The sequence below is a fragment of the Brassica napus genome, chromosome C1, assembly GCF_020379485.1.
Source record: "Brassica napus cultivar Da-Ae chromosome C1, Da-Ae, whole genome shotgun sequence".
Classification (NCBI taxonomy): Eukaryota; Viridiplantae; Streptophyta; class Magnoliopsida; order Brassicales; family Brassicaceae; genus Brassica; species Brassica napus.
In genome coordinates this window covers 50,821,882-50,954,082 of record NC_063444.1, presented here as the reverse complement: position 1 = coordinate 50,954,082, position 132,201 = coordinate 50,821,882, and the positions used below count along the sequence as shown (strand labels likewise).

Genomic DNA, 132,201 nt, shown 5'->3' with positions numbered 1-132,201 from the left:
GCTAACCCTACAAAAATATTGAGTTTTTGGTAAATTCTTTATATACTGAAGCCCATAATCTTTAGTGTTGTTTTAAAATTTCTACCATATTCTACATTTGTATTAATGTATGCTAAACTCTTTTTCATGGTAAATGAGCATCGTTCAATTGTTTTTATCAATTAATTTAGTAAAACTTCATAACACTCCCTAAATCGATGGAATAACCACTATAAAATTATTATTTTCTTGATAAACGGAGACGACAAAGGCTCCAAACCTCTTTGAACATCATCATATGTTAGTGAAGGATGCAACTAGGCATTAAAACAATATTGTCATATTTTTTGAAATTTTCTCAAAATCTATGGGCTAACCCCTACAAAAATATTGAGTTTTTGGTAAATACTTTATATACTGAAGCCTATAATCTTTAATGTTATTTTAAAATTTCTACCATATTCTACATTTGTATTAATGTATGCTAAACTCTTTTTCATGGTAAATGAGCATCGTTCAATTGTTTTTATCAATTAATTTAGTAAAACTTCATAACACTCCCTAAATCGATGGAATAACCACTATAAAATTATTATTTTCTTGATAAACGGAGACGACAAAGGCTCCAAACCTCTTTGAACATCATCATATGTTAGTGAAGGATGCAACTAGGCATTAAAACAATATTGTCATATTTTTTGAAATTTTCTCAAAATCTATGGGCTAACCCCTACAAAAATATTGAGTTTTTGGTAAATACTTTATATACTGAAGCCTATAATCTTTAGTGTTGTTTTAAAATTTCTAACCATATTCTAAATTTGTATTAATGTATGCTAAACTCTTTTTCATGGTAAATGAGCATCGTTCAATTGTTTTTATCAATTAATTTAGTAAAACTTCATAATACTCCCTAAATCGATGGAATAACCACTATAAAATTATTATTTTCTTGATAAACGGAGACGACAAAGGCTCCAAACCTCTTTGAACATCATCATATGTTAGTGAAGGATGCAACTAGGCATTAAAACAATATTGTCATATTTTTTGAAATTTTCTCAAAATCTATGGGCTAACCCCTACAAAAATATTGAGTTTTTGGTAAATTCTTTATATACTGAAGCCCATAATCTTTAGTGTTGTTTTAAAATTTCTACCATATTCTACATTTGTATTAATGTATGCTAAACTCTTTTTCATGGTAAATGAGCATCGTTCAATTGTTTTTATCAATTAATTTAGTAAAACTTCATAACACTCCCTAAATCGATGGAATAACCACTATAAATTATTATTTTCTTGATAAACGGAGACGACAAAGGCTCCAAACCTCTTTGAACATCATCATATGTTAGTGAAGGATGCAACTAGGCATTAAAACAATATTGTCATATTTTTTGAAATTTTCTCAAAATCTATGGGCTAACCCCTACAAAAATATTGAGTTTTTGGTAAATTCTTTATATACTGAAGCCCATAATCTTTAGTGTTGTTTTAAAATTTCTACCATATTCTACATTTGTATTAATGTATGCTAAACTCTTTTTCATGGTAAATGAGCATCGTTCAATTGTTTTTATCAATTAATTTAGTAAAACTTCATAACACTCCCTAAATCGATGGAATAACCACTATAAATTATTATTTTCTTGATAAACGGAGACGACAAAGGCTCCAAACCTCTTTGAACATCATCATATGTTAGTGAAGGATGCAACTAGGCATTAAAACAATATTGTCATATTTTTTGAAATTTTCTCAAAATCTATGGGCTAACCCCTACAAAAATATTGAGTTTTTGGTAAATACTTTATATACTGAAGCCTATAATCTTTAGTGTTGTTTTAAAATTTCTAACCATATTCTAAATTTGTATTAATGTATACTAAACTCATTTTCATGGTAAATGAGCATCGTTCAATTGTTTTTATCAATTAATTTAGTAAAACTTCATAACACTCCCTAAATCGATGGAATAACCACTATAAAATTATTATTTTCTTGATAAACGGAGACGACAAAGGCTCCAAACCTCTTTGAACATCATCATATGTTAGTGAAGGATGCAACTAGGCATTAAAACAATATTGTCATATTTTTTGAAATTTTCTCAAAATCTATGGGCTAACCCCTACAAAAATATTGAGTTTTTGGTAAATACTTTATATACTGAAGCCTATAATCTTTAGTGTTGTTTTAAAATTTCTAACCATATTCTACATTTGTATTAATGTATACTAAACTCATTTTCATGGTAAATTAGCATCGTTCAATTGTTTTTATCAATTAATTTAGTAAAACTTCATAACACTCCCTAAATCGATGGAATAACCACTATAAAATTATTATTTTCTTGATAAACGGAGACGACAAAGGCTCCAAACCTCTTTGAACATCATCATATGTTAGTGAAGGATGCAACTAAGCATTAAAACAATATTGTCATATTTTTTGAAATTTTCTCAAAATCTATGGGCTAACCCCTACAAAAATATTGAGTTTTTGGTAAATACTTTATATACTAAGCCTATAATCTTTAGTGTTGTTTAAAATTTCTAACCATATTCTAATTTGTATTAATGTATGCTAAACTCTTTTTCATGGTAAATGAGCATCGTTCAATTGTTTTTATCAATTAATTTAGTAAAACTTCATAATACTCCCTAAATCGATGGAATAACCACTATAAAATTATTATTTTCTTGATAAACGGAGACGACAAAGGCTCCAAACCTCTTTGAACATCATCATATGTTAGTGCAGGATGCAACTAGGCATTAAAAAATATTGTCATATTTTTTGAAATTTTCTCAAAATCTATGGGCTAACCCCTACAAAAATATTGAGTTTTTGGTAAATTCTTTATATACTGAAGCCATAATCTTTAGTGTTGTTTTAAAATTTCTACCATATTCTACATTTGTATTAATGTATGCTAAACTCTTTTTAATGGTAAATGAGCATCGTTCAATTGTTTTTATCAATTAATTTAGTAAAACTTCATAATACTCCCTAAATCGATGGAATAACCACGATAAAATTATTATTTTCTTGATAAACGGAGACGACAAAGGCTCCAAACCTCTTTGAACATCATCATATGTTAGTGAAGGATGCAACTAGGCATTAAAACAATATTGTCATATTTTTTGAAATTTTCTCAAAATCTATGGGCTAACCCCCTACAAAAATATTGAGTTTTTGGTAAATACATTATACTAAAGCCTATAATCTTTAGTGTTGTTTTAAAATTTCTAACCATATTATAAATTTGTATTAATGTATACTAAACTCATTTTCATGGTAAATGAGCATCGTTCAATTGTTTTTATCAATTAATTTAGTAAAACTTCATAACACTCCCTAAATCGATGGAATAACCACTATAAATTATTATTTTCTTGATAAACGGAGACGACAAAGGCTCCAAACCTCTTTGAACATCATCATATGTTGAAGGATGCAACTAGCATTAAAACAATATTGTCATATTTTTTGAAATTTTCTCAAAATCTATGGGCTAACCCCTACAAAAATATTGAGTTTTTGGTAAATACTTTATATACTAAAGCCTATAATCTTTAGTGTTGTTTAAAATTTCTAACCATATTCTAAATTTGTATTAATGTATGCTAAACTCATTTTCATGGTAAATGAGCATCGTTCAATTGTTTTTATCAATTAATTTAGTAAAACTTCATAACACTCCCTAAATCGATGGAATAACCACTATAAAATTATTATTTTCTTGATAAACGGAGACGACAAAGGCTCCAAACCTCTTTGAACATCATCATATGTTAGTGCAGGATGCAATTAGGCATTAAAAAATATTATCATATTTTTTGAAATTTCCCAAAATCTATGGGCTAACCCCTACAAAAATATTGAGTTTTTGGTAAATTCGTTATATACTGAAGCGCATAATCTTTAGTGTTGTTTTAAAATTTCTACCATATTCTACATTTGTATTAATGTATGCTAAACTATTTTTCATGGTAAATGAGCATCGTTCAATTGTTTTTATCAATTATTTAATAAAACTTCATAACACTCCCTAAATCGATGGAATAACCACTATAAAATTATTATTTTCTTGATAAACGGAGACGACAAAGGCTCCAAACCTCTTTGAACATCATCATATGTTAGTGAAGGATGCAACCAAGCATTAAAACAATATTGTCATATTTTTTGAAATTTTCTCAAAATCTATGGCTAACCCCTACAAAAATATTGAGTTTTTGGTAAATTCTTTATATACTGAAGCCCATAATCTTTAGTGTTGTTTTAAAATTTCTACCATATTCTACATTTGTATTAATGTATGCTAAACTCTTTTTAATGGTAAATGAGCATCGTTCAATTGTTTTTATCAATTAATTTAGTAAAACTTCATAATACTCCCTAAATCGATGGAATAACCACTATAAAATTATTATTTTCTTGATAAACGGAGACGACAAAGACTCCAAACCTCTTTGAACATCATCATATGTTAGTGAAGGATGCAACTAGGCATTAAAACAATATTGTCATATTTTTTGAAATTTTCCTACAAAAATATTGAGTTTTTGGTAAATTCTTTATATACTGAAGCCCATAATCTTTAGTGATGTTTTAAAATTTCTACCATATTCTACATTTGTATTAATGTATGCTAAACTTTTTTCATGGTAAATGAGCATCGTTCAATTGTTTTTATCAATTAATTTAGTAAAACTTCATAACACTCCCTAAATCGATGGAATAACCACTATAAAATTATTATTTTCTTGATAAACGGAGACGACAAAGGCTCCAAACCTCTTTGAACATCATCATATGTTAGTGAAGGATGCAACTAGGCATTAAAAAAATATTGTCATATTTTTTGAAATTTTCTCAAAATCTATGGGCTAACCCCTACAAAAATATTGAGTTTTTGGTAAATACTTTATATACTAAAGCCTATAATCTTTAGTGTTGTTTTAAAATTTCTACCATATTCTAAATTTGTATTAATGTATACTAAACTCATTTTCATGGTAAATGAGCATCGTTCAATTGTTTTTATCAATTAATTTAGTAAAACTTCATAACACTCCCTAAATCGATGGATAACCACTATAAAATTATTATTTTCTTGATAAACGGAGACGACAAAGGCTCCAAACCTCTTTGAACATCATCATATGTTAGTGCAGGATGCAACTAGGCATTAAAAAAATATTGTCATATTTTTTGAAATTTTCTCAAAATCTATGGGCTAACAACCCCTACAAAAATATTGAGTTTTTGGTAAATTCTTTATATACTGAAGCCCATAATCTTTAGTGTTGTTTTAAAATTTCTACCATATTCTACATTTGTATTAATGTATGCTAAACTATTTTTCATGGTAAATGAGCATCGTTCAATTGTTTTTATCAATTAATTTAATAAAACTTCATAACACTCCCTAAATCGATGGGATAACCACTATAAAATTATTATTTTCTTGATAAACAGAGACAACAAAGGCTCCAAACCTCTTTGAACATCATCATGTGTTAGTGAAGGATGCAACCAAGCATTAAAACAATATTGTTATATTTTTTGAAATTTTCTCAAAATCTATGGCTAACCCCTACAAAAATATTGAGTTTTTGGTAAATTCGTTATATAATGAAGGAGTGGATGAGATTGCTCGGGAGAGTGGAAAGCAGACAACTTTCGAAGTTGGAGAGACCAGCGGAGGAAGAAAGGTTGTCACTGCTTGGGCAAAGAAGAAGAGTAAAGCAAGCGAGACAGAAGCGGCGATTACTGTCGTCGATGGTGTGGCTAACATGGAGATTCCGGAGGAGATCTTTGATGAGGCAGAACTTTTGTGGAAATGCTTTGTGGTAGGTCACTTTATTGGTGATGCGCCACACATAGGGTCAATCCACGCGACGGTAAACAGAATCTGGTCGTCTTCCAAAGCGGGGTCTAAGATTGATGTGCAGTTCATTGAGAAGAACACGGTCTTATTCCGTATTGAGGACAGTCAGATGAGAGCTCGGGTACTACAGAGGAAGCATTGGCACATCAAAGATATCCCTCTAGTGGTGAATGTTTGGTCGCCTGAGTCAGCTATGAATCCTCCAGATCTTTCTGCGATGCCCCTGTGGGTAGATCTGAAGGGTGTTCCTAACAATCTTTACTCACACAAAGGATTGAGGTGCCTAGCCAAGGCCGTTGGCAAGTTTGTTAGGCTCCATCCAAGCACAGAGAAGTGTGTCAGACTAGATGTAGCTAGAGTCCTTGTGGAAGTTGACTTGCAGCAGCCAATGGTGGAGAGGATAGCTTTCAATGATAGTAAGGGTGAAAAGCGAGAAGTTGAGGTTAATTTTCCTTGGGTTCCTCCTCGTTGCAGCATTTGTTGTCGATGGGGACACAAAGGAAAGGATTGTAATAGCAAGGAGGTTATGATTATGAAGAAGCAAACAGAAGTGAAGGAAGCAGATGTATATGCAAATGAGCCAGAACCTAAGAGTCCAAGAGCGATAGGACATGAGATAGAGGATCTGATACTAGACCTGGAAGCTCTCAAGCCTGGTTCTGGTGCAGGCAAGCCACTGTGCGTTATTGAACCCACTACTAAAGCACTATGCAGCGCCGAAGCAGGAAAGTGGGAAACAAACTATGGGAAGAAGCACGGAGCAGGGGCCAATGGAGCACAAAACACGAAATCTGGAGTTGAGCAGGAGGAAAAGGAAGGGGGCGGAATAATTATTTCACCATCTCGATTCAGCCCCTTGCAGGGTATAGAGGAGGACGGTGAGGATGAAGAGTATTTTGAGGTGACTGGAAAGGAAATGGAAGAGAGGGAGATCTATGAAAGTATGAATGATGGGAAGAAGGGCCAGCGAGTGTCTGCATCTAATCGTGGAAAGCGTGCCGCCACTGTATCCTTCTCAAGGCAGATGATGGGGAAATCACTCCGTGCAAAAGACCTGCTGTTAGCTGGAAAGCAGGGTACTACAAAGAAAGCTTCCGTAAGGAAGATATGACGTCTTTCTTTGCTTGGAACATGCGTGGTTTCAACATGACACGCAAGCACAGAGCGTTAAGAGAATGGCTTCAAGTAGAAAAACCTTGGTTTGGATGTTTACTCGAAACTCGAGTGCAGGAGATTAATCACAGACGGTGTATGAATGCAGCTATTCCAAATTGGCAGGCACTTACAAACTATGATTATCATCATCTGGGGAGAATTTGGGTGTGCTGGACAGATAGTGTAGTGGTGACGAAGCTACACATGAGTGCACAGGTCATCACCTGCGCTATTCAGGTTCCTAGCACTGGGGAGCAGTTCATATGCTCGGCTGTCTATGCTTTCAACACAGCAGCAGAGAGAGTGCAGTTATGGCAGGATCTGAGAGGAACTAGGGCTGCCTATGACCACTTGAACTTGCCTTGGATCATAATTGGAGATTTCAATGAGACTTTAGCTTCAAGCGAACACTCGCGTGCGCTAGATTATCGTCGGGATCAGCTTGGTATGAGACACTTTCAAGAAGCTATGACAGAGTGTGAAGTGATGGACCTTCCATATACTGGAGCTATGTTCACATGGTGGAATAAGAGGGAAGAAGATCCCATTGGAAAGAAACTTGATCGAGCGTTGGTTAATAGAGAATGGCTGCAGCAGTACCCCCAATCCTCTGCTCATTTCGGTGCCGGTGGAGTATCGGATCACACAAGGTGCTTGGTTCGCACATCAGGCTCTTCTAATGAAGTAAGGAAACCATTCAGGTTTTTCAACTACTTGACTGAGCATCAAGATTTCTTACCGATCGTCAAAGCGGTATGGGAGTCCACAGAGGTTCTTCACCACTCTCGATCAGCTCTATCTAGATTCCATGGGAAGTTGAAACTTCTTAAACAACCGCTGCGAGACCTGAACCGAACGCACTATGGGGATCTTCCTGCACGAACCAAGCAGGCGTATGAAGAGATGTGTATCTGTCAAAATAGAGTGATGCAAGACCCATCCTCAATAAACGTGGCGCTGGCTGCTGAGGCTGAAGAGAGATGGAGTAAGCTTGCTCGCATTGAAGAGAAATTCTTTAAGCAGAAGTCTTGTATCCGGTGGCTGCAAGTAGGAGATCGCAATACCATTTTCTTCCACAGAATGGTTCAGACACGGGCTGCAAGAAACACAATCAGAAGTTTGGTTAACGCTCAGGGAGAAGTGCTCACATCTCAAGCAGATATCAAACATGAAGCGGTCACGTATTATCAGACCTTCCTCCAAAGTCAAGATGCCACCACTGAGGAAATAACAGTCACAGAGCTGAAGGATATTCTCACTTACCGTTGCTCCAGTGCAGAGGCAGCAGTGCTTATTGCTCCAGTCACGGCTAAGGAGATTCTTCAGGCACTTCAGTCATTACCGAATGAAAAGGTATCGGGCCCTGATGGATTTACCAAGGAGTTCTACGTTGCAGCATGGCCCATTATAGGCAGGGAGTTTATCATCGCAGTGCAGTCGTTTTTCTTATTCGGCTTCATGCCTACTGGAGTGAATGCAACGATCCTTTCACTGATTCCCAAGACGACGACCGCACAGTCTATGAAGGATTACAGGCCAATTGCTTGCTGCAACTTCCTATACAAAGTAATCGCCAAAGTCCTTGCTAATAGACTCAAGATTATCTTCCCGGCAGCGATTGAGGCTAATCAATGTGCTTTTATCACGGAGCGTTTGTTGCTGGAAAATGTGCTACTAGCATCGGAGTTAGTCAATGGCTACCACAAGACAAAAGGAAAGGAAAAATGTGCGATCAAGTTCGACATATCAAAAGCTTTCGACACCGTTAAGTGGTCCTTCATCACCACGGTGCTGCAAGCAATGGGATTACCGGCTCAGTTCATTCACTGGATACGCTTGTGCATATCAACAGCAGCCTTCTCAGTGTCTGTCAATGGAAGCCTAGAGGGATTTTTCACGAGCGCTCGGGGTATAAGGCAAGGCTGCTCTCTCTCGCCTTACTTATACGTCATCCTTAACAACGTCCTCTCAAAGCTACTAAACGAGGCAGCGGAGGCAGGGGTCTTTGGTTATCACCCGCAATGCAGTGAAGTCAAGCTCACGCATTTATGTTTTGCAGACGACATACTGGTCTTCACAAGCGGCACAACTGAGTCGCTATTGGGAGTCATAGAAACAATGGAACGGTTTGCATCTATGTCTGGACTACACATCAATGCCTCAAAGTCGTCCATATACGCATCAGGCAATGATGTAAGCAGTCTTGTAGCGACGGCAGAGGCACTACACATACGGGTAGGATCACTCCCCATTCGCTACTTGGGTATGCCTCTGACCACAAAGACCCTTACCAGTCACGATTACGAGCCGCTTATAGACAGGATACGCAACAGAATGCTTTGCTGGTCCAACAAATCATTATCTTATGCTGGTAGACTACAGTTGATTCAGTCAGTTATATCCAGCATGGTAAACTTTTGGAGTTCGGCCTTTATACTACCGGCTAAATGTCTCGACACAATAGAAAGTATGTGCAGTGCATTTCTCTGGTCAGGTTCACCAACCCAAACTCATAAGGCGAAAGTAAGTTGGGAGGATCTCTGTTTTCCAAAGGATGAAGGTGGAGTAGGAGTTCGGAAACTGCGAGATTCTGCGAGAGTTTTTGCTCTAAAACTTATATGGAGATTGTTCACACAAGCATCATCATTATGGGTCAGTTGGGTGAGACATTATCTGTTGAGGTACAATTCTTTTTGGGATGTAAGAGATGAAAGTAAGGGTTCCTGGATATGGCGCAAGCTACTTAAGCTCAGGGATGTAGCTTATCAGTTTATCAAGGTGGAAGTCAAGAATGGTCGAAGTTGCCACTTCTGGTTTGATAATTGGATGGGTAATGGCCGCTTGATAGACGTCACTGGCGCTGTGGGAACCACTTATCTGGGGGTTCAGAGACACGCTAAAGTCAGTAGTGCAGCAACAGAGGAGGGATGGAGAATCAGAGGGCAGCGAAGCCGTCGCTTTCATGAATTATATGAAAGTATAATGGCAACAGAGCCCCCAAAACCTGAGAAAGGCGAGGATATAGTGCTGTGGAGGAATGGGGAAGAAGAATTTACAGACTACTTTTCAGCGGCAAGAACATGGGATCAGATCCGAGTTAAAAGGAACAAGGTGAAGTGGAATAAGGTAGTATGGTTTCCGCAAGGAGTTCCCAGATACGCTTTCATTACATGGCTTGCTATCAAGAATAGGCTGTCCACAGGTGATCGGATGCGACATTGGGGAGTGGTTCAGGGCTGTGAGCTATGTGGAGAGAGAGATGAAACGAGAGATCATCTCTTCTTCGCGTGCCCCTATTCGTACACAATCTGGGAGAGTTTGGCTCAGAAGCTTGTAGGTGCTAGGATCAATCCAGACTGGCAGTGGACGCTACAAAGGTTGCAGAGAATTGGAGTGAAAAGTTTGGACTCATGTCTGATCAGACTATTGTTCCAGACCACGATCTATCATATTTGGAGAGAGAGGAATGCAAGAAGGCATCAACAGCCGCGAGTTTCTACAGATAACATGAGGAAGCTTATCTACAAGGCGATGAAGAACAGGATCAGCTCACTCAAATATAGGTATAATCATAAGTTGGAGGGACTAATGAGAAGATGGTTTGAAGTTAACCCATAGCAGTAGACTTCATTTAGCATAGCACTTTAGTTCATACAGTGTTGATATGTAAATAACATTTTTGATAGTTCAATAAATTTGAAATTTCATCAAAAAAAAAAATATTGGGTTTTTGGTAAATACTTTATATATTAAAGCCTATAATCTTTAGTGTTGTTTTCAAATTTCTAACCGTATTGTAAATTTGTATTAATGTATTCTTAACTCTTTTTCATGGTAAATGAACATCGTTCAATTGTTTTTATCAATTAATTTAGTAAAACTTCATAATACCCTAAATCAATAGAATAACCACTATAAAATCACAATTTTCTTGAAAAATGGAGACAACAAAGGCTCTAAACCTCTTTGAACATCATCATATGTTAGTGCAGGATGAAACTATGCATTAAAACAATATTGTCCTATTTTTTGAAATTTTCTCAAAATCTATGGGCTAACCCTACAAAAATATTGAGTTTTTGGTAAATTCGTTATATACAGAAGCCTAAAATCTTTAGTGTTGTTTTCAAATTTCTAACCATATTATAAATTTGTATTAATGTATGCTAAGCTCTTTTTCATGCTAAATGAGCATCGTTCAATTGTTTTTATCAATTAATTTAGTAAAACTTCATAATACTGCCTAAATCGATGGAATAACCATTATAAAATCATAATTTTCTTGAAAAACGGAGACAACAAATGCTCTAAACCTCTTTGAACATAATCATATGTTAGTGCAGGATTCAACTAAGCATTAAAAAATATTTTCGTATTTTTTGAAATTTTCTCAAAATCTATGTGTTAACCCTTACAAAAATATTGAGTTTTTGGTAAATACTTTATATAATGAAGCCTATAATATTTAGTGTTGTTTTCAAATTTCTAACCATATTATAAATTTGTATTAATGTATGCTAAACTCTTTTTCATGGTAAATGAGTATCGTTCAATTGCTTTTATCAATTAATTTAGTAAAACTTCATAATACTCCCTAAATCAATGGAATAGCCACTATAAAATCACTATTCTCTTGAAAAACAGAGACAACAAAGGCTACAAACCTCTTTGAACATTATCATATGTTAGTGCATGATGCAACTATGCATTAATACAATATTTGTCGTGTTTTTTGAAATTTTCTCAAAATCTATGTGCTAACCCTCCTACAAAAATATTAAGTTTTTGGTAAATACTTTATATACTGAAGCCTATAATCTTTAGTGTTGTTTTCAAATTTCTAACCATATTCTAAATTTGTATTAATGTATGCTAAACTTTTTTTCATGGTAAATGAGCATCGTTCAATTGTTTTTATCAATTAATTTAGTAAAACTTCATAATACTCCCTAAATCGATGGAATAACCACTATCAAATCACAATTTTCTTGAAAAACCGAGACAACAAAGGCTCTAAACCTCTTTGAACATAATCATATGTTAGTTCAGGATTCAACTAAGCATTAAAAAATATTTTTCGTATATTTTGAAATTTTTTCAAAATCTATGTGTTAACCCTTTCAAAAATATTGAGTTTTTGGTAAATACTTTATATACTGAAGCCTATAATATTTAGTGTTGTTTTAAAATTTCTAACCATATTATAAATTTGTATTAATGTATACTAAACTCATTTTCATGGTAAATGCGCATCGTTCAATTATTTTTATCAATTAATTTAGTAAAACTTCATAATACTCCCTAATTCGATGGAATAACCACTATAAAATTATTATTTTCTTGATAAACGGAGACGATAAAGACTTCAAACCTCTTTGAACATCATCATATGTTAGTGAAGGATGCAACTAGGCATTAAAACAATATTGTCATATTTTTTGAAATTTTCTCAAAATCTATGGGCTAACTCCTACAAAAATATTGAGTTTTTGGTAAATTCTTTATATACTGAAGTCCATAATCTTTAGTGATGTTTTAAAATTTCTAACATATTCTACATTTGTATTAATGTATGCTAAACTCTTTTTCATGGTAAATGAGCATCGTTCAATTGTTTTTATCAATTAATTAGGTAAAACTTCATAATATTCCCTAAATCGATGGAATAACCATTATAAAATCACAATTTTCTTGAAAAACGGAGACAACAAAGGCTCTAAACCTCTTTGAACATAATCATATGTTAGTGCAGGATGCAACTAGGCATTAAAAAAATATTGTCGTATTATTATAAATTTCACAAAATCTATGTGTTAACACCTACGAAAATATTGAGTTTTTGGTAAATACTTTATATACTAAAGCCTATAATCTTTAGCGTTGTTTTAAAATTTCTAACCATATTCTAAATTTGTATTAATTTATGATAAACTCTTTTTCATGGTAAATGAGCATCGTTCAATTGTTTTTATCAATTAATTTAGTAAAACTTCATAATACTCCCTAAATCGATGGAATAACCACTATAATATTATTATTTTCTAGATAAACGGAGACGACAAAGGCTCCAAACCTCTTTGAACATCATCATATGTTAGTGCATGATGCAACTAGGCATTAAAACAATATTGTCATATTTTTGAAATTTTCTCAAAATCTATGGACTAACCCTTACAAAAATATTGAGTTTTTGGTAAATACTTTATATACTGAAGCCTATAATCTTTAGTGTTGTTTTCAAATTTCTAACCGTATTCTAAATTTGTATTAATGTATGCTTAAATCTTTTTCATGATAAATGAGCATCGTTCAATTGTTTTTATCAATTAATTTAGTTAAACTTCATAATACTCCCTAAATCGATGGAATAACCACTATAAAATCACAATTTTCTTGAAAAATGGAGACAATAAAGGCTCTAAACCTCTTTGAACATCATCATATGTTAGTGCATGATGAAACTATGCATTAAAAACAATATTTTCCTATTTTTTGAAATTTTCTCAAAATCTATGGGCTAACCCCTACAAAAATATTGAGTTTTTGGTAAATACTTTATATACAGAAGCCTATAATCTTTAGTGTTGTTTTCAAATTTCTAACCATATTATAAATTTTTATTAATGAATGCTAAACTCTTTTTCATTCTAAATGAGCATCATTCAATTGTTTTTATCAATTAATTTAGTAAAACTTCATAATACTCCTAAATCGATGGAATAACCATTATAAAATCACAATTTTCTTGAAAAACGGAGACAACAAAGGCTCTAAACCTCTTTGAACATAATCATATGTTAGTGCAGGATGCAACTAGGCATTAAAAAAATATTGTCGTATTATTATAAATTTCACAAAATCTATGTGTTAACACTTACGGAAATATTGAGTTTTTGGTAAATACTTTATATACTGAAGCCTATAATCTTTAGTGTTGTTTTAAAATTTCTAACCATATTCTAAATTTGTATTAATTTATGATAAACTATTTTTCATGGTAAATGAGCATCGTTCAATTGTTTTTATCAATTAATTTAGTAAAACTTCATATTACTCCCTAAATCGATGGAATAACCACTATTAAATTATTATTTTCTTGATAAACAGAGACGACAAAGGCTCCATACCTCTTTGAACATCATCATATGTTAGTGCATGATGCAACTAGGCATTAAAACAATATTGTCATATTTTTGAAATTTTCTCAAAATCTATGGGCTAACCCTTACAAAAATATTGAGTTTTTGGTAAATACTATATATACTGAAGCCTATAATCTTAGTGTTGTTTTAAAATTTCTACCATATTCTACATTTGTATTAATGTATGCTAAACTCTTTTTCATGGTAAATGAGCATCGTTCAATTGTTTTTATCAATTAATTAAGTAAAACTTCATAATACTCCCTTAATCGATGGAATAACCACTATAAAATTATTATTTTCTTGATAAACGGAGACGACAAAGGCTCCAAACCTCTTTGAACATCATCATATGTTAGTGAATGATGCAACCAAGCATTAAAACAATATTGTCATATTTTTTGAAATTTTCTCAAAATATATGGGCTAACCCTTACAAAAATATTGAGTTTTTGGAAAATTCGTTATATAATGAAGCCCATAATCTTTATTGTTGTTTTAAAATTTCTACAATATTCTATATTTGTATTAATGTATGCTAAACTCTTTTTCATGGTAAATGAGCATCGTTCAATTGTTTTTATCAATTAATTTAGTAAAACTTCATAATACTCCCTAAATCGATGGAATAATCATTATAAAATCACAATTTTCTTGAAAAACGGAGACAACAAAGGCTCTAAACCTCTTTGAACATAATCATATGTTAGTGCAGGATGCAACTAGGCATTAAAAAAATATTGTCGTATTATTATAAATTTCACAAAATCTATGTGTTAACACCTACGGAAATATTGAGTTTTTGGTAAATACTTTATATACTAAAGCCTATAATCTTTAGCGTTGTTTTAAAATTTCTAACCATATTCTAAATTTGTATTAATGTATGCTTAGCTCTTTTTCATGGTAAATGAGCATCGTTCAATTGTTTTTATCAATTAATTTAGTAAAACTTCATATTACTCCCTAAATCGATGGAATAACCACTATTAAATTATTATTTTCTTGATAAACAGAGACGACAAAGGCTCCATACCTCTTTGAACATCATCATATGTTAGTGCATGATGCAACTAGGCATTAAAACAATATTGTCATATTTTTGAAATTTTCTCAAAATCTATGGGCTAACCCCTTACAAAAATATTGAGTTTTTGGTAAATACTATATATACTGAAGCCTATAATCTTAGTGTTGTTTTAAAATTTCTACCATATTCTACATTTGTATTAATGTATGCTAAACTCTTTTTCATGGTAAATGAGCATCGTTCAATTGTTTTTATCAATTAATTAAGTAAAACTTCATAATACTCCCTTAATCGATGGAATAACCACTATAAAATTATTATTTTCTTGATAAACGGAGACGACAAAGGCTCCAAACCTCTTTGAACATCATCATATGTTAGTGAATGATGCAACCAAGCATTAAAACAATATTGTCATATTTTTTGAAATTTTCTCAAAATATATGGGCTAACCCTTACAAAAATATTGAGTTTTTGGAAAATTCGTTATATAATGAAGCCCATAATCTTTATTGTTGTTTTAAAATTTCTACAATATTCTATATTTGTATTAATGTATGCTAAACTCTTTTTCATGGTAAATGAGCATCGTTCAATTGTTTTTATCAATTAATTTAGTAAAACTTCATAATACTCCCTAAATCGATGGAATAATCATTATAAAATCACAATTTTCTTGAAAAACGGAGACAACAAAGGCTCTAAACCTCTTTGAACATAATCATATGTTAGTGCAGATGCAACTAGGCATTAAAAAAATATTGTCGTATTATTATAAATTTCACAAAATCTATGTGTTAACACCTACGGAAATATTGAGTTTTTGGTAAATACTTTATATACTAAAGCCTATAATCTTTAGCGTTGTTTTAAAATTTCTAACCATATTCTAAATTTGTATTAATGTATGCTTAGCTCTTTTTCATGGTAAATGAGCATCGTTCAATTGTTTTTATCAATTAATTTAGTAAAACTTCATAATATTCCCTAAATCGATGGAATAACCACTATAAAATCACAATTTTCTTGAAAAATGGAGACAATAAAGGCTCTAAACCTCTTTGAACATCATCATATGTTAGTGAATGATGAAACTATGCATTAAAACAATATTTTCCTATTTTTTGAAAATTTTTCAAAATCTATGGGCTAATCCGTACAAAAATATTGAGTTTTTGGTAAATACTTTATATACAGAAGCCTATAATCTTTAGTATTGTTTTCAAATTTCTAACCATATTATAAATTTTTATTAATGTATGCTAAACTCTTTTTCATGCTAAATGAGCATCATTCAATTGTTTTTATCAATTAATTTAGTAAAACTTCATAATACTCCCTAAATCGATGGAATAACCATTATAAAATCACAATTTCATTGAAAAACGGAGACAACAAAGGCTCTAAACCTCTTTGAACATAATCATATGTTAGTGCAGGATGCAACTAGGCATTAAAAAAATATTTTCGTATTATTTTAAATTTCACAAAATCTATAGAGTTTAAATATTTTCGTATTATACTGATGCCTATAATCTTTAGTGTTGTTTTATAATTTCTAACCATATTCTAAATTTGTATTAATTTATGATAAACTCTTTTTCATGGTAAATGAGCATCGTTCAATTGTTTTTATCAATTAATTTAGTAAAACTTCATATTACTCCCTAAATCGATGGAATAACCACTATAAAATTATTATTTTCTTGATAAACGGAGACGACAAAGGCTCCAAACCTCTTTGAACATCATCATATGTTAGTGCATGATGCAACTAGGCATTAAAACAATATTGTCATATTTTTTGAAATTTTCTCAAAATCTATGGGCTAACCCTTACAAAAATATTGAGTTTTTGGTAAATACTTTATATACTGAAGCCTATAATCTTTAGTGTTGTTTTAAATACTTTTTATTAATGTATGCTAAACTCTTTTTCATGGTAAATGAGCATCGTTCAATTTTTTTTATCAATTAATTAAGTAAAACTTCATAATACTCCCTAAATCGATGGAATAACCACTATAAAATCACAATTTTCTTGAAAAACGGAGACAACAAAGGCTCTAAACCTCTTTGAACATAATCATATGTTAGTGCAGAATTCAACTAAGCATTAAAAAATATTTTCGTATTTTTTGAAATTTTCTCAAAATCTATGTGTTAACCCTTACAAAAATATTGAGTTTTTGGTAAATACTTTATATAATGAAGCCTATAATATTTAGTGTTGTTTTCAAATTTCTAACCATATTATAAATTTGTATTAATGTATGCTAAACTCTTTTTCATGGTAAATGAGTATCGTTCAATTGTTTTATCAATTAATTTAGTAAAACTTCATAATACTCCTTATATCGATGGAATAGCCACTATAAAATCACAATTTTCTTGAAAAACGGAGACAACAAAGGCTCTAAACCTCTTTGAACATAATCATATGTTAGTGCAGGTTGCAACTTGGCATTAAAAAAATATTGTCATACTTTTTGAAATTTTTTCAAAATCTATGTGTCCCTACGAAAATATTGAGTTTTTGGTAAATACTTTATATACTCAATCCTATAATCTTTAGTGTTGCTTTAAAATTTCTAACCATATTCTAGATTTGTATTAATGTATGATAAACTTTTTTTCATAGTAAATGAGCATCGTTTAATTGTTTTTATCAATTAATTTAGTAAAACTTCGTAAAACTTCATAATACTCCCTAAATCGATGGAATAACCATTATAAAATCACAATTTTCTTGAAAAACAGAGACAACAAAGGCTCCAAACCTCTTTGAACATCATCATATGTTAGTGCAGGATGCAACTATGCATTAAGACAATATTTTTCGTATTTTTGAAATTTTCTCAAAATCTATGTGTCAACCTTTACAAAAATATTGAGTTTTTGGTAAATGTCTCAAAATCTATGGGTTAACCTCTACGAAAATGTTAAGTTTTCTTTAAATTCTCTATAAACCGAAGCTTATATTCTTAAGTGTTGTTTAAAACTTTTTAACTATATCCTACATTTGTATTAAAGTATTCTAAAATCTATTTCATTTTACATGGGTATTATTCTAATTTTTTTTATAATTGCTTTAATAAAATTTCATATACTGCCTAAATCAGAAAGACTAACGACTATGAAATCTTCGTTCTCTAGAGAAACGGAGACAAAAAAAGTTTCAAACCCCTTTTTTCCATCATCATACATCAGTGTATGATGCAACTATGCATTTGAACAAAATTGTCATATTTTGAGTTTTTCTCAAAATTTGTGGGTTAACCCTTACGAAAATATTGAGTTTTTCCTTAAGTGTTCTATATACTAAAGCTTATACTTTTTAGTGTTGTTAAAAAAAATTCTAGCCACTTTTTACATTTGTATTAATGTATGTTAAACTCGCTTTAGTGTTACATGGAAATCGTTCTAATTTTTAACAGTTAATTTAATAAAATTTTATATACCGCCTTAATTAGTAGACTAACCAATATGAAGTCGATATTATATACAGAAACATAGACAACAAAGGTTCCAAACTTGTTTGACCATTATCCTATATCAGTGCATGATACATCTTTACATCAAAACAATATTATCATATTTTTTTATTTTTTTTCAAAATATGAGGGTTAACCCCTACAGAAACATTGAAGTTTTGATTAAATGCGCTATATATTAAAGCTTATACTCATGAATGTTGTTTAAAAATTCTTAACTACTTTATACATTTTTATTAATGTGTGTTAAACTATCTTTCATGGTACATAAGCATTATTCTAACTTTTTAACAATTAAGTTACTAAAACTTCGTATACTGCCTACATTAAGACTTGCCTCATGTTCCCTCTCAATGGTGTCCCCTGCTCCACAAAAACTCTTACCTCCTTTCCAGGCATAATTTGGATCCTTACGCTTATAAGAAACCTTTTCGACGTTTTGATACAATAGAGGAACATCTACTGCTCTATGAGAAGCTATTGAGATGAGAGATGATGTCGTACCTGATGTGTGATTTTCCTAGAAAGATGAATCACTTGACTTGTTTTCCGGATCACAGATCAAGCAAAACCAAGTACGTAAGAAGCCTTTTATGTCCTGGTCAAACGGTAAACTAACACGTAAATGCGCCACGCTACCGACGGATGCAACATTCTCGGACCAATCCTCGTGTGCTCAACACGTGGAGATACCCAATCACGTCCCTTTGGGTTATAAATAGCAACCAAACACTCAACATTCTTACATCATCAAACACAAAACAATCAATCAACGCATCAAGATTAAGTTCTAAGCAAAAACAGAGAGAGAAAGAAAATGTCAGACAAGCAAAACCTAAGCTACCAAGCAGGCCAAGCCACTGGCCAGACTAAGGTTAACTCTTGCAGTCAATACTTATGATTCTCTTTTATACATGCATATATATAGTCTTATTTTCACTAAACGGGGTTTGGGAAAATCTATCTATTGAACATGTTCAAATGTGTGAATCTAGGAGAAGGCAAGTGGTCTTATGGACAAGGCCAAAGATGCTGCTGCTTCAGCTCAAGACTCCATGCAACATGTTGGTTTTCTCAATCTCTCGTTTTTCAAAGAACATGACTATTAAAAATTAGACCAAATTCAAAACATGTATATATATATACACACCTACATTACAAAAACAAAACATATACGGTCCTGACCGTAAAATGTGAAACGCAGGCTGGGCAACAGATGAAGCAGAAGGCACAAGGAGCTGCTGAAGTGGTGAAGGACAAAACTGGCTTGAACAAGAACACCTAAACAACTTTCAATTTTACTTTCTAATAAAATCCTCTCTTTTGAGTTATTTAATAAATTTGGAAGGGTTTTAATTCTCATTCCTGCTGCTTCTGATGTTATTCCCCTGATTTTTATGTAATTTCCTCCATATATAGTTAATAAACATCTGCTTTTTTAATTGTGAACACTATACATGTATGAAGGACAGAAAACTTGAAAAAAAAAAATTCAATAAGAATATTAGATTAAATTAGTAAACCACTATATAAGCAAAAACTTAAAGAGTCTAATAAAATATTGGCTGATCAAATTTATATATTTGAAAAAAAATCCCTGGAAATCAAAGTTTAATTTAATCTAAAAGATTATTTATAGGGAAAAGTTATATGAAATGATAAAACATGTGTTTCTCCTTATAGAAACATACTCTCCTTTTGCCTTTCTTCCTATGAATCAATATTTGTTTCCTCTCTTCGTAAGTTGACCATAGAGATTATAACGATCAAATATCATCGGACTTCCATTCAACGATGGCAAGAGTGTGGCGTCCACCGCAAGCAATCGATGTAGCTAACCATTTCCCTTCTTCTTCTTCATCAGCATGATTCAAGCTTCCTTCAGGTGGAGGAATCTTTATAGGCAACTCCAATGGCTGCCCCGTTGTTACTTTCCTTCCATAACCAAGTCTTCCATGATCTCCTCTACCAAACTGCTCACAAAAGATAATCAGAAGAACGAATCTCTCTTTGTTTTGAAAGTATAACTAAAAGTAGGTTTCTTGGTTTACAAGGTACTAACCGAGAAGATTCTGCCATCTCTTGTCAAAGCAACTGAATGTGTTCCACCGCAAGAAACCTATTAGTAAAAAGATTATTGATCATTAAAAGTTTAATCCTCTGTTAGAGATGTTAAGATTCTTTTAGTACCTGAATGATAACTTCATCAGCTAGAAGATTAACTTTCTGTGGAACCATTTTGCTGCTCTTGTCATTGTCACCAAACCCTAGTCTTCCATGTTCTCCTCTTCCCCATCCATACACCTACACATTACAAGTCCAACCAGATGAAAATGAGGATCTAGCACATGGTGAGAATGAGAAGTAAGATGAATTATAATACCTCTCCTTTATCGGTTAAAGCGGTTGAGTGCCATCCACCCGCAGCAATATCAACCTAAGTATGTGTTTAAAGAAATATAAGCTGTTGAAAAGCTTATTGCATTTGTAGAAAAAAAGAGGAAGAGAAAGAAAACAAACCAAAGTGAGACCATCAAGGCCTTGGATAGGAACAGGATGAGGTGTTGGCTGAGTATCACCGGTTCCAAGTTGTCCATACTCGTTATTACCCCATGCCATTAGCCTCCCATCTTCTTCAAGCGCCAGGTTATGAAACGCACCAACAGCGATAAGACGCACATTCTCAAGTCCTTGAACTCTCACCGGAACAAATATCTGTTTTCTACAAAAAACAAAACAAAACACAACAAATAAGTAATATCCCAAGAATGCACAAAATGGCATTATTGTGTAAGAGTTTTGATTCTTGTGTATTACATGTCACCGGGAGGCCAGGGTTGACCCCAAGTCCACACGTGACCATCACGTGTCAGAACCACTGAGTGAGTACCACCTGCAGCAACCTGTTAATAAGAAGATGGATTAGTATCATCCACATATAAACACGTTGAGGAAGAGACAAAGATATTTTTAAAAAACACGTGTTGGTTATACCTGTCGGACCGTGAGTTTAGGGGCACAGCGCTTAGGGATGACGATATCTCTACGAACGGGTCTACCCATCTCGTCTTTTAGAGGCTCTTCACCGCACTGTCCATATTCATTCCCACCTACGTGTAATCATTTTTTTTATAATAATATGACTTTGACACACCACCAAACAAAAACAGATAGAGGGAAGAAAACAAAATAGCATTAAAGTGTTATACCCCACGCGTAGGCTCGGCCTTGATCATCAACAGCCAAACAATGCCAACCACCAATTGCTGCCTGTTATCATCCATTAGAAAACACATAACACATTCAATGGTAAAACTGGTAGCTCCATTTGATAAAATTAAGTTGAAAGAAAAAGATGAGAGACCTGAGTGATCTTGACATTGGCAAGAGCCTTAACACGACTAGGGATATTTTCAGTCTTAGTCTCTGGTGGGTGTCCTAATGTTCCTTTTTGATTCCAGCCCCATGTAAACATCTGTATCAGTGTAGTTATTATTTTAAACCTTGAATATAGTCACTCAAACTACTGAATTAAGACAACAACTTTTAACATTATAGACCAACTTCTAAATCAAGATTCAGAGCGTAGAAGACTTTTCACACAAGAGAAGACGAAGACAGAGAGCTTCATCAGTTATGATTGATGCCGTTAAATCTTACAAGAACTTATTATTATAATAAAACCAAACTCTAAAGGTCTGTTTTGGGCACAAAATAGCTATAAAACATATCCCAGAATGCATAAATACCAATTAAAAACACGAGAAAATCTCATTTGAATAAAGCCAAATGTATGATATTAGGATAATTACCGTTCCATCATCGCAAATGGCGAGGGAGTTACGGCTACCGGAGACTACAGAGCGAACAGAGTAAGGCTCGAGAGCTTCGACTACACAAGCCCATTCCTTCTCTTCGTTGCTACCAATTCCTAGTTGTCCATCTTCTCCTGAGCCCCTGCAAAAGATTTTAAAAAAAAAGATGGTAAGAGAGAGAAGCCAAAGTTTTAGCAAGAGTGACTCAAAAATCGAAACTTCTTAGAAGTGAAGTGAAGAGAAATAGACCAGGCTATGACTGAAGTAGCTGAAACCATTTGAGAGAGATAGAGGGAGGAGGTGAATGAATGAAAGCACAGAGGGAAGAGGAAAAGCAAAGCAGTGGGATTCTATAGAGAGAGAGAGAGAGGGGTTGTGTAATGATAGCGTTGTTGTGTTTATTGACATTTAATTATTACTTAATATATGGTTTAAGACATTCATTTCCGTATATTCGTATTCCTAAAATGGATTCGTAAATTTTAATTTTTTTTACGGTGGTGTGAGATAATTTAACGAGGTAACTAAATTCAAATTTCTATTAATTTTAGTTCGAATAAAAATCTAACCAGTACAATACAAAATATATAATTCCACATATGGGAAACATGATTAAAACAGTAACAACAGAAAAAGGAAAAAACGAATAACATTAATTGTACGGACTGAGACACATGAGTGCTGTGCTAGTCACAAAAAGGATAATACAGTAATGTTATAAAAATGTATATCAATGTCAAACAACCACTATGCATTTTCTTTTGTTCGTTGTCTCTGCGTGTTTTTTTTTTTGTATTCGAGATTTCTGTAAAGATGAGTTGAATCCAAAGCAATAATTTTAATTTTTGTTTATTCTTCTTCTTTCTTCACATCCTGAAAATACTAACAAGAAACTATAATTTGTCTTTATTATTTTTGAAAATACAGTAATCACAATTATTTTCAGTCTTATACATGTGTTTTTTCAATCCATTGGTATTTTCCTTCCCTTTTATAAAATTTCTCTTAGAATTTGATATAAGCATACATAATTTTTCATATATTTATTAACTAATTTTATATATGCATAAATTGTAATTGTAAATTTTATACTTACTATAAAAGCCCTTTCTCAAAAAACTAACATAATTTATACTTACTATAGTTTTTGTGCACCTAATTTTTTTTTTAGGAATAGCCGGTGTTTGTAATGATTTAACATATATACTCTAGTATTTAGTTGTTAATGATTCTTAATTCTTATTATTTGCATTTTTTTTTTCTTAAAATGGTTTAATTTGCGTTGTGTTGGTGTGACTTTTGATCATGATGAATATAAGAAGCACTACAGTGATTTTGTATTATACGATCCTACAAACTTAACTACAATACAAATATTTATTTAGATCAAGTAGTAGATAAGTCTAATACTTTAGATTCTCAGTATTATTAATTCAATAAATAAAATGTTACATAACATTACTTAAAGAGAAAAAGACCAAAATAGCACTAAATCAAGTTTTTGTTCTCAAACTAGCACTCAAGGCCAAAAGTCACAAAAATAGCACTCAAGAGGTGGGGTTTAGAGTTTAGAATTTAGGGTTTAGGGTTTAGAGTTTAGGTTTTAGGGTTTAGAGTTGAGAAGTGAGGTTTTGGGGATAAGATTTCAAATTTTGAAAAATAAAAAAATTTAAATTTTTCAAAAGATAAAATGGTATTTTGGTCATTTTAGTTTTTGAGTGCTATTTTTGTGATATAAACTTAAAAATGTGCTATTTTGGAGATTTGCCCTTACTTAAATTCATTATATTTACTTAACTTTTTATATTATCGTATAAAGGCTATTTATTATTAACATTACTTGCACAAATAGCTCTATTGAATAGGAGTTGTCTTTATACGATCAAAGGCGTTTCTTGAACAATTGCAGCTTCATAGAGATTTTTTTCTATTTTATATGATATAAAATTAAATTTTAATGATATTAACATAGATATATAGTTCATTTTTAATATTGATATATATTAAATAATATTTTATACTCATATTATATTTTTATAATTTGTATTTTTTATAAGAAAAATTTTGAATCACTGGTAACAATTTGTTTTGTGGAATGTTTAATAGTTTTAATCATTTATAATTTTAAAAACATTATGAAAAGTTTTAAAACTAAATACTAAGTTGTCAGTATTTGTTCAAAATTCTTATCAAAAAAAATCAAAGCAAATTTCAAAATTAAAATACATATTTATTTTTATATGGTACAGAATTTATTTTAAACAATATTAATATATTGATATTTATTAAATGAAATTTCTTATTATATAATTTTGTAATAATTTATATCTTATTATAACAAAAATAAACATGGATCAAAAAAATTTCGATGTGAGATTTTTAACAACTTTAGTCATTTAATTTATAGTTGTCTTTAAAATTTCAACATATAACATATACAAAAAATCTAATTTTTTATTATATAGTTAATGTGATTATTTAATTTATTTTAATAGATTAAAATAAAATGAAAAAAATTATATTATTTTTTATCAAATCTTTATTATTCAAAATTATTAATTGGCGTATATATTTTAGCCATATTTAGTAATTTCATTATTTTTGTTTAAGGAAAAAGTAAAAAATATTAATAATTATTTTATAATTAGTTTAATAAAAAGTTTATTATATATTTTTATAGACCAACAAATTTTTTTAAAGATTCTAAAAATGATTGTGGTGATGACACGTAGTTAAAAAAAAAGTTTTAATGTTTTTCCTTTTAATATAGATGGGATTATTACAATAGATGTTGGTATGTGTCGTGTCATGCGGTATAAACTCAAAGGCTCTAACTAAAACCCTAAACAAGCTTCTTCTGTCTCGCGCTCTACCTCTCGTGCTTTGCTTTGCAAGTTTAGTGTGATAATGGCGGCGGAGAGGAGATCGGTGATTACTCTCGGAGGAAAAGGATCTTCCTTTTCGTCTTCCTCCGTTTACAAGGTCGCTTCCGGCGTCGCTAACGTACGGATCGACTCTTCTGCGATCGAGAGATTCTCCACTAAACCCCTTCCATTGATCAAAGGAAGCTCCTTTAGTATCCCCGAAGAGTTAACGAAGGAAGAGATCCGAGCTTCTCTAGCTGTGCTCTTAAACAAGCTTCTTTTGGCAAACTCCGGTTCGGTTCGGTCTGTTCTTCCGGTTAAGATAATGGAGATTCTGAATTCAAAGGATGAGACTTTCGGGTTTGGTGACGTGGAAGTGACGGAAGGGGAGAGTGTCGTGTTGGAGAAGTCGTGTGCCACGTTGGTTGGAGTATGTTCGGTTATAGATCACAAGTCAACGGTTTTGTCACAGATTGTTGACTCTGTTGCTGCATTGAGCTGTGAGGCTACCAAAAGTGATATCACTTCGTTCAGCTCGTTGGATTCTGGAGATGGGTTTGGTAACAAAGACGCGATCAGTGTCGCTGGTGATCTCAAGGTTTTGCTGAATGGATCTAAAGCTGTTGGGAAGTTTGAGATCGAAGAGGTTTCGAAGATTCCGAGGATTCATGGGAAGTTTAGGGATGTGGTGAGGAGCGTGCACTCGGATGCTCGGGTTGAGTTAAACTCAGGAGGTGGGAACTCTGGAGTTGGTGAGGCTTTGGGAGCTACGTTGTCAGCTTTGTGTGTGCCGATTAAAAGCTTGGGAGAATGTTCGTTCTTTCGTGCTAAGCTGTGTTTTGAGTCCATTGTAAATGAGGATCTGAGGAATCTGCTCTTGGAAAAGAGCTGTGTTGAGTATGAGAATCTGAAGAGTGGTGTTAAGTTAGCTCTCGTCGAAGAGGATCCCTGCAGATTAGCTCATAAGTTGAATGAGTGTTTGGGTATTGTGTGGAGAATCATTGGTTTGGAAGCAGCTACCGCCTATTTTGCACTTGCTGGTGGAGACTTGTTTGCAACTAAAGAGGAGTCGAAGAGCGTAGATGCTGAGAAAGAGGTGTTGAAGGGAGATAAGAAAAAGAAGAAGAAAGCTGTTTTGGGGAAGGGGACAAGCGTAGTTATCGAGTTTATCAAAGAGAGATTGGTGAGTAGTAGTGAGGCAGCAAATGGTGGTGACCAGGTGGAGCAAATTTTGAATCTTTATAATCCGGAGAGTCACGGTTTTGATGACTTGTTGGCCAAAGTGAAAGAGATTGTAGAAAGTAATGAAAACAGGAGACTTCCTAAGCTTCCAAAGGTAAAAACTGTGAGAGATCTCAGCATCAAAGTAGTCTTATCTATTTTCTCATTTGTTTGATACTATTGACAGGGTACTCGAGATTTTGCTCAAGGAAAGATGATAATCCGAGAAAAAGCATTTTCAATCATACAGAATGTTTTCAAGAAACATGGTGCAACTGCACTTGACACTCCTGTATTTGAATTGAGAGAGACACTCATGGGGAAGTATGGAGAAGACTCAAAGCTGATCTACGATCTTGCTGATCAGGTTAAAACTTACCTGCTAATTTAAAATCTGTTTTTGTAGATAATGATGTTAAAATTTAATTGCAGGGTGGAGAGCTATGCTCTTTAAGATATGATTTAACAGTTCCATTTGCACGGTATTGTGCTATGAATGGTATCACATCGATCAAAAGATACCAAATAGCAAAGGTGTACAGAAGAGACAATCCATCTCACGGGAGGTACAGAGAGTTTTATCAGTGTGATTTCGATATCGCTGGTTTGTCTGAACCAATGGGACCTGATTTCGAAGTCGTCAAGATTTTAACTGAGCTTCTTGATAAACTCGAGATTGGAGACTATGTGGTGAAACTGAACCACAGAAAGCTGCTTGATGGGATGCTGGAGATATGTGGAGTACCAGCTGAGAAATTCAGGACCATATGCTCGAGTATCGATAAGTTAGACAAGCAAACATTTGAGCAAGTGAAGAGAGAGATGGTGGAGGAGAAAGGTTTGTCTTCAGAGGTTGCAGACAGAATAGGCAGCTTTGTCAAGGAGAAAGGAGCTCCTATGGAGCTGTTGAATAAACTGAGAGAAGAAGGGAGCGAGTTTTTAGGTAACAAGTCATCGAAAGAAGCTCTTGATGAGTTGAGTATAATGTTTGAAGCTCTAGAGAGATCAAAGTGCAGTGGGAGAGTGGTCTTTGATCTAAGTCTAGCTAGAGGTCTAGATTATTACACCGGGGTCATCTTTGAAGCCGTTTGTATAGGAGCTGAGGTTGGATCAATTGCTGCTGGTGGTCGATACGATAACCTTATAGGAATGTTTGGAAAAGAGATAGTCCCTGCGGTTGGCATGAGCCTGGGGATCGAGAGAGTGTTTAACATATTGGAAAAGAAACAAAAACTGGAAGAGAGAAAAACACGAGTAAGTTATTACTTCCCGAAGTGTTAATGCTCTTTTTTCTTGTTGTTGTCCTAAGATGTTTTTTTTTCTAACTTTTTTTTGTTTTGTATGAATTGAGGTTGTTCAATCTACCGAGACACAGGTTTTGGTAAGTATAATGGAGGATAATAAGCTAGGTGAAGCTGCAGAACTGGCTAGTCAGTTATGGGAAGCTGATATCAATGCAGAGTATCTTGTGAACAAAAGGAGAGGAAAGCATTTTGATCGTGCTATGAGCACGGGTTCTGAGATTCCTTGGATGGTGATTGTAGGCAAGACAGAACTCAGTGAAGGTGTTGTAACATTGAAGAAGATCCTCAAGGGAAGTGAGGAGGAAGTTAAAGGTGTTCCTAGAGACAGTTTCGTTGCAGAACTGTTGAAACGTCTCTGAGTTATTAATTCCCTGAAAAGGAAACACATTATGTTGTATTTTTATTTTTATATCGCGTTTTTGGTTTGTACCATTCTGATGATGACTCAAAATCTTATGATTGGTGTTGTTGGAGATAAAAAGTGACAGATTTTAAACTACTTGAGATCTGATCGATACAAAATATGAAACGGTCTGAAAAAAACACTTAACAATAGAAGTAAAAGTAGATGACTTAAAATAAAATAAATAGATTAAAAGATTCATACTTTTTTGTAACACTCAAAGATTCATACTACTAAAATAAAAACACAATATAAACTCATTCAAATCATCTCAACATTTTTTTTTTGTTCTTTTGATCAAACCTTGCATTCACAAATCTTAAAAGAGTTATGCACCAACTGGTGCTACAGAGTAAAAACGGATTTAATCCAATACATAAGTCCTTCTACTAGAGTGAGAACACATTAGGCATTACCAATCGTGTGTCAACATCAAATTTACGGTGCATGTGAATTTTCTCAACCATAAACAGACCAATAGGTTCCTCAGGCTTCAGAATGTAGAGAACGTGTAATGTGCAGGAAGAATCTAATAATCTGACAAACATGCAAGGTTGAACATTACAACGTAGCCAAACGAAGCCGAATCATCATATAACGGAAAACTCTAGTTGAACTCAGTAGAGACTTACGTTGAAATATATACACACTAGGCATCTTCTCATTCTTAATTTCGTAGTAGAAATACACAAATAATAAATTGCAAGAGATAAAACTTCTTCAGAAACATAAGTTACCAAGAAAATAGTCAAAAACATGGTCAACAATAATTTCTTTAGTTACATCTACTTCTACAACCAACAAACTAGCAACCTCATATATGATAATCAGAAATGCAATAATAATAAATAAATAAGTACAAACAAACAGTAATTGTAGTTAGAAAGTTCAAGCAAAAGATCGTGGAAGCTCAAGCAAACAAGCAACAGTTGGTTCAGAAAGAAACGAAATCTTATAAAATTCAAATGTTGTGAGTTTCCAAACCGTAAAAACAATTAGTAGAGGCAGAATCACAGTGAAAAAAAAAACAATTCAATGCCAATGAGAAGAAGAGCCAATTCAACTACGACTAACAGTGAAATAACTATATAATATACACCAAAATATACGTCATCCTTCCTTCTGTGCCATTGACAGTTTCCATAATACGTTCGTCAAAAGATAGGCCTAAAATGTTTATTAATATTTAGAAGATTAAGCCCACAAATGTGTAGTAGGATGAATCCACTCACTGTGGCCATTTTATCTTAGCTTTGGTATAATAATCACACACAGAAAAGTAACAAAATCTTATAGCCAAATATTGAATTTTATCTCAGTAAATAAGTTTGTACATTGCTCTGTCTTTCATCACCAGGGAAATTGCAAATTAAAGAGGGAAATAGAGAACAAAAAAAAAAAAAAAGTTATCGGCATAGCTCAATGGTATCAGAACTGAGCCAATGCGGGCAAAACTTCTAAGGAAGGAATAGTTAAGAGCTTATTTAGAGCACAAGGTCAGTCTTACACGAGCTCTCCTCCTGCCACGTGCTAAACACTCCCATCTTCCTCTTCTTAACAGGTACCACGTGATCCGCACGTGACACCGGCTCCAGACCTAAAGTTAGATCAAGCTTGATCTCACCGGAGCCTTGTACAGCCGGCGGCGAGAACGTCATGACCTCCGAGTTATTGCTCTCCGTTTCTTTGCTCTCTCCCTCGTGAGGAGCCACCACCACTTCAGACTGGTGACTCAACGACGAGTGGTGACTAGCCTCTCCGCCGCCGGATTCCGCCGGTTTAGCGACGGCGGCGACCCGCTTTGCCCGGCGAGTTTTTCCTCGTTTCCGATCGGTCGATCCAGCAGCTGCTGCTGCGGCGGGGGAGTTCTCGTCCTTAGATATATGTCGGATGTCATACATTTTCAGCGGCGGACCTTGCCCGCTCGTCGCCGCATCTGTGGCCATCTCCGTGATCGGCTCACCTTTCATCACCGCTTCCACGGCGGCTTGGCACAGCTGCCAGTTTCCCGACCATAGCAAACCCACCGAACCGTAGATCGGGTTCACAATCCTCCCGCAGGCTTCATGCAACAACGACCGGAAAATTCCTGGAACATTTCAGGCAAAGCCCGTTAAAACAGCCGTCGTAATCAAAACAGTTACGGCGAGTTTTAATATGGAAAATAACTAACCAGGACGAAGGTGATCGGGACCGGCGTTGATGAGGTTCATGAGTCCAGCGCGGCCATAGAACTTGGCGAGAAACACGGTTGCGTTTGCTTGCGCTTCGGGAGATTTGATCCAGCCCAAACACGGTCTTATACTACAATCATCACTACACCCTTTTCTAAGAACTCTGCATCCATTACAGCTCATCCGCATCTTTTATTTTTCTGCTAGTTTTCAATTTTCCCAAGAGTAAACAGCTGATAGAGTAAAACAGGATTTGAAGATTAATTTGGTTCGGTTTTGTTAGATTTGTGGGATATTTTGTGGGAAGTGGTGAAGGAGATTCAATGATTATATAAGGAAGAGATAGCTTTAAGGGATTGAGTACGTTGACAATAAGCCCCTGGATTTTTGGGAGCTGAGATATAAAACCAGGGAAGAAGAGAAAAGACAAAGAAAATGAGATAAAGAGCTGTTTTTCTAAAGACAAAGGCTGTTTTGTCCTTGTCTTTATTTAATTTTATTTCTTTCTCTTCCATTTTCCCCCGCCGCGGTTTTTTAATTCCTGGTTCAAAGTTTCACTTCTTGTGTTCCTTCCCCAAGTTTTGTTTCATGCACACTCTCATCTCCCACGCGCGTGTCCTGAAAAGAGTGATCAGGTGATTGGTGGATAAATTAAACAATCTAAAATTTCGTATCTACGATTGATTTGTACCAAAACATTTAAATACTAAATGTAGATAATGTGTGGATATAAAGTTATAAAAACCATGGAGTAGCATAGTAGATTGAACTTCGGGCCAATTAATAATGTATTTTGTTACAGATAATAAACTATTTTAGATGGATTTTGCGTATTTTGTAAAATCGTGTACACTTTAAAATTGGTCTAATCATGATGTCTCTGTTCCTCTTTATTAAAAACTGTGATAAATGGGAGAGGTCGTGGGTTTAACGCACGCGCGTCAGAAAGTTTGGTCGAATCGCCACATCTGAGTCAGATGGGATTTGAGTTATTTGAGGAAGCTGGGCCCACCCTTAGCTCCTGGTTTTCGGGAAAAGAATCCCGTGTCTAAATACTGCTTTATAATCTGTCCGAAAACTAGTTCTGGTTTCTGGTTTTGATCTTTTCTTCTTTGTGACTGTGGGCGGATCGTGTCGCCGACGGTTTATTTAAAACGTCCTTTAAAACAGCGTAATCTTTTTTTTTTCTAATCTGTAATGACCTTTAGTGTAGTTTAGACAACTGCTGTAAAAATCAGCGTTGATATGCTAACAACTTTAACTAATCTCAATATTGTGAAACCTTGGACATTTTCAGAATGTGATTTCTCACATACTATATTTTTACAAAAGCATTGATTACATTTAAAATGAAATTAATCTTTTGTAGACTGAATTTGAATAAGAAAATAGTATAGATTTTGTAATTATTGAAACTTGATTAGGTTACCATATATAACATTTAACAAAAAGAAATAGAAAGCATATGACATTTATGTTTTTTTTTTTTTTTCGAAACACTCATGACATTTATGTATACTGCTGCATACATGCATAATCAGGTGTTATATATATTATCTGCTGCAACCACACGTAGTTCTGGTTTGATGGTTTTTGGCTGAGACTTTATGAGTTTCAAAACACGATAAATTAATTAATCAAAACCTAGTTTCCATTGTTTCAATTAGTCCATATGAGTTTTGTCCACGGCACAACATCGAAGGAAACTTCGTCGTTGAATAGACCGTAACTCAGTAACTCGTAAGTGTTACGTTACGAATCTTCTTCGCACTTCACCGACGGACAACTCCATATCATTCATTATGTCTATACGTACGTGACAAGTGAATTAGGCTCCAATACAGAAACTTGTTTGAATAATACAGAGCATTCATATTTATGAAATTTATCCAAGTTACATTTTACAAAGATTGAGAATCTCCATAAAGAAAAAAACGTTAATATACAAGCTTTTTACAGACAAAAAAGGAAAAGGAACAAAGACTCCAAATTGGTTTTAATATGTTACAACGAGACTCAATATAACACATCTTTGTTGTTACCGTTATATATATATACACAAATATTGACCTCAAAGTTAAAGAAAACTGTGGTCAAAGGCTTAACTGGTGATGTAGACTGATCTTCAAAGATAAATATAGTCTTGATTCTGGATTTTATTTACACTTTGTGAATCTCTGTTCCTTCTTCTTTGTTCTTCTTCTAAGCCATGGCAGATATGTTTGAGCTTTGGCGGTCCCTGTTTAAGCAGTTGAACCCTTCAACTCTGACAGCTGCCGGTTTAAGCCCGTACTTCACTCGACCACCACAGCCCCCTCCTTTGACACGAGATGGCGATGGAGAAGGAGATGTGAGGAATGTTGAGAGTGAGGGTGAAAGAAGGTTGAGCTTCTCATCTCCAAATCGTGCATCTTGAGCTAACGGGTTTGATGCTCTGCTTGGGGGAGACCCGAGGAAGAATGGAGGTGATGAAGCTACACCAGACAATGTTTCTTCCTAAAGAGAAAGAACAAGACAAGAGAAACAAAGTTTAGATCAGAAGACACAATAATAGCTATAAACGGAACTACATAGCTACGAGTTGAAACATAGTGAAATCAAATAGACAAAGCACGACATTAAAAGAAAAGAGAGAAACCTTTCTACGAAGGATGTCCAAAAGCTCTGCCCCGGCTTGAGAATCACATACATCAGCTGCTCCTGGTTGACTGTTAAATCCAATTAAAAAAACAAAGTAAAAATTCAGCATTTCGTTTTTTTTTTTTGTTTCTTCTGGAAAATTAAATATATGATAATTGTGGGGGGAAAAAAGACAAAAGAAATAAGCTTTAAGATACCTAGAATGTGATCTCAACGGATGAATAACGTTATTGGAGAGAATGCTAACGCGACGGGGCTTAGGACAAACAACAGAAGAGACAGGAACAACAAATCCTCTGGACTCGTCATGGGAGGACATGAAGGCGTTCTGCTGAAGGTTGCAATGATTCATCTTCTTTGAACCACTTTTATCCACAGAAGAACGCCTAACCCTGTTTGCATCACACAATTACACAGATCATACAAACAAAATTAGTATTATTTTCAAGGATGTGATTAATCTCAAAAATTTCAAATGAAGAAAAGGGAATATACTTGGTAAGATCGTAACAATTCTCCCAAACTTCGTCTAGTTTTCACCCAGATCGAATTTGAGGGAAGCGAAGAAAATTCGTTGTGGGAGGGGGAATAGTTAAGAAAAACGGATCATTTCTAATTCAGAGAGATTTAGATTTTGTGTATAAAAAGGATGTTCAAAAACAGAATAAGCCAACGAATACATTTGACCAGAAGAAACCAATTTTCATAGAATGTAAAACGGGCAAACAACACAGACGTATTGACTGGAGACTAAAAACAGAAAACTTTGACAAGACCCAAAGAAAACCGAACAAGATAAAGAGTCTGCAACAAACCATTTACAAGGAAATAAAACGAACTTTGATCTGTCATTTCCGCCATTAACGGAGCTTGAACAAGAAGAGAGAGAGAGCGAGTACCTTCAAGAATTTAAGACGAAACAGCGGCGATAAGGCTGAGCGAAAGAGGAGAATCAGAGCGGCTGTGAAAGCACTTTATACGATGGCCAAAAGAGAACGATGTCGTTCCAAATAAAATGATATAAAAATTATCGACCTCGTTAATTCGTAATTATATATTAGTCGCACGTCGTTAGTTATTACAAAGAAACCATCAAAACCGTTTCCCTTATTTTTTACTAGTTTGTTTGGTCTGAATGGTCCAATCGTTGGTCGCAAACCGTACATCCCAAGCATTTAAGCAAAGATGCTAGCAAGTACCACCAATTAGTCATTCCATTAGCTTACAAAATTATTCTATGATTGTGACAAATTATTTCATTCTAATTGATAAATAAACCAATTCTCATACTTTAATGCGAATATATTGGGCCAAATAGGACAAAACTAATATTTATTCGACCTATCCCTTATATAAACCTATTCACAGCCCATTTTGAGTAATGCGAATATATATTGGGCCATGAGGAGATTAACGGCCCATTTAAGTAATAGGATCTCGATAGAAACCCTTAGTATTTAAACCTTTGCTTACCAGATTGTATCGCCTCCTCTGAACGCGAAGCTCTGAAAGCCGGAAGCTGTTAACGGTAAACCTTCTAGAGCTCTTCGTCGTTGTCAACTGGTACGCTTCAAAATACGATTCTCTCCGATCTCATGCGATTCTGTTTGCGTTTTGGAAGCTAATCGACGTTTTGTCTTAATCTAATTTGACTCTTGTCGGGAGAAAGATGTTAGCTTTAGTGAGAGCTGTTATCCTCATTGTTTTGAGTAGTGTTATAATTAGAGTAATCTGTTTAAAGACGTTAGCTTTTGTAATCAATTGAGAAATGTAGATCATTCTCACTAGCGAGCTAAGAGTTTCTTTTGCTTTAAAGCTATCAAATTTTTTATTGGATTATTGTTTCTGTGTTTAAAATTGTTTTAGAATCTGCAAAGATGTTCTCTGCTCAGAACAAGATCCACAAGGATAAGGGTGTGGCACCAACCGAGTTTGAGGAGCGAGTCGCTCAGGTTCTTGCTTCTTGTCTTTTTTCTCTTAATCTTGCAAATGTTTTTGTTTTTTTTCTTAATTTAAAATGTTGTTTCTTTATTCCCAGGCTTTCTTTGATTTGGAAAACACCAACCAGGAGCTGAAAAGTGACTTGAAAGATCTCTACATCAACCAAGCTGTGTAAGTACTCATTTCTAGAGTCTGCAACGATCTTAACATTGGCTGAGATCTCTTTCTGTGCAGTTCAATGGATATTGCTGGCAACCGCAAGGCTGTTGTGATCTACGTTCCGTTCAGATTGAGGAAAGCCTTCCGCAAGATTCATTCCCGTCTTGTCAGAGAGCTTGAGAAGAAGTTCAGCGGTAACGACGTTATCTTTGTTGCCACCAGAAGAATCATGCGTCCCCCTAAGAAAGGCTCTGCTGTTCAGAGACCGCGCAACAGGACTCTCACTTCCGTCCATGAAGCCATGCTTGAGGATGTCGCTTACCCTGCTGAGATTGTTGGAAAGCGTACCAGATACCGTGTTGATGGCACCAAGATCATGAAGGTAGAAAAAGCTTTACACGATTCTCTTGGTCTTTCATTTGCTTTAGTCTCTTATTAAACATGTTTTAATAATGCCAGGTGTATTTGGAGCCTAAGGAGAGGAACAACACTGAGTACAAGCTTGAGACTATGGTTGGTGTGTACAGGAAACTTACAGGGAAAGATGTAGTTTTCGAGTACCCAGTCGCTGATCCTTAAAGGAGATAAAATGCTTGTTTACTTCTTCTTTTTTTTTGTCGGATAGTTTTGGTTCTGTGTTGGAAAGATTTTCTTGTTTAAGTTGCTTCACACTCTTCCTCAATTTTCTGTTCAATAAGACCTTTCTTCTATATCTTACAGCATTCACAGTTTAACAAACATCGTCTCAAAAAAAAAAACAAATCGAATTTGTAATTTATTGGCACATAAAGTGCATTGACACAGTTTGATACAATCATATAATGACTGAGAGAAAGGCTTGTGTGTGTAGTTTAAACTATAGAGAATACAAAAACCTATTGTTCACTCCTGCTCTGTACAGCTTCAAGTCTGATGAAGACTTCAATTGAATCTCAGTATCTGCAGGCACAAACAGAACATCTCCCACTGAAACCTCATCTGCAGAAGCGTCTGTAGACATTCTTCCTTCACCATGGATTACAAGCAGAAGAGAAGGACCTGGCACAGAGGGAAACACGGTCGAGGCTCCAGAGGGAAGATCACAGATATCAACTTCGAATTCCTCGAAAGGCGGGAGGTATCTAGTAATGTATGGTCTAATCCTTGTTCCCTTTAGGATTTCAGGAAAGCCCTGAAAACACCAGAGATAAGATAGCACTCAGTAACCAAAATGCAAACATTTTTACTTCTTGGTGAGTTTGGTTTTAAGTTGTGTAAGGGTTTACCAGTTTATATGTGAGCATGGAACAAAGTGATTGGATATCCAGAGGCTTGGAAGTGAGACCAGCTCTTACTACATTGTCTGAAGTCGCCATGACCTCAATGCACTCACCGAATAAGTATGCATGAGGCTCGTTTGCACCGAGGTACAAGGCTTCACCAGGATTGAGCTTTATGTAGTTGAAGAAGAACGCAGATATGACCCCTATATCATTTGGATATTGCTTCTCTAGCTTCAACACCAGCCGCTCCTTTTCTGTCAGATGGCGTTCCTGCATTAAACCGCAAGGGTAGGCTTCAGGCAGTGACATTTAACAAGACAATCTGTCCGAGGAGGAACCAACAGAAATAAGATGGCTGACCTGACTCTCCATGTGCAGACGGCGTTTTAGTTTGAACACAATCTGCTTTGTTGTGTCAGGTCCTGCAGACATCAGCAGGGTGAAGATGGTTCGGACAGCAGATTTAACTTTCTCCTCATCATGTTCACTGATGCAGAAGACTTGGTTTGTTTCTTCACTCCCAACAAGTTCTTCAATCTCCGGAATAGCACGAATCACACTCTTCAGCTCCTGGAATATTTGTACAACAACAAACTTAGTTAGCACTCATTTAAACTATTCTTATCAAGAAAATTAGATGCACAGACCAAATAAACACGTGTTCTATACTTGTCGAAACTTGGAAACTAAGTGGGCCATTGCAAAGTTTCATCTTTATATTAAATAAAACACACAAAAACTTTGAGGAAGATGAACAAAGTGATAACATAGCAGCAATTTTACCTGAAGAGGTATAAACCCACAAAGAGCCTCGAACTGAGTATAAGCCAATGCCATCTCTGGTTTGTGATTGTCATCTTTGTATAGATTGGGATGAGCTTTATGCATTTTCTTTGCCAAAACCTTATCCGGATGTGCTTGAATCGACAATGGCCTCGCCACCGACAACACCTACCAAAACAGTAAGAGATTCAACTCTCCATCAGACCAAACATCAAAAGCAATTAAAAAAACAGAGAACTTTGTGAAATTACTACAATGTACCAGTAAATGATTCAATTCTCTCTCAGACCAAACATCAAAAGCAAATAAAAAGCAGAGATCTTTGTGAAATTATTACAATGTATGTTACCTTGAAGAGAAAGGGGAGATCGCAGCCCCATTTCTCCAAAACCCTGTCTCCAAGAGACTCAGGGTTTTCATTAATCCACGATCTAAGCGTCACGCCACTGGAGCCATCAGCATCCTCCTCCAAGTAACTCGGACCCGACTCGTGAGTCCCCATCCAAAGCTCCGCGTACGGCCTCTTCGTCGTCGAATCGATCCGGTCATCGCAATTCGCCGTGTAAACCTTATAAACGAGCGAATCCGACCCGATCGTGCCCCAAGCGTAATCCTTTACGGAGCATTTCAATCGGAGAAGACGCCGTCGACAACCGCCGTTTGCCTTCACGACGGTAGCGATCTCCATTACGCCGGAAATGAAGATCAACGAATCGAAGATGGTGGTTGCTAAGCTCCCATGGAAGAAGACTCAATTGCGAGTTCCCGCAATCGAGGTTCGTTGATATTTTTTTGTTTTATAAAACAGAGGAGGGTGTGATTGCACAATCAAAAGTACGAGGTTCAAAAGGGGAATAAAATATAGATGTGGGGGTTGAGATGTTTAAACTTGAGGAGGTTTGATAACTGACAGATGTTATGATTAATCACGTGGTTTGCCGACGGAATTTAACGTCGTTCATGGGTTGTGGGCCGTCTGCTTAGCTGTCCACGTTCACTCTCACGATGACCCACTCCACTCTCACGTCTGATAATACATTTGTAAATTACAAGCTATAATAATTCCAAATTATGTCTTTATATAAATTAAAGACATAAAAATATAATAATCAACAACACGAGGGAAAAAAAATCTAGCGTTAACGTTTAATTTATTTATTTAAAAGTTTTCAATTTAAACCTGGAAATCTTTTATTTTCACCCAGTGTTATATAGTTGTAAACGTCTTATGACATTCAACAGCAAAAATAATAATCACATCTTGTTTTTTAATAACTAGATAACAAAAGTGAATTGTTTCAAATCGTATATTTTATCAAAAATAAAAATGAAGGGAAAACTTTTGGTTCACTAAGTGTACTAGGCTAGTTTGGGCTTTCAAGATAACCCATTAAAATATTATGGGCCCAAAACTTTTAATTTGATCTGACATTTGTTCATTACCCTATTTTGATGTAAAATATGGAATGAGGATATAGATGCTCTTAACTCTCTTGTTTGTTTGTTTTTTTGTTTTGAAGGACCACTTGCATCTTAAAATATCTTTGATTGCCTCCTACTTACCTAGCATTTCCACCCTTATTTTAATATTTTGTAGTTTTCATCCGAATATATTTATTTACATTGATACTCATATTCCAAATTAGGTCCTCAATTTAAGCTATTACATTCTAATCATATAAAACGTATAAGTGATTATTTATTATTTAATTATAATTGAAATCTTGAAGAATTCATATATATAAATTAAAATCAATAAGAGAACTTGAAAAATCAAAAATAGTTCGTAGACACGAAAAAGCTCTATCAAACTTAACTATTGGCCTATCATGAATCATTTTTTGCTGGTTTTCATGATTTCTTACAAGAATTTGTGTGGATTCTCATGTTGACACAATTGATTTAATAAGGTTCTTTTGTTATAGGCGAGGATATGCAAAAAGTAAAAGAGTGGGGCATGAATTAACAAGTTTGTCAAAATCGAATTTATTATATGTTATATCATTATCATTAGATTGATATTGTTCGGATTCGTCATTTTATTTATTTTCACACCGTAAAGTTATATGTTTTTATTCAAATTTTAGTATTATTAGATTTTTTTCACCACTTAAATCCTAAATCAGAATTGGAACTGTGCATCAGTGGTCTCCTCTACTAAACTCTAATGATTTCTGATACTAACTTTCAAAAACCTAATAGAAATTTCTGAGAAATAGAGAAATATTCGCAAAGAAAAGTAAAATAAAAAAAATTAAAAACTACGAAAGAGAAAGATATAAAATATTAAAATACTATGTGATTTATAAAACAACTTTTGAGAAAGACATATAAAACAATCTTTAAAAGATTAGAGAAAAGTCGAAAATATGAAATTCGAAAAAAACGAAAAATCAAAAAGATTATAAGATTTACCAAATATTTTTTAATTGTACTAGCTTTACTCAACAATCAAACTCTTTACTTTCGTTGATTGTGCACTATTTCTTAGTTTAGTTGTGCAAATTGTTATTTGTTTCGTCATTTTCTTTATATTTATGCGATAGAATTTTAGTATTTCTCGAATTTGAGTTTCATCAAGTTTTATTAGATGGTGTTTTAATACAATTTTTTAATTATTCAGTCTTTTATCAAATAAAAGCTGCATACTGAGTATACTTAAAATATTTATAGTTTCACAGCTTTAAAGCTTCTTTCATCAGATACAAGAATCTCCGGTAAAACACGTTTATTGTAACCGTGTGCGGTGAGAAACAAGTTGATGCGAAGATGCCACAAAGTCATTTTGAAAGAAATTATCCAGAAAAACAGAGAATTATTCACAAAAATAAAAGTATTTTAAAAAAATATGAAAAAGATAGATATAAAATATTAAAATATTATGCAATTTAGAAGGAATTTTTTTTTTGAAAAAGGACTTAGAAAACAATTTCTCAAAAACTAGAGAAGAATCAAAATAATGAAATTGTAAAAATCGAAAAGACTAAGATTTTCTAAATATCTTCTAATTGTACTAGCTTTACTGAACAATAAAGCTATTTAGTTTCAGTGCTTTGTGCACTATTTCTTAGTTTCATTTTGAAAATTGCATCTGATTCGTCATTTTCTTTGTATTCATGCCATAAAATTTTAGTATTTTTTCGAATTCAAGTTTCATCAAATTTCTTAAGTTTTAGTTTTGCCAAATTAACAAATTCGTCATTTCACGCAGCCGCTAGATCTATTAGAGTGTGTTAATGGAAAATTTTGAATTATTCAACCTTTTTATCAAATAAAAGTTGCATAACCTTTTATTCTTACATTTATCATATAAACATGCTGTCAAAAAAAAAAATCATATAAACATATTGATGTGGGTTAATAATCGCTTCTAAGAAGTACAAAGTTTAATTTCTAAATAAAGTGAATTAGTGGGAAGAATTACAGCTGCTATTTCGATAAAAAAAAACAAAGGGGGTCAAAAGTGATAGATAGTTACGGTCTTGAGATTTGGGATGAATGTTAGATTGTTCTCTCTCCGTAGCATTCGCTATTAGTACAGTTGACTTGATCCAGTTCGGGAAATGTACTCCGGCGAATATTCTCTCCATGCCGGTTAATCGTCAATTTCTCGGGCGGCGTATCTAAATTAAATGGCGGTGGATGCTGCGTATCTGATGCATTTTGTGGACGAAACCTCGTTTTACAATCGCATTGTTCTGAGCCACCTCTTGCCGGCGAAATTAGAATTGTATTAACGAGTATGAGTTTTATAGTTTGGGCCTTCAGATATTAGCCCATTACAATATGCTTGGTCCCGGTACTTTTAATTCGTTCAGACAGTGCGTGCGGGCACGTCATGTTCTCTGGACTCAACTCTTTTGTTTTTTTCCTTGTCTTGGTGTACCACTTCCGCTAGCATTTATATTCCCCCCCCCCCTCTTTCTTTTAATATTTTCAATTTCGTCACATATATTTTCTTTTACACTAATTTTTATTCAAACTCCTAATCGGCTCCACTTTTTAAAATATTACATGTTCAACATACTTTGACATGATAGTGATCATCTATTTAATCACTCGTTAAAATCTAGAATAAATTTTATAAAAAATCGAAACCTGTAGCAAATACTTGAAGATAGCAGTCATAGTCATACACTTTTTCAAAAACGTGTCCTGGTACAAATCTTGAATTTTCATACTCCTTTTTGTCAAACAAACGGTGCATACTTTTTTTATCCTTACATTTATTAATCATAAACCAAGTGAAATAGGTTAGTAGTCGCTATTTAGAAGTACAAGGCTTAATCTGTAAATAGAACAAAATATAGGGAAGAATTACAGTTATTTCGATAAAAAAAGGAAAAAATTTTCTCAGCTACACCATATTTAGTATAATATGGTGCAAACCATCCAGAGTTTAGAATTGTGTCGAAACCTACACGATGTATATGATAAATACATGCCACATATATGACGTTAATAAAAATATGGTGCCAACATCATAACGAGGTTTAATTGATTTTAGTTAAAATAATTGGGGTCAGCCTGTAATTAAGTAAAGTTAAACTCCAATTAACAAAACCCGACCCAAACCAAACGAAAAACTCGACCCAGACTTAGCCATTTCCTCCCCCAAATCGATTTCATTTAGAAATTTAGGGTTCATCGTTCAAAACAGAGAGAAAGAGACAGAGAGAAAGAGAGATGGAATTTGGTGGAAGATGGAGCAATAAGGAAAAGAGCAAGGCAAATAAAAGCATGCAAGGGTTCTTACCTCATTGTCGCCTTATTTCTTCAATTACCACATCCGGATTTGATTTTGCCGAAACTGAATCTCTCTCTCTCTGTCTCTGCAATCTCTCTTTGTCTCTGACGAATCTCTCACTCTCTTTTCGAAATTCCCATTTTTTTTCTTGTTTGGAACCCTAAATTTCTAAATGAAATCGATTTGAGGGAAATGGTTAAGTCTGGGTCGGGTTTTTCGCTTGGTTCGGGTCGGGTTTTGTTAATTGGAGTTTAACTTTACTTAATTACGAGTTGACCCCAATTATTTTAACTAAAATCAATTAAACCTCGTTATGATGTTGGCACCATATTTTTATTAACGTCGTATATGTGGCATGTATTTATCATATACATCATGTAAGTTTCGACACAATTCTAAACTTTGGATGGTTTGCACCATATTATACTAAACATGGTGTAGCTGAGAAACTTTTTTCCATAAAAAAAGTGGGCCAAGAGTTTCAATCAGAACTGAGTGTCTGAGATCTGAATGAGTTTTGATTGCTCTCTCTCTCTCTCTCTCTGTGACATGCATTATCAGTACAGTTGACTCGTTCCAGTTCAGGAAAAGTTAAAAGTGAAAAAAAAAAATCACTCCGGCGAATATTATCTCCTTCCCCGGCACCGATTCCGACGAATCTAAATTAAATGGCGGTGGATGCTGCGTATCTGATGCAGTTCGTGGACGAAACATCGTTTTACAATCGAATTGTTCTGAGTCACCTCTTGCCGTCGACTCTATGGGATCCATTGCCGCATTTCCTCCAGACATGGCTCCGGAACTACCTCGCCGGAACCCTACTTTACTTCATCTCCGGCTTCCTCTGGTGCTTCTACATCTATTACCTCAAACTCAACGTTTATCTCTCCAAAGGTGATTTGCTTTTATTACCGAACATTAGTGATTACTTCGATTCTGTTATTGTCTGATTGGTTCTTGTCGGAATTTCAATTTAAAGAAAAGTTTTTTTTTTCTTTGGTCTGAATCTACTTTGTCTTCAGATGCTATTCCGACAAGAAAGGCTATGCTTTTGCAAATCTATGTGGCAATGAAGGCGATGCCTTGGTACACTCTGCTTCCAACTGTATCTGAGTATATGATTGAAAGTGGATGGACTAAATGTTACTCGAGAGTAGGCGAAGTCAGCTGGATCCTCTACTTTGTTTCAATCGCGACATATCTTGTTTTAGTCGAGTTTGGTATTTATTGGATGCACAGAGAGCTTCATGACATTAAGCCTCTCTATAAGTATCTCCATGCCACCCATCATATCTACAACAAACAGAATACACTCTCTCCCTTTGCCGGTAAGTATATATAATGTCTTATGCTTTATTCATGTCAAAGATTGGTAGCACTCAGCACGTTTTTTTTTTCTTTCAGGGCTTGCGTTTCACCCACTAGACGGGATACTTCAAGCTGTACCGCATGTGGTTGCTTTGTTTATAGTGCCGATTCATTTCACAACCCATCTAGGTCTTTTGTTCATGGAAGCGATATGGACAGCGAACATCCATGACTGCATCCACGGTAACATTTGGCCTGTGATGGGTGCAGGGTACCATACGATACACCACACTACTTACAAGCATAACTATGGTCATTACACCATTTGGATGGATTGGATGTTTGGCTCTCTTAGGGACCCTCTCTTAGAAGAAGTTGACAACAACAAAGACAGTTCCAAGAAAGCAGAGTGAGCATGCCTCGTTTTTTTTTTGTTATGTGTTGTGTTTTGCTTGTTTGTTCAAAGTTTCGACCTTTTTACTTATTTTTCTTCTTCTTCATGTCTCTCTCAACATTTTCAATTTTTTTTTGTTTAGAAACATTGACTGCACCGTTGCTGTGTAATTTAATTCAGGTAAATGTTTGGTCTTCAAAATTAAATGTTATGGGGGGCACTGCCAATAAATATCTCACCGTATATAGTTTGCAGCAAGAAATTTCAAATTTGGAAATTTAAATCCCAATTCTGGATGATGTGGTTATGTCTAAAAGGACACTTATTTGTTTGTTGTTATAGTGTGTTCATTTGCCAAGTTCGTGTAGTCTTGTTAGCCTGTTCTTAAGTAAAGAACGTTGGATTATGACCAGTTTAAGGTCCGGGCCTATCTACTCTTAAAATAAGCGCAGATTAAATGGTTCTAGCTGGGCCAGAGTGGACCGGCTAGTATTAGACGTACCATAACCAAGGACTACGTTATTCAACATATAACCGCGTAATGAGAATATGATATAATTTGAGGTGATGTTTTTTGACGAATAACTTGAGGTGATGGTTCTGTAGATAACTAATAAATGCATGGAAGAACTAGCTTACTATAACAAGGAACAGCATGTGCACATTATCATAACTCACAAAGCCTCTCTGTCATCTACGCAGAGATTCTTTCTCTCTCAAACACTCATAAACACATTATCAGCTAGAGTTTGACTTTTTTTCCCCGGAGGAAACATGGCGTCGAACCATGAGTTTCTTGCTCGGTTCGTCGAGGAGACAACGTTTTACAACCGGATGGTTCTGAGCCACCTTTTGCCGGCGAATCTATGGGAGCCTTTGCCACATTTCCTCCAAACATGGCTCCGGAATTACTTAGCCGGAAACTTACTTTACTTCATCTCAGGCTTCCTCTGGTGCTTCTACATCTATTACCTTAAACTCAACGTTTACGTCCCTCAAGGTGAGTTTATTTTTTTTAGTTCGTCTTATTTTTGAGCTCTCTTTTTCTTTAATGAATCTACAATATTCTTCAGATTCTGTTCCTACAAGAAAGGCAATGATTCTACAAATATATGTGGCAATGAAGGCTATGCCTTGGTCCACACTTGTTCCAACTGTCTCTGAGTATATAATCGAGCGTGGTTGGACCAAATGTTACTCTACACTTGATCAGTTCAACTGGTTCCTCTGTCTGGTTTACATCGCGTTCTATCTTGTTTTAGTTGAGTTTATGATTTATTGGGTTCACAAAATGACTCATGACAATAAATTTCTCTATAAGCACCTCCATGCAACCCACCATATGTACAACAAGCAAAACACTCTCTCTCCATTTGCTGGTATGTCACACTCTCAAGAACTCTTTTTCAAACCTGCTTGCCTTGGGAGTTAAGTAGTAAACTGAAACTTAACTCCAAATTCGAGAATGTCGATACTAGAAACGGTGGGTCTATAAACTTGGTTTTAAGATTCCTGGACTTCCAACTTAAAATTGATTATCGATAAGTAGATTGGTCTAGTTCTTTTATATACTTTTTTTATGTTTTATCAAAACTTTTGATGTGAACTCTTTCTTTAGAAATTAAGTTTCATAGCCTAATAATCTCCATAATTTCAATACTTGATAATATATAACAAGCAGAACGTTTTTCGGATTTTCAGGGCTTGCTTTCCATCCACTGGATGGGATACTTCAGGCAGTACCGCATGTGATAGCTCTGTTCATAGTGCCGATACATCTCATAACACATTTGAGTCTTTTGATTATGGAAGGGATATGGACAGTGAGCAACCATGATTGCATCAATGGTAACATATGGCTTATAATGGGTGCAGGACACCATACCATACACCATACAACATACAAGCATAACTATGGCCATTATACCATTTGCATGGATTGGCTGTTTGGCTCACTAAAGGTTCCTTTAGCTGAAGACGACAGCTTTAATGAGAAAGAAAAGTAAGAATGTTCAACGTACACATTTTTGTTGTTGTACTCGTTAGTCTTAAACCTTTGTAATATCACTTTGTTGGAATGAGAAACATGATTGCACTATTAGCTGCAAGTTTCTGACTTGTCTTTAAATAATACTTAATATGGTAAGTACAAGGTTGATATATATAGATGCAACACTAGCATCTATAATAGGCAAAGTTTGTATTTTTCAGTTAAGGTAAGAAATCTAACAACATAAAAATACAGAAAATTAAAGGTATAAAATATAGCCAAATATACGCTTTCATAATCAACTAGTTCTTGACTTCTTGTAGATGGGTCACATAGAAAGCATAAATATTGTCAATGCTCCCCACTTGTGTTGAATGGGTTGTCCCACAGAGTCACTGTGTCACAGATCTCTATGCCTGCACATTTAATATTGTTATGGCTCCTTTAACCACTGCGATGTTTAAGTGTAGACTTTTCTCAGATCAGAAGAAAACCAGTTAGGTGGGGAAATGACATATTTAGCTCACCATAAGAATGAGCTGTGAAATATAGAATCACCAAGTCATTATTAGAAACGTTGTCAATGAATTTGATGCTTGATGTTTATAACAAGTAATTGCGTTTTCCCTGGACAGGTTATGAAGGTTTCTTCCACAATCTTGATTCTTGAATAATTTTGGCGAGGCTAAGATATGAAAGAAATACTGAAGCTGAAAGCTTACTCTTGTTTAGTTACTTGTCATATGGTTTAACTGGTTAGACCCCGGGGTTTACGGAGTTGGTAGTGGTTACTTGGTAGTCGAAGCATAATTTAGGCCCAATAATTTGACAAAACAATGGGTCATATTATATCATTCGGCCCATGGGCCTGTGAAAAAAGCAGCGAAAAATATCTGAGTGTGGCATTGACGTAAATAAAAGAGCACCTGAAGGATATTCTAGAGAAGAAAAATAAAAGTTGCATACATACACATGTCCATAGCTCGATCATCACGCCCACCCAAAAGCTTTTGTTCTTTACTCATCAAAACCTTCACATTTGTCACAGTCTCGTAGCAGCAACATAGAAATAATCGACCTTTGGGATCCGTTGTTATTCTTATTTAAATCACTTTCATCTTCTTCGATTGCTCAAGTTTGTTAGAGAATAAACTAAGAGAAGAAAATGGCTATGGCTATGGCTATGAACCGGATCGTAGTTTTGCCTTCTTCATACGCCTATCGTCCTCATCAAGCTCGTGTATCCAGATCTCCCATTGCTTCTTCGATTCGCTCCGCTACTACGTGAGTCTTTTCTCCCTTCATTGTCGTAATCATATGTTTCCAAGTTTTTGCTGATCTGTGTGTTTCTGGATTGAGTGTCGATAATAAATCTATGTTATTACCAATGTTCAAAAAATAGCTAAGGCTGTAACTAGTTGGATTAGCAACTAGGCGGATTATTTGGAACCTAGGCTGCGGGTTTAACAAATTATTGACTGAATATATTCGTGTAAGATTTTTAGATCTAATTATAAAATTAGTTTTGATGAATTACTAAAATTAGATATATATAAAACAAAAAAAAAGAGTCAAATTTGTGGACTTGTACTAACATTATTAACAAATTTAGACTAATTTAAATTAAAAAAATAGTCAAATTTGTGGATTTGTGCTAACGTTATTAACAAATTTAGACTAGTTTAAATTAATTTAGAATGGCTTAAACATATTTAAAACAGCTTAAATCTTGTATAAATCGAATATTTAAAAAAACCATTTCGGCTCGCATCGGTTTTTAGGACAGATTTTTAATATCATGGTTATTACTAATTCATCGAGGAAAAGACATATACTGTCTGAAGCTTATTGGAGTTTTTTTCAGGACTGTTGTGTGTAGTACTGCTAAGTCTATTTTATTTTCATCACTCGCTCAAGTCCTGAGTTTGAAACTCTGTTTGGTTTAATTACAGAGAGGTTACTAACGGAAGGAAGCTCTACATCCCTCCACGAGAGGTGCATGTCCAAGTAAAACACTCCATGCCGCCGCAAAAACTCGAGATCTTCAAATCCCTAGAAGGGTGGGCTGACGAGACCCTCTTGACCTACTTAAAACCCGTCGAGAAGTCGTGGCAGCCGACTGATTTTCTCCCGGAAGCTGAGTCAGAAGGGTTCTACGACCAAGTCAAGGAGCTAAGAGAACGGTGTAAGGAGCTGCCCGACGAGTATTTCGTGGTGCTTGTCGGTGATATGATCACTGAAGAAGCGCTTCCGACTTACCAGACCATGTTGAACACGTTGGATGGTGTTAGGGACGAGACGGGAGCTAGTCCTACTCCTTGGGCGGTGTGGACCAGGGCGTGGACTGCTGAAGAGAATAGGCATGGGGATTTGCTTAACAAGTATCTTTATTTGTCTGGGAGAGTTGACATGAGGCAGATTGAGAAGACTATTCAGTACCTTATTGGCTCTGGAATGGTAAGCTTCTCTGATTTTTTTCAAGATCTTTGATACATCACTGATCCTCTGTAGTGAAGAGTGGCCTAGGATGGATATACAATAGTCATTTACTTATTTGAATTGAGTGTTAAGTTTGGATAAGATGGAATCCCAATCATAAACCAAGCATTAGTTTTGTGGCTGTGTATGAACTTATGTTGTCATTTTTAGGTAAAGCTTGTCTTCATAGTTACAAATTTGCAAAAATAAAGTGTAGTTTATTACCTCCGTTTCTTAAATAATTTTTTTTATTGTTTTTGCACATTAAAAAAAACACATTAAATTATTATTATTTTTGTAAATACCAGTTTCTAATAATTTTCAACCAATACAAATTTAATAAACTCAATTAGTTTCTTGAAGTTACAATTTCTGCATAGAAAATGTAAAAAAAAATTATATTTGTGAAACATTTTTTTTTTCTAAAACTTCAATCTTAATTGAAGGGAGAGAGTATGTTTCAAGTTCTGAAGATAGAGATATGTGATAACTCTTAGGCGCTACTTTAAGCACACACATGTTAAGTTTGTATTCTCAGTTTCTCATATATGATTGATACTGTTTTTATCTTCTTAGGATCCAAAAACTGAAAACAACCCTTACTTGGGTTTCATCTACACTTCCTTTCAAGAAAGAGCAACCTTCATCTCCCACGGAAACACTGCCAGACACGCGAAAGATCTTGGAGATTTGAAACTTGCGCAGATATGCGGGACCATTGCTGCTGATGAGAAGCGGCACGAGACTGCTTACACCAAGATTGTGGAGAAGCTCTTTGAAATCGACGCTGATGGAACCATCTTGGGGTTGGCTGATATGATGAAGAAAAAGATCTCAATGCCTGCGCATTTAATGTATGATGGCCAAGATGATAACCTGTTTGAGCACTTCTCAACCGTTGCACAGAGGCTCGGTGTTTACACTGCCAAGGACTATGCTGATATTCTGGAGTTTCTTGTTGAACGGTGGAACGTTGAGACTTTGTCAGGCCTTTCTAGTGAAGGACACAAGGCTCAGGTAAATTACCACCACCATTACATGTGATGAAACCTATAATTATATGGATACTTCTCAAGTTTCTTTTTGTAGGTTTCTTGGACATGAATACTATATTAGCTGCACTGCTTGGTCTGTTTCGTGTATTTGATCAGGAAATGAACTTGAATTCTGACTCTGTCCTTGCATCTGACAGGACTTTGTCTGTGGATTACCTGCAAGAATCCGCAAGATTGAAGAGAGAGCTCAAGGAAGAGCCAAAGAAGCAGCCAAAAACGTACCGTTCAGCTGGATATTTGGTCGGGAGATTAGGGCTTAAGTAAACATCTCTCTCTCTCTTTCAAATGATCCCCGAGTAAGCCGCCATAAACATCTCCACCGATGACGTACCAGTCTTAAGACCTCGAAAGTTCATTTGAATAATGTTTTGTTTTATACGGAACATTGTAGATATAGTTATGTTTCTTGTTTGAGTTAGTCGAAGACCATAAAATGGTGTTTTGAGTGTTCCTAATGATAATGTCTGGTTAAAGAACAAAGACTTTAAGAGTTTTTTTTTTTTTATGTTCTATTCTGTTTTTGTTGTATCAGTACTAAAGCTGTTTGAGTTGTTCTCTCATAAGCAAAGAATGGTTTGTAATTTAAATCTCTTGTTCAAGTAACAACTAAACAAAAGTGACCGTTTTAACAAAGATGAAACTTAAAAAGAACGTTTTAATACAATTGAAACAGAGTAAAGTCTTATTAGATGAAACCATAACTGCAAACGCACAAATCTTCTTTCTCTTATGTTACTCTCTCACATTAAAAGAAGAAGAAAGTCTCTGTACACGATCTTGTTTTGCCTCTAAACTTTAAATGCAAACCATAATTTTTCCTGATTCTTCAGTATTGTATTGGTGCCTTAGAACAAAACACATAGTGAGAGAGAGAGAGAAAGGGATGAGAGGAGCTCCAAAACGAGCATTGATAAAACATTATCACTTTAATAAAGCATTCTCAACTACATATGCGGTTGGTCTACGAAAACAACACACGAGTTTTAATATTCTGACAAAGAGCAAAAGAGAAAACAATCTCAAAGGAAAGTTGGAACGTAACATATAATTATTACATAGACCACCAAGATAACTTTTCCGTTTTGTTGAAGTATTCATAGGCGTCCCTCCAGAGTTAGACGATAGCCTTTGATACAAGCAACAAGAACAAGAAAAGTATATATAAATATTACAAGCTGATTTAAGGGAATATATACAAATCTCTCTCTATCAACGTACGTACCAACGATAAGTCCCGTAGCACACCCGAGGGTTCGAGCTACCACTGAAGCCACGTCAGATCTTTTCTTTGGCTCTAAAATCACAAATCAACAAAGAAAATCACAGACTCTCGAAATTAGCAGATCATTCATGATAAGGAATCATTCAAACTTTACCTTTGCTGGCGGGTGAAGAGAAATTGCGGCAAGACTGCATCGATAACGACTTTTTATGTACCTGTAGAGACCCAATCGAACAAATCAGACAGAGAAATAAAATGATACCATAGTTAGATCATTCTAGACGCACCTGAGCAAGGATCGATCTCATATTCGGCGGCATGGTCGTGACGTGAAATTTAGGGTTGGCTGTTCTTCTTTTTGACTTTCTTTATAATAATGTTTTAGAGTGCAATTAAGTCTTATTTTAAATCTACTGTTGGGACTTAGCCCTAGCTTTCTCCAAGCAGTTTAAACATTAAGAGGCGTTTATTTTTTAATTGCTTCCGATCTGAAGATATTGTGGTCCGGCACTTCATTCTTTGCGTTTTATTGAGAGAGAGGATTACTCTTGAGATTCACTTGAATCAATGTAGTTGAGTTTATTTTAAAGATTAACAACTTTGAGGGAGGTTCAATTGGAGGTAGAGGTTTGCTAAGTTTAAAGAAAGAACAAGATTAATTAGAGCATAATTCTCCAGAATCATTCATTTATTACCAGCAAGAAAGATAGGGAGTCTCCTTCTAGTAAAGAAAAAGATCAAAGGCCAGAATTTCACATATCACTGAGAATCAAATAGTTTAGGCCAACACTTAAAATGAAAACATTAGGGATCATCATTCTTCAAGAGAGAGATGAAGAGCAAACAAACAGAAGGTGCAAATTACAGAAAACAAACGACAAAAAACAATGCAAGCATCTATTCATTATTTTGTTCGATGTTCACAGCATAAAACATTTCTTCAAAGTGAGGCTTGCGAGAATTATTATCCATCTTGATCTGCGCATACTGAAATAAGAGAAGAGCACACGATGTTAATTAATTCTCCATGAGTTATTTTTGGTCTTTCAAAAGCGCACACACACACATGTAATCATACCAGTTCGTGCTGACGTTGTACCAGGATTTTATATTCTTCCTGACATATCAGCAACTTGGGATAGTAGTATTTATAAAGCTTGTACATCCCTGAGGGTAAGAAAATTGGAAGAAGAAGCAGCAATCACAAATGTGCATTTGTTATTCTCTCTCTATATATTTTATATCTAGACACATTACCCAAAGATCCCCAAGCAAAGAATCCAAGCTTCACCGAATCGACAAAGCTAAACTCATTAGCCATCTCAAAACCAGCAGTGTTCGACTCTGAAGAAGCTGCAATCGGAATAAAAAAATAAATAAATAAATCAAACATGACGATCCCATCCGAGGATAGAATCAGACAACCCTTTACCTTTGGTTGAAGAGAAATTCCGGCGAGACCCCATCGAAACCGATTTACGATGTACCTGTCGAGACCAGTCATATTAGCTAGAGAAAGCACAAATCTAACAGAGAACAAATCGTATATATACCACGATCGGATTCTCGACGCACCTGAGCAAAGATCGATCTCATTTTCGGCGACATAGTTAGGGTTCGGTCTTTCTTTCTTTATTTGTCTCACACCGCGGGATAATATTATTATCTGAATATATACTATATTGAGCCGTATGCCCTACCACTAGCTTTCTTCAATTTTTGCTAATTTAAAATGTAGAGTTTTTTCGAAAACCCTTTGCTTTCAACATTGTTGGGAATGGTAATTCAAAAAGCCTAGGCAGATAAATTTTCATCTCTTCATTTACCAGTGGAAAATCAGTTTAACGTACATCATAACTTTCCAGCCTTCTTACCAGAGACAAACATAATCAACCTGCGAATGCTTAGGCTTACAGTGCTTGTAATGGAACTAGCTAGGGCCTCCATAGAAAAACATGTGAAACACTATTATCAACTAAAATCGGACCAAATATCACAGAAAGACAATACTACAAAGTACAGAAAGGTAGGACAGTTGTATTTGCAATCGTTGTAAGAGAGAACATTAATTCTCACCTTACAGCATACTACATACATACTCTTTGGTCCCAGAAAAAAAACACAAGAAATTAAAATATTTTGACAGAGCGAAAAGAAAGCAATCTCAGAGACAAGTGTTTAAGTTTAGACAAAACCACATGCACATACGACCACACATTATACATATAGCAAAAGCCAATTAATTGGCTACTTTTTGGAGAGTTTTGCAACATTGGCCAACAACTCATCCATTCCCTTAGCAAGTTTTGCAACATTGGCCAACAACTCTTCCATTCCCTTAGCCTTCCTCAGATCCTGTCAACACGAGAAGATTAGATATTATAGCAATTATGGTCACATCAAGTGCTTCTTTGATTTCATTTTGTACCTCTTGCATCCGCTCCTCATATAACTTATCAAGATCACCAATTAGATAATGGCCTTGATACAATCACACACCAAAGAAAAAGTATTAAAAGCTGATTAAGACAATAAAAATCTCTGCCACTCTCCCTCTCTACACGTACCAATGAGATATCCGGAAGCAAATCCTAGGGTTCGAGTTACAACAAAAGTAACTATAGCTATTTTCTTCGACTCTACAATCACAAATGACCAAAGAAAATCACATATATATATATTTTTTGAAATGTCTCCAATTTGGCATATCTGATGTGTAATCAGAACACTTTACCTTCACTGTGGGTTGAGGATGAACAGAAATTGCGGGTACTCCCCATCGGTACTGACTTTCGACGTACCTGCGTCCAGTCCAAACCCAACAGAGAAATATAGAGGATGAAGATGATACCATGATCAGATTTACGACGCACCTGAGCAAAGATGGATCTCATATTCGGAGACATGATCGTAAAATTTAGGGTTCGCTTCTCACACTTATGTTTTGTTCACATTTATTAATAAATAATAATAGTGTGGGATGGGGACATATGTATAAACCTTTTTCTTTCTTTTTAATATCTAAATTTATAATTTTGTCATGTAAATTCATGGGGATAAAATGAGGATTTATAACCTTTTAAAAAACGAATAATTAGGAAAAGAAGAAAAAGATCTCAATGCCTGCGCATTTAATGTATGATATGGCCAAGATGATAGCCTGTTTGCGCACTTCTCAACCGCTGCCCAGAGGCTTGGTGTCTACACGGCCAAGGACTATGCTGATATTCTGGAGTTTCTTGTTGAACGGTTGAGACTTTGTCAGGCCTTTCTAGTGAAGGACACAAGGCTCAGGTAAAATTACCATCATTAAACTTGTGATGAAACCTATCAGCTTATGATGAATACTTCTCAGTCTCTCTTATATAGTATGTTTTCTTTTGGTCATGAATACTATATTAGCTGCACTGTTTGGTCTGTTTTGTGTTTTTAATCGAGACATGAACTTGAATTCTGACTTTGACAGGACTTTGTCTGTGGATTACCTGCAAGAATCCGCAAAATTGAAGAGAGAGCTCAAGGAAGCAGCCAAAGAAGCAGCCAAAAACGTACCATTCAGCTGGATTTTTGGTCGATGACGTTCACAGATGACGTTCAAATAATCCCCGAGTAAGCCATAAAAACATCTTCACCGATGACGTTCCAGTCTTAAGACCACGAAAGTTCATTTGAATATGTTTTTGTTTTATACGGAACACTGTAGATAAAGTTATGTTTCTTGTTTTGAGTTAGTCCAAGACCATAAAATGCTGTTTTGAGTGTTCCTAGTGATAATGTCTGGTTACCAAGAACAAAGACTTTTTTTTTTTTTTAAGAACAAAGAACGAAGACTTTACGAGTTTGCTTTTCTTATTTTGTTGTATCAGTAGTACTTAATAATGTTTTCTCATAAGCAAAGAATGGTTTGTAATTTAAACCTCTTGTTCAAGTAACAACCAACCAAAAGTGACCGTTTTATTACTATAATAACAAAGATGAAACTTAAAAAGAACGTTTTAATACAATTGAAACAGAGTAAAGTCTTAGATGAAACCATAACTGCAAACCCACAAATCAAAACTGTTTCTTATGTTACTCTCTCACATTAAAAGAAGAAGAAAGACTATACTCACCATCTTGTTAAACTTCAAAGATCATGTTCCCAAAGAAACCAACTGATTCATCTACCACACATCAACATAACTTCGACGAGTCTCGATGGGTCATCAACGTCAGAAAATCTCTAGACGCAGAGCTCGAAGAACAACACTCTCTCGAACAAGTCACAGTCAGCATTTTCACCGTCCCTAAAGCACTAATGTGCACCCATCGAGACTCATACACACCTCAGCGAGTCTCCATCGGACCATACCACTGTCTCAAACCAGAGCTTCACGAAACAGAGAGGTACAAACTAACGATCGCTAGAAAATTTCGAAACAACTCCAAATCTTTCAGGTTCCACGACCTCGTCGAGAAGCTGCACCCCATGGAGGTAAAGATCCGAGCTTGCTATCACAAGTACATCGCGCTGAGCGAGGAGACTCTGCTGTGGATAATGGCGATAGACTCGTCGTTCTTGATCGAGTTTCTTAAGGTGTATTACGGTTTCGGAAAGGTCGAGACTTTGATTAACAGAGTTGGTCACAACGAGATTCTTAGAGATGTAATGATGTTAGAGAATCAAATCCCGTTGTTCGTTTTGAGGAAAACGTTAGAGTTTCAGCTTGAATCGACGGAATCAGCTGATGCTCTGTTGGTCTCTGTTCTTACTGGACTCTGCAGAGATCTCTCTCCTCTTGTGATCAAATTCGAAGATTGTGAGACTCTGAAGGCTCAGATTCATGAGTATAACCATATCTTAGACTTCTTGTATCAGATGATCGTTCCAAGAATCGAAGAAGAAGAAGAAGAAAACAGAGGAGACGAAAACAGAGCAGGCGAAAACAGAGCATGTAAGCTTCTGAGAGAGATGAAGCTTCAGTTCAAGAGGGTCTTCGCGTCTCGACCTGCTGATACGATCTTGAGACTTCCATGGAGAGTCATATCGAATCTCCCCGGCTTCATCGCTCTGAACTATCTCTTCACCAGACAAGAAAACGAAGAAACATCACCAACGGTCTCTGTTCTCGACATCGAAAAGCCTCCTCTAGTCTCCGAACTCACAATCCCATCGGTCTCCGAACTCCACAAAGCAGGAGTTAAATTCAAACCAACACAAAACGGCAACGTTTCGACCGTTTCATTCGACTCAAACTCAGGCCACTTCCACCTCCCTGTGATAAACCTAGACATCAACACGGAGACCGTTCTTCGAAACCTCGTGGCCTACGAAGCTTCCAACACTTCGGGAGGACCGTTAGTGTTCACTCGCTACACGGAGCTGATAAACGGAATCATCGATTCTGATGAGGACGTTAGGTTGCTTAGGGAGCAAGGCGTTCTAGTGAGCCGTCTCAAGAGCGATGAAGAAGCTGCGGAGATGTGGAACGGTATGAGCAAGTCTGTGAGGCTGACCAGAGTTGGGTTCTTGGATAAGACTATTGAGGATGTGAACCGGTATTATACCGGTCGGTGGAAGGTTAAGATTGGGAGGTTTGTTGAGGTTTATGTTTATGGTTCTTGGAAGATTTTTGCGTTTTTGGCGGCGGTTTTGTTGTTGATTTTGGTTTCTTTGCAAGTGCTCTCGTTGGTGTTTAGCTCCTTGAGGCTGCTTGGGTTAAGAACCGGTTAGGTGTAATTGCATTTGGGGACGATGTGACTTGGATTTGGTTTGGTTTACTGTGGTTCTCTTTTGATTTGGCCAAACTCGCCAATTCGAACCAAAATGTTCGGTTAATTCTGTTAGGAGTTTGGTTTGATTCAATAAGTTTTCTAAAAATATAGTATGTTTTTGGTTCGGTTCGGTTCGGCAATCATTTATTTTAATTTTTTAAAACAAAAAAATGAATAGCTAAATCATACCAAAAACTTGAACTAACTGAAGTAATTAAATTTCTAGAAGAACTAATCGATATTTAATTTATCCGAAATTTTAACAAAATTTGATCAAAGGAATTAAAAACTTCGCTAAGACTTTCAAAACCGAAGTAATTAGATACCAAATCAAATCAAATTTTATTTTGGATTAATTCGGTAAAGATTAATGTTTAATCGAACCGACCGAAAACCAACTTACCCAAACTATCCGAATCCCACATGCCGATGTGGCTATGTCTAACCATGTAAACAACTGAAACCAAACCAGCATGGTTTTGAAGTGTGCTTCCTTCTCGTTGTTATTGAAAGTATTTTTCTATTTGCAACTAAGGTCCTCTATTTTGTAATTTATTCCAATTATCTCCTCAAATAAAGTAATGCTTAAAATCAACATTGTGAGATAGAGAATAGGGTTTTTGGGTTTAGAATCAGAAACTGCAGCTTGAAGATAGTCTCTGAGAGAGAAAGCAGAAATGTTGAGATCCGTGTTGCGGAGATCGCAAAACCTCGCCTTTACTCGAATCTCCACGAAGAAAATCCATGCTCCATCGCTAGCATCCCTTTCCAGATTCTCACACGTTGAGTCGTCTAGAAATGCTTCTCCCAGAAACCTCAGGTTCTTCTCCACTGATGAGATCCCAATCTCGTCATCCGCAGAGCTTACCCATGAAGAATCAAATGCTCCCGGTTTAGGGTTTACCGAAAGTGGCGATTTTGATTTGAATGGTGAAGATGGAGAGTCTAACGTTGCTACAGTCGAAGCTTCTGGAGATGGGTCCGTTGTAGCTGAGGAGGTGAGCCAATTCGACGAGGAAAAGTTCGAATCTTTGCTGTCGTTGTTACGAAGCGATGAGGAAGCTTTGGAGTTTGGTCTGAAGGCGTTAGATCTCGATTTGAACTCAGCTCTTGTGTCCAGAGTGTTTGAATCTCCAGGCATCTCAGGTAAGAACTTGATTAGGTTTCTGAAGTGGGCAACTAAGAAAGAAGAGATTAATGTCACCACATCGCTTTTAGAGTCTCTCCTTGTGGTAGTCTCTGGTGATAGACGTAGGTTGGATGCTTACGCTTTGTGGGATTTGGTTAAAGAGATTAGTGAGAGTGAGAGTAGCCTTGTTTTGAATCTTGAGATAATGAATGATCTGATAGCTTTGTTTGGGAAGCTTGGCAAGTCCAAAGCTGCGTTTGATGTGTTTAGTAAAACCGAGGAGCTTGGCTTTACTTTGAATGCAAAGAGTTATTATGTAACACTGGAGGCGCTTTGTAAGCGGTCGTTTATGGAATGGGCGTGCGTTGTGTGCGAGAAGATGCTCAAGAGCGGTGTGTTACCAGAGGGAGACCAGATCGGTAACATCATTACTTGGTTTTGTAAGGAAGGGAAGGCTGAGGAGGCTTATTCGGTTTACGAACTGGCCAAGGCGAAGGAGAAGTTGCCTCCTTCTAGATCTGTTGCTACTCTGATAAGTGCGCTGAGCAAGAATGATGGGACTGTTGGGTTTGCTCAGGAGCTGTTGAGTGATTTATCTGGAGACGCTAGGCGACAGGGGATCAAACCGTTTTCTGATGTGGTCCAGAGTTTATGCAGGATGAAGAATGTTAAAGACGCTAAAGGTTTGGTCCTGGATATGATCTCTAAAGGACCTGCTCCTGGGAATGCAGTTTTCAATTTGATTGTGCACGCTTGTTCGAGGAGTGGAGATCTAGATGAAGCCAAAGAGGTTTTGAAGTTGATGGAGAGTAGAGGTTTGAAACCAGATGTGTACACTTACACTGTCATCATTAGCGGTTATGCTAAAGGAGGGATGATAAATGACGCTCGAGAAATTCTAGCGGAAGCGAAAAAGAAACATAAGAATCTCAGTCCTGTGATGTATCACTCACTCATCAGAGGCTACTGCAAGATTGAAGAGTATGACGAAGCTCTTAAGCTTTTGAATGAAATGGAGAGTTTCGGTGTGAAGCCTAGTGCTGATGAGTATAGTAAGCTGATTCAGTCGTTCTGCCTCAAAGCTTTGGATTGGGAGAAAGCAGAGATGTTGTTTGAGGAGATGAAGCAGAAGGGTTTGCATCTGAATGCTATTACTCAGGGGCTGATAAGAGCAGTTAAAGAGATGCAAACGGAAGGCAAGGGAACAGAAGATGCTAATCTACTTGCTGCAGCATAGAACTCAGATTTGATGTTTTCCCATTTGTTCTATCAAATCTGGAATAGCTTTTGAAGATGTTTTCTCTTGGTTTGAAACTCCAGACAGTGCCTTGTTTGTTCTCCAATAAGCTTTTATGGTGTTGCAATCACAGTACTCATCATCAAGCAATGTTTTTCATCATAATTAGTTATAAATTCGATCTTGTCACTATATATAATCAAACAGTTTTAAATTCATAAACTTATTAATGATTCAATAATCAATACTAATACCTATTCTATATGTGCCACCTCGACGTTTGGCAAGAAAGATAGCGGGGAGAGACTGTACTCGAAGACGTAGAGATCAATCACCTCCAGCCAGGAAGCAGTCAGGACAGGAAGAGACTACACCACCAAACTTGGATCTCTCACCACAGTTAGGACATGCGGTGTCTCCATGCTTAGGGGCTGAACTAACAATGAGCTGGTCCAAGAAAGTCCCAGTCTCTTGACCATCCCCACAAGTGAAATGGTTGACTTGTCCTTCACCCTGCAAATCACACACATACGAAGAAAATATATTACATCACAAAGAAGAAAAGATCCCAAAAACATCTTATTAGGCTAAAAGACACACTTTATTTATAATGGTAACTAGATCTCGATCCGTGCAACTGCGCGGGTTTTTGTTTTCATTTATTTTTATGTAAATATTTTATTTTCAAATCTAAATTGGTATATATTATAATATATATAAGTCTATCAATTTTTAAAACATAATAAGTTTACAATATATTTTTTTATTGAATAGATTGTTTCAAACTTTCACATGTATTTGTATTTTATTATATATATATTTTCAGATTATTATTTCATTATTAAAATCATAACTATATATATAAAAAGATTTGTAAAATATTGTTTTATTGTCATATTCAAAGATATTGTAACATTTCACAAATTTAGAAAGTTTTAAAAAAATTAAAGTTTTTGCTTCATAGATTTATATCATCGAGTAAATAATTAAACATTTAATTTTTTTTAATTTTAAAATTAAAATATATAGTTTAAAATTTGTTTTCATTGGTTTAAGGTAGTAAAGATTAATCATTGTTAAATAATATGATTTTTTGTTATTTTAAAAAAATCTGTATAATTTTAAAAATTAACATCGACAAATATTTAAATATTTAACATATGGAGGTATAATATTAAAACATTAAATTATATCTATCTAATTTATACTATCTATAAATCCAATTGATCATCCATTGTTAAAATCCAATTATTAATAACACAATAAAAATTTCTGGTAGGCCCACTTAAATTTAAATGATAAGATTAAATATTAAATGTAACATGACTTTCTAGTAATGTGTTCATTAGGTTCATTTTTAAAAAAAATTACACATGAATCAATGTTGTGACTTCTGTTTTAATATATAAGATGATTCGAAGAGGAAGTTAAAGAAGAGTGCGCTAAGAACAATAGAGTATGACCAAAACTTCAAACTTGTTCCTCCTAACACAGTAACACACAAGCGTTCACAGTGGCATCTTTGATGAGTTGTAGCGCTCCAGCAGTTGATGTCTAACTTTGGAATCAAACAAGACATACCACCTCTTAAACCTCTTTGAAAGTTACCGTTAGCCACACTTGCAATAGAATAATATTCAGAGTGATTAGTGGACTAATTCATTGATTGGGATTGATACCTTCCATTTTACTACATTAACACCAGTATAGCAAAATATAGCAAAAGTTACTCATTGTTTCATGGAAACAAGATCCAACAACTACAAATCTTTGCAAGCAAAGACACATAGTAAATAAAAGGTTTTTTTTGTTATCAAAAGCTGTCATGCTCAACGTTGCTGTCTGTGAAGACAAGAACTCGACAATGGTCTTGACAACATTTTCGTTGCTGAAAACCTAATGTCCCCGAGAATCTACCATTTGCCAGTGGGTGAATTTCAAGAAGATTCTTCTTGCAACAAAGAACTTGGTTACTAGATAATCCAACTTGGATACAAACCAATGTGATTTCTTCCCTAACCAACGGAAGAAACCATTCCAGATGTTTTCTTGGATGGCCTGAGTCTCTTCAGCAAAGGTCTTCTCCTTCTTGTCACCTCCATCCGAACCACCATCAGAAGCACCGTCACTCTTCATGATTTCCTTCCCTACAGTAAGTTTCTGTGAACACATCTGCAAAAATGACTCAAACTCAATCAAACCAGACAGCATAAACCAGCAGTAGCATAAAATCATTTGTTTTGAATCATAGAATCATTTGCTTTGAATCATGGAATCATTTGCATTCACAATAAGCTCACATGTTTGATAATCAAAATTGATTAGAGATTTTTGGATTGTACAAATACTACACACTATCACTTTAGATTTTTTTTTTAAGTTACCATTGATAGGAATAGTATGCTATCATCTATACAATATGTATAATAGTGAATACTTATATACATATGTATAAATTGGATGTATTTTACAATTTTAGTTAAAATATAGCAACCTTATGTTTATTTATCTATTTCTGGTTCCACTTAAAAAAACAGACTCAAATATCAATAAATTCAACTTTCAGAATTCTCTTTCCCAATTTATAGATATTTGAAACCAACTTGCCAACTAAGGAAGGATTATAGGTAAAATAATTTTAGAAGAATTATAAAATTTTGAAATTTCATTGTTATTAGTTTATGAATTTTAAAAATCTAAATAAATTTTATTGTATTAGGATGATAATTTTTAGTTTCATTCGCAAACCTTTGCTATTGAAAAAGTTTACTTATCATGGATTCAACAATTCTATTAATATCTAATGTTATTGGAATATAAATTCTCTTTATTTATACTCGTAAGACAATTTTAGAATATTTTGTGTACCCATAAGATTCTCAAAATATATGTAATGAAATACACACATATCAAACGATTTAAGAACTAATCTAAGGGATTAGTTTCAGCAATATTAAGGCTAAACTATTAGTGCAATGTGTTGGTTTATTATTCCCTATTGTTTTTAGAAGGAACAAATGAATCTATAAATGTATTCTGAGTAAAATAGAAATTCAGGAATGTTCAATTGTATAAATACATTTGCTTCGATAAAAGTGAAATGGTATTGCGCCTTTAGTGTATTCCTTGGATGCAAACTGAAGGCAAGGTAACCGAAGATGTTAATCTACTTGCTGCAGCTTAGAGCTCAGATTTGATATTTTCCCATTTGTTCTATCAAATCTGGAATAGCTTTTGAAGATGTTTTCTCTTGGTTTGAAACTCCAGACAATGCCTTGTTTGTTCTCCAATAAGCTTTTATGGTTTTCAATAGATGATTTTTCATCATAAAGTAGTTTCCGATTCATAAACTTATTAAAGATACAATGCTAATTCAATTAAAAAGCATAATAAATAATACAGATCCTTTTATAAAACTATAAAAACTCAGGAAATTCTGATGACCACTTTGTTCTTCTTGCCTGAAGAGAGAACAAGACCTTTCCCTTCAACAATATCTTCTTCTTCAACTCTCTTATTCTCATTATCAACTCTCTCATTGTTCATATAAACCCCACCTTGCTTCAACGTTCTCCTCGCTGCAGACTTGCTCTCAAACAACCCCGCAGAAACAGACACATCCACAATGGAAACACCCGAGACTCTATCAATAGGCAGTGAGCAAGTTGGTATATCCTCTGCAATTCTCTCAATCAAGTTCCAGTCAAGCTTTGTCTCTGCTCCTGGTCTTAAAGCCTCTGTTGCTTTGATGGCTTCCTTCAAACCCTCTTCGCCATGCACAAATCTGGTTACTTCTTCAGCAAGTTTCATTTGCGCTGAGTTAGGGACATAACCAGGCCTCCTCATTTCATCTTCCACCATCTTTATCTCATCCAAACTCAGGAAAGTTAACGTCTTCAAGAAGCGTATGACATCAACGTCTGGAACCGAGAAGAAGTACTGATAGAACTTATAAGGTGATAGCATGGAAGGAGATAGCCAGATGGCTCCATCTTCCGATTTTCCAAACTTCGTCCCGTCGTTTTTCAGCAGGAGAGGAAACGTTAGTCCGTAAGCAGCTTCTTCCGTCTGGAGAATCTTACGTATCAGATCAGTTCCAGCTGTTATGTTACCCCATTGATCACTCCCACCTATCTGAACATTGACCCCTTCCTTGTCAAACAAGTGAACAAAGTCATAGCCTTGCAGTAACTGATAGCTGAACTCGGTGTAGCTCATCCCCTGCTCTGATTCCAATCTCTTCTTCACACTCTCCTTCGCCATCATTACTCCAACCCTCGCAAACCGACCAACCTTTTTCAGAAAGTCCAGCATGGTCATATCTTTCCACCAGTCATAGTTATTAAAAATCACATAAGAGCTAGCATTGCCACCAAGAATCTTGACGAGGATGTTTTTAATACCGGCGATGTTTTTCTCCAATGTAACGGCGTCAAGCTCAGGTCTTTCTAGGCTTTTACCAGATGGGTCACCAACCCTTCCAGTGGCGCCACCGATCAAACCAACGGCTTGATGTCCACATCTCTGGAACCAAGAAAGGACAATGATACCAAGCAGGTTACCCAAGTGTAAACTCTCAGCCGTTGGATCAAACCCGCAGTAGACCTTTAGAGGAGCTACGTTGGGATCAGAACAAGCGGACCTGAGATTCTCGCTCGTGACTGACTCCAGGAGTCCTCTCTCTTGGAGTATATCGACTACATTAGGGCGAGAAACAGCTTGAACTTCTGTCTCAAGAGTTGAGCACTTAACAGGTGAGAACAGAGGAGTTGTAGAAGTGGAGAAAAGGTGATGAATTTGGTGCCTTCTGAAGAAAGTAGTGGAGGATTTCTCAGGAAAACTGAGTAAAGAAGCCACACGCAAGGGATGTAAGAAGGTTTTTGAACAAATAGGGATGAGACTCCTTGAAGCAAGCGTCATTCCTATTGCATATGCCATAGGTTTATCATATGATGATGATACCTTTCTTGAACAGAGGAGCTGTTACCTACAACTAAACATTAAATAGAAACACCATCAGCTAAAACAATGGTGAATTACCGATCTCTGTGCAAATAAATAGACTATTTGATTCGATAGGGAAACAAAGCTAGCTGCAAAACAAAAACAATTCTCAGGCAGTCAATTTGACGAACACCTTATGGGCATTAACAATACAGTCCCACATTACTCCATGAAAACCTGGGAACACTATCGTTCAATCTCCAAAACTGTAAAAAAATTCAAAGGAATCCCAAAAGATTACACCAAGAACTATAAAGGAATCATCATTGCATCTCACACACTAATGCATTCCAAGAACAGAGCCAAAGAAACTAGTTGAGAGGAACTAACAAATTAATATATATATACTGATTTTGAGAAGCAAAATCAAACTTTGAGAAGCAAAGTGCTTACTGGTTTTGTAGCTCTGGGAGTGGATTTAGTTTTCGACCTTTGCTTTGCCACGCAGACCAAAGAATGCTTGGAGAAACATGATAAACCGATTAATCTCCGGTCTAAATTCAGACATACTAAACCGGTCTGCTTTTTTTAATTTAATTTTGTCGTTCCACTGAGTGAATAAAATATTTATTTACATGTTTCTCTGATGAAAATAAAAATTGGATATTTTCTCAAAAACAAAAAAAAAACATGTGGTCGTTACTTGTCTGTTAAACTCGAAAAGAACCAAACTTTTATCCTCTCTCTCTCTTCTTCAGCTTACAATGGAGTGGCCATGGTCAGCCATCGCTGCTTCTTCTTCTCCTTATTCTTCTAGATGCTTCTTTACATCTCCCAACTCTTGCTTGTCTCTTACTAGACGAACAAGTTTGAACTCTTCGATTAAACCTTTGCGACACATCGGATTCGACTCGAAGCATCATAATCTGATCACCAAACGTCGAGTCCATGGAGACTCCATCGTCCGGAGAAGCACCACAAGCAGTAAAAACGCAGAGGAGACTGAGTCCTCTGTAGAGTGCGTGGGAATGGGATCAGACGTGGAGTGCGTCTACACCGGAGAAGGAGAAGACGAGGAGGAGGAGAATCGGAGCTCCGGAATCTTGAGCGGAGGAGACGGATCGTTGCTCGAATGGGCGGTTCTGATCTCGCCCTTCTTTTTCTGGGGAACGGCGATGGTGGCGATGAAGGAAGTGTTGCCGATAACCGGTCCTTTTTTTGTCGCTGCGTTCCGGTTAATTCCGGCCGGTTTGTTGTTGGTTGCGTTTGCGGTTTACAGAGGGAGGCCTTTGCCTAAGGGGTTCGATGCTTGGCTCTCTATTGCTCTCTTTGCTCTTGTGGACGCTACTTGTTTCCAGGTCTGCCTTATTTTGTCCTGAGATATTAGAGTTTAGTTGATTAAGTATTGTCTGAACAATAATAATAATAATAATGATAATAATAATTATAATAATAATGGTGATGTTTGATGGTTCAGGGCTTTCTTGCTCAAGGATTACAGAGGACTTCTGCTGGTTTAGGAAGTGTAAGGAAGCTCTCTCTCTCTGTCTGCTACCTTTGTACTAATGTCTGTAATGACCAAAAGTCTGAGACTTTCTTTTGGTGTAGGTTATAATTGATTCACAGCCACTGACTGTAGCTGTATTAGCATCTTTTTTATTTGGTGAGTCCATTGGAATAGTGAGAGCTGGAGGTTTGCTTCTTGGTGTTGCTGGACTTTTGCTTCTTGAGGTAAATAAGATTTTTATCTTTCTTAGCCAAGACTGTTCTTGCAAGTTGAGGATAAGTCTGATTTACTATTACTACAGGTTCCATCAGTTACCTCAGATGGTAATAGCTTTTCTTTGTGGGGAAGTGGAGAGTGGTGGATGCTTCTTGCAGCTCAGAGTATGGCTATTGGTACAGTGATGGTTCGATGGGTTTCAAAATACTCTGATCCAATTATGGCAACCGGCTGGGTAATGATGTTTTGTCCTTGTCTTTCAGAGTTATCCTGACAAGAACTAAACTGAACATGTCCTAAACTTTATCTGCAGCATATGGTTATCGGCGGCCTTCCTCTTCTGGCGATATCAGTTATAAACAATGACCCAGTTTTTAACGGCAGTCTTCAAGAGCTATCCACAAATGATATCATAGCACTTCTCTACACATCTATATTTGGCAGTGCGGTTAGCTACGGTGTTTACTTCTACAGCGCTACTAAAGGTTCTATTATGCTGCCTTCTCTTGATAGTATATGGCTGCTTTATGTTTCAGGTCTTTGATGCTTTTATAATGGCTCTCTCTCTCTCTCTTTGCAGGAAGCTTGACTAAACTCAGCTCACTCACCTTTTTGACACCAATGTTTGCATCAATCTTTGGGTTAGGCCACATGGTTCTTTCTTGTCACAAGTTTCTCTAGTCTTTGGTTCATATTCTCATGTTTGGTTCTGAAACAGGTACCTGTACCTTGATGAGACTTTCTCCTCGCTGCAACTGGTCGGAGCAGCCGTCACTTTGGTCGCTATATACTTGGTCAACTTTCCAGAAGGCAACGACTGATACACAGTTTTCAAAGCTTCTTATGAATGTTAAAACATAATTACGTTCGATTACATTTGTATATATAGTTAAGTGAACAATCATTAGTCCAGCAAACACCTTTAATTAAGGTTTCATCATATTAACATAAGAAATGAAGTTGCACAATTCGATACAACAGAAAGCATATGATCTTAGTTCACAAGAATTACAATCAGAGATCGATCATAGTCCCAAGCACAGACCAGTTGTCTGCGTAATTCCCGGTTAACTTGTCTTTTTCTCCTCCGGTTTAGTTTCCATCCCAGCCATATCAGCAACTAGTCTCTCCTCTGGTTTAGTTTCCATCCCAGCCATATCAGCAACTAGTCTCTCCTCCGGTTTAGTTTCCATCCCAGCCAGATCATCCATATCAGCAACAAGTCTCTCAACAGGCACCTTGCTCACATCCCATCGCATGCCAATGTCTGAAACCAAACGACTGGCGCAGTACATCCCATATCCCGCCACAGCCAAACTACCAAAACCCGCTACAAACCTGAGTGGTGAAGAGAGCACAACGCTGGCAGCTGCAACAATCGAAGCGGCTTGACCGCTCCTTCCCACGTCAGTGTTCGCCACCAGCAAACCAGTTTTGCAATAGATGGCGAAATCCTCGCAGTTGTTCTTGAAAACATTGTAAACGCCGAAACCGTTTCGCAAGAGGAAGTTCGCACGGTGGATGACTTCTTCCGGAGGATCCGAAGCTCCTATTGTGCAAGTGCCGCCTCGAGGCTTGGCGAGAAAGATAGCGGGAGAGACACTGTACTCGAAGACGTAGAGATCACCTCCAGCGAGGAAGCAGTCGAGACAGGAAGAGATCACACCACCAACCTTGGTTCTATCACCACAGTTAGGACACGGGGTGTCCCCGTGATTAAGGGATGAACTGACAATGAGATTGTCTAAGAAAGTCCCGGTTCCAGTCTCTTGACCATCCCCACGAGTGAAATGGTTGACTTGTCCTTCACCCACATAGATTCCTACAAATCACACACACATCACAAAGAAGAAAAGCTCCCAAAACGATCTTATTAGTCTAAAGCAACACTTTTATCTATAAACATAATGATTCCAAGGGGAAGTTAAATAAGACTGCGCCAAAAACAATATAGCATGAGCAAAACTTCAAACTTGTTCCTCTTAACACACTAGGATTCACTTCAGGCCTATTCATCTAAATACACACAGCTAAATGGACTCCAAATCATAGCATCGTTGGAGTCTACAGAATGAGCTATGAGCCTTGAGCCTCATCGAGTCTAAAACAACAAAAGAGAAGTTAGCTATACCATTCACATTCCCTTACAATGATCAAAGGATCACTTTAACATTCATATCAACGAATCGAATCAGAAAGTTCATATAACTATTCTTCCCCCAAATTTGAAAAGCTTTCGCGAATCTCATCACTTAATCTACAATTGACGCAGCTACAGTTTCAATTGGATCATTTAGCATGTAGTACATTGTACGCATCTGTAACGAAAGAGAGAGATCGTGATACCGTGATGAGCGTAGACATAGGCCTGACGCCATGAATAGATGTGATCGCCTGGTTTCACTTCATCTCTGGCAATCTTGTTGGATAGAAACCCCATTCTCTTCCCTTCCCCCCAAAACCTCGCCGCCGACGAACAGAGAATCAGAAACTATTAGGGATTACGCGACGGCGGAGACGGAGAGGGAGAGAGAAAGCGATCGTACTTTGCTTTGTGTGTGGGGCTTTTCTATTCTTTCTTCATTAAAATTTTCAAAATTATTCTTTCTTAAAACGACACCGTTTAATAACAATATGTAGATGGGCCTTTACTAAAAAGCCCAAAGCCCATTAACTTCCACTCTCTTAAATAAAAAACTCTTGTTAGAGATTTTCACTCTAGCTAGTTAGCCATGGAAGTCTCCAACCACGCCAGAAAACGGAAAGCGATCGACGCCGGCCCCAACTCTCCGCCGTCGTATCGAGCCTCAGACGGATACGAACCCACCAACGCCGTAGATCTCTCCCTCCTCGAAGAGCTCGAGAAATCCTCCCACCACCAAGTCGAAGCCGTCGATCTCAAAACCCTAAAAAAGCTCGTCCTCTCCTTCGAGCGGCGCCTCCGAGACAACATCGCCGCTCGCCTCAAGTACGTCGAGAATCCCGAGAAGTTCGCCGACTCAGAAGTCGACCTGCACGACGAGCTCCAAAAGCTCAAGATCCTCGCCGGAGCCCCGGAGCTTTACCCGGAGCTCGTCGCGTCCAACACCGTCCCCTCGATCGTGAACCTCCTCTCGCACGAGAACGCGGATATAGCGAACGACGTCGTTCAGCTCCTTCAGGATCTAACCGACGAAGACGCGTTGGAGGATAACGACGAGCCGGCGCGCGTGCTGGTCGACGCGCTGGTTGAGAACAATGTGTTAGAGCTCTTGGTTCAGAACATGAACCGGTTATCGGAAGGGGATCCGGATGAGGCCGCGGCTATATACGCGACCTTGACGGTTATCGAGAATCTTGTTGAGGTGAAGCCAGCTGTAGCTGAGATGGTGTGCGAGCGAACGAAGCTGTTACGGTGGCTTGTGCTGAAGATTAAAGTGAGAGACTTCGAAGGGATCAAGCAGTATGCTTCCGAGATTCTTGCGATTCTGTTGCAGAATAGCACGGCGAATCAGAAACGGTTGGGGCAGATGAACGGCGTGGATGCTGTGCTGGAAGGTGTGGCGATGTATAAGTCGAAGGATCCGAAGACTCCTGATGAGGAGGAGATGTTGGAGAATCTGTTTGATGTCTTGTGCTGTTTATTGATGCCGTTGGAGAATAAGGAGAGGTTTGTGAACGCTGAGGGAGTGGAGTTGATGATTATTATTATGAAGCAGAAGAAGTATGCGTACGGGTCTGCGATTCGGGCGCTTGACTTCGCCATGACTAATTATCCGCCGGCGTGTGAGAGGTTTGTGGATGTTATGGGGTTGAAAACAGCTTTTGCTGCCTTCATGGGTAAGGCAAGTCTTTCGCTTTCAATCCCGTTTCTTATTTTTACTGAGCATTTTTGCTATCTCGCTAGTGGTTTAATGGTGTTTAGTGTTTAGATTCCGCTGAACAAGAGGATTAAGAGGGAGCGTTATAAGGAGGAGTTAGAGGAGCGGGTTATTTCGCTGGTTGCGTCATTATTTGGTAAGAAGACAAGTGATATGTTCGTTGTAATTACAAAGTGAGTTCTTTTCATGTTCTTGATGCTAAGTCTTTGGTTTCTTTAATTGTATCATTCAGCTGGGATTTTAAGGGGTTCTAGAAGAGACCGTTTGTTGAGCAAGTTCGTTGAGAATGAGTATGAGAAGATTGACCGCCTTATGGAACTATACATAAGGTAATATAAGTGTTCTGATAATCTTCACTTAAACCATTTTTAGCATCTGATGAAAGAGGCCTCAGTCCTTTGTGATAGCTTTGTTATATATCTAGTGAAAGAGCATCTGATGAAATAGTCCATATCTTCTGAAGTGCAATAACCATTTTCTAGTACTTATCTCGTAGCTGTGTCTTTGTACTTGGCAGATACTCTGATAGAGTTAGATCAGAGGCCGAGAGGTTAGACCAGCTTGAGCTTGATGACCTTGAGGTGATTCACTTTCTCCTCAATATATTTTGTGTTTTCATTCCTTTCTTGAATCTCTTGATGAACTGATTCCACTTTACAGTTGGATGAAGATGAAAAATATAACCGAAAGCTAGAATCAGGCCTCTACAGTCTTCAGGTTCGACTAAGTTTAGTTTATCTATTTTCATGTCTGTATCATCTGCGGATGCAAATGTACCTAATGTGTGTACATGGGCTTCATGACACACTTATACAAGCCTCTACTCTCTTAAAAAAAAATCATTTTAGACCTTCGTTTATCTATTTATTCTTAATTCTGAGCAATGTCAACTTTGAAATTGCAGCTTGTTGCTGTTATTCTGGGACATATTTGGTGTTCTGAGTAAGTACCATCCGTTAAAACACCCATAAAATGCATTCCTAAGCTTAGTTTCAGGAATACTATATTTGTAATCATTTTATATTATGTAGGCATTCTGGAATGAGAGCGCGGATTGAGCTGCTGTTGAAGCAACAAAAGCTAAGTAAAGACGACGTCAAGGAGATACTTCAGGTTCTCTATTCTGTCACCTTAAAGTAGTCTCTACAGCAATTATGTTTTTTTATTTAAACTTAATGTGGAGAAAATGATTCACTGAAACCCAAAACGGATTCGCTACTAATAGATGTTGAAATGGCGTATGAACTCGAACATTTGCGCAAGATGTGAAAATTCAATCTCACATTGTCATACCATCTTGTTTTTCATGCACTCTATGCGCGCAGCTTTATCTTTTTCCTTGTTGCTCGCTGTTGCTAACATGAGTAAGCCTTTTGACAGGAATATCATGACAACCTTGGAGATGTTGAAGGAGCAGAGGAGAAGGAACGAGGACAGGCGAGAATCCAGTTGTTCATATCTGCAATGTGATGTTAGAGCAAGAAAGAAGATGGCTTCATGTCAGATTCCAATATGTATTGGCACCAGAGAGACTTCTGTTTTTTTTTTCTCTCAACAAGATTTAAACCGAGGATGAGCAAATAGTCATTGTTGGTCACAAAGTAGATGACTGTTTTGGGTTTTTAGTGTATTTGTAACCCTTTCAAATCCAACAATTTTCTCTGACTTAAAATCACTCAAAGGGGCAGTTTCTGTCATGTTTACGAAGTGATGTTGTCAGTGTGAAACATCTTTCAAGTGCTTTATAGCTCAATACGCAATAGTGGACGTGCCGGAGTGGTTATCGGGCATGACTAGAAATCATGTGGGCTCTGCCCGCGCAGGTTCGAATCCTGCCGTTCACGTTTTGCCTTTTATTTAAATACTTATGATGTAGATCTTTTATGCGTGTACCAGAAGAGACAACAAGAGTGGACGTGCCGGAGTGGTTATCGGGCATGACTAGAAATCATGTGGGCTTTGCCCGCGCAGGTTCGAATCCTGCCGTTCACGATTTTGTTCTTTTTGAATCCTGAGTCCTTTTAACTATGAAGCGCGTTCATTCACTTGACTTGAGAGTTAGGATAAACTTTGTCTGTAGCACATTTAATAAGGCCTTGTTAGACTTAGAGAGTACTCAGTCTCTTTGAAATTATGTATTTTTAAGATAAGATTTCTTAGAGCACTTGCGTTAGATTTAGTAATGAGTTTTCAAGCTCTGGAAAGCCTATAGCCTCTATTTGCCACGTGCAGTTGATATTGGCAGCTGCAAACACAGTTAACGGTCGAAACTGCACTGCGTATGCAAACTGTTGGATCTTCCCTTTTTCTCTGCAGATGCTTATGCACAGCATATGGAATATATATTTTGATCATCATATTTCTTGAAAACATTTACACATACAAAAGCAGAGTCACACCAACAAAGAGTTTGCTACATTGATACAGCCATATTACAAGTAAAGGACAATGGGGATCGGTTCATCCCGAAGAACTAGCAGACCTTGCTGTTTCAATGGCTGCAACCAGATCATCATATTTGGCACCCGTAACTTCCTTCACCACTTGGTTATCCTTCAATATTTTAAAAGTTGGAACCACTCTTATTCCTAGCTCCTTTGCCAATGGCTGCCACCAAACAATTAAAAAACAGAGTTCCATAGTGAATCAATAACAAGAGCAAGACACTGGTTTGGAGAAATAATTTTTTTAAGGAGGCAGAAGCCAAACCCTGTTCTCTGGGTTGCAGTCAAGCTTTAGAAACACAACGTCATCATACTTCTCCGATAAAGCTTTGTATTTAGGAGCAATCACTTTGCATGGACCACACCTGTATTAGTAAATATCTCTTTAGTTGAACCAACAACAAGATTAATAATAATTAAAACTAAAAGCATCCATAGATGGACTCAACAATAAATTGAGCTCTAGCTACTTCAAGAACCATATAGTGACATACCATTGAGTGTACATGTCAAGTACCACAATCTTTTCACCGGCGGCTTTAACGATGGGCCAGAAGGTATCCTTATCCACTTCCGTCACTTGACCAACACTGACATTCACGGTCTCTAAGCTACACCTCACCACAGAGGAGTCTCCCCTTTTCACATAATCCAATGAGCAAAAACCAATCCTCGTCGTTGTCGTCGCCACGCCGGAGTAAGGGATACGACACTGCTTTCTCGCAGGACTAAATCCGCCGGTTGTCGGAGCTAAAGCAGTCGGAGATGGAGCGAGACGCAGAGACAGAGGCATTGTTTGAGTTTCGTCAAAAGAGTGTCGGAAAAGAAGTTGATCAGCTTGTCTTCGGTGTGCGGTCTCAACGGATTGAGCTAATTAATTTATTTATGTACAGCGTAAAAGACGATTGTAGCCTCAAGCTTCTCCGGATGAACAAGAATATTCGGGGGTATTTATGTCAGTTCAATCGCTTTCGTGATAACTAAACGGGAGGTGTAGATTCTCCGAGAGAATTACGATGGATATTTTATATTTTCCTGACAATTGACGATTCTATCCCTCAAATAATGAAAATTGAAGAAATGAGGTTGAATATATATATATATTTTTAAAAAACTTTTTTCCATATAAGAATGAATTATTGTATTGCTTAACAGAGAAATATAGCTATCAGACTCAAATACAAATACCTACAGCTCGAGATGGTTGAATTATCACACAGTATGTTTTTAAAATTACTTTTATTACAAGTTTCCTTCTTCTACCTCTATTGTCTTGAACCTCACTTTATTCACCATCTAAGAATCAATTATTTATAAAGCTTGACATAGAAATATAACTATCTCAGAGTAAAATACAAAGAACACTGAGTGTCTCCGCGTGAGACCCATTCAACAACTGGAGATAGTTTTCATTAATTATCAGACAGTATATTTTCTAATTTAGGAAAAAATAGTATTTAATTGTTTATAGTTTTTTTAAATTACTTTTATTACAAGTTTCCTTCTTCTACATCTATTGTCTTAAAACCACACTCTACCGCCACAACTAACACTTTCTTCTACATCTTGCATAGTGGTGCTGAAGGGAGAATGGATCTCAGGCGGAGACAGTGGTCTATCTCACCGATTTTCCTGGCGGCGACAGTCGTGACATTACTGTTTGAGCTGCAGTTATCATCAGCGGCGGCGACGGAGAATGTGGTATTTGAAGTTCGAAGCAAGTTCGGCGGGAAAATAGAAAAGGATCTTAGAGCTCTCAAAGCTCACGACGCTCACCGTCACTCCAGACTCCTCTCCTCTGCCATTGATCTCCCTCTCGGCGGCGATAGCTGGCCTACTGGGTACGAATCTCCATTCCTAAAAGCTCTTCTTCTGAGAAATTTTGCTTTCTTCCTATATAATGTGTAAAATTAAAAAATTGATTAAACCAAAAAAAAAATTAAAAAAATGTGTGAAATAAAGTTTGGGAATTTAAATTGAAAAAGGAGTTTTTCCTAAAAATATGAATCTGATTTTTTTTTTTTAAATAACTTTTTTTTTTACTGTTTGTAAGGTCACTGATTCATTCTTGACTCTTTGGTTTCTTGAGTTTTAAACCATTTATGATATGATATAGTAAAATGTTGACTCTTTGTTCTTGGTTTTTTTTTTTATTACAGTCAATACTTCGCTAAAATTGGACTGGGAACTCCATCAAGAGACTTTCATGTCCAAGTCGATACAGGAAGTGATCTCTTATGGGTGAATTGTGCCGGTTGCATCAAATGTCCTAGGAAAAGTGATTTAGTAAGACCATTAATTAATTAATCCATCGAGTTTAAGTTGCATTTATTAAAATGGTTTCATTATCTTTTCAGGTAAAGCTAACACCATATGATTCAGATGTTTCCTCCACTGCACAGACTGTTTCTTGTGATGACAGCTTTTGCTCTTATGTTTACCAAACATCAAAGTGTCACTCAGGTTCGTCTTGCAAATATGATATCAAATACGGAGATGAAAGCTGGACTAGTGGATACTTAGTGAGAGATGTTATGCGTCTGGACTTGGTTATTGGAAATCATCGTCAAACCGGTTCTACTTCGACCAACGGAACTGTTATCTTCGGGTGCGGGTCTAAACAGTCCGGTCGGCTCGAAGTGTCCAACTCTGCAGTTGATGGGGTTATGGGATTTGGAAAGTCGAATTCATCGTTTATATCTCAGCTAGCTTCACAAAGAAAGGTGAAAAAGTGTTTTGCACATTGCTTGGATAACAAGAATGGAGGTGGTATATTCGCCATTGGGGAAGTTGTGTCACCAAAAGTGAAGACTACTCCTATGCTCTCTAAATCGTAAGCGAATGAGCATTTTTCTTGAAGCTCTTCTTAATATTCTGAATTTACTCAAAAAAAGACTGTTTGTGAACCTTTTTCACAGAGATTATTATAGTGTTAGCCTCACTTCAGTTGAAGTTGGTAATTCAGTTTTACAACTTTCGTCGGGAGAAGAAGTCATTGTTGACAGTGGTACTACGTTGGCTTATCTTCCAAACTCTGTTTATATGCCCTTAATGAATGAGGTCAAATTCAATTATTATCTTTTTTTGTATATATTGAGTGTTTTTACTATGAAGTTCTTGACATTTTTTGTTTTTTGTGTTTTTCCTTGGTGGGGGGTGTCTTTGGCAGATCTTCTCTACGCATCCAGAGCTCACCTTCCATAACGTTCAAGACCTCCAGGGTTCATTTATTTGTTTCCGTTATACCGACGACAAGTAAGAATTTAACTCATTGCTTTTGATGTGTTTCGTCTTATTCACTCTTGTTTGAAAATTCACAGATTAGACCTGTTCCCACCTGTCACATTCCAGTTCGACAAATCTGCTTCCTTGACGGTGTATCCTCAGGACTATCTGCTCCAACTTCAAGTACGTCTTGTTCTTTTGTTCTGACTCTTTTGGTCTTGTTTGTATATATTTGTCTGAACATTAAACCGGACTCTAGAGAGACGCATGGTGTTTTGGCTGGCAAATCAGTGGACTCCAGATGAAAGATGGAAGAGAATTGTTGATTCTTGGAGGTATCTCTCTCTCTCTCTCTCTCTTCCAAAAAAAAAAAGAGAAATTTAAGGTTTTGATATGTGCTTTGGCTGCGCAGATATGGCGCTATCTAACAAGTTAGTTGTCTACGATATAGAAAACCAAGTCATGGGATGGACCAATCACAACTGTAAGCATATCTTTTTTGTTAAAATATTCTATGAGATTTTGTAGCTTTAGTTTGGTTATGTAACTGTTGAAGAATCAATAACACATAGGCTCAGGAGGAATACAAGTGAAGGATGAACAAAGTGGATCAATCTACACAGTTGGTGCTCACAATCTCTCATGGTCCTCTTCTTTAGCCATTACCAAGCTTCTTACACTTGTTTCTCTCCTAGTTCATTTCCTCTTTTACCATTGATTGGTCAGCCAACAGATCCTATCTAAGACTTGCTTTGTAGTTTCAGTAAAAAACCTATTGGTTAAAATTAAAGTTTGGTCCCTCTGTTTGTTATCATGTAAAGGATCTGCTTCCCATTATTACATTATGGTGATGTGTTTTTCACTCTTCTTTACTGAGATCAACTAAAGACATAAACAAAAAGACAAAACTGACAGAGTATTTAAGTAGTTCCAAAAACAATGAATCTCTAACAGATTTTAGATAAAAAGAATAAGAGAAAAATGTAGAAAGAAAGGTGGGAAAAAAAAACACAGAACCTCTCCTCCTGAGTAATTTATTTTGATGATGTCTTTGTCACAAACTCAAACTTCTTCTTTTCTCTTTTTCACTTTCCAGGCACAAATCTTGGTAAGTTCAAAAGTGTATTAACTCTTGCAACACCTTCTAGTGCAGAATACTCTGTTCCATGTTCTGTATCCTCTTCTTTTATCAGCTTCTCAGCTTCACTTTCGTCGAGAGCAATCTCTTTCCCTGTCCTGACAGTACTCGAACGTCCTAGACCACCGCTTGGACCTGATCCATCATCAATCTCATCTCCATCTTCAAGTTTGGAGAAGGAAGAAGCTGTAGATATGGCGTTTGAGCCGTTGGAGTTTAGATACAAGCAGACCGCAGCACAGTCATCGACTTTTGAGGTTGGGTACTTGTGTCTCCACGCTCTAACCGCAGTCTCAACTAAAGCTCTTGCTGCAGAGGAACGTGATGGTGCTGAAGCTACAATCTTCACTACTTCTTCATTTGAGAGTACATCCCAAACCTATCACATGAAACATAACAAGTAAACAAAAAAATGCATAGAGAAAATGAATGTGTGTGTTTGAGAGAGAGATTACCCCATCTGTAGCCAACACTATGAACTCATCTTGTTCGGTTAATCGGCGAAATGAAACCTCAGGGACAGAGATTAGACCAAAGTCTTTAAGGCAAAAGTCACCGAAAGCACGTGCCATTGCAAGACCAGGCGAGTCACAGTTTGGGAGCCAAACTCTACAAACATCAGGCTCATCTCTAAGAGCAAACACACGTCCTCTACACTTCTTTATTCTCTCCTCCTCAGCTGCAAAAATCAAGCAATCAGCACAACTTCAACAATGAGATCCATCATAAGTTCTTTGTTATCATTCAAACCTGGTAGATTTGGCTTGAGATCCACAGTTAGTTGAACAGCAACAAGACCATTTTCACCGTCTCTTGTCCCCATCACAGCTCTAGAGTCCCCAACGTTTCCAACAACTAGATACTCACCCTACGATATTGCATAAGATAAATATAATAAAAACCAAGAAACAGTGAACCACACCACCAAGCCGAGAGAGTACCTGTTTGATCAAAGTCACAGCGGTTGTACCACTGCAGAAACAGTCAACACTCCCATGGAACTTGAGCTCTCTGTCCATAACCTTAAAAGCCTTAAGAAACGCCTCTTTCAGAGTTTGAAACAGTTCAGACTCTGTGCTCTCTTCTGGCCTAGGCTCTTCCTCGGTAGATACAAAAGAAGCAGCATCTTCAGAGTTGTTGTTGGCACTATTATTAACAGTCTTTATAGAACCTTCAACAGGTACTTTAGCTTCCCAATAAGCACTTAACTTGAGAGGAAGATTGTCTCTGACTCTCTTAGCAACCATATGACCAAAAGGACCATGCCCATCAAACACACCGCAGAACACTGTATCCGTCCTCGAACCAAAACTCTGCAACACACAAAATGAAAAACCTATAAGAGAACCATAAACAAAGAAGACTTTAAAGTTGTTTCTAAACTAACCTCCCAAACAACCATGGCGTCTTGGTTAGGCCCTTTCTTGCCTTGTTGAGTGAAGATACAAGCAACGTCACTTGATCCGTTCAAGAACATACGGCCGGGGACTCGATGGAGAGGATCATCTCTCCTGGAGTCAAAGGAGGAGTTTCTGGAACCAGCAAGTCTCTTATTCTTGGAGTTTTTTCTTTTTCTCACACCAAAGCCAGGAGAGCAAGGAGAGCCCGGTCTAGGACTCATGCTCTCAGCAGATAGACAGGACCCCATTCTCAGGGCCCTGATGATATTGAAAAGGCACTCCAGGACCAACTAGTTGTACAATCACACACCCACAAGTGGCAATGAAGGAAGATTCAGCTATGGAAAGAACAAAAATAAACCAACTCTTTAGATCTCAGTGATCAACCACAAAGAGTCAAATGAAGAAACAAACCTTTGTGTTATTAGTTCCAGCTAGTCTCTGCAAGAACACATATAGAGAGAATAACAATAAAGAGAAAACCCAAAATGGAATGAATGAATGAAGAAAGGAAACAAAATTGAATTATAAAAATAAAAATGAAGCCTTTCAAAGCTGACCAATATGACTTCTCTGGGTTTGAGTCTTGAAAGAAGAAAGAAAAACACGTTTTCTTCTTACAAATTAAATATATTTGTGAAATAAAAATTAAAATTCAACCCCAAAAAAGTTTAAAGAGGAGGAAAAAGGAAGAGATCTAAGTTGATTTTTATTTCTCTATTGGCACCACACACACACACACACACAAAAAGAAAGAGAGGTGTTTTTGTTTAATTTATACAGTGATTGAGAAAGAGACTAGAAACACGAGAAACATCACAACCCTTTCTCTGTCTCTCACTCTTTTCTTATTCGTCTGCAAACAAGCAAGCAAAAAAAAAAGAAAGAAATTAAAATCACAGAGAAAAAATGGTTAACCACAAGAAAGAATCAAACTTTTAATCGAATTCGAGCTGAAAAAGACACTCACCAGTAATCAGAAGGTAAGAGGATCTCAGAATCAGATTCAATACAAAGCAGAGGAAGATTGATTCTGTTGGCGCGTAGAGAGGAACAGAAGAATAGATAACTGAGAGAGAGAGAAGATTGGAGTTTTTTAAAAGGAGAAAGAAACGTAACAAACAGCTACAAACTCGTTCTTTCTTCTTCTTCTTCCACTTTCTACTTTTGTTTAGAGAGAGGAAAGAGAGTTAAGAAACATTAATTTTGTCTATTTTTCCATAGAGATTGGTTTTTTTTTTTAATATTTATTTTCAGGCTTTCCTACACACAATAAAAAGAATATCCATTCAAATATCATCAAATAATGAATAAATATATAATAAGGCCTCTCGATCAGTCAATCATCACATGAAAGTGAGAGATTATCAGATTTAATCCATTAACATTATAAAATATGGACTATACTGCTTCCTCAATCCAACTAGAAGATTAAGATTAGAAGAATAAAAAACTGGTTTATCATTACAGAACTAAACTACTTCTTTGGTCTGCTTAATCATTACATCATGTTTATGATATACTTTATTTAACAAAAAGTACGCGGTTGTTATGAAAAAAAATGACTGTATGGTTAGGTGGTATAACCATATAAAAACCAAAAAAATGACTGTACGGGAAATTAGGTGGTATAACCAAACAAAAATCCCTAATTCATTATATAATCAAAATCATCCTCTCTCTCCTCTTCTATGTTCCTATCTATCTCTAATTTTTTTCTACAAAACTAATTTAATTTTTTTTTATGGTTATATCACAAATAAGCCCATAACTAAAACAGAGTATTTCAGATCCAGCACTAGAAAAAACAGAGTACTGTATACATCTTCCACAAATATGATCAAACAGTGGTTAACGACTATTGTGAAGTTCAATGCACGTGGTGATATATGTATATTTATTTTTTATAAGTAAAACTGTGAGACCGTTAATGTTTTTTATTTTCATTTTCTAATTATTCCTTAATTGATGCTTATGACGTGCGCTAAATAATAACTGTTATAGTTGAAGGACTGCCTCGGGGTTATATACATTTTTATTACTTAATGTTTTTTAAAAAAACATTTGTTTTGATTATGTAATAATCACTGCTGTGTTTATCTTTCAATTTTCATGTGAATATTTTTTAAAATTGAGCATGGTAACAACAACAAAAAATATCCATGATATTTCTTTCGTTTTTATTTCCATTGGTCGGGTTTTTATGAAATGTCAAAAAAATATTGTAGATGAATTTTCTATTTTTTTTTCTTATATCAATTTTCAAGTATGTTTGAATTCAGGATGAAGAAGGACAAAGAGTTTCTTGTGTTTACCTTCAATGTAGATCCTTCTTTGTGAGCTTTCTTGGCAACTGCTGCAGCATTGTCATATCCGGTTTTCTGGTGAAAGGAGACAAAGGATTCGAAAACTTAGCATACGTGTAACTTCATTTGTAATCCTAGTGGGAAAATGGATGACGTAAAGACAGATTTTAATATCTGGAAACTTACCGGATTCAATGATGTCACAAGCATAAGGGACTACACAGTAATACATACCAAGAAGAAAAAAAATTAGTTCCCGCCCGTGATCATATTCACACCATGTGGTTACTACTAATAAGACCGGCAAATGAAGGAGAAGGAAAAACTACCTCATGCAATAGCTTTGAGATCCGTTCTCTGTTGGCCTCAATTCCCCTCTCAAACGAAGCTGAGGCATCTGCTATACCAATCTAATGGACTGTGTCAAAGAGGCGAGATCCAAAGGTTCAGATTGACAATATTTTATATACAATAAAACAAAATAGATCCACAACGGAAAGAGATTAACGTACACGCAAAAGAGCGCTTGCGATCACTGGCTTAAATACATTCAATTCGAAATGACCATTTGACCCACCAACTGTCACAGCGACATGGTTGCCCATAACCTTCAATTTTGTAAAATGAAGCTCAAAAGAGTTAAGAAAGAACTTAGATCCCTCTATCAGTAAGCATGCATTGATGAACATAACTTACCATTTAAGAGCATCTTAATTTGTTTAGGGACTAACCAGAGCTTTGAACTTGTTTTCCGCAGTGACAAACGGCAAGTTTGTTTCTTCGGCTACTGCAGCAGCTATCTTTACGTCAAACCTATACAAATATTACCAACAGACAAAAGTTAGACTAAGAGGGGTTGAACCATGGGATGTGAATAAAGTTAGAAACAAGATATACCCTTTCTTTCTTGGTGTTTAATCCTGTTCCAACAGCAGTTCCACCTTGTGCAAGCTGGCCAAACATTTCTAGCAAATTAGAGATCAATGAAAACAATGGACAGGAAAGCACATCCTCCAAAGATATCACATTTTGCCAAACCTGATAGAGGCGAGGTAAAGTGCATGTGACCCTATTAAGCCCATACTTAACCTGCAATCATGAGATCCAAATTTTGAAATTGCATGTGATTTTCACTTGTGCAAGACAAACACAATTGTTTCTGAATAAACAGCATACTTGAGTAGCATAGCCACCGCCGAATTCTTGTCCTAGAGTCAAAGGAGTAGCATCTTGAGTGTGAGTTCTTCCAATTTTCACAATATCTTTGAGCTCCAAGGACTGCCAGAAAAGGAGATAAGTTTGAGAAAATTAACAAACGCAACAGATAGGTGAGGAGGAGTATCAGATATAAATAAATATAAACACACTGAACTGAGGTCAGAAGTAATTTATGATACTATTTAGAGAAAGTTTCATGCTGCAATTCAGAGAGTAAGTGTGTAAGTTGAGAAGAGAGGAGAGACCTTAGAGTCGAGAGTGGAATGCAAAGTTTTCAAACTAGGGATGAGCCTTGAATTAATCTCGGTATGTGCATGACCTAGACAAAACCAAAATCAATAACGCAGAGCGTCAACAAACAATTAGTAGGAACAACAAACAGCGCAAGCAATTGAAAGAAAAAGCTTACAGTAGGGAAAGTGTCGTTAGAAGATTGGGATCTGTTGACACATTTTTCACCACGTTGGCGACCAAGAATCTCAGCTGCTCTGTTAGCAATGACCTAAAGAGCAAAACACATAAAACACAAGGGCCTTGTATGTAGTATTGTAGCACTAAAGAATGAGAGAAACATATATATATATATATAGATGTGGCAAGTGAGAAAGTGACCTCGTTGGCATTCATGTTACTCTGAGTGCCACTACCAGTTTGCCAAACAACAAGGGGAAAATGATCATTGAGCTTTCCCTCAGCTGCTTGCATAATGGCTTTCCCAATTGTTGGATCAAGACCATACTCCATGTTAACCTAAAATCACTCAGCTTATTTCTTGAAGACGCCAAAAGCGCGGACGATAGGCATTCAGATCATCCACTGATTTATCACCTGTTTCCTTCACACACATTCAGTCCACAAAGATTGTATGTATAGTATAATTGGGATGGTAAATAAAAGCTTAGTTTTATTGGTCAAGTAGGTTTTGACCACTGAATGGCAACGTGACTAATACCAGCTAGTGCAGGCACAAGTCCACTGTACAGTCCGCAGATTCCTTCTCTTGTATGATGCCACTACACCCGCTCTCATTCCTTGTGGATTCAAAGACAACAGATTCTTATTGTTAAGCAGGGCAGGTAAATACTTAACGTTCCTTCTTTGATTGCATAAATCAAAGCCAAGAAGAAGAAAAAGGGACCTGAAGACGAGTCTTGACAACCCAAAGAGGATGATTAGTGGCAATGGTCCAGAGGCAGCCATTACGTTAGCACCAACGCCGCTGAGTTTGTGATCCTCATCTAATTGCATGTGAGAAGATTAACTCCCATTGTTTGTTTAAGATAACAGGAAGCAGAAACAAAGTAAAGACTAACCATTTGAAATTAAAAAGCTCTTGAGTTGGTCCTACATTGTGAAATAAACCTGCCAAAAAAAAAAGGAAAAACTTGTTTAGAACAAGCAATCTACTTCCTTTGCTCCAGGATCAAAGACGTAGTAGAACAAGTTGAACTCACTCACCGCCCAATTTCGAGAGAAGAGCCATGACGGTAGGGGAAAAGACCACGGTATAAGCCACGCATGCCTTCTTGCTTGAAGATATGCTCAAGACTCCCAACATATAACACTACCTGACCAACCAAAAGGCACATAAACATAACAGATTAGCAATTGAAATCTATTGGCGGGTGACAGCAAGACATAATAGAAAATAGGAGAAACCTTTGATGTTGGCCACGTGACCAAATGTTTCATAATCCTAATATCAGCTCTCATTCTCAAGCTCCTCCTGACCATCTCCAATCTCACAAGCTTCTTCCTCATCACATGATTGCACCGAAACAAACAAACATGCACATCATCATCACATGATTGCAAACAAGCAATTTTTTTAAAACGTTTAAAACACAAGAGGGGAAAACTGTATATTGCCAAGGATTGATAGGAATAACAAAGTGATCTCATAAGTGTAAAGTCAAATGGAACCTAACCTCTCTAACAATCATTCAAATAGATAGGATGCTAGTTCCTAATTGTTTCTACATTATGAATATACACATAAGCTTCTTCCTTTTCAATCTAAGAAAATATAGAATATTGCCAAGAACTGATCGGAATAACAAAATGATCTCATAAGTGTTAACTCAAATGGAACCTAACCTCTCTAATAATCAATCAAATAGACTGGACGCTAGTTTCTAATTGTTTCCACATTATGAAGATACACATAAGCTTCTTCCATTTTCAATCTAAGCAAATATAAAATATTGCCAAGAACTGATAGAAATAACAAAATGATCTCATAAGTGTTTCCACATTATGAAGATACACATAAGCTTCTTCCATTTTCAATCTAAGCAAATATAAAATATTGCCAAGAACTGATAGAAATAACAAAATGATCTCATAAGTGTTTCCACATTATGAAGATACACATAAGCTTCTTCCATTTTCAATCTAAGCAAATATAAAATATTGCCAAGAACTGATAGAAATAACAAAATGATCTCATAAGTGTTTCCACATTATGAAGATACACATAAGCTTCTTCCATTTTCAATCTAAGCAAATATAAAATATTGCCAAGAACTGATAGAAATAACAAAATGATCTCATAAGTGTTTCAACATTATGAAGATACACATAAGCTTCTTCCATTTTCAATCTAAGCAAATATAGAATATTTGCCAAGAACTGATAGAAATAACAAAATGATCTCATAAGTGTTTCCACATTATGAAGATACACATAAGCTTCTTCCATTTTCAATCTAAGCAAATATATAATATTTGCCAAGAACTGATAGAAATAACAAAGTGATCTCATAAGTGTAAATTCAAATGGAACCTAACCTCTCTAACAATCATTCAAATAGACAGGATGTTAGTTTCTAATTGTTTTCACATTATGAATACATAAAGCTTCTTCCATTTTCAATCAAAGTAAATATAGAATATTTGCCAAGAACTGATAGAAATAACAAAGTGATCTCATAAGTATAAATTCAAATGGAACATAACCTCTAACGATCAATCAAATGATGGGACGCTAGTTTCTAATTGTTTCCACACTATGAATATACACATAAGCTTCTTCCTTTTTCAATCCAAGTAAATATAGAATCTCCCAAAAAAAAAAAGATTTGAAAAAAAAACAGAAAAAGAAAAGAACGAATTTAGATACCTTGAGCAATGGGGATTCTCATCTTTTCTTCCACCATCTATCGCTTGAATCTTCTCGGCAGACTTCTTCCTCTTTCACCTTAACTCTTTGCTGCAGAGACACAAAACAACAACCAACAGTCAGTCAGGCCTCAGTCAATTCTACAAAAAAATCTGTAAATTTTTCAATATTTTTGATCAGAGAAACTCATACCTCTCAGTTCTGAATTTCAATGAAGTGATCTTAACCTGCTTGTTCTTTGATTTTCTGCTTCCTTCCCACTCTCAAATCACTGAAACATCGTCAGATCAAACAAGTTGAGAAGACTATAAACCGGCTGCTGTCCCCAGGACCGAAGCATTAGGGTCAAAGACCAATTCATTTGGATTGTAATGGAGTGTAGTGTAGACTGTGTAGTTTAGATGGAATGAAGAAGAAGATATATATAGATAAGGGAAAATAATGTTACCGTTACTAATTAAATGGTTAGAGTCTGTTGGTTTTCCCGATAAAATTATTTATTTTGTTTTTATAATCATGTTCGTTGGATGATAAATGCAATTCAAAGAGAACATTAATTTTTTTAAGCAAACTAGTTTACTCGATAAAAGTAAATCCTTTAACACTAGCTCTCGGATCAAAACTTTTGTTTGATAGAATAATAATTATGCTATAAAAATATATGTTTATTTATTTTAATAATGTATAAATAATTTTAAAATTTATTTATTATTTACTTTTGTTATTTTTATTTAAAAATATATGTTTATCTGAATAAAAACATTTTATTATGTCATTATTTTACATTTTTCAATACTGGTAGTGAGATTTAACACATGCACAATGTATAACGAACCATTTTATTTCACAAACGTTACACCACGCCATGACACCGAAAGATTATACAAACAACGAAAAACATTTACTTTATTAACGCCACAAACTCAAAACGTATCCCTTCAAAGAAGAAGACAAAGCTCCTCCATTACTTTGTGTTCTAAACCGATAATTCGACCTGAGAGACAAGGATACCATCAGTATCTGCGTAAAGCCATTCGCCATCGCAGATCCTAGTGCCAGCTATGTTGAGTGGGACTCTCTGTTCACCAAGTCCTTTCTTACTAGCCTTTATAGGATGAGAAGCTAATGCTCTCACTCCAATGTCGCAACCGTTGATCTCATCAACGTCTCTTATGCAACCGTTCACTATGATCCCCGCCCATCCGTTGTTCTGTGCTTGTACTACTGGGTTTCCTCCTAGTATCGCACAACGTAAGCTTCCTCCACCATCTACCACAAGAACTCTTCCATTGCCTGTTTTTTTTTTTTTTTAAGATTTGAAAACATCAGTGAGCGTCTCATCTTTAGTCACTAGCATGGTAAGCTCAAAGGAGAACAAGGTACTATGTCTTGAAAGAGAACTCATATGTTTTTCCTAACATAAATCTATATTTGTGTAATAGAATTTTATGTTTTATATATTATATATTATTGTAATAGAATTATATGTTTTGGCAATAGATTTCACTGTTTTGGTAGGTGAGTTCTATGTTTTTAACCATAAGTCTATGATTATTTACATACTGCACCCTCAACATATCAAATGACCAATTATCTGTGAAGAGTTCTTGATGTGAATAGTATATAGGACATGTTGGTTAGCTCTAAGATCCATTAATCGTTAATCTTGAAGCTCACGGCTTCTCAAATGACAAAGTGAATCAAGAAGTCTACAAACAAGGCAGTAGTAGTAACAGAGTTATCATTACTACTGAATCAGATTAGATGATCTTATACTGATTAAACCATAGTTTCAAGCAAAGAAAGATCTGAAGCTGTTTGATAAGTGACTAATCAGAATTATGAGTCCAAATGTAAAACTAAACCATGTCAAATGATTGATTATATGGAAAGTTTTCATAATATCTCTTTAAGGTCTTTCTACCAATAAAGTCTTTGAGTCTTGTGAATAATACCTTTCTCTTCGAGAAACTGACGGATCAAACCATTGTCTTCAAACACTTTGACAGTAACCACAGGGCCTGAGAATATCTGACGACGACCGTAAATCTGGAAAGAGGGTTGCAGAGCTCTGAGCTGGCCACTACGGATCAGATCTTGATTCGCGTCGCAAACTTCTGCAGTTGTCACAAACGCCATCTTCTTCTTCTTCTTTCTCACCTCCTGGATTCACAATTATGATGGCAGCAAAATTAAAATCAAGATTAATCTAAGACAAAAACAAACTTAGATCGAATCTCATTTACCTGAAATAGAAGGAAACTCGAGGATGAAGAAAAAAGAACTCTCTGTCTTTGTGTGCTCAAGTTTCTGAGAGAGATGAAGCGATGATTTAAAGACAGAACACATGCGTCTTAAGACATACCTGCTTCGGTCGTTTTATAATAATAAAATCTTGACTCAAAAAGTTTTCTTTTAATAAGTCAGAACGAAGGCAGCTTCTGAAAAAAAAAGGAATATTTGCTTTTACCTTTTCTCTGCTTTCTACTCTGTTTCCTTGCTTTCATTATCACAGCTCTTTATGGTTTTTGACCAAACCAATGTGTAATTGAAGCTTTAGATCATTTAAAGATATTCATAAATCCAAATAAGAAATGAAACTTTATTGCTTGATTCTCTTGGAATATCCAAATACAATTGTTAGTGTTCAAAAAAAAAAAAAAAAAAAAAAATCCAAATACAATTGTTTCAATTATTATCATCACAAACATCAAAAGGAGAAAGAAACCAAACAAAACAAGAGAACGATTATACTTAAAAAGGAAGGGTTTCAGAGTTTGTGGATGGTTTTCATGTCTATAGCTTCATCTAGAGTCCCTTTCTCGACATGATCCCACCACTTCATCAAGAAATTGTCCACCACCAATCTGAACCATGGAGACAACTTCAAACCTTCCTCACCTGCATCTGCTCTCTTCACCAGCTCCTTCAGCTCTTCCCTGCTCACATACTTGATCTCCGCTACTTCGTCAGGGTTTGGTTTAACCTCAACATCCCTCACAATGAAGAGCAAGTAGTCCACTGCAAAAAAAAAAGAACATCAATGTTCCATTAAAGAGAAAGGTCAAGACGAAGTGTCTCTCAGGGGGATGGTATTTTTTACGTTCGTGCTCTCCCCATTTGCCATCAGAAGGAGCCTTGTAAAGCATACGTCCCAAGGGAGTGAACTCATCTACTGGTACATCTTCAGCTACGATACCGAGCTCGTCAAGAAGCTTTCTCTGTGCAGCATTCCTCACACCTGAATGAGCATTAACCAAATATACAGTGAGGTCAGTAGTCAAGTGAAGCAAGAACTTGCTGCATAGTCAGTAAAGAAATAGATACCAACCGAGTGCATTTTCCTCGATAAGCTCAGAGTCACGGTGAAGAGGATGGCTGCAACAAGTGTTGGTCCACACGAGGGGGAAGGTCACCTTTGCTTTCGACCTTTGCTGTTCAATAGAGAAGAAATTTTTTCAGTAGAATGGCAAATGAGCCAGCTTATTAAGCACCCTATCATCATTGCCATAAACTAATATGTGCAACAAAATCTATAGAATAAAAGCTTATGATCTACCCTCTCATATTTATTGAAACTTATTGCTCTCTACAAAAAAAAAAGGTTATTCTAGAATCTATGACACCACCATGCCCTAGTCACAAGCCTACAAGACTCAATTTATACTGACTTCAACTCAGTAATAAGCAAATTACCTGGAGGAGCAACTCATAGTTGGAGTTGAATAAAAACACACTAAAAGCCCTGTGAAGCAAATTCTTAGCTTCTATATTTTCCATCAGATGACCTGCAGATTTTATAAGGTATCATCAGTATCATTTAATAATAGAGATCATCCGTCTCTTCAGAGTGGATAATATGCTAAGAAAAACCAAGCGAATAGTTTAATTTTCTTCAACCATTCTTTTCCAGCAGCAACATCTTACATTCGTCTATATAATATGTTCAACAAAGGCAGAACTTACAATTTCAATTAGAGAAAAATATTATTTTTCTGGTTATAATGACACAACAATGCAAGAGAAAGTGCCCTATAATGTGTCCACTACCGCTTTGTAGACACTCAAATTGTTACTATGTTTGAAAAATTTCACTTCAGGCCTACGACATTTGATGCAACTAAGTTCAATCATAGGATGAGAGTGGAACCAAAATTTGACTTACAGTTATATTTGGTGTCAAACCCAACAACACGATCAGTTTCGTCAACAAGAATGCATCTGCAAGCAATAAAGAAACGAATCATTTCGTATAGATATGCTTGTGACTGCCCATCATGAGACCTAAAAACTTAGAACACACACTTCTATCACAGCGAAGGGATCAATTATCATCACCAGCATTAAAAAAAAAAGTCTAATAGCAAACAAAGATATATACAACCAGAGAATCTATTATAGGACAAAAACATTAGAAAAACATAGCTTAACCTGACCATGTTCCTCTCAACAGTTCATATAAGACACTAAAGCGTAGACCTTTTATTACCCATTTGGTTCCAACGACCAGAAAAGGAAGAAACTTAACAGCTACTTAAATCCATAAATCACTTCTCTTATTACATCGAAGTCCAACAAAATCCATAGACATGTCACATGTCACATGTGTTCCTGAACCATGTCTAATCGAAATTCCCATAACCAAAATTTTCAATTTTTAAGACAATCTGATTCGAAGACAAAGGGTTCTACTTTGGCAAAACCCAAGAATTAAAAATTGACGTACTCGTCCTCAAACATGAGGCGTTTCTGAACAGCATCCATTCCAGCATCTGTCGTCGTCATTGCGGAAAAAGCTCGAAACTTTCTCGGTGAAATGGATCGGAGCGATGACAGAGGAAGACGGGAAGAAGAGAGAAGGGAAAGAGATCTGAAGCTAATCAAAGGGAGATTAAATAAAATATAAGAAGAAGAAACAGTCATTGGCGTGTGCATGTGGTTGAATGTTGATGACTTCTTCTGCTTTCTGCGTATTTAATTTTAATGTCCACAACTGTTACTATGTACATAACTCCTGATAATAAAAAAGCGGATAAGGTTATTTTTTTTTTTTTATTAAACAATAATATATTATTACCAAATAAACCCTTGAAGTGACCATGTTTTTGCATGTCAATCCTATCACTATGAGACATTATAACATAGCCCTCTTATTTGATTACAAATCGTAAATTAGTTCTCCATCCTTGGTTCACCATGTAAATTTTAGCATAGGATGAAATGAAATGAAATGAAGCCAGTTTGAGTATTCATTTAGAACAAAGAAATGGGAAGATGAATATTATAACCTATCATAGGATGTTGTTGTATGAATAAATTGATATTTGAACGATTTTCTCTTGTCAAATGTTAGTACTTGCAAGAACTTGTATGGTAAAGAATAGCACATTCGAAGGCCATTTGGTTTTAGGCTAGCCTTGCCGTTTCAAGCTCTCTCTTTATTTGGTTTGGCATAACATTAAGTATAGAACACGTTTGGTTTAAGTATTACGGTTTTACTAGCTTGAACACGGATGTTTGAACTGTTCGATGGTTTTTTTGGTTCCAATCTCTTCTGCTTAGTATCTGTTATTGTTTTTTTGACAGAAAACCCTTAAGAGGGCTGTTAATATTTTTTTTAACTCTGTCTATGTTCAGACATAAAACAGACATCTTGTTTTCTGTTCAGACAAAAGATAGGATACCTTAGGTAAGAATGATCTACAAAGTGCGTCAGTGTACAGACATCTTGTTTTGTGATGACATAGCAATTCCGTAGAGGATTGTGCACACTGTTAGATTGTGTCATTGGTCTCGAGTTTTATCTGATATACTATTCTTATCCGTCCAAATTCGCTGACTCGATCACGTGGAGACTGATAATGGAAATCAAAATCACAAGTAACTAATTAAAGATACCTTTTAAGACATCTTTGATTAGAGCATATTTGTTCTTAATACATGCACGTGGTATACATAGTCAGAAACCTTGTCCTCCGGCGCACATTGTATAAATTGGAAGATGACTCGATTCTCTTTACCTCCTCCGTTTTTCCATTTTTCTATTTTTTTTATTGACTGCTTTTTAAAAATTAAAGTTAATACTACAATTATGTTCTGATTAATTGTACTACAATTATTTCTTTTAGAACAATTTAGCTAAAAGTCACTTTATGAGCTGACAAGTTTATAAGAAAAAAAAGAAGAAGATAAAGCATAAGAAGCTTTAGTGGTCATTGAGTTAATTGACCTCTCTCATGCACCAGTGTCTAACAAAGAGTAGCCTTTCTATACACTTTACTATCACTAAACCAACCCAAATGAAACTTCCGTTTATGAATCTCGAACTTAATCCTCCTATAAGAATCATATCCAGCGACCGATAAATGGAACCTCAAATTAAAAAAAAAAACATGAACCATCTCCCACCGGTTAGCTCTCGTTTCTCAAACTTTAGCAGCCTGCGGTTTCAGCGTCTGGACGTTTTCTTCTTCATGGACCAACCTTTTTCTCTTGAAGCCATAACCGTGATAACGATACATAATGCTCAAGAGACACTGCCTCAAGCTCGCGGTATCAAACGCCTCGATGAAATTCAAATCCCTTTGCCTCCACTTCACGCCAGCGTTCTTCTGGTATTCCTCGAGCACCGATGATAAACACCAGCTCTGTACTTTTCTTAAGCATCCCACTAAACAGCCTGTCCTATGCTGCATTCATCATAATTGAGTTCACCAAATCCATTAGTGTCCTGTAAAATAACTAATCTCCACCAAAAAAATATCATTTAATAATTGATGTATATTATTATTTACCTTTCCGGCTTTGCAATGTATGAGAATCGGATGGTTTCTTACATCTACAAGAAAAAACAAGACAGTTTACTTTAAGACATCATGAAACAGAAGCTTACAGACATCAAAAGGACAGTGTTGAGTGTTGGAATCCTTACCAACTAAGACTCTGAGAGCATCCAAAACTGTATCTTTTGGCATAGGAGTTGGAGGATCCTGCAATTCATAAACGATCCATTTATAAAAAAAAAAATCAACAGTGAGCTAGCTTAATGTTGTTGGCTTCAAGAAACTTGAGATTCTCCAAGGGAATAAAACGCACCGTTTTGCCTTCGATACCGAATTGGAAAAGCTTAATGTTGTTGGCTTCAAGAAACTTGAGATTCTCCTCCGGGTACGGTTCAGGGCAAAGATAACTGCTCTCACAAAAAAGGAATGATTTTTAATTAATCCAATTGTGAAATTAAAACCAATTTAAACAGAATAATCGAATAAATCAATTAGCTTACATGATGGAACGAAGACTAAGGGTTGTGAGGAAACCGAAATTCTCCGGTTTAGGAAACCCAGACCGGTAAATCCCGTCTTCGACCATCGAGAAATTAGACGGCGCAGCTAAAACACCACCGTCGACGACGTGATCATCCGCCGCTTCCATTATCAAACACATCGAGAGAATTCAAACTCCTTCCTCCGAATTTAGCAAAACACAGAAAGCTTAAGGAAAGAATTGATTTGAGGAAGAAGAAAGGGTTTGGTTTTTATAGGACAGGACAGGAAGGGGGATCAAGTGGGGTTTCTGTTCTGTTTCGATTAATAATAAAAATAAAGGAAACAGCTTTGAAAAGCGGACTCTGATTTTGTTACGATCCCTTCTCCCTATTGGTTGTTAAAACCACCTTCAAGGGGCTTTAGGGTGGACCCTACTGGCATCTCTAGGATCTTGACACGTGTCGTTCTTTGGCTTTTAGTTAGATCCTCATCACAGCTGACTATTCTTCTGAATCTCAATTTGAGTCAATTCTTAACCATTTTATTTTAACAAAAAGTAAATTAAATGTGGGATGAACATTATTAGTGGTGAATCACGATAAATTTATATAAAGTTTATAGTTCAGTGGTCTAATTTTGAATTTTATTTTATAGACCGAAAGTATTGACTCGTGAGAATTGTAGTTGACAAGAAAAAAAAATTGACCCAACATAAAAATAATCACAAATAGGATACTAAGTATTTATGTTATGTTAGATTGTTTCCGCATTTTTAATTTAGTATATCTAAATTGAGGATCTAATTCTTTCCTTTTTTTCTTGTAGATAACCTAATATTTATTATGATCATGGTTAGATTGATGATTCTTAAGATTGCCATGAACTCGGTTGTTAAGAAGAATCTGATGATGAAAGATCTTGACATTTGTTTAAAACATAGATTATCCGATTTATACATGTTGTTTGTTTACTTATTAAATCGAACACATCTTCATCATATATAAAAATATGATTTTAAACTTTTCAGTAAAAACTTCAAAATGTATATTACATTATCAGTTGAGCTATCCAAAAAGAAATTTCAAAAGAAATTTAGACTTTTTTGTGACTTTACCTAATAAAAAAAATCTTCTACTATTGCTTACTCTTTCCTTTATAATGTCCAAAGATGCTTCTTCACCAAATGATGTACTAGATTTGTCATCTTCTATTGCTAGCTCATGAAGTGGAGAACCAAGATTTGAATCATGCTGGCTCGAAGTTATAGACATGCTCTCGATCCTGAAGGATAAGATAGAAACTGATGTGTGAATGCAGTCTCTTGTGATGACATCTAAAGGAAGCTAAGTGCAACCATCACATCACTTATCATAAAGACGAGATGATGCATTCTTTTGCATACACATTGAACCTATTGCCAGTTGCCACTGCTTAGTTTAACCCTTAGGTACCACAGAAGTACTGTACGATTACTTTTTTAACAAGTTAGGTTTGTAAAGATGTCATTTTTCATATATATTGATAATTGATGTTGTATGTCTTTAAATTTTTATGATCATAAAAAGTAGATTTGATGCAGAAATTCAGGGCAGTGTTTTGAATTATTCAGAAAGAGAATTACACACTACTAATTTGGTTTTGTTATTAATTTAATACCTGGCCGGTTTGTCCCATCTAATTTTCCCGCCAAATAAAAACTACTAAAACCACCAAAAGATTTTCGTAGTGTCTGTTCCTCGGAAATGTTTTGACCTCTGTTCATCGCCTTCAATCTATTAGCTTCCATACGTGCTCTTTGCTCTTCTGTCAGCTCACTGCTTTTATCCTTGTTTTGTGTAGGCCACTAGGCCTCGTATCCGTTGCATTATCAAATATCTCTTTCAATATACTGTCTTGAAAAGCATCGGCATTTGTATCAGGATCAACTATCTTTTTTGATGGTATGTTCTCCTCGTCATAACTTGGCTGATCCATATCTCTGTCACCTGCAAAGAGTATGTGCATTACCGACAGTACAAGAAAGTCATGGAGTAACATAAATTTAATTTGCAGCCATACAAGAAGCGTTTCCACAAAAGCTGATCTGTATTACATACCTTGATCATCAGAATGAAGAGCATTCTCCTCTTGCTTTCCGTATAACTTGTTTGTATCAACTCCGCTGGCGACCCTTTCTCTCAGTTAGTTTAGGATCGAGATTAGCTTTAGCTCCAGTATCATTACTAGAGAGTGAGTTTCAGTTTGAATGTCGGTTTATCTGTTTCTATTGGTTGGTTCAATGTCGGTTTAGGACACACACCCAAAATTAACCAGATTGAAAAGGACAAAGATAATGAAAACAAAATGATAAAAGTTTGGTGACGTCGTGTTCTCTACCGTCCGTCCAATTTTGGCGGAGAAGATAAAATAAAGTTTTGCACTTGGCAGCAAAAAACATACGTAGGGGGTAGTTTCGTCTTACTACTTGCATCAACCCTTTGATTAATTAATAAATTAATCTCTTACATGTTTTTGTTTCTTTTTGTGTGGAGGTGAGACGAGGACGCTTTTTTGCTTTACCTCTCTCTGTTTACACGATTCTTCTTCTTCGTCTTTCTATGTACATTGTACTTCTTCTCTACACTTTAGGGTGATGTCAGTGTAATGTCTTGTGCTCATCATCGTTGGAGACATTCATCTTCACGTGTATGGATTTTAACGCCGGAGTTCCTATGTCCTCTCTTTCACCTCTGATGATCAATCAAGGTCTCCTCAATTTATTCTTCCTCTTCTTTTTCAGCTTTGATCTGATTTAAAAAAAAAAAATTTAATGGATTAATCTCGAATTATGTTTCTATATTTTTGGTGGGGGTTGTGATCATCAGAGGCAATGTGGCAAATGAATTTGAGTTCAGATGAAACAATGGAAACTGGTTCTTACCCTGAACGACCAGGAGAGCCTGATTGTTCTTATTACATCAGAACTGGTCTTTGTAGATTCGGCTCCACTTGTCGGTTCAATCACCCTCGTGATCGGGAACTGGTATGTTCTTGTGTCTGCTTTTGGAGTTTAGAGATCTGTTTTGTCGGATCCAAAGTTGGAAGCTCTTTAATAGTGTTTTTGATATCTCTTATAGGTTATAGCCACTGCTAGAATGAGAGGAGAATACCCTGAAAGGATTGGTCAGCCTGAATGCGAGGTTATTAGAATACTCTTCTCTCTGTTACATTATGAAAGAGTTTTTTTTTTTTTGCTGTTTATAAGAAGATATTTTGTTTTCCATTGTGGATTAACTTACATTGTATGTTTGGGGGTTGTTTAGTACTATTTGAAGACAGGAACATGCAAGTTTGGAGTAACATGTAAGTTTCATCACCCTAGGAACAAAGCTGGGATTGCTGGAAGAGTCTCACTCAACATGTTAGGCTATCCTCTACGCTCCGTATGTTTTGTCTTTTTCTTTATTTTATTTTATTTTATCATCACTTTTGTGATTGTTACAAAACCCCTCTTAGTGATTCTATTTTATTAAATAATATGCAGAATGAAGTTGATTGTGCTTATTTTCTAAGAACCGGACACTGTAAATTTGGCGCCACTTGTAAATTCAACCATCCTCAGCCTCAACCGACAACCAACCTCATGGTTCCTACTTCAGGCCAACAACAGTCTTACCCTTGGTCAAGAGCCTCTTTTATCGCCAGCCCTCGGTGGCAAGATCCCTCCGGCTTCACCCCATTAATGATGCCTCAAGGAGTTGTATGGAACCCATACAGCGTAAGTTGTGTCCAAAAACAACACTCCTCATCTGATTCTTTTGATTTCAAACTGAACTTTTTTCATTTCCTTAGGGTCAGCTCGGCTCAGTTTCTCCTTCAGGTACTGGAAATGAACACAACAACTACAGAAACATGCAGCAAAACGAGTCAGGCTCCTCTGTTCAGCCTAGTGAGAATGTTTTCCCGGAGAGACCGGGACAACCTGAATGCCAGTTCTACATGAAGACAGGAGACTGCAAGTTTGGCACAGTTTGCAAGTTTCATCATCCTAGAGATAGACAACCTCCTTCTCCTGATTGTCTCTTGAGTCCCATTGGCCTCCCTTTACGCCCTGTAAGCTGCTCAACAAAATGCATGTTCAATTGAATTTGGTTGGTTCTAATAGTTTTGTTTGGATATAGGGAGAACCGGTGTGTGTGTTCTATAGTCGCTATGGAATCTGCAAGTTTGGTCCAAGCTGTAAATTTAATCACCCAATGGAAATATTCGCATACGACAACACAGCTTCAGAGACAGACGAGGTTGTGGAAACGTCACGCGGAGATTCCAGAAGAGTCTCAGTGTCTGAAACAAGACAAGCAACAACAACAACCTCTGGTCAAGACACTCCCACTGATACACAGCAGCAGTGAGTGAAGAAGAGAGCTTAAAAAAGCTTTGATTTTTCATAGAGAAACCTGTAAATTCTTACATTTTAATCTGAAGCATTTATATTAATAATGCATAGAGGAGGTGATTATACAACTGATCTTGATCTGATAGCCATTGTTGAAATATTCTTTTGGTGGATCAGGTGAATAATTTGATAAATGTATAACCGGTTAAGATCTGGTTTAGAAATCTTCCCTTCTTATTACCGGTTCAGCGTTAGATTTTCATATTCCATTTTCAATTATTTACAAGTTGTTAACAATGCTCGTGTGCGAAGTCATATTTAATACATAAAGATTGGGCCTAGCTCGTGGCCTTTAACTTATCCATGTAATAACAACTTGACACAACTTATTATATTCAAAGACAAAATTGTATGTCTCTATTGTCTAAGAAATAAACATATTGCAACATGAAATTTGTGAAGAAGATTTCATGTGACCTACTTAACTAATTACAAGTTGTTTTGTTTAATACTACACTCAAGAAAGTAATAACATGCAAGTGTATTTCATACGTTTTCCAAATAAGCGGTATCAAACATATGAGGTAACCATGTTTGAAAATATTATCGATTTGGCAAACAAGAATTCCAACCACTGAAATTTTCTCAAGTCCAACATTCTATATACTAACTAGTCTACACCAACCACTAGTTAGCTTTATGATGACCATTTCTATTTCCGAAATGGTCAATGCCACGGATAGGATTGTTTAGAAAAAAAATTAGCTGAGAAATTTCATAAAATAATTAAAAACGGTGGCTCGACACTATTGGGTTCTTTTTTGTCAACGGTTTGCCTAAGACTAAATTCACAAATCTAGCTTTGTTTTTGGTCACACTAACCTGAACAACAAAAACAACTTTCAAAAAACAGTTGTTGATTTAACTTTTAAACGTCTACAAAACATTACTGCAGCCCGTAGTAATTATGATAAAAAAGGTACTTATTACCACCATTTATGTAATGCGATGTCTAGTTGACTATATTTTGATCGTTACAACTATGCATGACCTTGTTAGTAGATTTTTTGAAGATTTAGCTATTTCTATAACATAGCTGTCATATTTATCGTTACAACTATTCATGGACCTTGAGATACTCTTTACTCTTTAGAATATCTCATCAGCATTAACATTACCATGTTTAAATATTATTTAAATTTTATAATTAAAATATTAAATCCACAAAAATACTAGATCATTCATACTATGAAAGCCTGTCAAGAATTATTTAAACGAAAATTTCAACCTATATGGTTTAAAATTTTCATTTTAATTTTCTTTGTCAGAAATGAAAATTCTCCATCTTCTTCTTCTTGTACCATTATGATATCTTTCTTTTTTCTGTGGCCGGTTCTAAAGAGAGAGAGAGAGAGATGAAACTAATGTGAAAAGCCTCTTCTTGAATTCCACCATCCGTCTCCTCTCTCTGTTCAGACTCTTCTTTACGCGTTACCCAAAAAGGTACAAAATCTCAAAAAATCTCTCAAAATCCAAAATATATTCACCGAAAAAAAAAACAAAACAAAGAAGCACCAATAATTAAAACACAACTCAGAGAGGAAGATGAACCGATCCATCTCCTCCTTCTCCCTCATCTTCCTCCTCTACCTCGCGGCGGTTACTTCCGACCTCGACTCCGACCGTCGAGCCTTACTCACCCTCCGCAGCAGCGTCCGCGGCCGTACTCTCCTATGGAACACGACCGCCTCCTCTCCTTGCACCTGGCACGGAGTCAACTGCCTCGCGGGCCGGGTCACTTCCCTCCGGTTACCCGGAACCGGTTTACTCGGCTCCTTACCAAACGAATCAATCGGGAACTTGACTCAGCTCCAGACTCTCTCCCTCCGGTTCAACTCCCTCTCCGGTCCGATCCCGTCCGACTTCTCCAACCTCGTCCTCCTCCGTTACTTGTATCTCCAAGGCAACGCCTTCTCCGGCGAGATTCCCGCGTTTTTATTTACTCTTCCGAATTTAATCAGAATTAATTTAGGGGAGAATAGGTTCTCGGGGAGGATCCCGAGTAATGTGAACTCCGCGCCCCGGTTGGTTACGCTCTACTTGGAGAGGAACCAGCTCACGGGTTCGATCCCCGAGATCACACTCTCTCTCCAGCAGTTTAATGTTTCTTCCAATCAGTTAAACGGTTCGATTCCGGATTCGCTGTCGGGCTTTCCCGTAACCGTTTTCGAAGGGAACAGTCTCTGTGGGAAGCCGTTACAGTCTTGCGCCGTTAGCCCCGTTTCTCCGCCGTCTAAAGACAGTGACGGGTTATCAACGGCAGCTATCGTCGGGATTGTGATCGGGTGCGTTGTCGGATTGTTACTACTTCTCTTGGTTCTGTTCTGTCTCTGTAGGAAGAGAAAGACGGAGGAGAATGCTCCGCCGCGAAACGTCGAAGCAGCTCCCGTCGCCGCCGCCGCCGCTACGACTTCCTCCACCGCCGCGGCTATACCGAAGGAAACTGCCGCGGCGGCGGAGAGCGGTGTGGTGAGTAAAGACTTGATCTTTTTCGTGAAGTCTTTCGGGGAATTCGATTTGGACGGGTTGTTGAAGGCTTCGGCTGAGGTTCTTGGGAAAGGATCTGTTGGGTCTTCGTATAAGGCGAGCTTTGATCATGGTTTGGTGGTTGCTGTGAAGCGGTTGAGAGACGTTGTGGTGCCTGAGAAAGATTTTAGAGAGAGGATGCAGGTTTTGGGATCGATGAGTCATCCTAATCTTGTGACTTTGATCGCTTACTACTTTAGCCGTGACGAGAAGCTTCTTGTCTTTGAGTACATGTCTAGAGGAAGCTTGTCTGCTCTCTTGCACGGTAAGTATCACTGCGTTGTTGTGATTGGTTATGTCATTTGAGCTGATTTAAATGGATTTGTAGGGAACAAAGGAAGCGGGAGGACTCCGTTGAACTGGGAGACCAGAGCTGGTATTGCATTGGGAGCTGCGAGAGCGATTAGTTACCTACATTCTCGCGATTCGACAACTTCTCATGGAAACATCAAGTCTTCGAACATTCTCTTGTCTAACTCCTATGAAGCTAAGGTCTCTGATTACGGTCTAGCGCCTATCATTAGCTCCACGTCTGCGCCTAACCGTATCGATGGCTACCGTGCCCCTGAAGTTACTGACGCTCGCAAAATCTCTCAGAAAGCTGATGTTTACAGCTTTGGTGTCCTAATACTTGAGCTACTCACAGGTAACAAGCTTAAAAGCATTGTTTTTTTTAACTGTGTTTTTAGGAGATTTAACATGATACATTGTGTCCCAGGGAAGTCTCCAACACATCAGCAACTAAACGAGGAAGGTGTAGATTTGCCAAGATGGGTCCAATCTGTTACTGATCAACAATCAACGTCTGATGTGTTTGATCCAGAGCTCACGAGGTACGAATCCGAGGGCAATGAGAACATTATCCGGCTCTTGAAGATCGGTATGAGCTGTACGGCTCAGTATCCTGATAGTCGTCCTTCCATGGCCGATGTTACCAGACTCATCGAGGAGGTTTCACATTCATCAGGCTCTCCAAACCCGGTATCTGATTGATTATAGTGGGGGTCTAAATTGATCGAGTTCAAATTGTTTGGGGCTAAATTGCAATTTATTGAATAGTTTATACATATTCCCCGCCTTTTTATTTCCTTCGTTGTGCGTGTCATAGTGTGTTCGTTAATTATTGAGCCTCAAATTGAGACGAGACTTTGCAGATTTTTTTCTCTTTATATTTTTCTTTAGTTCATAATTTTAAAAATGTTCATAAAATTATTTGCTAAAGACAATTTTTTGTATAAAGTGTTATTGGTTTTTTTTAGCAACAAGTGTTATTGGTTGTGTGTGAATAAACTGGTTTGTTTTCTTCGTATCTTATCATACAAAAAAGTAAAAAAGGTCAACAGTCTTTGTTTTCGCGCCGTCCATTAGAATTTGCTAATTCATTGATAACAAGATGACTTTATAATCCATAAAAATAAAACTGAAAATCTTTAAAAAAAATTTCTTGTAACACAACTAAAAATCTTGTATTGGCTATTTCTTCGGATTTCACATGAAAAAATGTCAACGACAATGGTGGTCCTGAATCATGTCACGATTGACTGACAAACAGTTCATGTTTCCATTTAATTTGAAGTTTTATAATAATGCGAAGTTGGTAACCACTAACCGTACACCACAAGGAAATAAATAAAGAAAACATATTAAAATTAGTCAGAATTATTTACTGAATATCAGTTTATATATATATATATATATAGTGATGTTTTATATATATATATATATATATGATGATGTTATGTTTCTGGTTTGTGAATATCAATTTCAGTAAATGGATATATATACTTTGGTTTGGAAAACTCTGCAGAATTTATGTATCTATATATCAACATGGCCGATAAATCATGATGTCCACAACTACACCTTAAAAAACTTGGACCAGTTGTTTATCATACCTAATTCCAAACAAACAAATAAAATCATACCTACTTTCAAAATCTAGTTACTTGGACTTATTATAGAACATAAATCATTTCAATAATCACAAAATATTATAGGTTCATGTGTAATGGACACAAAGTATATGGTATGAAATTTCGCATGAACAAATAACTAGTTTTGACATTTTACCCAAAAAAAGAAACTAGTTTTGACAAGTTCTTTACTTCAAACATAAATCGGTAGATATACTTTCAACTTATTATTTGAAAAATATTGTGATCTAGATTCAACAAATTCTCCATTCTTTCCATGTGACATAATATCTACACCGATTCATAATCATAGACAGTTGACACCATTATTTTTTGTTTTACTGGTCCAGCTCATGTCCATGTGGACACACATCCACATAAGTACGTATGAAGTTTCTATATTGGCAATAAAGTTTTTGGCAGGTGGCCCGTAGTGAGGGACCAATATTCCATAACTCTCGTGACATATTCACATACATATATAGATCATCTTTCCTCAAGTGCAACGCCTAAATTTAGAACGCGAACCAAATAGCATTAAAGCATAATTAGAGCCGGTCATAGACGAAATGAAATATATATATTTTTAGGTTAAACTAGAGTGAAGTAAAAGCCGTAAATGAGAGAAAAGAATGCAAGGCTTTGAGTAATAATTTAAAAGGGGCCATAATTAATACTTTTTTTTTTGGTAAAAGCCATAATTAATACTTAGGCCTAACATAGAACTTATATAACGTCTTAGCACAACAATCGATAAGATCAAACGAGAAAGTAAGACAAGTAGAGTCTACTAATTAGCAGACACATATCTAAACGATATAAGTGACCGATGATACAAAGTTTATTTGCTTATAAAAAGGAAGTTAAGGACATTTTGAACGGCCTTCTTTGGTCTTCCAATTGTTGTAACAAGGGCAGTTTTGCTTGTTTCCATAAGTGCCAGAAGGAACGCAAAGACATTTGCTACAACACTTAAGGCAAAAGAACATGCATGGCTTCTTGTGTGATGTTGCCGAGCAACGGTAATTACACTTCGGTCTGCAATCTGCGCGTGAAGTTTACATCCAAAACAATGCCACAACAAAATAAACACATCGTTGATATGTTCATGTTTATATATATCATATAAAATATCCAAGTCAGTAAATACTAGTACTTTAAGAGATTGTGGTTTTTTTTCTTCTTTTTTTGAAACAAGGAGATTGTGATTAATTTCAACAAAACATATCATAATTGTTGCTTGCGTATTTTTCAGCAGATTATCAGCTTGTGACTTTAGAATAAATGGTATTATCGTAATTACATAGTATTTTGTTCCTACCTTGGGGATGGAGTCTGCCACCACCACGAGAAGCCTGTCAAAGAAAGGCTTCACTTTCAATATAACCATAGAATTTCAGTTCTTGTTAAAATTAAAAGAAAAATAAACAATTCACTTCTTCTTCTTGATAAAACTAATTATTTCGAAATTGAGAGAATGTGTTTTGACAAAGTTTTATGAATATACCTGAACGAGGTTGGAGACTGACAGTAGAGAGAGCAAAGTTAAGAAGAGAAGAACATATTTAATAGAATTCGTCATTTGTATAACTTTTGGTTTTGAACTAATGATTTTTAGAACAAAGTATAGGTTAAAGATACTTATAGAGAAAATTAGTGGAAATTTGCTTTTAGGAACAATATTTGACAATCCCCGTGTTCATGCCGTGATTTTTGGGTACGATTAGGTTACTGTAGTTACTAATTATGCTACTTATTTTTTGCCCATCCGAAAAGCTTATTAAAAATAATTCCATCCTAAAATAGCAGATAAATGAATGGAACATATAATTCCTTTCGTTTTTTACTCGTGTTATTATTTTACATGACAATTTGTGCAACCTATGATTTCAGTTTGATAGATCTGAATTATGACTAAGCTAAAATTTTAAAATGATTCAACAACAATATGTATGTAAACTTAGAAGTGAACATAAAGATGAAAGAAGTCAAGTCGTGTAATAGAAACGGAAAATGCGGCGAGGTTAAGGTGAAGAATAAGATTATTTGTTTTTGAATATGTAATATTTGCGGGCCATTTTTGGCTACATATCCATCATATTTTGAACTTGCAGCAAATTATGCATGCTACCAGGAAAAATATTTAATGTTGATAGATTTAAGTTATAAATAATGTTGCATATGAATAGTTATCAAAAGAACACTACCAAACTAAAAATCTAAATGATTTAAGGAAATATATGTAAACGGTAAAGTGCAAATAAAAAGGCACTAAAGACAAGTAGTGAAATGGAAAGCGAAAAATACGGCTAAGTTAAAGGCGATAATGGTGATAAATAATACTATTTGATTTTGAATATGTGATATTTGTGGGCCATTTTTTTGTTCAAATATCTTTCATATTATTTGTTCTTTTTCTTTTTAATTTAACAACATCACTAGATTTTTGGTCAAACATCAATCATATTTTTATATTTTGGATATATAGAGCTATTAATAAAAAAAGTTAAACATAGAGTTTATGAAAATAAAAGTAAACCACCATCCACGGTTGTCATCATATCATATGACTGTGGATTTGTTAAAGAAAAACTATAGAGATCGTAGACCGTAAACTATAGATACCTTAATCTTTGTTGCATTGCATTATTTCAAAAGCTCTATAATAGCAGAATAATGAACAAGACATATAATTTTTTTAGTTTTTATTAATGTCATACTTTACATGACAATCATTTGCAGAACTTAAGATTTCCATTTTGATAGTGATAGATCTGAATTTAAAATAATCTTGCATGTAAAGCATTATATGAACACTATCAAGCTAAAAGTCTAAATGATTCAATGAAAGAAATGTAGGTATTGTGAAGTGCACAAAGAAAAGACTAAAATCAAGTAATGTAATAGATATTAAGTGGAAAACGCAGCCAAGGTTAAATGGCATGAACGGTGATAAATAATACTATTTGATTTTGAATATGTGAATTTTACGAGCTGTTTTTTTTTTCTCAGATATAATCTTATATATTATTTTCTTTAATTTATAATTTACAGGCGACAACAAAAATTCTTTAAAGGCCTTAAAAATAGACAGACCCAAAATACTAAAACGTTCACTACTACAAAATCTATCAGAAGGCCTACCAAAAATGATTTTCCCCAACTATTCCAAATAAAACGATAAAACACGGCCGTTTTCCCAACTTAGAAATTAACGAAGTAGTCATTTTAATATCATTTGTTTTTGGAATAAAAAATGTACTTTTATTTTTGGAATAAACAGAGTGTATTTTTTTATAAAAAAAACTGAGCATACAACTCTGTATTTATAAGCATTATAAATATGTTTCTCTTTTTTTTAGCCAACCTAAATAAATATGTTTCTCACAATGCAGAAATCTTATTATTTTTCAAAAGTAGAGATGCATTCATGGAGTTGTTCAAAAAAAAAAGAGATGCATTCATGGCTGTGAAGGTAAAAATATGATTCATCATCACTGTAAAAATCTTGTTAAAACACGTTTTGAAAAAAACTCTTGTTAAAAACCTTGCGTGTTTAATTAAACAAAAAAAAAACATTCGCCTAAATTAGTTAAATACAGAAAATCTAGCGTGTGTATATTATTATAATACCTATATGTATTGTCCGTACGTATCTACGAGTATAGGTATAGATAGAAGCGTGTGTATTTTTATTTCTTTCGTACTGATATGTCCACGTCAGATTCTCCTTGTACCTAGCTAGAGAGTGAGTGTGCGAGAGAGAGAATCCGAAATCGAAATCGAATCTGGATTTAAAGAGGAACTAGGGTTCTTATAGGGAGTTGGGATAGCGATAATCGAGGAAATGGTAAGTTAGGGTTTGTGTAGATCTTCGATTGAACCATGTTGAGATGCAAAATGTTGTGATTATGTGCTCGATTTGTAGTATCTTACAGCATGATTGAATCGTCTGGGTTTGTGCTCTTATTGTTCTTTTGCAGTTGGACTAAGAAGAAATCAATTTGGGAGAGACTACTTGCTCATCAGTTTTTGTTGTGTATGGTAAGATTGTTTATCTTCTTCTCTTAGCTTGTTATTATTAACGATTTGAGTTAGATTACATGAATAATCTTGCTTGGATAGTATCATGAATGTTTTAGTTGTTAGTCGATATGTGAGCAACAAAAAGTCGTTAACTTTTCATGTAAAGCTGCTTCCTTTTTATTGATTACATTCTCTCTTTTGTTATTCATGAAGGCTGATAGAAGAGATGGGAATCGTTACATTGGTCTGACAGGTCGTTATAAATTGGAGTCTGGAACTTGTAATGTCTGCTCTGCTCCTTGTTCGTCTTGTGTGCATCGTAATGCGGGTTCAGTGTCAGAAGAGTCTTCGGGTGAAAACTCCCATGGTGTAGTGGCGAGCCAGTGTTCTTTCAACGAGGGAGATCTATTGCGTTCTTCTCGCCTTAATCTTGTTCATGATACTTCCTCTGAGCATTCTGAGAGTCAAGAAGTTGTAAGGTCTTCTAATCATCAAGTCAAGAAAAGTGTTTTAGTTGAAAGCTCTACGCACTCAGAAATTGGGATGGTTGGGGAATCGGGAGAGAATATTGTCTTAAATAAGGGAGAGGAACCAAACACATTAGCTATGTCTGAGTGTGAGAGTGCTGATTCTGAACCGCAGGAAGTTGATGTAAGTAATGCTCTTTTGTTGCAATATTTTACTTTCATCTCGCAGTTATAGAAATCTCAAGTGAAAATGTTGTCTTTGGTGTTGAGCAGGTGAAAATTTGTGACACTTGTGGAGATGCGGGCCGTGAGGATTTGCTTGCTATCTGCAGCAGATGCAGTGATGGTGCAGAACACACGTAAGCCTGTTTCAGTTAGTTCTTTTTGGAGTTTGAATATCATATTGTTAATAGCGCAGCGCTTTATTTGCTAGTGATATAGTTGCGTTTTCTTACTTTTAGCTATTGCATGCGAGTAATGCTTAAAAAAGTTCCAGCGGGTGATTGGCTTTGTGAAGAATGCAAGTTTGCTGAGCAAGCAGAAAAGCAGAAGCGAGACAAAGGTGAATAATTTACCATGCATGTAGTGAATTAGCGGAACTTGTCTTTCTCCTTTTTATCTAATGAATTTGAGTTGAAACATGCAGAATCTAAGAGAAAGCAAGAAAGTGAGGCAAATTTGAATACACAGAGCTCCAGCAAAAGGCCCATAGATAGACCTGAGGCAGCTCCAGATGCTAAAAGACAAGCATTTGAGGCTCCAACAGGTTCACCAAAAAAACCTGTTCTCCCCAGGTTGCCCACTTTTTCCCGGGAAACATCATTTAAGCGCTTAGAGAAGACAACGAGAAAGCTAGCTCATCACTCATCTTTCAATAGCCACTCCAGTGATGACACAGAAAGCACACGATCCACTGACTCACAGGTCCAATCTCCTAAAGGTAGGATATATGATGTTGAAAAAAACTCTCAAACGCAGTTCTTCCTTGTTCTTGATTATTCTTTTTCAGGTAGTATAATATTACCTTGTTAACAGCTTGTGCAGGCTCCCTTTTTAAGTCCAAGTCGTTTAATTCTTCGAGCTCTAGACCAAAAGTGAGACCAGTGGATGATGTTATGCCTAAGGAGGGGCTTTCTAGAAAATTAGGTAGATCAATGTCAACTAGATGTATAGACGTAGGGAGCTCTGGTTGCAATGACTCAAGAGTACAAGGTTCAAAGCAACTGAAAGATCGGAGTACAGAAGCATCCGGAGTCGATCAGAAGCTAATCTCACGTGGCAATTCGTCCAGTTCCTATGCAAATAGTGCACGTGATTTGAAGAGTTTGCAGTCTGATGGTAAAGAAGGTAGCTTGACAAAGAAAGCCAGACATCTAAGTCGAAACCGCCTGGAAGATATAGTTGCTTCTGGTACATTTTCATCTTACTGCTATATGCTTTTTGTTCTGCTAGTGAACTATCTCCGCATTTAAAGATATCATGATTGACACCTCGAGATTTGTTTCTCACATATGCAGTGGGGGATACACATACGAATGAAAATAGCAAAGACGCTGTTGGTAGTCGCCGAAGGTCATCTTTAAAAGACCTGTCATCTCAAAAAATTCAGACAGCCGAACCTGCTGAGACTTCATGTTCCTCTGGAAGCAATCTCTCTACCACGCGAAACATTAGCGAGGATGTTAATAAAGGCAATAGGTTGCGAGCAGCGGTCGATGCTGCTCTCCGAAAAAAGCCTAGTTTCGGGAAGAACCGTGGTTTGGAGCAGTCTGATTTGCCGTCAGTGTCTAATGTGGATTCTAGTTGCGATAGGGCTCTTCAAAATTTTCCCTCGAAGGTGCTGAGAGATTGGCCTGTGGGATTGCAAGGAGGGCAGGAGATTGCAGTAAATAGAAAACAGTCTACACTCGCTGGTGCTGATGCAATGGCTGCTCCTCAATCTCTAGAGCCTGCAGTTCATTTACATTCGGTAAAGCCGGTTATTAGAGATTTGCCTGTGGGATTGCAAAGAGGGCATCCAAATTTAAATACCGACAAGCAGACGATTGTAGTAAATAGAAAACAGTCTACACTGGCTGGTACTGATGCAATTGCTGCTCCTCAATCTGTAGAGCCTGTAGTTCATTTACATTCTGTAAAGCCGGTCATGAGAGATCTGCCGGTGGGATTGCAAGGAGGGCATCCAAATTTACTGACAGACAAGCAGGCGATTGCAGTAAATAGAAAACAGTCTGCACTCACTGGTGCTGATGCAATGGCTGCTCCTCAATCTGTAGAGCCTGCAGTTCATTTACATTCTGTAAAGCCGGTCATTAGAGATTTTCCTGTGGGTTTGCAAAGAGGGCATCCAAATTTACAGACAGACAAGCAGACGATTGCAGTAAATAGAAAGCAGTTTCCACTCGCTAGTGCTGATGCAATGGCTGCTTCTCAATCTGTAGAGCCTACGGTTCATTTTCATTCTGTAAAGCCTGTCATGAGTGATTTGCCTGGGGTTGACCCATCTGTTCTGTCGACAACCTCAGCCATCCCAGAGCCTGAATACATTTGGCAGTATGGTTTTCATTCCTTTTCGTGAAGATCTCTGTTTTGGTTTTATTGTTTTTGTTGATAAACATTATTTTTCCTTTGACCAGAGGGGAGATGGAGGTGCGGAAAAGCAGAAATCTATCGGCAATGCATTGTGGAATGCAAGCGTATCTATCAACATTAGCATCACCTAAGGTTGCTGAAGTGGTGAACCAGTTTCCAGTAAAAGTGACCTTGAATGAAGTACCCAGGCTAAGTACATGGCCTTCGCAGTTTCAAGATATAGGTGCTAAGGAAGGCCATGTGGCTCTTTTCTTCTTTGCCAAGGACATCGTGAGGTGAATTCAGATCATATGTTTATTCATGTTTTAGTTTCTTCAATGCTTTATATCCTAACGTAATTGTTGCCTGTTACGCACAGTTATGAGAGAAGTTACAAGCCCCTAGTAGATAACATGATCCAGAAAGATTTAGCTCTAAAAGGAAGCCTCAAGGGTGTTGAGCTTTTGATTTTTGCCTCCAATCAGCTTCCTCGGAACTGTCAGCGTAAGAACTCTTTACATCATGAACATACATTTGTTGCAAGTTTCACTGTTCTCAGTAGGGTTGAACTTCTGTATTAAGTGCTTAGAGGTGCTATATCCTTGGCGTTTACAGGTTGGAACATGTTCTTTTTCCTTTGGGGTGTATTTCGAGGAAAAAACAAGAAATGTTCTGATCCACTCAAGAACAAACCTCTTCCGGCGTCTAATGTTTTGCCAAATATGGGGAGAGTGTTTTCTACACGTGAGGGCTTTTACAATGAAAATCCAAGCAACAGAGAGTCCTTGCAATCGTGCATGAAGGTTGGTTATTCTAGTCCTCTAATTCACACCTGCCATCTGTCTCTCGTTCTCTATCACACCTCTAGTTATACGGTTCGTTTCTGAATCACGTATGCCGTTTGTTTTTATGCTCTAGTTATGTAAATATCTTGCTCGTTATCTATTTTAGTTATTAAGAGTGTTCAGGACCGTTTTGGACAGTTGCTAGGTTTATCTAAATAGTGTGCACATATTTGATGGATTCATGGGTTTGAACAGGAGGAGAATGCTAAAGAGGGTGAAGCGGGCGGTGGAGATAGTGGAGCGGTGGAAGAAACTGAGGAAGGAGAGATAGGTTCTTGCCCACAGTTGAAGGATGAGAAGATTTCAGGTAACAATAAGGGTTTGCTTTCGGCTGTAATGAGGTCAGGAAACAGAACAAACTTTTAGTTGTGTTCATGAATTGTTTGTTATTGGAATTGACAGGGCCTAGGAGAGTAAATTCATCTGACGTGAACCATAATGTGGACATGGATGATCTGAATAGTGAAGGACCAGCGAATAAAAAGCTGAAGACAGGCACAGGAGTAGAAACCGAATGTAACATATTTAGGAGGGATACATCTGGTCCCCGTCCCCGTGAGGAGGAAAATGTGATCAAGAAGAACCCAGTTGCAACGGAAAGGATCGTGTTCCCTTTGGATTTGAATGATGGAAAGGAAGAGGATACTGTAATGGTAGACAATAATCCAAGAGCACTAGGCGATGACAAGAACAAACAAAGACCACTCGGTATGGTCCCAAATCTTGAGCTGGCTCTAGGAGAGGATGAAACTACTACAACCACAGGAGTCCTTTTGCCCTTCATGGCTGGACCTAGCGCCAGTGAAAAACATAGAAGTAGCAATAGCCAGAAGGCAGAAGAAGAGAATGCAGCTTCTCTCTCACTATCCTTGTCCTTCTCATCCTTGGAGAAGGAACAACAACAACAACAAAGACAACAGCAGAATCAGAGACGAGTATCTGGATGGGAACAAAAGAAGCAGAATGTGAATACTCCTATGTTTCTCTTCAGAGACTTCCCTGACAAATCCTCATAGGGTTCTTACTTGTTAGGGGATGACGATATCAGCAAGAGAGTATATGCAGTAGCTTTGGATTATCTGTTCATATAAAAAAAAAAACAGGAAACTTATATTTTAGTTTGGCTTTTGGTTTCCTGAAGAAGACTTGACCAAACCAGGACTCGCAGCAGCTTTGTACAATGAAGGCGATGGGCAAAAGACAGATGAGAAGATGTCGGTTTTGTAAACTGATCTGCTTAAACCTAAAGTGTGTGTTTATATATGTTTTTAGCTTCTCTGTTTTACTCATGTTCGTTATAGATATAGCAAATAAGCGAGTAGCTGACAAGTTTATTCATACATTCATAGTCTTCAGAATCTGATGCCTAAGTGGAATCACTTGCAAGTACAGAAGAAAGGGTAATCAGAAATGATGTTTAAATAGATCAAGTGAAATCAGAAATGATGTTTAAATGACTGTGTGAATGTTCTGTGGATTAACCAAAAGTGAAATCAAACCGTAAACCGGATTGGTCAAACTCGGATTAACCAGTTGCCTCTTCATGCAATCGGCTATCTCTCTTCAATCAATCAACGTTAAAAAGTATCTTCTTCTCGGCCTAAACTTCTTCCCAATGTTTTAATACCCGACCCCAGACCCCGGGAACCGGACGACTTACCAAATCGCTAGGTTAGCGGATTGACCGTGGTGAACCACGGATTAATAAATGAATTAATTTTATTATATAATAATATATTAGCTATGAAAAAATATATAAAATAAAGTTTCATATTTCCTAAATGTTTTTTAAAACATAAAATAATAGCTTGGATATGTATATATTTCATGTTTAAAAATATTTAGATAAATACTTAACTTTAGTTTCTATATTTTTATTTCATTTGACATACACAATATAAAAAAAATAGTTTAGACTATTTAAATTTTTCTGTAACAAGGTAAGAATTATGACATCTAAAAAACAAGACATAAAATTCATAAATATTTAAATGTCTAATATGAATAATAAATTAAACTTCAAATTCAAAATAAACAAAAATAAAATATTATTGTAATAAATAGTCAATAACGGAAATAAACTAACACCAAATCACATCAACTAATTTTGGTTCTGTTGATGACAAAAAAGAATCACAAATATAAAACTCAAAAGAGAAAACCTAACTTTTTTTTCAGCACCTAACTTCTTAATTGGAAACTTAGAATATAAAACATAATTAAAAAAGTAAATGTTATTTAAACAACCGATATCGAGTTCCAGAGTTTAGTGGGGTTTTGCGGGTTTTTGCAGATTTCTAAATATTAAATTTTTCACAAAATCCAAACCATATTTTTTTGGGGTCACCAGGTTTACCGGTTCAACCGTAAATCTGGGTCGGGTTTCAAAATACTGATTCTTCCTAATAGCAAAAAGAAAGAAAATAAACCGAACAAAAATAATCAAAGCAAAACCATAGATTCGATTGATATTTTGCTGCTGAAATTGTACCTTTTTACAACGGTTAAAAATAATAAATTATTTTGGTCCCACTTTAGCAAATTTCTTTGGTCCACTAAAAGCAAATTCAATAAAAATAAATATATTTTACTCCAACGGCTAGTATTTATCGGAATGTGGGATTGATATTTATTATACTCCAACGGTTTAGAACCGAGAGTGTGTTTTGGAGACTACATTATTTATAAATAGTGGCACTGAGAGTGTGTTTTGGAGAAAGGAAACCGAGAGTGTTCCAGAAAAGGAAATTGGGATCTATTTATATTTGTTTCTTCTTCTTCTTTGGATTATATTTCTCCAATTACTTGCTGGTAGTAAAGATGTAGCTGGTTTGAAGTACACCGCTATCTTACTTCCAATGTTTGAAGTAAGTGGTTTGTCATGGTGTTTTGTCTTTCACGACAACCACTGTTTTATTTTTCTATCTTTCTTTTTCACCTACCTACTGGTATGGTTTTTTTCTTTTGTCTTGGAAACTTTGTTGCTCTACTGCCTTTATGGCTTAATAACATTCCGCGTTAAAAGAAAAAAAGATAGACAGTGCGTTAAGTTCTTAGAGAAGGGTTCGTACGGATCCGTCTATCTGTTCAGTTCAGTGTTGTACACAGCAGTGAAGGCCTAACTCCATCCCATGGAAACAGCGTCTACACACGGGCACGCTTCTGTCTGATTTCATGCACAGAAGAACATTGTCTGATTATGCTCACCAGACGACGAGTCACTGGCGGCGTCATCAGCGTCACGTCACGGCAATTGTTTTTCTCCATCGATAACTGATTCGCAAGGTATGAAATTCTTTACTAACTGTTAGCTTAATAGAAGGAAAAAAAAAACATATTTTGTAAGGTATATAAGATAAAAGTTTTTGTTTTGGTCAAAACATTATTTTCACTTAACTTATTTAAAAAAAAAACTTTTAAACTTTGAGAGGGAAAACTCTATATTACTTTAATCGATATTGAAAACTTAATGTGTAATTTGTCAAAACAAATAAAAATATTACATCCTGTCTTAATTGATCGTTAGAGATTGTATGATTCTTTTGTTAACACTTATGATCATTTAGTTCTCATAATCAATCTAGTAATAAAACAGTTTTCCCTCTCTCTGGTATTTCCAAATTTTCTAAAAAAACTCAATGCCTCACTTGCTTTTTTGGTTTGTTTTTATTTCCTGTGATTCTTTTGCTTGTTTATTTTCTTCCATGTGTTCGTTGCTTTGATATTGGACCTGGTGGAGGGGATGAGAAGTCTGATTTGTTAGGAGATAGAGAAGACCATCTGATCCCATCTGCTTCCCAGGGTGAATCAACCGTCTTCTTCAACAAGATGTAAGCTAAACAATGCTTATTTAAAATTATAGTTACATGTTTCTGAAGATTTGTTTGGTTCGTTTTGGCAGGAAAGGTGACGTGACTATTACTGCTATCTTGAAGAATTCAAATCAGGACTCAGGAGATGAGGGGAAAGAGGCTGTGTTCAGTCTTTAAAAGCCTATGAGGTGTGTTCTATCTATACATATTAGTCTTTATTGATCACTGGATATTCTCTATTTTCGTTGCTTTGCTTATCAGTTTTTTTTCCTTTACAAATTGCTACCACTTCTTGCTGAGACTAAAATAATAGAATGAAATATTTTTCCACCGTGAGGTATTTCAAAAAATTTACAATAGGTAACAATAATAAATTATTTTGGTCCACTATAAAAAATTAAATGATTTTGTTAGGTCTTTTGGTTTCCCGAAGAAGACTCAACCAAACCAGGACACGCAACAACTCTGTACATATGAAGACGAAGCGCACTAAACAGATGAGAAGAACTGAAGAAGTCGGTTTTGTAGACTGATATGCTTAAACATAAAGTGTGTGTTTATGTCTATCTTTAGCTCTCTCTTACTCATGTTCGTTATATATATATATATATACCATATCAGCAAGCAGCTGAAAAGTTTATTCATATATTTAAAGTTTTCAGATTTTGATGTCGAAGTCGAATCACTTGCAAGTTTAGAAGAAAGGGTACGAAATCAAGTGAAATAAGAAATGATGTTTATTTAAATGAGTGAAGGGATATGTTCTGTGGATACACCAAAGTTGAAATCAAACCGTAAACCGGATTGGTCACACTTGGTATAACCGATTCTTCATGCAATCGGCTAGCTATCTTCTTCAATCAACGTTACACGGTTACACCTAACAAATAAAAGCTACACTTCTTCCTAATCACAAAAAGAAAGAAAATAAACTGAAAAAAAAATCAAAGCGAAACCACAGATTCGATTGATATTTTGCTGCTGAAATTCCATTATTTTCTGGAGAAAAATAAAAGATTTCAGTATTTTCTCTGCCATTAGTTTGATTTTTCCGAGGAAACAAATAAGAAAAAGAAAAATCTGCAGTCCTTTTTACTCATTTATTGCTGTTTATTTTCTTTAATTAGATGATGTATGAAGAGATTGTTCCTGTGTTCGTCTCTGCATCAGATGGAAGATAACAATTCTCCCAAGGTACAAACTAACTTTTTTTGTTTGATTTGGCTATAGTTGTTTCTGTTATTCAATCTTGATTGTCATATAAACTATATATTTCTGAAAAAAATTGGAATGGTGAGGAGCGAAACGAAATGAAATTCATAGATGATTCGTTGTTGTTATAGAATATATCGTTTTTTTTTTACTATTCTCTTGAGTGAAAAGTTCAGATAGTTCTTGTTTGCTGGAAAATATGAGTGATCACTAATATGAATTTGATTTACTCTGATTTTTTTGGGAAGAAGGATTACTATAAGATTCTGGAAGTTGATTATGATGCAACTGAGGAGATGCTCAAACTGAGTTATCGGAAGCTTGCTTTGGTTAGTAATTATAAACTCAAATTTGTTCATTTTGGTTTAGCTCTCAAGTTTGATTAGTAAAGTGTTTTGAGATTCTTGCCATAGTGCAGAAGTGGCATCCTGATAAGCACAATGGTGATACTATGGCTACTTCAAAGTTTCAGGAGATCAATGAAGCTTATAACGGTATACTCATTTTCATATATATATATATAAGTTCACTTCGATTGCTTTGTCTTTGGATCACTTGTTCAATGGATGAAATTTCTTTTGAAATAAAACTTAAAAATAAAATATAATTTTTCAAATCTTAAGGTTGAAAAGGGGTTAGTACATCAATATATTAATGTAATTTGCTTTGTTCCCTTATTCCTTGCAGTGCTAATGGATCCTGATTTACGTTTTGAGTATGATTTAACCGGAATATACGAGATTCACAAGTATACTTTGCGGGTATGAAATGTTTGTTACATTTTAAGTTACCCAATATCTGTTTGGATGCTTTGGCATTATTAGTAATGTTGAGATATGTCTGATTTGTTGATATTAACGCAGGAGTATCTGGCTAGGTTTAAGGGAATGATACTCACTTGCAATGGACTAGGCATCAGTCACTCCTCATCACCATGGTACGTACCTCTCTTTAGCTCAAAACATTTTTCTCTGTTTGCTTAACCCGTCTTCATCCAGACCAAACACCTTGAAATATGCAGGACACAACAATTGGCGGAAGGCAATATCACTACAGATGAGCAAGGTTTCGATCTGGTTTACTCCTTTTTTCCTATACACTCGTTAACTTTATCACCAATCAATATAGCTTGATGCAATTCTTTCTCACTTCTTACGTTTTCTTTAACAGGCTTCTGTACTGAAACTGAAACTGAAACTGAAACAGAGCTTAAGTAACATTTGATCTTGAAACTCAAATGGCATTATCATTCGGTCTTCCACAAATTTTGATCAGGAGCTGTAATACAGAGGTGTATGCTTTTTATGTCTACCCCCATTCGACGATATAACAGCTTTTTCAGGATGTTTATGTTTTAGAAATATGATGGTATTACACAATAAGAAGAAAACATTGTGTCTAGTCAATGCTTAACCTTCATAGATTTTGTGAGTTAGGCCTTTACTCTGTGTTTGTATTATATGGGTTATACTCAGTGAAGACTTCAATCTTCGGATATTTTTATTATACAAGCATATTTACTCAAATGAATAAACTAAACTAATGGAAATTAAGATTATATGTATTGTGAAACATCATTTTATCATCATAAAATGAAAAGAGCATAGTATATTAATGGTTTCGGAAAAAGAATAGCAGAGTGAAATTATCTAATCACTAAACAAAAGGTTAAAAGGTTTCTAAAGCAACTTTTAGTGTTCATTGTCATTTCGTCCATTGAATGTGCACTAAAGTTTTCAGTAAGTCATGCTTTGTATCCACCGTTGAATATGCTTCACAGTTCACCATCACAATGTTGTTTTTCCCTTTTTTACTTGTTTTTCCATTGTGGTTTTACATGAAAATAATTACATGCAAGAAACCTTTATCTTTCACAAAAGAATAATTCTTTATCATATTTTTATATGCTTTCTTGATTGAATGGTAGATGAATCAGATGCTGTCAGGTTACTTTAATGGAACAGGTTGCGTTCTGTTTAAAAAGTTGCTAGGAAAGGCACTTTTGATTTACTTTTTTTTTCTCCGCTGTATAATATAATATAAAGTTAAAAACAAAATATCTCAGGTTTCAGGTAAAAAGAAGTACGGTGCAATCGTACTGCAGCCACGGAACAAAAGTCCAAATTACCTTTAGCTTTTATTGTGTTAAGTGTGTTGTCCATTACTCCATTGTTTAATCATTTTCATCTCTTCGTCTTTGCTTTATCAATCAAACCAAGTATTTTCGTGCCTTTTCTTCTTTCATTATCTGAGTATACAAGTTTTATATCCAACATTCAAATAACCATCTACGGATTACTAAAATCAAGATAACCCAGAAAATGTGTTTGTATATCTTTCTGATTGAGCTATTGTCCACCATCCTTACGAATATATTGAGTTTTTAGTAAATACTTTATATACTGAAACTTATAATCTTTAGTGTTGTTTTAATATTTTAAACCATATACTACATTTGTATTAATGTATGCTAAACTCTCTTTCATAGTACACGAGCATCGTTCATTTTTTTTTAGAAATTAATTTAGTAAAATTTCATGAACTCTATAAATTAATGGACTAACCATTATAAAATCGCTATTCTATAGAGAAATAGAGACAACAAAGATTACAAACCTCTTTGACCATCATCATATATTAGTACATGAGTCAACTATGCATTAAAGCGATATTGTTATATTTTTTGAATTTTTCTCAAAATCTATGTATTAACCCCTACAAAAATATTAAGTTTTTGGTAAATACTTTATATAGTGAAGCCTATAATTTTTAGTGTTGTTTTAAAATTTTTAACCATATTCTACATTTGTATTAATGTATGCTAAACTCTTTTTCATTATAAATGAGCATCGTTAAATTGTTTTTATCATTTAATTTAGTAGAACTTCATAATACTCCCAAAATCGATGGAATAACCACTATAAAATCACAATTTTCTTGAAAAACAAAGATAACAAAGGCTCCATACCTCATTGAATATCATCATATGTTAGTGGAGAATGTAACTATGCATTAAAAAAAATTGTCATATTTTTTGAAATTTTCTCAAAATCCATGTGTTAACCCCTACGAAAATATTGTGTTTTTGGTAAATGTTTTATATACTGAAGCCTATAATCTTTAGTGTTGTTTTAAAATTTCTAACCATATTATACATTTTTATTAATGTATTTTAAGCTCCTTTTCATTGTATATGAGAATCGATATATTTTTTATCAATTAATTTAGTAAAACTTCATAATACTCCCTAAATCAAAGAAATAACCACTATAAAATCACTTTTTTCTTGAAAAATGGAGACAACAAAGGCTCCAAACCACTTTGAACATTATTATATGTTAGTGCGTGATGAAACTATGCATTAAAACAATATTATTGCATTTTTGAAATTTTCTCAAAATCTATGTATTAACCCCTACAAAAATATTGAGTTTTTGGTAAATACTTTATATAGTGAAGCCTACAATCTTTAGTGTTCTTTTAAAATTTCTAACCATATTCTACATTTATATTAATGTATGCTAAACTCTTTTTCATTATAAATGAGCATCGTTAAATTGTTTTTATCATTTAATTTAGTAAAACTTCATAATACTCCCAAAATCGATGGAGTAACCACTATAAAATCACAATTTTCTTGAAAAACAGAGACAACAAAGGCTCCATACCTCTTTGAATATCATCATATGTTAGTGGAGAATGTAACTATGCATTAAAAAAAATTGTCATATTTTTTGAAATTTTCTCAAAATTCATGTGTTACCCTACGAAAATATTGAGTTTTTGGTAAATGTTTTATATACTGAAGCCTATAATCTTTAGTGTTGTTTTAAAATTTCTAACCATATTCTAAATTTTTATTAATGTATTTTAAGCTCATTTTCATTGTATATGAGAATCAATATATTTTTTATCAATTAATTTAGTAAAACTTCATAATACTCTCAAAATCAAAGAAATAACCACTATAAAATCACTTTTTTTCTTGATAAATGGAGACAAAAAAGGCTCCAAACCCCTTTGAACATTATTATATGTTAGTGCGTGATGAAACTATGCATTAAAACAATATTGTTGTATTTTTGAAATTTTCTCAAAATCTATGTATTAACCCCTACAAAAATATTGAGTTTTTGGTAAACACTTTATATAGTGAAGCCTATAATCTTTAGTGTTGTTTTAAAATTTCTAACCATATTCTACATTTGTATTAATGTATGCTAAACTCATTTTCATTATAAATGATCATCGTTCAATTGTTTTTATCAATTAATTTAGTAAAATTTCATAATACTCCCAAAATCGATGGAATAAGCACTATAAAATCACAATTTTCTTGAAAAACGAAGACAACAAAGGCTCCATACCTCTTTGAACATCATCATATGTTAGCGCAGAATGCCACTAAGCATTAAAACAATATTGTCATATTTTTTAAAATTATCTCAAAATCCATGTGTTAAACCCCTACGAAAATATTGAGTTTTTGGTAAATGTTTTATATACTGAAGCCTATAATTTTTAGTGTTGTTTTAAAATTTCTAACCATATTCTACATTTTTATTAATGTATTTTAAGCTCATTTTCATTGTATATGAGAATCGATATATTTTTTATTAATTAATTTAGTTAAACTTCATAATACTCCTTAAATCAAAGAAATAACCACTATAAAATCAATTTTTTCTTGAAAAATGGAGACAACAAAGGCTCCAAACCCCTTTGAACATTATTATATATTAGTGCATGATGAAACTATGCATTAAAACAATATTGTTGTATTTTTTGAAATTTTCTCAAAATCTATGTATTAACCCCTACAAAAATATTGAGTTTTTGGTAAACACTTTATATAGTGAAGCCTATAATCTTTAGTGTTGTTTTAAAATTTCTAACCATATTCTACATTTGTATTAATGTATGCTAAACTCTTTTTCATTATAAATGAGCATCGTTAAACTTTTTTTTTTATCATTTAATTTAGTAGAACTTCATAATACTCCCAAAATCGATGGAATAACCACTATAAAATCACAATTTTCTTGAAAAACAAAGACAACAAAGGCTCCATACCTCGTTGAATATCATCATATGTTAGTGGAGAATGTAACTATGCATTAAAAAAAATTGTCATATTTTTTGAAATTTTCTCAAAATCCATGTGTTAACCCCTACGAAAATATTGAGTTTTTGGTAAATGTTTTATATACTGAAGCCTATAATCTTTAGTGTTGTTTTAAAATTTCTAACCATATTCTACATTTTTATTAATGTATTTTAAGCTCCTTTTCATTGTATATGGGAATCGATATATTTTTTATCAATTAATTTAGTAAAACTTCATAATACTCTCAAAATCAAAGAAATAACCACTGTAAAATCATTTTTTTCTTGAAAAATGGAGACAACAAAGGCTCCAAACCCCTTTGAACATTATTATATGTTAGTACGTGATGAAACAATGCATTAAAACAATATTGTTGTATTTTTGAAATTTTCTCAAAATCTATGTATTAATCCCTACAAAAATATTGAGTTTTTGGTAAATACTTTATATAGTGAAGCATACAATCTTTATTGTTGTTTTAAAATTTCTAATCATTTTCTGTATTTGTATTAATGTATGCTAAAATCTTTTTCATTATAAATGATCATCGTTCAATTGTTTTTAGAAATTAATTTAGTAGAACTTAATATACTCCCTAAATTAGAGGAATAACCATTATAAAATCGCTATTTTTTTGAAAAATAGAGATAACAAAGGCTTCAAATATTTTTGAACATCAATATATATTAGTGCAGGATGCAACTATGCATTAAAACAATATTGTAATATTTTTTGAAATTTTCTCAAAATCCATGTGTAACCCCTACGAAAATATTGAGTTTTTGGTAAATGTTTTATATACTGAAGCCTATAATCTTTAGTGTTGTTTTAAAATTTCTAACCACATTCTACTTTTTTATTAATGTATTTTAAGCTCTTTTTCATTGTATATGGGAATCAATATATTTTTTATCAATTAATTTAGTAAAACTTCATAATACTCCCTAAATCGAAGGAATAACCACTATAAAATCACGTTTTTCTTGAAAAATGGAGACGACAAAGGCTCCAAACCCCTTTGAACATTATTATATATTAGTGCATGATGAAACTATGCATTAAAACAATATTGTTGTATTTTTTGAAATTTTCTCAAAATCTATGTATTAACCCCTACAAAAATATTGAGTTTTTGGTAAACACTTTATATAGTGAAGCCTATAATCTTTAGTGTTGTTTTAAAATTTCTAACCATATTCTACATTTGTATTAATGTATGCTAAACTCATTTTCATTATAAATGATCATCGTTCAATTGTTTTTATCAATTAATTTAGTAAAATTTCATAATACTCCCAAAATCGATGGAATAACCACTATAAAATCACAATTTTCTTGAAAAACGAAGACAACAAAGGCTCCATACCTCTTTGAACATCATCATATGTTAGCGCAGAATGCAACTAAGCATTAAAACAATATTGTCATATTTTTTGAAATTATCTCAAAATCCATGTGTTAAACCCCTACGAAAATATTGAGTTTTTGGTAAATATTTTATATACTGAAGCCTACAATTTTTAGTGTTGTTTAAAATTTCTAACCATGTTCTACATTTTTATTAATGTATTTTAAGCTCATTTTCATTGTTTATGAGAATCAATATATTTTTTATTAATTAATTTAGTTAAACTTCATAATACTCCCTAAATCAAAGAAATAACCACTATAAAATCACTTTTTTCTTGAAAAATGGAGACAACAAAGGCTCCAAACCCCTTTAAACATTATTATATTTTAGTGCATGATGAAACTATGCATTAAAACAATATTGTTGTATTTTTTGAAATTTTCTCAAAATCTATGTATTAACCCCTACAAAAATATTGAGTTTTTGGTAAATACTTTATATTGTGAAGCCTATAATCTTTAGTGTTGTTTTAAAATTTCTAACCATATTCTACATTTGTATTAATGTATGCTAAACTCTTTTTCATTATAAATGAGCATCGTTAAGTTGATTTTATCATTTAATTTAGTAGAACTTCATAATACTCCCAAAATCGATGGAATAACCACTATAAAATCACAATTTTCTTGAAAAACAAAGACAACAAAGGCTCCATGCCTCGTTGAATATCATCATATGTTAGTGGAGAATGTAACTATGCATTAAAAAAAAATTTCATGAACTTTTCTCAAAATCCATGTGCCCTACGAAAATATTGAGTTTTTGGTAAATGTTTTATATACTGAAGCCTATATAAAATTTCTAACCACATTCTACTTTTTTATTAATGTATTTTAAGCTCTTTTTCATTGTATATGGGAATCAATATATTTTTCATCAATTAATTTAGTAAAACTTCATAATACTCCCTAAATCGAAGGAATAACCACTATAAAATCACGTTTTTCTTGAAAAATGGAGACAACAAAGGCTCCAAACCCCTTTGAAGATTATTATATATTAGTACATGATGAAACTATGCATTAAAACAATATTGTTGTATTTTTTGAAATTTTCTCAAAATCTATGTATTAACCCCTACAAAAATATTGAGTTTTTGGTAAACACTTTATATAGTGAAGCCTATAATCTTTAGTGTTGTTTTAAAATTTCTAACCATATTCTACATTTGTATTAATGTATGATAAACTCATTTTCATTATAAATGATCATCGTTCAATTGTTTTTATCAATTAATTTAGTAAAATTTCATAATACTCCCAAAATCGATGGAATAACCACTATAAAATCACAATTTTCTTGAAAAACGAAGACAACAAAGGCTCCATACCTCTTTGAACATCATCATATGTTAGCGCAGAATGCAACTAAGCTTTAAAACAATATTGTCATATTTTTTTAAATTATCTCAAAATCCATGTGTTAAACCCCTACGAAAATATTGAGTTTTTGGTAAATATTTTATATACTGAAGCCTACAATTTTTAGTGTTGTTTAAAATTTCTAACCATGTTCTACATTTTTATTAATGTATTTTAAGCTCATTTTCATTGTATATGAGAATCGATATATTTTTTATTAATTAATTTAGTTAAACTTCATAATATTCCTTAAATCAAAGAAATAACCACTATAAAATCAATTTTTTCTTGAAAAATGGAGACAACAAAGGCTCCAAACACCTTTGAACATTATTATATATTAGTGCATGATGAAACTATGCATTAAAAAAATATTGTTGTATTTTTTGAAATTTTCTCAAAATCTATGTATTAACCCCTACAAAAATATTGAGTTTTTGGTAAATGTTTTATATACTGAAGCCTATAATCTTTAGTGTTGTTTTAAAATTTCTAATCATTTTCTATATTTTTATTAATGTATGCTAAATTATTTTTCATTATAAATGATCATCGTTCAATTGTTTTTATCATTTAATTTAGTAGAACTTCATAATACTCCCAAAATCGATGGAATAACCACTATAAAATCATAATTTTCTTCAAAAACAGAGACAACAAAGGCTCCATACCTCGTTGAATATCATCATATGTTAGTGGAGAATGTAACTATGCATTAAAAAAAAATTGTCATATTTTTTGAAATTTTCTCAAAATCCATGTGTTAACCTCTACGAAAATATTGAGTTTTTGGTAAATGTTTTATATACTGAAGCCTATAATCTTTAGTGTTGTTTTAAAATTTCTAACCATATTCTACATTTTTATTAACGTATTTTATGCTCCTTTTCATTGTATATGAGAATCGATATATTTTTTATCAATTAATTTAGTTTAAACTTCATAATACTCTCAAAATCAAAGAAATAACCACAATAAAATCAATGTTTTCTTGAAAAATGGAGACAACAAAGGCTCCAAACCCCTTTGAACATTATTATATGTTAATGCGTTATGAAACTACGCATTAAAACAATATTGTTGTATTTTTGAAATTTTCTCAAAATCTATGTATTAACCCCTACAAAAATATTGAGTTTTTGGTAAACACTTTATATAGTGAAGCCTATAATCTTTAGTGTTGTTTTAAAATTTCTAACCATATTCTACATTTGTATTAATGTATGCTAAACTCTTTTTCATTATAAATGAGCATCGTTAAACTTTTTTTATCATTTAATTTAGTAGAACTTCATAATACTCCCAAAATCGATGGAATAACCACTATAAAATCACAATTTTCTTGAAAAACAAAGACAACAAAGGCTCCATACCTCGTTAAATATCATCATATGTTAGTGGAGAATGTAACTATGCATTAAAAAAAATTGTCATATTTTTTGAAATTTTCTCAAAATCCATGTGTTAACCCCTACGAAAATATTGAGTTTTTGGTAAATGTTTTATATACTGAAGCCTATAATCTTTAGTGTTGTTTTAAAATTTCTAACCATATTCTACATTTTATTAATGTATTTTAAGCTCCTTTTCATTGTATATGAGAATCGATATATTTTTTATCAATTAATTTAGTAAAACTTCATTATACTCTCAAAATCAAAGAAATAACCACTATAAAATCATTTTTTTCTTGAAAAATGGAGACAACAAACGCTCCAAACCCCTTTGAACATTATTATATGTTAGTGCGTGATGAAACTATGCATTAAAATAATATTGTTGTATTTTTGAAATTTTCTCAAAATCTATGTATTAACCTCTACAAAAATATTGAGTTTTTGGTAAATACTTTATATAGTGAAGCCTATAATCTTTAGTGTTGTTTTAAAATTTCTAATCATTTTCTATATTTGTATTAATGTATGCTAAACTCTTTTTCATTATAAATGATCATCGTTCAATTGTTTTTAGAAATAAATTTAGTAGAACTTCATATACTCCCTAAATTAGAGGAATAACTATTATAAAATCGCTATTTTTTTGAAAAATAGATATAACAAAGGCTTCAAATCTTTTTGAACATCAATATATATTAGTGCAGGATGCAACTATGCATTAAAACAATATTGTCATATTTTTGGAAATTTTCTCAAAATCTATGTATTAACCCCCTACAAAAATATTGAGTTTTTGGTAAATACTTTATATAGTAAAGCCTATAATCTTTAGTGTTGTTTTAAAATTTCTAATCATTTTCTATATTTGTATTAATTTATGCTAAACTATTTTTCATTATAAATGAGCATTGTTAAATTGTTTTTATCATTTAATTTAGTAGAACTTTATAATACTCCCTAAATCGAAGGAATAACCACTATAAAATCACATTTTTCTTGAAAAATGGAGACAACAAAGGCTCCAAACCCCTTTGAACATTATTATATATTAGTGCATGATGAAACTATGCATTAAAACAATATTGTTGTATTTTTTGAAATTTTCTGAAAATCTATGTATTAACCCCTACAAAAATATTGAGGTTTTGGTAAATACTTTATATAGTGAAGCCTATAATCTTTAGTGTTGTTTTAAAATTTCTAACCATATTCTACTTTGTACTAATGTATGCTAAACTCTTTTTCATTATAAATGAGCATCGTTAAATTGTTTTTATCATTTAATTTAGTAGAACTTCATAATACTCCCAAAATCGAAGTAATAACCACTATAAAATCATAATTTTCTTGAAAAACAGAGACAACAAAGGCTTCATACCTCGTTGAATATCATCATATGTTAGTGGAGAATGTAACTATGCATTAAAAACAATTGTCATATTTTTTGAAGTTTTCTCAAAATCCATGTGTTAACCCCTACGAAAATATTGAGTTTTTGGAAAATGTTTTATATACTGAAGCCTATAATCTTTAGTGTTGTTTTAAGAATTTTAACCATATTCTACATTTTTATTAATCTATTTTAAGCTCCTTTTCATTGTATATGAGAATCAATATATTTTTTATCAATTAATTTAGTAAAACTTCATAATACTCTCAAAATCAAAGAAATAACCAATATAAAATCACGTTTTTCTTGAAAAATAGAGACAACAAAGGCTCCAAACCCCTTTGAACATTATTATAAATTAGTGCATGATGAAACTATGCATTAAAACAATATTGTTGTATTTTTGAAATTTTTTCAAAATCTATGTATTAACTCCTACAAAAATATTGAGTTTTTGGTAAATACTTTATATAGTGAAGCCTATAATCTTTAGTGTTGTTTTAAAATTTCTAATCATTTTCTATATTTGTATTAATGTATGCTAAACTATTTTTCATTATAAATGATCATCGTTCTATTGTTTTTAGAAATTAATTTAGTAGAACTTCATATACTCCCTAAATTAGAGGAATAACCATTATAAAATCGCTATTTTTTTTAAAAATAGAGATAACAAAGGCTTCAAATCTTTTTGAACATCAATATATATTAGTGCAGGATTCAACTATGCATTAAAACAATATTATCATATGTTTTGAAATTTTCTCAAAATCTATGTATTAACCCCTACAAAAATAAAGAGTTTTTGGTAAATACTTTATATAGTGAAACCTATAATCTTTAGTGTTGTTTTAAAATTTCTAATCATTTTTTATATTTGTATTAATGTATGCTAAACTCTTTTTCATTATAAATGAGCATCGTTAAATTGTTTTTATCATTTAATTTAGTAGAACTTTATAATACTCCCTAAATCGAAGGAATAACCACTATAAAATCACATTTTTCTTGAAAAATGGAGACAACAAAGGCTCCAAACCCCTTTGAACATTATTATATATTAGTGCATGATGAAACTATGCATTAAAACAATATTGTTGTATTTTTTGAAATTTTCTCAAAATCTATGTATTAACCCCTACAAAAATATTATGTTTTTGGTAAATACTTTATATAGTGAAGCCTATAATCTTTAGTGTTATTTTAAAATTTCTAACCATATTCTATATTTGTACTATTGTATGCTAAACTCTTTTTCATTATAAATGAGCATCGTTAAATCATTTTTATCATTTAATTTAGTAGAACTTCATAATACTCCCAAAATCGATGTAATAACCACTATAAAATCACAATTTTCTTGGAAAACAGAGACAACAAAGGCTCCATACCTCGTTGAATATAATCATATGTTAGTCGAGAATGTAACTATGCATTAAAAAAAATTGTCATATTTTTTGAAGTTTTCTCAAAATCCATGTGTTAACCTAACCCCCTACGGAAATATTGAGTTTTTGGAAAATGTTTTATATACTGAAGCCTATAATCTTTAGTGTTGTTTTAAAATTTATAACCATATTCTACATTTTTATTAATGTATTTTAAGCTCCTTTTCACTGTATATGAGAATCGATATATTTTTTATCAATTAATTTAATAAAACTTCATAATACTCTCAAAATCAAAGAAATAACCACTATAAAATCACTTTTTTCTTGAAAACTGGAGACAACAAAGGCTCCAAACCCCTTTGAACATTATTATATGTTAGTGCGTAATGAAACTATGCATTAAAACAATATTGTTGTATTTTTGAAATTTTCTCAAAATCTATGTATTAACCCCTACAAAAATATTGAGTTTTTGGTAAATACTTTATATAGTGAAACCTATAATCTTTAGTGTAGTTTTAAAATTTATAATCATTTTATATATTTGTATTAATGTATGCTAAACTCTTTTTCATTATAAATGATCATCGTTCAATTCTTTTTAGAAATTAATTTAGTAGAACTTCATATACTCCCTAAATTAGAAGAATAACCATTATAAAATCGCTATTTTTTTGAAACATTGATATAACAAAGGCTTCAAATATTTTTGAACATCAATATATATTAGTGCAGGATGCAACTATGCATTAAAACAATATTGTCATATTTTTTGAAATTTTCTCAAAATCCATGTGTTACCCCTACGAAAATATTGAGTTTTTGGTAAATGTTTTATATACTGAAGCCTATAATCTTTAGTGTTGTTTTAAAATTTCTAATCATTTTTTATATTTGTATTAATGTATGCTAAACTCTTTTTCATTATAAATGAGCATCGTTAAATTGTTTTTATCATTTAATTTAGTAGAACTTCATAATATTCCCTAAATCGAAGGAATAACCACTATAAAATCACGTTTTCTTGAAAAATGGACACAACAAAGGCTCCAAACCCCTTTGAACATTATTATATATTAGTGCATGATGAAACTATGCATTAAAACAATATTGTTGTATTTTTTGAAATTTTCTCAAAATCTATGTATTAACCCCTACAAAAATATTGAGTTTTTGGTAAATACTTTATATAGTGAAGCCTATAATCTTTAGTGTTCTTTTAAAATTTCTAACCATATTCTACATTTGTACTAATGTATGCTAAACTCTTTTTCATTATAAATGAGCATCGTTAAATTGTTTTTATCATTTAATTTAGTAGAACTTCATAATACTCCCAAAGTCGATGTAATAACCACTATAAAATCACAATTTCTTGAAAAATAGAGACAACAAAGGCTCCATACCTCGTTGAATATCATCATATGTTAGTGGAGAATGTAACTATGCATTAAAAAAAAAGTCATATTTTTTGAAGTTTTCTCAAAATCCATGTGTTAACCCCCTACGAAAATATTGAGTTTTTGGAAATTGATTTATATACTAAGCCTATAATCTTTAGTGTTGTTTTAAAATTTCTAACCATATTCTACATTTTTATTAATGTATTTTAAGCTCCTTTTCATTGTATATGAGCATCGTTTAATTGTTTTTATCAATTAATTTAGTAAAACTTCATAATACTCCCTAAATCGATGGAATAACCACTATAAAATTATTATTTTCTTGATAAACGGAGACGACAAAGGCTCCAAACCTCTTTGAACATCATCATATGTTAGTGCAGGATGCAACTAGGCATTAAAACAATATTGTCATATTTTTTTAAATTTTCTCAAAATCTATGGGCTAACCCCTACAAAAATATTGAGTTTTTGGTAAATACTTTATATACTGAAGCCTATAATCTTTAGTGTTATTTAAATTTTTTACCATATTCTACATTTGTATTAATGTATGATAAACTCTTTTTCATGGTAAATGAGCATCGTTTAATTGTTTTTATCAATTAATTTATTAAAACTTCATAAAACTCCCTAAATCGATGGAATAACCACTATAAAATCACTATTCTCTTGAAAAACAGAGACAACAAATGCTCCAAACCTCTTTGAACATCATCATATGTTAGTGCAGGATGCAACTAGGCATTAAAACAATATTGTCATATTTTTTGAAATTTTCTCAAAATCTATGGGCTAACCCCTACAAATATATTGAGTTTTTGGTAAATACTTTATATACTGAAGCCTATAATCTTTAGTGTTGTTTTAAAATTTATACCATATTCTACATTTGTATTAATGTATGCTAAACTCCTTTTCATGGTAAATGAGCATCGTTTAATTGTTTTTATCAATTAATTTAGTAAAACTTCATAATACTCCCTAAATCGATGGAATAACCACTATAAAATTATTATTTTCTTGATAAACGGAGACGACAAAGGCTCCAAACCTCTTTGAACATCATCATATGTTAGTGCATGATGCAACTAGGCATTAAAACAATATTGTCATATTTTTTGAAATTTTCTAAAAATCTATGGGCTAACCCCTACAAATATATTGAGTTTTTGGTAAATACTTTTTATACTGAAGCCTATATTCTTTAGTGTTGTTTTAAAATTTCTACCATATTCTACATTTGTATTAATGTATGCGAAAATCTTTTTCATGGTAAATGAGCATCGTTCAATTTTTTTTATCAATTAATTTAGTAAAATTTCATAATACGCCCTAAATCGATGGAATAGCCACTATAAAATAATTATTTTCTTGATAAACGGAGACGACAAAGGCTCCAGACCTCTTTGAACATCATCATATTTTAGTGCAGGATGCAACTAGGCATTAAAACAATATTGTCATATTTTTTGAAATTTTCTCAAAATCTATGGGCTAACCCTTACAAAAATATTGAGTTTTTGGTAAATACTTTATATACTGAAGCCTATAATCTTTAGTGTTGTTTTAAAAATTTTACCATATTTTACATTTGTATTAATGTATGCTAAACTCTTTTTCATGGTAAATGAGTATCGTTCATTTTTTTTATTAATTTGTAAAACTTCATAATACTCCCTAAATCGATGGAATAACCACTATAAAATTATTATTTTCTTAATAAACGGAGACGACAAAGGCTCCAAACCTTTTTGAACATCATCATATGTTAGTGCAGGATGCAACTAGGCATTAAAACAATATTGTCATATTTTTTGAAATTTTCTCAAAATCTATGGGTTAACCCCTACAAAAATATTGAGTTTTTGGTAAATAATTTATATACTAATGTCTATAAACTTTAGTGTTATTTTAAAATTTCTACCATATTCTACATTTGTATTAATGTATGATAAACTCTTTTTCATGGTAAATGAGCATCGTTTAATTGTTTTTATCAATTAATTTATTAAAACTTCATAAAACTCCCTAAATCGATGGAATAACCACTATAAAATCACTATTCTCTTGAAAAACGGAGACAACAAAGGCTCCAAACCTCTTTGAACATCATCATATGTTTGTGCAGGATGCAACTAGGCATTAAAACAATATTGTCATATTTTTTGAAATTTTCTCAAAATCTATGGGCTAACATATTCTTCATTTGTATAATACTTTATATACTGAAGCCTATAATCTTTAGTGTTGTTTTAAAATTTCTACCATATTCTACATTTGTATTAATGTATGATAAACTATTTTTCATGGTAAATGAGCATCGTTTAATTGTTTTTATCAATTAATTTATTAAAACTTCATAAAACTCTCCAAATCGATGGAATAACCACTATAAAATCACTATTCTCTTTAAAAACGGAGACAACAAATGCTCCAAACCTTTTTGAACATCATCATATGTTAGTGCAGGATGCAACTAGGCATTAAAACAATATTTTCATATTTTTTGAAATTTTATCAAAATCTATGGGCTTAACCCCTACAAAAATATTGAGTTTTTGGTAAATTATTTATATACTGAAGCCTATAATCTTTAGTGTTGTTTTAAAATTTCTACCATATTCTACATTTGTATTAATGTATGATAAACTCTTTTTCATGGTATATGAGCATTGTTCAATTTTTTTTATCAACTAATTTAGTAAAACTTCATAATACTCCTTAAATCGATGGAATAACCACTATAAAATTATTATTTTCTTGATAAACGGAGACGACAAAGGCTCCAAACCTCTTTGAACATCATCATATGTTAGTGCATGATGCAACTAGGCATTAAAACAATATTGTCATATTTTTTGAAATTTTCTCAAAATCTATGGGCTAACCCCTACAAAAATATTGAGTTTTTGGTAAATACTTTATATACTGAAGCCTATAATCTTTAGTGTTGTTTTAAAATTTTTACCATATTCTACATTTGTATTAATGTATGCTAAACTCTTTTTCATGGTAAATGAGCATCGTTCATTTTTTTTATTAATTAATTTGTAAAACTTCATAATACTCCCTAAATCGATGGAATAACCACTATAAAATTATTATTTTCTTGATAAACGGAGACGACAAAGGCTCCAAACCTCTTTGAACATCATCATATGTTAGTGCAGGATGCAACTAGGCATTAAAACAATATTGTCATATTTTTTGAAATTTTCTCAAAATCTATGGGCTAACCCCTACAAAATATTGAGTTTTTGGTAAATACTTTATATACTGAAGCCTATAATCTTTAGTGTTGTTTTAAAATTTCTACCATATTCTACATTTGTATTAATGTATGCTAAACTCTTTTTCATGGTAAATGAGCATCGTTCAATTGTTTTTATCAATTAATTTAGTAAAACTTCATAATACTCCCTAAATCGATGGAATAACCACTATAAAATTATTATTTTCTTGATAAACGGAGACGACAAAGGCTTCAAACCTCTTTGAACATCATCATATTTTAGTGCAGGATGCAACTAGGCATTAAAACAATATTGTCATATTTTTTGAAATTTTCTCAAAATCTATGGGCTAACCCCTACAAAAATATTGAGTTTTTGGTAAATACTTTATATACTGAAGCCTATAATCTTTAGTGTTGTTTTAAAATTTCTACCATATTCTAATTTGTATTAATGTATGCTAAACTCTTTTTCATGGTAAATGAGCATCGTTCAATTGTTTTTATCAATAATTTAGTAAAACTTCATAATACTCCCTAAATCGATGGAATAACCACTATAAAATTATTATTTTCTTGATAAACGGAGACGACAAAGGCTCCAAACCTCTTTGAACATCATCATATGTTAGTGCAGGATGCAACTAGGCATTAAAACAATATTGTCATATTTTTTGAAATTTTCTCAAAATCTATGGGCTAACCCCTACAAAAATATTGAGTTTTTGGTAAATACTTTATATACTGAAGCCTATAATCTTTAGTGTTGTTTTAAAATTTTTACCATATTCTACATTTGTATTAATGTATGCTAAACTCTTTTCATGGTAAATGAGCATCGTTCAATTTTTTTTATCAATAATTTAGTAAAACTTCATAATACTCCCTAAATCGATGGAATAACCACTATAAAATTATTATTTTCTTGATAAACGGAGACGACAAAGGCTCCAAACCTCTTTGAACATCATCATATGTTAGTGCAGGATGCAACTAGGCATTAAAACAATATTGTCATATTTTTTGAAATTTTCTCAAAATCTATGGGCTAACCCCTACAAAATATTGAGTTTTTGGTAAATACTTTATATACTGAAGCCTATATTCTTTAGTGTTTTTTAAAAAAATTTACCATATTCTACATTTGTATTAATGTATGCGAAAATCTTTTTCACTGTAAATGAGCATCGTTCAATTTTTTTATCAATTAATTTAGTAAAACTTCATAATACGCCCTAAATCGATGGAATAACCACTATAAAATTATTATTTTCTTGATAAACGGAGACGACAAAGGCTCCAAACCTCTTTGAACATCATCATATGTTAGTGCAGGATGCAACTAGGCATTAAAACAATATTGTCATATTTTTTGAAATTTTCTCAAAATCTATGGGCTAACCCCTACAAAAATATTGAGTTTTGGTAAATACTTTATATACTGAAGCCTATAATCTTTAGTGTTGTTTTAAAATTTCTACCATATTCTACATTTGTATTAATGTATGCTAAACTCTTTTTCATGGTAAATGAGCATCGTTCAATTGTTTTTATCAATTAATTTAGTAAAACTTCATAATACTCCCTAAATCGATGGAATAACCACTATAAAATTATGATTTTCTTGATAAACGGAGACGACAAAGGCTCCAAACCTCTTTGAACATCATCATATGTTAGTGCAGGATGCAACTAGGCATTAAAACAATATTGTCATATTTTTTGAAATTTTCTCAAAATCTATGGGCAACCCCTACAAAAATATTGAGTTTATGGTAAATACTTTATATACTGAAGCCTATAATCTTTAGTGTTGTTTAAAATTTTTCCCATATTCTACATTTGTATTAATGTATGCTAAACTCTTTTCATGGTAAATGAGCATCGTTCATTTTTTATCAATAATTTGTAAAACTTCATAATACTCCCTAAATCGATGGAATAACCACTATAAAATTATTATTTTCTTGATAAACGGGGACGACAAAGGCTCCAAACCTCTTTGAACATCATCATATGTTAGTGCAGGATGCAACTAGGCATTAAAACAATATTGTCATATTTTTTGAAATTTTCTCAAAATCTATGGGCTAACCCCTACAAAAATATTGAGTTTTTGGTAAATACTTTATATACTGAAGCCTATAATCTTTAGTGTTGTTTTAAAATTTCTACCATATTTACATTTGTATTAATGTATGCTAAACTTTTTTTCATGGTAAATGAGCATCGTTTAATTGTTTTTATCAATTAATTTAGTAAAACTTCATAATACTCCCTAAATCGATGGAATAACCACTATAAAATTATTATTTTCTTGATAAACGGAGACGACAAAGGCTCCAAACCTCTTTGAACATCATCATATGTTAGTGCAGGATGCAACTAGGCATTAAAACAATATTGTCATATTTTTTGAAATTTTCTCAAAATCTATGGGCTAACCCCTACAAAAATATTGAGTTTTTGGT

At 34.8% G+C, this 132,201-nt stretch overlaps 29 protein-coding genes, 1 long non-coding RNA gene and 2 other non-coding genes across 42 annotated transcripts; 17 read left to right on the top strand and 15 right to left on the bottom strand.

Moving 5' to 3' along the window:
* The first annotated feature begins 19,438 nt into the window (after window positions 1–19,438).
* LOC106364422 (stress-induced protein KIN2-like) lies at window positions 19,439–20,144 on the top strand. Its single transcript, XM_013804006.3, has 3 exons — window positions 19,439–19,579; window positions 19,701–19,769; window positions 19,910–20,144. Exons 1-3 carry the CDS (start codon window positions 19,523–19,525, stop codon window positions 19,988–19,990), a joined length of 207 nt encoding a protein of 68 aa, XP_013659460.1. The 5' UTR covers window positions 19,439–19,522; the 3' UTR covers window positions 19,991–20,144.
* A 120-nt stretch (window positions 20,145–20,264) lies between these two features.
* LOC106364421 (ultraviolet-B receptor UVR8-like) lies at window positions 20,265–22,930 on the bottom strand. The gene is made up of 11 exons (XM_048746036.1): window positions 22,770–22,930; window positions 22,518–22,662; window positions 22,070–22,180; window positions 21,915–21,975; window positions 21,700–21,815; window positions 21,523–21,608; window positions 21,226–21,427; window positions 21,089–21,142; window positions 20,896–21,009; window positions 20,768–20,824; window positions 20,265–20,678 (listed from the first exon to the last, which is right to left on the bottom strand). Exons 1-11 carry the CDS (start codon window positions 22,796–22,798, stop codon window positions 20,472–20,474), a joined length of 1,182 nt encoding a protein of 393 aa, XP_048601993.1. The 5' UTR covers window positions 22,799–22,930; the 3' UTR covers window positions 20,265–20,471.
* A 2,395-nt stretch (window positions 22,931–25,325) lies between these two features.
* Window positions 25,326–28,408, top strand: LOC106387290 (histidine--tRNA ligase, cytoplasmic). The gene is made up of 4 exons (XM_013827121.3): window positions 25,326–26,720; window positions 26,793–26,972; window positions 27,038–27,859; window positions 27,957–28,408. Exons 1-4 carry the CDS (start codon window positions 25,428–25,430, stop codon window positions 28,266–28,268), a joined length of 2,607 nt encoding a protein of 868 aa, XP_013682575.2. The 5' UTR covers window positions 25,326–25,427; the 3' UTR covers window positions 28,269–28,408.
* A 1,197-nt stretch (window positions 28,409–29,605) lies between these two features.
* LOC125580824 (LOB domain-containing protein 41-like) lies at window positions 29,606–30,937 on the bottom strand. Its single transcript, XM_048746034.1, has 2 exons — window positions 30,486–30,937; window positions 29,606–30,401 (listed from the first exon to the last, which is right to left on the bottom strand). The coding sequence occupies exons 1-2, from the start codon at window positions 30,673–30,675 to the stop codon at window positions 29,797–29,799; spliced, it is 795 nt and encodes a 264-aa protein (XP_048601991.1). The 5' UTR covers window positions 30,676–30,937; the 3' UTR covers window positions 29,606–29,796.
* Window positions 30,938–32,334: 1,397 nt separating this feature from the next.
* On the bottom strand, window positions 32,335–34,160 carry LOC106364420. Of its 2 annotated transcripts, none has more exons than XM_013804003.3 (4): window positions 34,026–34,160; window positions 33,324–33,518; window positions 33,125–33,194; window positions 32,335–32,982 (listed from the first exon to the last, which is right to left on the bottom strand). In XM_013804003.3, the coding sequence occupies exons 2-4, from the start codon at window positions 33,476–33,478 to the stop codon at window positions 32,689–32,691; spliced, it is 519 nt and encodes a 172-aa protein (XP_013659457.2). In that variant the 5' UTR covers window positions 33,479–33,518; window positions 34,026–34,160; the 3' UTR covers window positions 32,335–32,688. The 2 variants fall into 2 exon arrangements, with proteins under 2 accessions (XP_013659457.2, XP_013659458.2); XM_013804004.3 differs by having other exon boundaries at window positions 33,622–34,073.
* Window positions 34,161–34,549: 389 nt separating this feature from the next.
* LOC106387287 (40S ribosomal protein S7) lies at window positions 34,550–35,938 on the top strand. 2 transcript variants are annotated; one of them, XM_013827116.3, is made up of 5 exons: window positions 34,550–34,689; window positions 34,993–35,078; window positions 35,165–35,238; window positions 35,302–35,608; window positions 35,686–35,938. In XM_013827116.3, the coding sequence occupies exons 2-5, from the start codon at window positions 35,004–35,006 to the stop codon at window positions 35,803–35,805; spliced, it is 576 nt and encodes a 191-aa protein (XP_013682570.1). In that variant the 5' UTR covers window positions 34,550–34,689; window positions 34,993–35,003; the 3' UTR covers window positions 35,806–35,938. The 2 variants fall into 2 exon arrangements, with proteins under 2 accessions (XP_013682570.1, XP_013682571.1); XM_013827117.3 differs by having other exon boundaries at window positions 34,605–34,654.
* Window positions 35,939–35,976: 38 nt separating this feature from the next.
* On the bottom strand, window positions 35,977–38,375 carry LOC106366807 (mannose-6-phosphate isomerase 1-like). Its single transcript, XM_048746032.1, has 5 exons — window positions 37,621–38,375; window positions 37,272–37,439; window positions 36,849–37,058; window positions 36,492–36,758; window positions 35,977–36,397 (listed from the first exon to the last, which is right to left on the bottom strand). The coding sequence occupies exons 1-5, from the start codon at window positions 37,957–37,959 to the stop codon at window positions 36,083–36,085; spliced, it is 1,299 nt and encodes a 432-aa protein (XP_048601989.1). The 5' UTR covers window positions 37,960–38,375; the 3' UTR covers window positions 35,977–36,082.
* Window positions 38,376–42,502: 4,127 nt separating this feature from the next.
* On the top strand, window positions 42,503–43,963 carry LOC106387284 (delta(7)-sterol-C5(6)-desaturase 1-like). The gene is made up of 3 exons (XM_048746033.1): window positions 42,503–42,912; window positions 43,041–43,346; window positions 43,423–43,963. The coding sequence occupies exons 1-3, from the start codon at window positions 42,687–42,689 to the stop codon at window positions 43,737–43,739; spliced, it is 849 nt and encodes a 282-aa protein (XP_048601990.1). The 5' UTR covers window positions 42,503–42,686; the 3' UTR covers window positions 43,740–43,963.
* Window positions 43,964–44,200: 237 nt separating this feature from the next.
* On the top strand, window positions 44,201–45,828 carry LOC106385223 (putative Delta(7)-sterol-C5(6)-desaturase 2). Its single transcript, XM_013825165.3, has 3 exons — window positions 44,201–44,720; window positions 44,794–45,099; window positions 45,422–45,828. Exons 1-3 carry the CDS (start codon window positions 44,495–44,497, stop codon window positions 45,724–45,726), a joined length of 837 nt encoding a protein of 278 aa, XP_013680619.1. The 5' UTR covers window positions 44,201–44,494; the 3' UTR covers window positions 45,727–45,828.
* Window positions 45,829–46,647: 819 nt separating this feature from the next.
* On the top strand, window positions 46,648–49,830 carry LOC106387283 (stearoyl-[acyl-carrier-protein] 9-desaturase 5, chloroplastic). Its single transcript, XM_013827113.3, has 4 exons — window positions 46,648–46,994; window positions 47,663–48,167; window positions 48,765–49,205; window positions 49,381–49,830. The coding sequence occupies exons 1-4, from the start codon at window positions 46,876–46,878 to the stop codon at window positions 49,501–49,503; spliced, it is 1,188 nt and encodes a 395-aa protein (XP_013682567.1). The 5' UTR covers window positions 46,648–46,875; the 3' UTR covers window positions 49,504–49,830.
* LOC106387020 lies at window positions 49,683–53,725 on the bottom strand. Of its 2 annotated transcripts, XR_007318593.1 has the most exons (11): window positions 53,200–53,725; window positions 53,033–53,104; window positions 52,894–52,946; window positions 52,041–52,820; window positions 51,898–51,952; window positions 51,723–51,818; window positions 51,544–51,632; window positions 50,753–51,452; window positions 50,620–50,680; window positions 50,466–50,537; window positions 49,683–50,369 (listed from the first exon to the last, which is right to left on the bottom strand). XR_007318593.1 is itself a non-coding variant. In XM_048746035.1 (4 exons), the coding sequence occupies exons 1-4, from the start codon at window positions 53,369–53,371 to the stop codon at window positions 52,713–52,715; spliced, it is 405 nt and encodes a 134-aa protein (XP_048601992.1). In that variant the 5' UTR covers window positions 53,372–53,725; the 3' UTR covers window positions 51,999–52,712. The 2 variants fall into 2 exon arrangements, 1 of the variants encoding a protein (XP_048601992.1); XM_048746035.1 differs by lacking the exons at window positions 49,683–50,369; window positions 50,466–50,537; window positions 50,620–50,680; ... (2 more) ...; window positions 51,723–51,818; window positions 51,898–51,952 and having other exon boundaries at window positions 51,999–52,820.
* On the top strand, window positions 53,715–56,629 carry LOC125580823 (putative UPF0481 protein At3g02645). The gene is made up of 2 exons (XM_048746031.1): window positions 53,715–53,759; window positions 53,932–56,629. Exon 2 carries the CDS (start codon window positions 54,601–54,603, stop codon window positions 56,176–56,178), a length of 1,578 nt encoding a protein of 525 aa, XP_048601988.1. The 5' UTR covers window positions 53,715–53,759; window positions 53,932–54,600; the 3' UTR covers window positions 56,179–56,629.
* Window positions 56,630–56,829: 200 nt separating this feature from the next.
* LOC125580822 (pentatricopeptide repeat-containing protein At3g02650, mitochondrial-like) lies at window positions 56,830–58,842 on the top strand. The gene has a single exon (XM_048746030.1). The coding sequence runs from the start codon at window positions 56,897–56,899 to the stop codon at window positions 58,583–58,585; it is 1,689 nt and encodes a 562-aa protein (XP_048601987.1). The 5' UTR covers window positions 56,830–56,896; the 3' UTR covers window positions 58,586–58,842.
* A 3,060-nt stretch (window positions 58,843–61,902) lies between these two features.
* LOC106366816 (tyrosine--tRNA ligase, chloroplastic/mitochondrial-like) lies at window positions 61,903–64,129 on the bottom strand. 2 transcript variants are annotated; one of them, XM_048746018.1, is made up of 2 exons: window positions 63,983–64,129; window positions 61,903–63,578 (listed from the first exon to the last, which is right to left on the bottom strand). In XM_048746018.1, exon 2 carries the CDS (start codon window positions 63,521–63,523, stop codon window positions 62,012–62,014), a length of 1,512 nt encoding a protein of 503 aa, XP_048601975.1. In that variant the 5' UTR covers window positions 63,524–63,578; window positions 63,983–64,129; the 3' UTR covers window positions 61,903–62,011. The 2 variants fall into 2 exon arrangements, with proteins under 2 accessions (XP_048601975.1, XP_048601976.1); XM_048746019.1 differs by lacking the exon at window positions 63,983–64,129 and adding an exon at window positions 63,723–63,953.
* Window positions 64,130–64,219: 90 nt separating this feature from the next.
* On the top strand, window positions 64,220–66,203 carry LOC106366803 (WAT1-related protein At3g02690, chloroplastic). The gene is made up of 7 exons (XM_013806464.3): window positions 64,220–64,887; window positions 65,007–65,054; window positions 65,138–65,260; window positions 65,338–65,487; window positions 65,566–65,737; window positions 65,833–65,893; window positions 65,971–66,203. Exons 1-7 carry the CDS (start codon window positions 64,294–64,296, stop codon window positions 66,071–66,073), a joined length of 1,251 nt encoding a protein of 416 aa, XP_013661918.2. The 5' UTR covers window positions 64,220–64,293; the 3' UTR covers window positions 66,074–66,203.
* On the bottom strand, window positions 66,157–67,852 carry LOC106362990 (protein LEAD-SENSITIVE 1-like). Its single transcript, XM_048746023.1, has 2 exons — window positions 67,599–67,852; window positions 66,157–67,074 (listed from the first exon to the last, which is right to left on the bottom strand). The coding sequence occupies exons 1-2, from the start codon at window positions 67,690–67,692 to the stop codon at window positions 66,320–66,322; spliced, it is 849 nt and encodes a 282-aa protein (XP_048601980.1). The 5' UTR covers window positions 67,693–67,852; the 3' UTR covers window positions 66,157–66,319.
* Window positions 67,847–70,819, top strand: LOC106366802 (beta-catenin-like protein 1). The gene is made up of 8 exons (XM_013806463.3): window positions 67,847–69,076; window positions 69,164–69,248; window positions 69,345–69,441; window positions 69,630–69,693; window positions 69,773–69,829; window positions 70,017–70,054; window positions 70,144–70,225; window positions 70,493–70,819. Exons 1-8 carry the CDS (start codon window positions 67,985–67,987, stop codon window positions 70,580–70,582), a joined length of 1,605 nt encoding a protein of 534 aa, XP_013661917.2. The 5' UTR covers window positions 67,847–67,984; the 3' UTR covers window positions 70,583–70,819.
* A 55-nt stretch (window positions 70,820–70,874) lies between these two features.
* On the top strand, window positions 70,875–70,956 carry TRNAS-AGA. The gene has a single exon. It is a non-coding gene; the product is annotated as a tRNA-Ser (tRNA).
* Window positions 70,957–71,022: 66 nt separating this feature from the next.
* TRNAS-AGA lies at window positions 71,023–71,104 on the top strand. Its single transcript has one exon. It is a non-coding gene; the product is annotated as a tRNA-Ser (tRNA).
* Window positions 71,105–71,446: 342 nt separating this feature from the next.
* LOC106366804 (thioredoxin F-type, chloroplastic) lies at window positions 71,447–72,675 on the bottom strand. Its single transcript, XM_013806465.3, has 3 exons — window positions 72,051–72,675; window positions 71,822–71,921; window positions 71,447–71,719 (listed from the first exon to the last, which is right to left on the bottom strand). The coding sequence occupies exons 1-3, from the start codon at window positions 72,347–72,349 to the stop codon at window positions 71,573–71,575; spliced, it is 546 nt and encodes a 181-aa protein (XP_013661919.2). The 5' UTR covers window positions 72,350–72,675; the 3' UTR covers window positions 71,447–71,572.
* Window positions 72,676–72,806: 131 nt separating this feature from the next.
* Window positions 72,807–75,648, top strand: LOC106366801 (aspartic proteinase 39-like). Its single transcript, XM_048746020.1, has 9 exons — window positions 72,807–73,397; window positions 73,716–73,842; window positions 73,914–74,389; window positions 74,475–74,616; window positions 74,726–74,811; window positions 74,877–74,964; window positions 75,041–75,116; window positions 75,194–75,265; window positions 75,354–75,648. Exons 1-9 carry the CDS (start codon window positions 73,147–73,149, stop codon window positions 75,497–75,499), a joined length of 1,464 nt encoding a protein of 487 aa, XP_048601977.1. The 5' UTR covers window positions 72,807–73,146; the 3' UTR covers window positions 75,500–75,648.
* Window positions 75,649–75,680: 32 nt separating this feature from the next.
* On the bottom strand, window positions 75,681–78,556 carry LOC106366800 (probable protein phosphatase 2C 33). Of its 2 annotated transcripts, none has more exons than XM_048746021.1 (7): window positions 78,290–78,556; window positions 77,734–78,175; window positions 77,307–77,657; window positions 76,861–77,232; window positions 76,670–76,787; window positions 76,375–76,598; window positions 75,681–76,298 (listed from the first exon to the last, which is right to left on the bottom strand). In XM_048746021.1, the coding sequence occupies exons 3-7, from the start codon at window positions 77,565–77,567 to the stop codon at window positions 75,867–75,869; spliced, it is 1,407 nt and encodes a 468-aa protein (XP_048601978.1). In that variant the 5' UTR covers window positions 77,568–77,657; window positions 77,734–78,175; window positions 78,290–78,556; the 3' UTR covers window positions 75,681–75,866. The 2 variants fall into 2 exon arrangements, with proteins under 2 accessions (XP_048601978.1, XP_048601979.1); XM_048746022.1 differs by having other exon boundaries at window positions 77,307–77,609; window positions 78,290–78,543.
* Window positions 78,557–80,351: 1,795 nt separating this feature from the next.
* LOC106383635 (fumarate hydratase 1, mitochondrial-like) lies at window positions 80,352–81,587 on the bottom strand. The gene is made up of 7 exons (XM_048744090.1): window positions 81,456–81,587; window positions 81,204–81,345; window positions 81,089–81,162; window positions 80,802–80,903; window positions 80,664–80,714; window positions 80,523–80,576; window positions 80,352–80,438 (listed from the first exon to the last, which is right to left on the bottom strand). Exons 1-7 carry the CDS (start codon window positions 81,585–81,587, stop codon window positions 80,433–80,435), a joined length of 561 nt encoding a protein of 186 aa, XP_048600047.1. The 3' UTR covers window positions 80,352–80,432.
* A 142-nt stretch (window positions 81,588–81,729) lies between these two features.
* LOC125580821 lies at window positions 81,730–84,071 on the bottom strand. 2 transcript variants are annotated; one of them, XR_007318591.1, is made up of 5 exons: window positions 83,964–84,071; window positions 82,503–82,595; window positions 82,302–82,411; window positions 82,157–82,205; window positions 81,730–82,081 (listed from the first exon to the last, which is right to left on the bottom strand). It is a non-coding gene; the product is annotated as an uncharacterized LOC125580821 (long non-coding RNA). The 2 variants fall into 2 exon arrangements; XR_007318590.1 differs by lacking the exon at window positions 83,964–84,071 and having other exon boundaries at window positions 81,735–82,081; window positions 82,503–83,947.
* Window positions 84,072–84,786: 715 nt separating this feature from the next.
* Window positions 84,787–86,458, bottom strand: LOC125580819 (putative 4-hydroxy-4-methyl-2-oxoglutarate aldolase 2). The gene is made up of 3 exons (XM_048746025.1): window positions 86,210–86,458; window positions 85,919–86,126; window positions 84,787–85,256 (listed from the first exon to the last, which is right to left on the bottom strand). Exons 2-3 carry the CDS (start codon window positions 86,100–86,102, stop codon window positions 84,940–84,942), a joined length of 501 nt encoding a protein of 166 aa, XP_048601982.1. The 5' UTR covers window positions 86,103–86,126; window positions 86,210–86,458; the 3' UTR covers window positions 84,787–84,939.
* Window positions 86,459–86,614: 156 nt separating this feature from the next.
* Window positions 86,615–88,952, bottom strand: LOC125580818 (isopentenyl-diphosphate Delta-isomerase I-like). The gene is made up of 6 exons (XM_048746024.1): window positions 88,690–88,952; window positions 88,129–88,184; window positions 87,660–87,751; window positions 87,295–87,397; window positions 87,067–87,204; window positions 86,615–86,984 (listed from the first exon to the last, which is right to left on the bottom strand). Exons 1-6 carry the CDS (start codon window positions 88,896–88,898, stop codon window positions 86,734–86,736), a joined length of 849 nt encoding a protein of 282 aa, XP_048601981.1. The 5' UTR covers window positions 88,899–88,952; the 3' UTR covers window positions 86,615–86,733.
* A 1,200-nt stretch (window positions 88,953–90,152) lies between these two features.
* LOC106385217 (tyrosine-protein phosphatase DSP3) lies at window positions 90,153–91,596 on the bottom strand. The gene is made up of 5 exons (XM_013825161.3): window positions 91,246–91,596; window positions 91,059–91,152; window positions 90,895–90,952; window positions 90,758–90,801; window positions 90,153–90,652 (listed from the first exon to the last, which is right to left on the bottom strand). Exons 1-5 carry the CDS (start codon window positions 91,404–91,406, stop codon window positions 90,389–90,391), a joined length of 621 nt encoding a protein of 206 aa, XP_013680615.2. The 5' UTR covers window positions 91,407–91,596; the 3' UTR covers window positions 90,153–90,388.
* A 2,124-nt stretch (window positions 91,597–93,720) lies between these two features.
* On the top strand, window positions 93,721–95,827 carry LOC106387270 (zinc finger CCCH domain-containing protein 33). The gene is made up of 7 exons (XM_013827098.3): window positions 93,721–93,973; window positions 94,093–94,250; window positions 94,345–94,407; window positions 94,531–94,650; window positions 94,752–94,985; window positions 95,060–95,320; window positions 95,389–95,827. Exons 1-7 carry the CDS (start codon window positions 93,916–93,918, stop codon window positions 95,617–95,619), a joined length of 1,125 nt encoding a protein of 374 aa, XP_013682552.2. The 5' UTR covers window positions 93,721–93,915; the 3' UTR covers window positions 95,620–95,827.
* A 1,107-nt stretch (window positions 95,828–96,934) lies between these two features.
* On the top strand, window positions 96,935–99,498 carry LOC106387269 (probable inactive receptor kinase At3g02880). The gene is made up of 3 exons (XM_013827096.3): window positions 96,935–98,454; window positions 98,518–98,835; window positions 98,908–99,498. The coding sequence occupies exons 1-3, from the start codon at window positions 97,209–97,211 to the stop codon at window positions 99,180–99,182; spliced, it is 1,839 nt and encodes a 612-aa protein (XP_013682550.1). The 5' UTR covers window positions 96,935–97,208; the 3' UTR covers window positions 99,183–99,498.
* Window positions 99,499–100,749: 1,251 nt separating this feature from the next.
* LOC106385441 (gibberellin-regulated protein 5-like) lies at window positions 100,750–101,746 on the bottom strand. The gene is made up of 3 exons (XM_013825357.3): window positions 101,610–101,746; window positions 101,424–101,457; window positions 100,750–101,147 (listed from the first exon to the last, which is right to left on the bottom strand). The coding sequence occupies exons 1-3, from the start codon at window positions 101,682–101,684 to the stop codon at window positions 100,966–100,968; spliced, it is 291 nt and encodes a 96-aa protein (XP_013680811.1). The 5' UTR covers window positions 101,685–101,746; the 3' UTR covers window positions 100,750–100,965.
* Window positions 101,747–103,766: 2,020 nt separating this feature from the next.
* On the top strand, window positions 103,767–109,353 carry LOC106423786. Of its 2 annotated transcripts, none has more exons than XM_048746016.1 (13): window positions 103,767–103,952; window positions 104,086–104,146; window positions 104,342–104,779; window positions 104,869–104,954; window positions 105,057–105,157; window positions 105,242–105,535; window positions 105,631–106,005; window positions 106,113–107,148; window positions 107,232–107,462; window positions 107,546–107,670; window positions 107,782–107,969; window positions 108,207–108,318; window positions 108,414–109,353. In XM_048746016.1, the coding sequence occupies exons 2-13, from the start codon at window positions 104,144–104,146 to the stop codon at window positions 109,025–109,027; spliced, it is 3,603 nt and encodes a 1,200-aa protein (XP_048601973.1). In that variant the 5' UTR covers window positions 103,767–103,952; window positions 104,086–104,143; the 3' UTR covers window positions 109,028–109,353. The 2 variants fall into 2 exon arrangements, with proteins under 2 accessions (XP_048601973.1, XP_048601974.1); XM_048746017.1 differs by having other exon boundaries at window positions 103,797–103,952; window positions 104,382–104,779.
* A 1,360-nt stretch (window positions 109,354–110,713) lies between these two features.
* Window positions 110,714–114,532, top strand: LOC125580820 (dnaJ homolog shv-like). Of its 4 annotated transcripts, none has more exons than XM_048746026.1 (10): window positions 110,714–111,841; window positions 111,913–112,011; window positions 112,238–112,845; window positions 112,951–113,017; window positions 113,284–113,364; window positions 113,454–113,529; window positions 113,723–113,796; window positions 113,899–113,972; window positions 114,057–114,111; window positions 114,206–114,532. In XM_048746026.1, exons 4-10 carry the CDS (start codon window positions 112,958–112,960, stop codon window positions 114,257–114,259), a joined length of 474 nt encoding a protein of 157 aa, XP_048601983.1. In that variant the 5' UTR covers window positions 110,714–111,841; window positions 111,913–112,011; window positions 112,238–112,845; window positions 112,951–112,957; the 3' UTR covers window positions 114,260–114,532. The 4 variants fall into 4 exon arrangements, with proteins under 4 accessions (XP_048601983.1, XP_048601985.1, XP_048601984.1 ...); XM_048746027.1 differs by having other exon boundaries at window positions 110,718–111,841; window positions 113,287–113,364; XM_048746029.1 differs by having other exon boundaries at window positions 110,719–111,841; window positions 113,287–113,364; window positions 114,057–114,100.
* Window positions 114,533–132,201: the final 17,669 nt, after the last annotated feature.

Bases quoted from the DNA above. Each gene is read 5' to 3' on its own strand.
- LOC106385217 (XM_013825161.3), bottom strand. From the start codon at position 91,406: ATGTGTTTGATAATGGAAGCGGCGGATGATCACGTCGTCGACGGTGGT. The intron at 90,802-90,894 runs GTAAGGATTCCA...TTTTTCTTGTAG, and splicing joins TGCTCTCAGAGTCTTAGTTG to ATGTAAGAAACCATCCGATT. The intron at 90,653-90,757 runs GTAAATAATAAT...TGATGAATGCAG, and splicing joins TACATTGCAAAGCCGGAAAG to CATAGGACAGGCTGTTTAGT.
- LOC106387290 (XM_013827121.3), top strand. From the start codon at position 25,428: ATGGCGGCGGAGAGGAGATCGGTGATTACTCTCGGAGGAAAAGGATCT. The intron at 26,721-26,792 runs GTAAAAACTGTG...TACTATTGACAG, and splicing joins GACTTCCTAAGCTTCCAAAG to GGTACTCGAGATTTTGCTCA. The intron at 27,860-27,956 runs GTAAGTTATTAC...GTATGAATTGAG, and splicing joins TGGAAGAGAGAAAAACACGA to GTTGTTCAATCTACCGAGAC.
- LOC106366803 (XM_013806464.3), top strand. From the start codon at position 64,294: ATGGAGTGGCCATGGTCAGCCATCGCTGCTTCTTCTTCTCCTTATTCT. The intron at 64,888-65,006 runs GTCTGCCTTATT...TTGATGGTTCAG, and splicing joins TGGACGCTACTTGTTTCCAG to GGCTTTCTTGCTCAAGGATT. The intron at 65,894-65,970 runs GTTAGGCCACAT...GTTCTGAAACAG, and splicing joins ATGTTTGCATCAATCTTTGG to GTACCTGTACCTTGATGAGA.
- LOC106387020 (XM_048746035.1), bottom strand. From the start codon at position 53,371: ATGTCTCCGAATATGAGATCCATCTTTGCTCAGGTGCGTCGTAAATCT. The intron at 53,105-53,199 runs GTAAAGTGTTCT...TTGTGATTGTAG, and splicing joins ATCCTCAACCCACAGTGAAG to AGTCGAAGAAAATAGCTATA. The intron at 52,947-53,032 runs GTACGTGTAGAG...GATTGTATCAAG, and splicing joins TGCTTCCGGATATCTCATTG to GCCATTATCTAATTGGTGAT.
- LOC106366800 (XM_048746021.1), bottom strand. From the start codon at position 77,567: ATGGGGTCCTGTCTATCTGCTGAGAGCATGAGTCCTAGACCGGGCTCT. The intron at 76,788-76,860 runs GTACTCTCTCGG...GCAATATCGTAG, and splicing joins CTGTGACTTTGATCAAACAG to GGTGAGTATCTAGTTGTTGG. The intron at 76,599-76,669 runs GTTTGAATGATA...TGATTTTTGCAG, and splicing joins TCTCAAGCCAAATCTACCAG to CTGAGGAGGAGAGAATAAAG.
- LOC106387270 (XM_013827098.3), top strand. From the start codon at position 93,916: ATGGATTTTAACGCCGGAGTTCCTATGTCCTCTCTTTCACCTCTGATG. The intron at 93,974-94,092 runs GTCTCCTCAATT...TGTGATCATCAG, and splicing joins ACCTCTGATGATCAATCAAG to AGGCAATGTGGCAAATGAAT. The intron at 94,251-94,344 runs GTATGTTCTTGT...TATCTCTTATAG, and splicing joins ACCCTCGTGATCGGGAACTG to GTTATAGCCACTGCTAGAAT.
- LOC106366807 (XM_048746032.1), bottom strand. From the start codon at position 37,959: ATGGAGATCGCTACCGTCGTGAAGGCAAACGGCGGTTGTCGACGGCGT. The intron at 37,440-37,620 runs GTAACATACATT...CTGTTTTGGTAG, and splicing joins ATCTCCCCTTTCTCTTCAAG to GTGTTGTCGGTGGCGAGGCC. The intron at 36,398-36,491 runs GTAAACCCTTAC...TGGTGTTTTCAG, and splicing joins CCATGCTCACATATAAACTG to GGCTTTCCTGAAATCCTAAA.
- LOC106385223 (XM_013825165.3), top strand. From the start codon at position 44,495: ATGGCGTCGAACCATGAGTTTCTTGCTCGGTTCGTCGAGGAGACAACG. The intron at 44,721-44,793 runs GTGAGTTTATTT...AATATTCTTCAG, and splicing joins CAACGTTTACGTCCCTCAAG to ATTCTGTTCCTACAAGAAAG. The intron at 45,100-45,421 runs GTATGTCACACT...TCGGATTTTCAG, and splicing joins CACTCTCTCTCCATTTGCTG to GGCTTGCTTTCCATCCACTG.
- LOC106364420 (XM_013804003.3), bottom strand. From the start codon at position 33,478: ATGAATCATTGCAACCTTCAGCAGAACGCCTTCATGTCCTCCCATGAC. The intron at 33,195-33,323 runs GTATCTTAAAGC...TGGATTTAACAG, and splicing joins CCGTTGAGATCACATTCTAG to TCAACCAGGAGCAGCTGATG. The intron at 32,983-33,124 runs GTTTCTCTCTTT...CTTTCTCTTTAG, and splicing joins TGGACATCCTTCGTAGAAAG to GAAGAAACATTGTCTGGTGT.
- LOC106387287 (XM_013827116.3), top strand. From the start codon at position 35,004: ATGTTCTCTGCTCAGAACAAGATCCACAAGGATAAGGGTGTGGCACCA. The intron at 35,239-35,301 runs GTAAGTACTCAT...CTTTCTGTGCAG, and splicing joins CTCTACATCAACCAAGCTGT to TTCAATGGATATTGCTGGCA. The intron at 35,609-35,685 runs GTAGAAAAAGCT...TAATAATGCCAG, and splicing joins ATGGCACCAAGATCATGAAG to GTGTATTTGGAGCCTAAGGA.
- LOC106364421 (XM_048746036.1), bottom strand. From the start codon at position 22,798: ATGGTTTCAGCTACTTCAGTCATAGCCTG. The intron at 21,428-21,522 runs GTAATACACAAG...TGTTTTTTGTAG, and splicing joins CCCTGGCCTCCCGGTGACAT to AAAACAGATATTTGTTCCGG. The intron at 21,010-21,088 runs GTATTATAATTC...TGTAATGTGTAG, and splicing joins CTTTAACCGATAAAGGAGAG to GTGTATGGATGGGGAAGAGG.
- LOC106364422 (XM_013804006.3), top strand. From the start codon at position 19,523: ATGTCAGACAAGCAAAACCTAAGCTACCAAGCAGGCCAAGCCACTGGC. The intron at 19,580-19,700 runs GTTAACTCTTGC...GTGTGAATCTAG, and splicing joins AAGCCACTGGCCAGACTAAG to GAGAAGGCAAGTGGTCTTAT. The intron at 19,770-19,909 runs GTTGGTTTTCTC...TGTGAAACGCAG, and splicing joins CTCAAGACTCCATGCAACAT to GCTGGGCAACAGATGAAGCA.
- LOC106387269 (XM_013827096.3), top strand. From the start codon at position 97,209: ATGAACCGATCCATCTCCTCCTTCTCCCTCATCTTCCTCCTCTACCTC. The intron at 98,455-98,517 runs GTAAGTATCACT...ATGGATTTGTAG, and splicing joins CTTGTCTGCTCTCTTGCACG to GGAACAAAGGAAGCGGGAGG. The intron at 98,836-98,907 runs GTAACAAGCTTA...ATTGTGTCCCAG, and splicing joins AATACTTGAGCTACTCACAG to GGAAGTCTCCAACACATCAG.
- LOC125580824 (XM_048746034.1), bottom strand. From the start codon at position 30,675: ATGCGGATGAGCTGTAATGGATGCAGAGTTCTTAGAAAAGGGTGTAGT. The intron at 30,402-30,485 runs GTTAGTTATTTT...GAAATGTTCCAG, and splicing joins TCCCGATCACCTTCGTCCTG to GAATTTTCCGGTCGTTGTTG.
- LOC106423786 (XM_048746016.1), top strand. The intron at 105,158-105,241 runs GTGAATAATTTA...TGAAACATGCAG, and splicing joins AAAGCAGAAGCGAGACAAAG to AATCTAAGAGAAAGCAAGAA. The intron at 105,536-105,630 runs GTAGGATATATG...CCTTGTTAACAG, and splicing joins ACAGGTCCAATCTCCTAAAG to CTTGTGCAGGCTCCCTTTTT.
- LOC106383635 (XM_048744090.1), bottom strand. From the start codon at position 81,587: ATGGAGTATGGTCTTGATCCAACAATTGGGAAAGCCATTATGCAAGCA. The intron at 80,715-80,801 runs GTATGCTGTTTA...TCATGATTGCAG, and splicing joins GCGGTGGCTATGCTACTCAA to GTTAAGTATGGGCTTAATAG. The intron at 80,577-80,663 runs GTTTGGCAAAAT...ATGTTTGGCCAG, and splicing joins CTTTACCTCGCCTCTATCAG to CTTGCACAAGGTGGAACTGC.
- LOC125580820 (XM_048746026.1), top strand. From the start codon at position 112,958: ATGAAGAGATTGTTCCTGTGTTCGTCTCTGCATCAGATGGAAGATAAC. The intron at 113,018-113,283 runs GTACAAACTAAC...TTTTTTGGGAAG, and splicing joins AAGATAACAATTCTCCCAAG to AAGGATTACTATAAGATTCT. The intron at 113,973-114,056 runs GTACGTACCTCT...TGAAATATGCAG, and splicing joins AGTCACTCCTCATCACCATG to GACACAACAATTGGCGGAAG.
- LOC106362990 (XM_048746023.1), bottom strand. From the start codon at position 67,692: ATGGGGTTTCTATCCAACAAGATTGCCAGAGATGAAGTGAAACCAGGC. The intron at 67,075-67,598 runs GTATCACGATCT...TGTGATTTGTAG, and splicing joins CTATGTCTACGCTCATCACG to GAATCTATGTGGGTGAAGGA.
- LOC106366802 (XM_013806463.3), top strand. From the start codon at position 67,985: ATGGAAGTCTCCAACCACGCCAGAAAACGGAAAGCGATCGACGCCGGC. The intron at 69,694-69,772 runs GTGATTCACTTT...TCCACTTTACAG, and splicing joins TTGAGCTTGATGACCTTGAG to TTGGATGAAGATGAAAAATA. The intron at 69,830-70,016 runs GTTCGACTAAGT...TTGAAATTGCAG, and splicing joins CAGGCCTCTACAGTCTTCAG to CTTGTTGCTGTTATTCTGGG.
- LOC125580819 (XM_048746025.1), bottom strand. From the start codon at position 86,102: ATGGCGTTTGTGACAACTGCAGAAGTTTGCGACGCGAATCAAGATCTG. The intron at 85,257-85,918 runs GTATTATTCACA...AAAAAAAAACAG, and splicing joins TCAGTTTCTCGAAGAGAAAG to GCAATGGAAGAGTTCTTGTG.
- LOC125580818 (XM_048746024.1), bottom strand. From the start codon at position 88,898: ATGCACACGCCAATGACTGTTTCTTCTTCTTATATTTTATTTAATCTC. The intron at 87,752-88,128 runs GTAAGTCAAATT...TAAAATCTGCAG, and splicing joins GTTTGACACCAAATATAACT to GTCATCTGATGGAAAATATA. The intron at 87,398-87,659 runs GTAATTTGCTTA...TCTATTGAACAG, and splicing joins ACTATGAGTTGCTCCTCCAG to CAAAGGTCGAAAGCAAAGGT.
- LOC106366801 (XM_048746020.1), top strand. From the start codon at position 73,147: ATGGATCTCAGGCGGAGACAGTGGTCTATCTCACCGATTTTCCTGGCG. The intron at 73,843-73,913 runs GTAAGACCATTA...TTATCTTTTCAG, and splicing joins GTCCTAGGAAAAGTGATTTA to GTAAAGCTAACACCATATGA. The intron at 75,117-75,193 runs GTATCTCTCTCT...TTGGCTGCGCAG, and splicing joins AGAATTGTTGATTCTTGGAG to ATATGGCGCTATCTAACAAG.
- LOC125580822 (XM_048746030.1), top strand. From the start codon at position 56,897: ATGTTGAGATCCGTGTTGCGGAGATCGCAAAACCTCGCCTTTACTCGA.
- LOC106366816 (XM_048746018.1), bottom strand. From the start codon at position 63,523: ATGGCATATGCAATAGGAATGACGCTTGCTTCAAGGAGTCTCATCCCT.
- LOC106387283 (XM_013827113.3), top strand. From the start codon at position 46,876: ATGGCTATGGCTATGGCTATGAACCGGATCGTAGTTTTGCCTTCTTCA. The intron at 46,995-47,662 runs GTGAGTCTTTTC...GTTTAATTACAG, and splicing joins TCGATTCGCTCCGCTACTAC to AGAGGTTACTAACGGAAGGA. The intron at 48,168-48,764 runs GTAAGCTTCTCT...TTATCTTCTTAG, and splicing joins ACCTTATTGGCTCTGGAATG to GATCCAAAAACTGAAAACAA.
- LOC106387284 (XM_048746033.1), top strand. From the start codon at position 42,687: ATGGCGGTGGATGCTGCGTATCTGATGCAGTTCGTGGACGAAACATCG. The intron at 42,913-43,040 runs GTGATTTGCTTT...CTTTGTCTTCAG, and splicing joins CAACGTTTATCTCTCCAAAG to ATGCTATTCCGACAAGAAAG. The intron at 43,347-43,422 runs GTAAGTATATAT...TTTTTCTTTCAG, and splicing joins TACACTCTCTCCCTTTGCCG to GGCTTGCGTTTCACCCACTA.
- LOC106385441 (XM_013825357.3), bottom strand. From the start codon at position 101,684: ATGACGAATTCTATTAAATATGTTCTTCTCTTCTTAACTTTGCTCTCT. The intron at 101,458-101,609 runs GTATATTCATAA...TTTCTTTGACAG, and splicing joins CAGTCTCCAACCTCGTTCAG to GCTTCTCGTGGTGGTGGCAG. The intron at 101,148-101,423 runs GTAGGAACAAAA...CTTCACGCGCAG, and splicing joins TGGCAGACTCCATCCCCAAG to ATTGCAGACCGAAGTGTAAT.
- LOC106366804 (XM_013806465.3), bottom strand. From the start codon at position 72,349: ATGCCTCTGTCTCTGCGTCTCGCTCCATCTCCGACTGCTTTAGCTCCG. The intron at 71,922-72,050 runs GTATGTCACTAT...TTACTAATACAG, and splicing joins CTTGACATGTACACTCAATG to GTGTGGTCCATGCAAAGTGA. The intron at 71,720-71,821 runs GTTTGGCTTCTG...GTTTGGTGGCAG, and splicing joins ACTGCAACCCAGAGAACAGG to CCATTGGCAAAGGAGCTAGG.
- LOC125580823 (XM_048746031.1), top strand. From the start codon at position 54,601: ATGTTCCCAAAGAAACCAACTGATTCATCTACCACACATCAACATAAC.